Source organism: Phocoena sinus, chromosome 2 (assembly GCF_008692025.1).
Source record: "Phocoena sinus isolate mPhoSin1 chromosome 2, mPhoSin1.pri, whole genome shotgun sequence".
In the NCBI taxonomy this organism is placed as follows: Eukaryota; Metazoa; Chordata; class Mammalia; order Artiodactyla; family Phocoenidae; genus Phocoena; species Phocoena sinus.
This window is the reverse complement of record NC_045764.1, coordinates 103,650,919-103,761,803: the sequence shown is the minus strand read 5'-3', so window position 1 is coordinate 103,761,803 and position 110,885 is coordinate 103,650,919. Positions and strand designations below refer to the sequence as shown.

The 110,885-nt window shown below is 51.7% G+C and overlaps 16 protein-coding genes across 50 annotated transcripts; 8 read left to right on the top strand and 8 right to left on the bottom strand.

Moving 5' to 3' along the window:
• The first annotated feature begins 8,233 nt into the window (after positions 1 to 8,233).
• Positions 8,234 to 14,541, top strand: TINF2 (TERF1 interacting nuclear factor 2). Of its 8 annotated transcripts, none has more exons than XM_032621998.1 (9): positions 8,238 to 8,521; positions 8,900 to 9,004; positions 9,121 to 9,222; positions 9,757 to 9,864; positions 9,969 to 10,065; positions 10,233 to 10,695; positions 10,781 to 10,848; positions 10,956 to 11,047; positions 11,183 to 14,531. In XM_032621998.1, the coding sequence occupies exons 2-9, from the start codon at positions 8,912 to 8,914 to the stop codon at positions 11,315 to 11,317; spliced, it is 1,158 nt and encodes a 385-aa protein (XP_032477889.1). In that variant the 5' UTR covers positions 8,238 to 8,521; positions 8,900 to 8,911; the 3' UTR covers positions 11,318 to 14,531. The 8 variants fall into 8 exon arrangements, with proteins under 8 accessions (XP_032477883.1, XP_032477882.1, XP_032477889.1 ...); XM_032621999.1 differs by having other exon boundaries at positions 8,238 to 8,535; XM_032621995.1 differs by having other exon boundaries at positions 8,238 to 8,757; positions 11,183 to 14,522.
• Positions 9,353 to 18,576, bottom strand: GMPR2 (guanosine monophosphate reductase 2). 9 transcript variants are annotated; one of them, XM_032622005.1, is made up of 11 exons: positions 18,135 to 18,569; positions 17,632 to 17,752; positions 17,371 to 17,490; positions 15,187 to 15,270; positions 14,863 to 15,036; positions 13,957 to 14,038; positions 13,759 to 13,865; positions 13,530 to 13,572; positions 12,687 to 12,846; positions 12,352 to 12,511; positions 9,353 to 10,535 (listed from the first exon to the last, which is right to left on the bottom strand). In XM_032622005.1, exons 2-11 carry the CDS (start codon positions 17,716 to 17,718, stop codon positions 10,530 to 10,532), a joined length of 1,023 nt encoding a protein of 340 aa, XP_032477896.1. In that variant the 5' UTR covers positions 17,719 to 17,752; positions 18,135 to 18,569; the 3' UTR covers positions 9,353 to 10,529. The 9 variants fall into 9 exon arrangements, 7 of the variants coding, with proteins under 7 accessions (XP_032477896.1, XP_032477894.1, XP_032477892.1 ...); XM_032622003.1 differs by having other exon boundaries at positions 9,353 to 10,087; XM_032622001.1 differs by lacking the exon at positions 9,353 to 10,535 and adding an exon at positions 17,933 to 18,043 and having other exon boundaries at positions 11,883 to 12,511; positions 18,135 to 18,568.
• Positions 18,577 to 18,624: 48 nt separating this feature from the next.
• Positions 18,625 to 28,505, top strand: NEDD8 (NEDD8 ubiquitin like modifier). The gene is made up of 4 exons (XM_032621660.1): positions 18,625 to 18,762; positions 27,250 to 27,297; positions 27,466 to 27,548; positions 28,136 to 28,505. Exons 1-4 carry the CDS (start codon positions 18,745 to 18,747, stop codon positions 28,230 to 28,232), a joined length of 246 nt encoding a protein of 81 aa, XP_032477551.1. The 5' UTR covers positions 18,625 to 18,744; the 3' UTR covers positions 28,233 to 28,505.
• A 762-nt stretch (positions 28,506 to 29,267) lies between these two features.
• On the top strand, positions 29,268 to 34,873 carry LOC116748516 (magnesium-dependent phosphatase 1). 2 transcript variants are annotated; one of them, XM_032621659.1, is made up of 11 exons: positions 29,268 to 29,411; positions 29,528 to 29,588; positions 29,662 to 29,772; positions 30,099 to 30,206; positions 30,304 to 30,389; positions 30,571 to 32,453; positions 32,728 to 32,877; positions 32,969 to 33,146; positions 33,715 to 33,829; positions 33,995 to 34,130; positions 34,559 to 34,873. In XM_032621659.1, the coding sequence occupies exons 1-6, from the start codon at positions 29,375 to 29,377 to the stop codon at positions 30,660 to 30,662; spliced, it is 495 nt and encodes a 164-aa protein (XP_032477550.1). In that variant the 5' UTR covers positions 29,268 to 29,374; the 3' UTR covers positions 30,663 to 32,453; positions 32,728 to 32,877; positions 32,969 to 33,146; positions 33,715 to 33,829; positions 33,995 to 34,130; positions 34,559 to 34,873. The 2 variants fall into 2 exon arrangements, with proteins under 2 accessions (XP_032477550.1, XP_032477549.1); XM_032621658.1 differs by having other exon boundaries at positions 30,571 to 32,877.
• On the top strand, positions 31,177 to 34,908 carry CHMP4A (charged multivesicular body protein 4A). Its single transcript, XM_032621657.1, has 6 exons — positions 31,177 to 31,337; positions 32,728 to 32,877; positions 32,969 to 33,146; positions 33,715 to 33,829; positions 33,995 to 34,130; positions 34,559 to 34,908. The coding sequence occupies exons 1-6, from the start codon at positions 31,307 to 31,309 to the stop codon at positions 34,615 to 34,617; spliced, it is 669 nt and encodes a 222-aa protein (XP_032477548.1). The 5' UTR covers positions 31,177 to 31,306; the 3' UTR covers positions 34,618 to 34,908.
• A 128-nt stretch (positions 34,909 to 35,036) lies between these two features.
• TSSK4 (testis specific serine kinase 4) lies at positions 35,037 to 42,607 on the bottom strand. The gene is made up of 5 exons (XM_032621662.1): positions 42,467 to 42,607; positions 37,857 to 42,370; positions 37,296 to 37,510; positions 36,519 to 36,918; positions 35,037 to 36,071 (listed from the first exon to the last, which is right to left on the bottom strand). Exons 2-5 carry the CDS (start codon positions 38,076 to 38,078, stop codon positions 35,892 to 35,894), a joined length of 1,017 nt encoding a protein of 338 aa, XP_032477553.1. The 5' UTR covers positions 38,079 to 42,370; positions 42,467 to 42,607; the 3' UTR covers positions 35,037 to 35,891.
• On the top strand, positions 42,495 to 49,482 carry TM9SF1 (transmembrane 9 superfamily member 1). 6 transcript variants are annotated; one of them, XM_032621648.1, is made up of 6 exons: positions 42,495 to 43,037; positions 43,857 to 44,221; positions 45,587 to 46,208; positions 46,509 to 46,694; positions 47,969 to 48,242; positions 48,819 to 49,482. In XM_032621648.1, the coding sequence occupies exons 2-6, from the start codon at positions 43,874 to 43,876 to the stop codon at positions 49,210 to 49,212; spliced, it is 1,824 nt and encodes a 607-aa protein (XP_032477539.1). In that variant the 5' UTR covers positions 42,495 to 43,037; positions 43,857 to 43,873; the 3' UTR covers positions 49,213 to 49,482. The 6 variants fall into 6 exon arrangements, with proteins under 6 accessions (XP_032477539.1, XP_032477536.1, XP_032477537.1 ...); XM_032621645.1 differs by having other exon boundaries at positions 42,495 to 43,398; XM_032621646.1 differs by having other exon boundaries at positions 42,495 to 43,555.
• Positions 49,483 to 49,766: 284 nt separating this feature from the next.
• IPO4 (importin 4) lies at positions 49,767 to 58,259 on the top strand. 3 transcript variants are annotated; one of them, XM_032621642.1, is made up of 30 exons: positions 49,767 to 49,907; positions 49,988 to 50,074; positions 50,203 to 50,282; positions 50,359 to 50,400; positions 50,834 to 50,963; positions 51,052 to 51,231; positions 51,482 to 51,547; positions 51,652 to 51,753; positions 51,840 to 51,923; positions 52,180 to 52,344; positions 52,442 to 52,495; positions 52,654 to 52,763; positions 53,045 to 53,153; positions 53,315 to 53,444; positions 53,634 to 53,747; positions 53,851 to 53,964; positions 54,197 to 54,317; positions 54,448 to 54,559; positions 54,668 to 54,783; positions 54,893 to 54,970; positions 55,047 to 55,104; positions 55,203 to 55,308; positions 55,410 to 55,603; positions 55,755 to 55,796; positions 56,162 to 56,287; positions 56,394 to 56,602; positions 56,710 to 56,842; positions 56,923 to 57,027; positions 57,725 to 57,794; positions 57,921 to 58,259. In XM_032621642.1, the coding sequence occupies exons 1-30, from the start codon at positions 49,839 to 49,841 to the stop codon at positions 58,049 to 58,051; spliced, it is 3,237 nt and encodes a 1,078-aa protein (XP_032477533.1). In that variant the 5' UTR covers positions 49,767 to 49,838; the 3' UTR covers positions 58,052 to 58,259. The 3 variants fall into 3 exon arrangements, with proteins under 3 accessions (XP_032477533.1, XP_032477532.1, XP_032477531.1); XM_032621641.1 differs by having other exon boundaries at positions 49,773 to 49,907; positions 57,725 to 57,784; XM_032621640.1 differs by having other exon boundaries at positions 49,773 to 49,907; positions 57,725 to 58,259.
• A 2-nt stretch (positions 58,260 to 58,261) lies between these two features.
• REC8 (REC8 meiotic recombination protein) lies at positions 58,262 to 65,213 on the bottom strand. Of its 4 annotated transcripts, none has more exons than XM_032621651.1 (20): positions 64,523 to 65,213; positions 64,183 to 64,299; positions 64,014 to 64,082; positions 63,754 to 63,896; positions 63,594 to 63,669; positions 63,381 to 63,501; positions 61,977 to 62,052; positions 61,515 to 61,594; positions 61,182 to 61,275; positions 60,985 to 61,057; positions 60,815 to 60,906; positions 60,598 to 60,647; positions 60,166 to 60,306; positions 59,792 to 59,858; positions 59,522 to 59,688; positions 59,293 to 59,341; positions 58,989 to 59,055; positions 58,771 to 58,896; positions 58,593 to 58,699; positions 58,262 to 58,481 (listed from the first exon to the last, which is right to left on the bottom strand). In XM_032621651.1, the coding sequence occupies exons 2-20, from the start codon at positions 64,236 to 64,238 to the stop codon at positions 58,390 to 58,392; spliced, it is 1,746 nt and encodes a 581-aa protein (XP_032477542.1). In that variant the 5' UTR covers positions 64,239 to 64,299; positions 64,523 to 65,213; the 3' UTR covers positions 58,262 to 58,389. The 4 variants fall into 4 exon arrangements, with proteins under 4 accessions (XP_032477542.1, XP_032477545.1, XP_032477546.1 ...); XM_032621652.1 differs by having other exon boundaries at positions 58,263 to 58,481; positions 64,183 to 64,325; XM_032621654.1 differs by lacking the exons at positions 64,014 to 64,082; positions 64,183 to 64,299; positions 64,523 to 65,213 and having other exon boundaries at positions 63,758 to 63,896.
• Positions 65,214 to 67,363: 2,150 nt separating this feature from the next.
• On the bottom strand, positions 67,364 to 74,605 carry IRF9 (interferon regulatory factor 9). The gene is given in 12 exon segments (XM_032621656.1): positions 67,364 to 67,940; positions 68,262 to 68,355; positions 70,040 to 70,113; positions 70,115 to 70,207; positions 70,355 to 70,470; positions 71,325 to 71,666; positions 72,284 to 72,355; positions 72,459 to 72,534; positions 72,623 to 72,753; positions 72,993 to 73,176; positions 73,499 to 73,679; positions 74,469 to 74,605. Coding segments are annotated over 11 exon segments (1,437 nt in total). The 5' UTR covers position 73,679; positions 74,469 to 74,605; the 3' UTR covers positions 67,364 to 67,865.
• Positions 69,777 to 86,119, bottom strand: RNF31 (ring finger protein 31). Its single transcript, XM_032621644.1, has 28 exons — positions 85,013 to 86,119; positions 84,780 to 84,926; positions 84,510 to 84,665; positions 84,254 to 84,313; positions 84,075 to 84,150; positions 83,680 to 83,857; positions 82,818 to 83,205; positions 82,353 to 82,643; positions 81,843 to 82,091; positions 81,560 to 81,745; positions 81,242 to 81,448; positions 79,368 to 79,541; positions 79,186 to 79,284; positions 79,003 to 79,092; positions 77,499 to 77,613; positions 77,276 to 77,394; positions 76,891 to 77,004; positions 76,686 to 76,743; positions 75,873 to 75,969; positions 75,401 to 75,569; positions 74,469 to 75,290; positions 72,993 to 73,679; positions 72,623 to 72,753; positions 72,459 to 72,534; positions 72,284 to 72,355; positions 71,325 to 71,666; positions 70,355 to 70,470; positions 69,777 to 70,207 (listed from the first exon to the last, which is right to left on the bottom strand). Exons 1-21 carry the CDS (start codon positions 85,202 to 85,204, stop codon positions 75,237 to 75,239), a joined length of 3,219 nt encoding a protein of 1,072 aa, XP_032477535.1. The 5' UTR covers positions 85,205 to 86,119; the 3' UTR covers positions 69,777 to 70,207; positions 70,355 to 70,470; positions 71,325 to 71,666; positions 72,284 to 72,355; positions 72,459 to 72,534; positions 72,623 to 72,753; positions 72,993 to 73,679; positions 74,469 to 75,236.
• An 81-nt stretch (positions 86,120 to 86,200) lies between these two features.
• PSME2 (proteasome activator subunit 2) lies at positions 86,201 to 89,513 on the top strand. Its single transcript, XM_032617767.1, is given in 14 exon segments — positions 86,201 to 86,321; positions 86,631 to 86,663; positions 87,101 to 87,167; positions 87,411 to 87,455; positions 87,458 to 87,492; positions 87,593 to 87,623; positions 87,711 to 87,757; positions 87,759 to 87,779; positions 87,781 to 87,810; positions 88,399 to 88,467; positions 88,622 to 88,686; positions 88,849 to 88,906; positions 89,209 to 89,295; positions 89,386 to 89,513. Coding segments are annotated over 14 exon segments (717 nt in total). The 5' UTR covers positions 86,201 to 86,273; the 3' UTR covers positions 89,467 to 89,513.
• Positions 89,514 to 90,571: 1,058 nt separating this feature from the next.
• On the top strand, positions 90,572 to 92,937 carry EMC9 (ER membrane protein complex subunit 9). The gene is made up of 5 exons (XM_032624476.1): positions 90,572 to 90,990; positions 91,132 to 91,208; positions 92,286 to 92,355; positions 92,446 to 92,540; positions 92,703 to 92,937. Exons 1-5 carry the CDS (start codon positions 90,793 to 90,795, stop codon positions 92,881 to 92,883), a joined length of 621 nt encoding a protein of 206 aa, XP_032480367.1. The 5' UTR covers positions 90,572 to 90,792; the 3' UTR covers positions 92,884 to 92,937.
• Positions 92,938 to 95,717, bottom strand: PSME1 (proteasome activator subunit 1). Its single transcript, XM_032624475.1, has 11 exons — positions 95,511 to 95,717; positions 94,885 to 94,917; positions 94,673 to 94,735; positions 94,445 to 94,555; positions 94,315 to 94,360; positions 94,100 to 94,197; positions 93,792 to 93,860; positions 93,638 to 93,705; positions 93,494 to 93,548; positions 93,332 to 93,418; positions 92,938 to 93,158 (listed from the first exon to the last, which is right to left on the bottom strand). Exons 1-11 carry the CDS (start codon positions 95,547 to 95,549, stop codon positions 93,078 to 93,080), a joined length of 750 nt encoding a protein of 249 aa, XP_032480366.1. The 5' UTR covers positions 95,550 to 95,717; the 3' UTR covers positions 92,938 to 93,077.
• A 2,128-nt stretch (positions 95,718 to 97,845) lies between these two features.
• FITM1 (fat storage inducing transmembrane protein 1) lies at positions 97,846 to 99,653 on the bottom strand. The gene is made up of 2 exons (XM_032624473.1): positions 98,867 to 99,653; positions 97,846 to 98,485 (listed from the first exon to the last, which is right to left on the bottom strand). Exons 1-2 carry the CDS (start codon positions 99,130 to 99,132, stop codon positions 97,873 to 97,875), a joined length of 879 nt encoding a protein of 292 aa, XP_032480364.1. The 5' UTR covers positions 99,133 to 99,653; the 3' UTR covers positions 97,846 to 97,872.
• A 2,289-nt stretch (positions 99,654 to 101,942) lies between these two features.
• Positions 101,943 to 110,080, bottom strand: DCAF11 (DDB1 and CUL4 associated factor 11). Of its 9 annotated transcripts, none has more exons than XM_032623789.1 (15): positions 109,765 to 109,846; positions 108,961 to 109,167; positions 107,881 to 108,008; positions 107,521 to 107,648; positions 107,182 to 107,246; positions 106,769 to 106,869; positions 106,392 to 106,538; positions 106,125 to 106,179; positions 105,701 to 105,769; positions 105,282 to 105,339; positions 105,010 to 105,195; positions 104,399 to 104,552; positions 103,839 to 103,991; positions 102,892 to 102,998; positions 101,945 to 102,794 (listed from the first exon to the last, which is right to left on the bottom strand). In XM_032623789.1, the coding sequence occupies exons 2-15, from the start codon at positions 108,981 to 108,983 to the stop codon at positions 102,660 to 102,662; spliced, it is 1,509 nt and encodes a 502-aa protein (XP_032479680.1). In that variant the 5' UTR covers positions 108,984 to 109,167; positions 109,765 to 109,846; the 3' UTR covers positions 101,945 to 102,659. The 9 variants fall into 9 exon arrangements, 8 of the variants coding, with proteins under 8 accessions (XP_032479683.1, XP_032479682.1, XP_032479680.1 ...); XM_032623786.1 differs by having other exon boundaries at positions 102,456 to 102,794; positions 108,938 to 109,172; positions 109,765 to 110,080; XM_032623787.1 differs by having other exon boundaries at positions 102,456 to 102,794; positions 108,938 to 109,144; positions 109,765 to 110,000.
• Between the last annotated feature and the right edge of the window lie 805 nt (positions 110,081 to 110,885).

The window sequence follows — 110,885 nt, the reverse complement described above, 5'->3', positions numbered from 1 at the left end:
AAACCGGATGAGGCTGGTACTGAACCCAAACAGCAGCTGTTTGCTGCTTGGAAAGCCAATATACAAGAGACAAATGTTGTTGGGAAGGTATGGCTGCTTTATTCAGGAGGCCAGCAACCTGGGAAGATGGTGGACTAATGTCGCAAAACCAATCTCCAAATTTCTGGTTAGGGGACAAAGGTTTTAAAGGGGAGTTTCAGGGGTGTACAGGAGGGGGGGCCTATGTGCAGAAGAGCACAGTCAGCTCCAATAATAATAATAAATAATAAACTGGTTGTGTGGTGTTCTGGTCGGCAACATCTTGATCTACTCTAGGGTCGGTCTGCTCCCATATCTTTAAGCCCAGTCCCTGGAACTCTTAAGCAAGCAAGATTAATTGTCCCCTAGTCAGCTAGTCATTCTCCAAATAGCTGTAAGACACGCCAGGGTCAGTAGGAAGGGAGGATGCATGTAAATTTTTAAATCTCTACTGCTCAAAATGGAGCAGCTTATGTTATGGCTACACTTCCAGTGCTTTCCCATCACCCTTGGATCAATGCAAAGTCTTACCCTCATCTATCTGGCCCTGCAGCCCTCTCCAACCTCAACTCCACCACATGCCCCTGGCCCTGCTGCCTCAGCCCCGCAGTCCTTCTGCTTCTCAAACTCACCAACCTTCTACCTAAGACTTGGCATCTGCCCTTCCTTCTGGAGGAACACCCTTCCTCCAGGTGGCATGGCTGCCCCCGCCTTTCAGGTCTCAGCTCAGATGTCACCTCCCCATAGATCTCTTCCCTGTCCATCAATCCGACTAGTTTGCCGCCTCCAGTCTCTTAAGTATATCACCCTATTTTATTTCGTATCCTACCTAGCACTTATTGTTTAACATCAGCGTGTTTATTTATTTATTAAATTCTGTCTCTTTTCTCTAAAATGTAAGCTCCTTAAGAGCTTTATCTGTCTTGTTCACACCAGTGACCCAGAACCTAGAACAGGGTCCAGCACAGAGCTGCACAAGAAATGTTTGCTACTTACAAAGTTAAAAGCAACAATTTGCAACATATAACTTATAATTGTTCCTTGAATTTATGGAGCAAGCCCCAGTAGTTGTACTAAGTTTTTGTTTTGTTTTGTTTTAATTTTTAAAATTTATTTTTGGCTGCATTGGGTCTCCGTGGAGGTGTGCAGGCTTCTCAATGCGATGGCTTCTCTTGTTGCGGAGCACGGACTCTAGGCACGTGGGCTCGGTAGTTGCGGCACGCAGGCCCTAGAGCGGTAGTTGTGGTGCGGGGGCTCAGTAGTTGTGGCTCGTGGGCTTAGTTGCTCCGCAGCATGTGGGACCTTCCCAGACCAGGGATCAAACCCGTGTCCCCTGCATTGGCATGTGGATTCTTAACCACTGCACCAGCAGGGAAGTCCTGGTACTATGTTTTTTTAATAAAAATGAACAAATGACATGATTTCTTTGATTAACCTCTCATTCCTAGAAACTTAAGTCTCCCCAGAATTTTACTGTTCTTTTCTCTCTCTCTCTCTCTTTTTTAAATTGAAGTATAGTTGATTTGCAATGTTGTGTTAATTTCTGCTGTACAGCAAAGTAATTCATTATACATATATATACATTCTTTTTCAAATTCTTTTTTTTTTTTTTTGCGGTACGTGGGCCTCTCACTGTTGTGGCCTCTCCTGCTGTGGAGCACAGGCTCCGGACGCGCAGGCTCAGCGGCCACGGCTCACGGGCCCAGCTGCTCCGCAGCATGCAGGATCCTCCCGGACCGGGGCGCGAACCCGTGTCCCCTGCATCGGCAGGCGGACTCTCAACCACTGCGCCACCAGGGAAGCCCTTTATATTCTTTTATATTCTTTTCCATTATTGTTTATCACAGGATATAGAATATAGTTCCCTGTGCTATACAGTAGGACCTTGTTGTTTATCCATTCTATATATACTAGTTCACATCTGCTAACCCCAAACTCCCAGTCCATCCCTCCTTGACCCCCCCAAAGTTTTGCTATTCTAAATAGAGCTGTGATAAATATCCTTGTATAAGCACATAAATCTTTGGGCTTATTTTAAATTATTTCCTTAAAATAACCCCCCAGAGTGAGAATTATTGTGTAAAGGGGATTGAGCACATTTAAGGTGGTTGATACATTTTATTAAGTTAGTTTCCAGAAGGGTTGAGCAGTAATGCAACAGTATCTCTTTTTATTGAGCTCCCAGGAAAATGTGAGAGCTTAAGATTTCTAACAACTTTGTAACTTGCTTCACATTTGTTCATTTTACCTTGGTCCCCTGTATATATTAGAGCTCACAAATGCTTGAAAGCCTCAAAAAGAAAAACAAAACAAAACAACAACAACAAAATGGGAAAGGAATGCTATTCTCCAAACAGCTAGAGGGAAAGAAACAAATATACGTTGAGCTCCTACTATGAGTTAAGCTCAAACTGGGTGCTTTATGGAGATCATCTCCTTTAATTCTCTGGGGGTGAGCATCAGAATCCCTGTTGTTCCAGCTTAATTTGTTCTTAGACCTCTGGTTCCCCTCCCCTAGAATGTAAGGGCAAGGACCTTATCTCTCTTATGCTTACTCATTGTGACTTACAGTAGATGCTCATTAAATATCTGTTGAATGGAAAATGAACTAAATTGGAGGGTGATGGGGAGTCTGGGGGCTTAGGGGTGCAGTGGAGGATTGTGTTTTGGAGCATTTGTGGGAAGAATGCATGATGGATAACTAGACCAGGTCTGGGAAAGAGAGAGATAAATGGGCACTCGGGGAGCTGAGTAGTGACCAGCAGGGCAGAGCTCTTACTTGGACTGTACCTCAGAAAACTGTACTAGGGAAACCTATTTAATGCCATTTTCATTTATTTATATGATTATTTCCTTTACATTACAGAGTGCTTTTTTTTTTTTTAACAAAGAGAAGTGTTCTTAGTCTTGGTTTTAAGAAATCCACTAGAGTTGCCGACTTAGTTGATGCCTTCTGGACAGTGATAAGGCAGTCATTATCTCTGAGTCTTGGTCACCAGTTTTGGTTCTCCTGGGACACCTGGTATACAAAGTTGATCACTAGGGAGGAGGTGGATTCTTTGCATCAGTAGCCCAGGTTTTCCTGAGTGTAAAGACCCAGTATTATCAGTTCCTTCTGCCCCAAGATTTAAAGTTGGGAACATTAGTGTGGACTATGGTAGCTTCAACTGAAGCCCAATAGCCGGGAAAGAAACCATCCCAGCCTTGGAGAACTAGGCTGGATACCAGGGTGCATGAATCCCATGTAGGTGGGTTTGACTTGGCAAAGTCTGGGGCTAATGCTGGAAGCTTCTGCAGCCCCTTAGGCCAGGGAGAAAAGTCTGGACCTGCATGTAGAGTCCTGAGAGCTCAAGTACGAATCCCTGTTGTTGGTTTTCTAAGATGACATTGAGTGGGTGGAAGAAGCATGGCAGACCCTGTAGGCAGCAGAGCTCTCCCCAAACGGGCATGGAAGCTGGAAGTTCTGCCCTTTTGGTCACAATTCTTAGGAAATTCTGGGAAAGGTAAAAACATCAAAAGGAAGATTTTATCTTCCTGACAATAAACCAGGTGGAGTTAATTACAAATTTAAAAGAAAAATTTTATAAGATATGACTTATAAATGTTTCTCAGATTTATGGATCAGGCTACAGTGATTGTAATTCATCTTAAATAAAGTTGATTTTTAAAATAATGGCTAGATTCAGCTGTTATAAGGTCCACCCTGGAGAGGGATTTTTGTCTACAGCTGGAGCAGAATTTTACAGGAGACTCTGACTGGCAGGGTCCAGCCATAGTAGCAGATAATGAACCCATTCCTCCACCCATTTAACAAATATTCAATGACATGTGCCAAGCAATGGGCAAAGTGCTAGAACACAGGGCAAACCTAGTTCCTGCCTTACAGAGCTTACAGTCTGAGAAAGGAACAGATTAATTGAATAACTGCACAAGACAAAGGAGAGTACCTACAGAGCTCTGAAGTTTATGGTGAAGGTGTGTGACCTGGCCTGGTGGCGGTGGTTAGGAAAGCTTTACCTAGAGAGGTGACCCTGGAGGATAGGTAGGTAGAGATGGAAGGGAAATCACTCCAGGCAAAAGGAATAGCCTGTGCAAAGATCCTGTGGTGGAAGGGCATCTAGAAGAGTAAACAAGACTAAAAGAAGGACAGTATGGGGAATTCCCTGGAGATCCAGTGGTTAGGGCTCTGTGCTTCCACTGCAGGAGGCACAGGTTCGATCCCTAGTTGGGGAACTAAGATCTGGCATGCCGCGTAGTGCGGCCAAAACAAAACAAGAAGAAGGAGAGGGAGAGGGAGAAGAAGGAGGGGGAGGGGGAGGCTAGAGGAGGAGGGAGAGGAGGAGGAGGGGGAGGATGGTGTGGCTAAAGCAAGGAGAGCAAGGGACAGATTGGAGAAGGGGAAGCTGAGAGATGCAGGGCAGAGCCTTGTGGGGCCCCATAGGCCACTTTAAGCCTTTGGAAGGTTTAAGGAATTGGAGGTGACATGATCACATTGTGTGTTTTGAACAGATTATTCTGCCTGTGGTGTCAGGTAATGGACTGGAGCGGGGCTGGAGTGGATGCAGAGACACAGATTGGAAGACAGTTGTAATATTTTATGCTAGAGATGGTGATTTGGGCCAGAGTAGTGGTGCTGGAGAGAGAGGTGGAAAACTTGGAGAAATATCTAGGAGGGAAAATTCACGGGGCTTGGGGAAGGATGGGATGTGGCTGGGTGGAGGGTGGAAAGGAGCAGTAAAGCTAAACACCAGGTTTCTGGCTCATGGAACAGGACAGATAGGTGGTCCCATCCACTGATACAGGGACTAGTGTCCCTCACCAGAGAAAGGAAACTGTGAGGAATGGTGAGGCTCAGAGACACCCTTTGTATAGCTCTCTTCTACGTGGAAATTTTCCTTTGGGTGACCTTTGGGGGATCTGGGCTTTGGTTTGAATGAAACTGTTCTCTTACCCCAGGATTCAAGCATAATCTCCAGACCACTTGCATTAAAATCAACTGAGGTGTTTATTAAGAATTCAGATTTCTGGGCCCCAGAATAAACCTCATGAATCAGAATCCCTGGAGCAGAGGCCAAGTCTGTATTTTAATAAACTCACTAAGGGGTTTGACTCCTATGCACGCTAATTATTTAGGACAATGACCTTCCATTTTTCTTCTTTCTGTACTTTTTCCATGCTCTCCTTGCCTCCACCCTTCTTGGGCCAGGAGTAGCCACGAGTTCCCAATGTTCTAAGTGCCGACCTCTAGTCTTCTTGATCCTTTGAGTTTGAGAAGGTTTGCAAGACAAGGGGCTCCTGGGGCAGGACACAGAGGACTAACAAAGGAGCTGTTCATGTTAGCCATGAACACATGAACCAGAAACTGCATAAGGCACTAGTGACATAACATGTATGAGAAAGAAGCAAGTCCTTCCCGCAAGGGGCTCCCAACAGTGAGGGTGACAGACACGAAAACATTCAAAATACAGTAAATGGGGCTTCCCTGGTGGCGCAGTGGTTGAGAGTCCGCCTGCCGATGCAGGGGACACGGGTTCGTGCCCCGGTCTGGGAAGATCCCACATGCCGCGGAGCGGCTGGGCCCATGAGCCATGGCCGCTGAGCCTGCGCGTCCGGAGCCTGTCCTCCGCAACGGGAGAGGCCACAACAGTGAGAGGCCCGCGTAACGCATTAAAAAAAAAAAAAAAAAAAAAAAAAAAAAAATACAGTAAATGTGTATGCAGTATTTAGTAGGAGCCAGGTACTGTTCTAAGTGCTTTATATTTACTAATTCATTTAATCCTTACAACAACATTGCAAAATAGATTCTGCATGACAATGGTGGTGATAAAAAGATGTAGGGTGGGGCGGAACTTCCCTGGCAGTCCAGTGGTTAAGAATCCGCACTCCCACTGCAGGGGGCACAGGTTCAATCCCTGGTCAGGAAATGAAGATCCCACATGCCACGCAGTGTGGAAAAAAAAAAAAAAAGACGTACAGGATGATGGTGAGGAGCCTGGGAAGAGAACATGAGGGGTTTCATGGAGGTAGCTATCAGATGAGCCACAAAAGATGAAAAAAAGTAAGTCCAAGAGGCAAGAAGGACAGAGGAATCATCCAGTATATGCAAAGCACAAAATATGAGACAACACAGCATATTTGGAAAATCCAAATCCAATTGAAGAGGAGGCATGATAAGTGCAAAGTGGCAAGGAATGTTGATGAAGAGGTAAACTTAGCCAGTTCATTAAAAATCCTTTTGCCATATTTTGGAATTTGGACTTTCTTTTGAAAGTAAGAGAGAGCTTTCAGTTAGGGATGATATGATCAGTTTTGCATTTCAGCAGGTTTATGATGAAAGCAACATGGAAAAGAAATTAGGAGTTGGGCTGGAGGTGAGAAGACTAGAGTCTTCTCAATGTGAGAGACAGGGAACCTGAAATAAGATACAGTCAGTGAGAATGAAAAAAAGGGGGGGTAGGTTTAAAAGTTCTGTAGGAAGTAGAATTGATTAGACTTGGTGAGGGTTTAGATTTGAAGAGAGAGGGCAGAGTTTAGGGTGATGGTCTTGTTTTCTGACTCATGGGTAAAGAAAGGTGCCATGCACAGAAATACAGAGGCCAGGAGAAAGAGCAGAATTTAAAATGGAAGACAACTTCCAGTTTTCAGTCTGGCATGTAAGGAGCTTAAAAGTTCTCACTCTTGTCCTTATAAGAAGGATGAACAGAGAATCAAAGACCAAGAGAAAACCTTGAACAAAACTTGAGGGGTAGAAGCGGGGACATCTTACTTATAGAGGAGCAAGGATAAGAATTACTCCGGGGCAGTGGGGGAACTTCCCTAGTGGCGCAGTAGATAAGACTCCGGGCTCTCAGTGCAGGGGCCCCAGTTTTGATCCCTGGTCAGGGAACTAGATCCCACATGCATGCTGCAACTAGGAGTTCGCATGCCACAACTAAGGAGCCTGCCTGCCACAACTAAGACCTGGAGCAACCAAATAAATATATAAATAAATAAATATTAAAAAAAGAATTACATCAGACTTCTCTTCAGAAACCATGCAAGATGAGAGTGCAGTGAAATGTTTAAAGTGTTGAGGGAACAAAAGCCCACCAACCTAGGCTTTTGTATCCAGCAAAATTATCTCTCAAAAGTGAAAGAGTAATACTTTATCAAACAAAAATTGAGGGAGTTTGTAGCCAGGAGACCTAACTTGCAAGATATGCTAAAAGAAATTCTTCAGAAAGAAGGAAAGTGACATAGGTCAGAAATTCAGATCTACATAAAGGCAGAACTTTAAGGAAAGAATAAATTAAGGTAAAAGTAAAAAGGAAGATAACTAGAATTTCGTAGATGTCCGATTTGGGTACTTTGGAACTTCCAGCTAGATGTCCCAAGGGCAGTCGAATGTGTGGCTCACCTGAGAAGACTGATCTTGAGTGGAGACAGGGAGGGATATAGGAGCCATTATCTCTAAGAAAGGAGATGGCCCAAGGAAAGGGTAGTTTCACTAAATCCCTGTAGTCAGAGCAGGTAATTAATTCAGTCAACAAAAAATATACACTGTGTGCCAAGGTTCTGTCCCTGGCAATGGAAATAAGGAGAGACACCAGGAAGGGTGACCAGGAGAAAGACAAGTAAAACGGTCAACTGTATTAGGGGGCTGACTGGAGTAAGCGCACAACAGAAATTCGAAAATGGAAATCTATTTTATTTATTTTAGAACTACACGATTTAAAAAAAAAGATATCAAACACAGAAAAGCACAAAAATTTCCTGCAGTCTCACCATCTAGAAAAAAACCAGATTAACAATCTGATGTACCTTTTCAAACTTTGAATTTTATTTTTTAAAGGCGGGCGCCCTCTCCCATTCTGTAAAAAAAAGAGTTGAACTCTTACTGCAAGCGGCGCGCCGCCCGGGGAAGGCTTTGCAGGCGATGGTCTGGGCGCTGGGATTTAAGGAATCGTATTTGAGAGGGTGAAGACGATGGAGAGGGAAAGTGGCATAAGCCTCGCTTTACAGACTAGAAAGTCAAGACCTCAAAGAACGACGGGCCTTCTCTGCAGGCTCCGCGAAGAAATGCAAGGGCCGGAGGCGGGAAAGGGCCGGAGGCGGGGCCCAGGTCCCCGGTCCCAGCTGCTCAGCAGCCGTCGGAAGTGCCAGGCAGCCGGATCTGCCGGGGCGCGGCCTTATGACGCGCGTGACGTCTCCCCTGTCTGGCGGCCCATTGGTTCTACTACCACCCTTCTCCCGGGTAGGGAAACTGGTCGCGGAGCCGGAAGCGAAGTAGCCTTTGAGTTCGAGACAGCGGCGGCGTTTAAGGCAGAACGACCTGTTGCCAGTGGAGCTGGCCAGCTTCTCCATTCAGGCTCCAGCCCGAGTTGGAGAAAACCCCGGGATTCCGGTGGCCCATGGGAGGGCGCAGTCTCGGATCGCGAACTATCCGGCGCAGAACGAAATAGCCGAGCCTGTGAGGGCCACCGGAAACCGCGCCCCTAGGAGGAGGCGGGAAGCCTTGCCAGAGGTAGGAACACAAAGGTACGGCTCCTGGGGTGGGGCCCGCCGGCCATGGCCGCGCCCCCTGGGGCCGGTCCCGCCGCTCTTCGCTTCGTAGCCGCTGCCTGCTGGCAAGTCGTGCGCGGACGCTACGTGGAGCATTTTCCGCGAGTATTGGAGTTTCTGCGATCCCTGCGCGCTGCTGCCCCCGGCTTGGTTCGGTACCGGCACCATGAACGCCTGTGTATGGGCCTAAAGGCCAAGGTATTGGAGTCAGTAGGACCCGGTAGAGGGGAAAGGGACGGGATGCGAGGACCTGTCCTGGGCCGACTGCTTGGGGGTGGAACCGGTTGGAAAAGGGCAGCTTGCCCGGACGTGGGGATTCTGAGCTCAGCACCCTTCACAGCTGGTGGTGGATATGATCCTTCAGGGCCGGCCTTGGGCCCAGGTTCTGAATGCCCTGCATCGCCACTTCCCAGAGTCTGGACCTACAGTGCGGGACCCCAAAGCCGTGAGTCGTCCCTGGAGCAAGCCCTACCTCCACGTAACACGCGGTGCAACAAAGTTGCTCCTCCTCCCGGTCACTGGATTCTCGTGCCCCTAACTTGTCTTCCTTACCCTCAACAGACAAAGCAGGATCTGAGGAAGATCTCAGAGGCTCAGGAAACCTTTTGCCAGCAGGTGAAGCAGCTGGCAGAAGCCTCTGTTGATTTGGCTTCGAAGCTACAGGTGGGACTGGCTGCTTTGGAAGCTATGGCGTAGCTGTTCTCTCTAGTCCTCTTCTGACCTGCTTAGTTTTTTTTTTTTTAACTTTTTAAAACATCTTTATTGATATAAAATTTATATATCACACAATTTACCCATTCAAAATGTACAACTGAATGTTTTTTTTAATTGAAGCATAGTTGATTTAGAATGTTGTATTGATTTCTGCTGTACAGCAAAGTGATTCGGTTATACATATGCATACATTCTTTTTTATATTCTTTTCCATTATGGTTCATCACAAGATATTGAATATAGTTCCCTGTACTATACAGTAGGACCTTGTTGTTTACCCAATTTTAAATTAGTAATGCTTAGTATAAATAACATTACTGATTTTAATCGAGAAGATTCATTCAGGCTTTTTTCTTCAATGTATACATACTTTCATCAACAATGTACAACATAATTTTTTTTTTTTTTAATTTTTTTAAACACTTTCATTGGAATATAATTGCTTTACAATGGTGTGTTGACCTGCTTCTTTTCCTCCTGCAGGAACTGGAACAAGAGTACGGGGAGCTTTTTCTGGCTGCCATGGAAAAGCTGTTTTTTGAATACCTGTGTCAGTTGGAAAAAGCACTGCCTACACTGCAGGCACAGCAGGTTTTGCTAGGGCAAAACACATAAGGGCAGAATGCTGGGGTGGGGGGTAGGGGGTGGAGTTGTATCAAGGCCTGTGGTCTTCATGCCTCTCTCCCTGCCCACAGCTTCAGGATGTGCTGACTTGGATGCAGCCTGGAGTTTCTATCACTTCTTCTTTTGTCTTGAGCCAATATGGTGTGGACATGGGGTGGCCACTTCCAGGTACCAGGACCATCTAGGAGAACTAAGAATTTGGGGGTTGAGTGTGTAGCTTGCAACCTTTTGAGGCAGCCTATTGGAAGGGTTACATGGGCCTGAGGCGTAAGAAACCAGACTGAGTCCATGTGTTACTATATTGCCTTTTTAAAGAGATTTGTTTTCTTTTTCAGAGTGCTTTGCTACTGATTCAGTGAACACGACAGAGCCCATGGAGCAGAGTCCTCCTCAGCAACCAACACCAGCACTCCACGACCCTCTGCCAAAAGCCCGGCCTGGCCCACACCTTCCTCAGGATCCAGCCTCAAGGAAGCACCCGGAACATTTGACTGGCCACCATTTCAATCTGGCCCCTCTAGGCCGGCGAAGAATCCAGTCCCGGTGGGCATCCACTAGCAGAGGCCATAAGGAGCGCCCCACAGTCATGCTGTTCCCCTTTAGGAATCTGGGTTCACCAACGCAGGTCATATCTAAGCCTGGGAACAGGGAAGAACATGGGACACACACAGCAGATCCAGCAGGTGCTGTGGGCACCAGAGCAGCCTCGACTGTCAAGTCTAGGAGTCCGTCCAAGACCCTGGGAGGAAGGGCTCTGAAGGAGAACCCAAATGACTTGTCTGCCTCAGAGCAAAAGGAGTAAGTACAACAGTTGCTTCTCCCTACTAGCAGCACATGCCCTGCCTGCTCTCCTTTCACCCTGTCTTGCTTGCTCCCACCCTAGGAACTGCTTGGATTGCCCCATGGAACCCCTGAGATTGTCATTATCGCCTCCTAGGGCCAGGAAGTCAGGTAGGTATCCTGAGTCAGGACCAGATCAGACAGCCTCCTCTCTTGGGGACTCTTGAGGTCCTGTGTTCACTGAGAAGAGTACTTGGACTCTGGTTTCCTCCCTGCAGTGCGTCCTCCATCTCTGTGCAGCTCTGACATTACTATAGGGGACCTGGTTTTGGACTCCGACGAGGAAGAAAATGGCCAGAGGGAAGGAAGGGTGAGTAGGAAGGAATGGAAAGCTGGGGAAGGGGATGGGCGGGCAGAACAAGATAGAAAGCCATATGATGCAGGATATGGAGGGCTCAGGGCATGTTTCAGTGATGATAGGATCTCCCTGCTCCCTTCTCTGCAGGACTCTCTGGAAAACTATCAGAAGACAAAGTTTGACACCCTGATCCCCACCTTCTGTGAATACCTCCCCCCTTCTGGCCCCAGTGGTGTGTCTGTCCCTCTTCCTAACCATACAGACAGTTCTAGACTGCTGTGATTAGACTGGAATGCCCACGGCACTCTGCCTGTCTCCTTCCTCCTCAGCTCTCACGCAGTTTAGGGGTAATAAAGTGGAAGTCCAGGCTTGGGTTGCCTGACTATATTGCTAAAGTTACTTTGTAATACTTAATAATTAAATTTTGGATTCGTTAAAACACTGTCTTCGTTTGAGGGAGGGGAATTTAAGCCTTCTATAAGGTCAGTGTAGGTCATTCCTTAGAAACAGAACCGGCCTCTCCAGGGCTGGAAGGGGATCCCTTTGCCATTTTACTTCCCTTGGAGAGTGTTGTTCAGACATGCCCAAAAGGGTTACCAGGGCTGAGAGCCTAGAAGAGAAATTTCCTTTTGCTATTCTGAAAATACTGTGTGTGGTCTGATGCCAGAATATACTTGTAAATTCTCACGCTGCCAGGTTACTTGGGGGTGGTGGCACTAGAATGGAGATGCTTCATGGAAAGGGCACTCACTGTCCTTGACTCCACTGGGTCAGTGCCAACTCCTCCACTTGCCCTGCAGCAGCACCCAGATGCCATCCTTGTGCAGAAATCCCCAGAATCTCAAAGTCATTGGGATCTCTCTTTATTGAGGTATTTAAAATACATAAACACTTCTGAGCTTTGTAGATATTCAAAGATCTATTTAATGAATCTGATTAACAAAACATGATTCTAAAAGCCTACCTCTTCCAGACCAAGGCCATATAAAACACTTATGTATGAATCAGCATCTTTTCCTTTTAATAATCTCCAGGATTCTGGGTCCCCAGATTCCCATTTGATTATCTTAACTTTATTTTCTCAGCCTGCCTTCCTTGCTTCCTCCCCAGTAGGTGCCCTGGGCATTTTGCATGTGCAGATAAAGTACAGAATACTGCAGGAGCCCTTAGCAGAGAGAGGATAGGATATGACCAAGTAATAGCCCTAGTAGCTGGGATGGGAGAGGGGCCCACTGGGGAGCCCTGTGGTGGGTGCTGGCGCCCAGGGAGGGCAGAACTGCTCAGGTCTAGCTCTTGTCACTGAAGATCGGATTCACCTGCTGGGTGACACGGATGAAGGTAGTTCTCCGGCTCAGCTCCTTCAGCTTAGCTGCTCCCACGTAGGTACAGGTGGAGCGGATGCCTCCAAGAATGTCTCGGATAGTATGTTCCACATCCCCTTTAAAGGGCATCTCCACTGTCTTTCCCTCGGAGGCCCTTAGAAGAGGAAAAGCTTTCTTAGCTTTTCTGTCTGGATTTCTTAAGCCCAATGACTCTTCCCCAATCTTTAGCATTTAGTCCCTGTTCATCATTTTTCTTCCAAGTTCTGCCACCACTTTACTTGGGAAGTCACGCTTTCCAAGAACCCTCAGCTTCTGGCCTCCACACCTACCTGTACTCAGCCACGCCCCCGGCATACTTCTTCATGGCCATTTCAGAACTCATGCCGTAGAAGAGCTTGTACTTCTTGCCATCCCTCTCGATGAGCTCACCACCTGACTCGCTGTGCCCAGCCAGCATGCCGCCCAGCATCACGAAGTCAGCCCCTGCCCCTGCCAGCACCAACAAGAGTGGAAAGAGATGAGTCTGGCCCAGGTTCCAACATGGTCACCCTCAGAAGCAACTCACACAAAATTCTCAGGACTGCCAATGATTCTGGCATCTTCCTGGTTTTGTTTCCCTAGCTGGCCCACAACCCAGTGCACAGGCCTACTCTGCCCTGGCTTCTGTTCCTCAGTGGACTTTCCAAGAATTTAAAATAGAGCCTCTGGAGACGCTCTGCCTGGCTTCTGCTCTCTCCTTTTTGCTGCTTTCGCCATCTTCTGGTCACCTCTTTTTACTCTGCCCAGCCGAACAAGACTCACTTCAAGTGTCCCAAGAGCAAAGCTCTCCAACTTCAGTGTGAACAAGGATCACCTAGGAAGCTGGGAAAATGCAGATCTGTAGCCCCACTCCCCAGAGCCAGATGCCATGGGTCCAGGGTGGGGCTCGGCATCTGCAGTGTCCCGCAGTCCAGGGGATGATGCAGATGGCCCTGGCCCACAATAGGAGAGTCCACATCAGAGTCTCAGGATTTCCCCTGCTGGTTTGCCCCAGATGACACCACAGGCTTCTGGGTCACTAGTCATATTATAAAAGAATCTGAACAGCTTTCTTAGACTTCCCTAGCCTGATCCTAGACCCTCAGAGGTGACTCATCCTCTTCTACAGGATCCTCCTTCTGTGCCCTCCTTACCGAAAGCCTTGGCCACATCCCCGGGACAGTTGCAGCCTCCATCCTGCAAAGTAAGGAGCACTATGATGGGAGAGTATGGATGCCCCAAGCCCTCTAGGAGGTCCCAGTGGCCCACCTCAAAGCTGACAGGAACCCAGGAGTCCTGATCCACCTCTACCAGAGCCTCCAGACCTGGCAGAGAACCCAGATGTCTGGCAGCCTCCTACCCCTACCCTGCTCTTGGCCTTACGGAAATGATGTGGCCTTTGAGGCCATGGGCAGCATCTGCGCACTCCATCACTGCGCTCAGCTGTGGATACCCAACTCCGGTCTTCTTCCGGGTGGTACACACAGAGCCTGAGAAGAATGTGACAAGAATGAGAGGGAAGTTCTCCACAGGTGTCTGCCACTGAAGCGGTGGCCAGTGGCCCCCAGTGAACCAGCTTACCTGGTCCAATTCCCACTTTGATGATGTCAGCCCCAGAGAGAATCAGCTCTTCCACCATCTCTCCTGTTACCACATTCCCTGCCTGGGACAGAAGCATCAAAACAGAGCATTCTTAGGGTCAGAAAGAGCCGATCGTGTGCTTCCAGCATTATTACAAAGAAGAGTACCTCGGTTCCCTCTACTTGGGCCTTCTGAGGGCTTTTAGACCAGTCACTTCAAAGGACCCTGCTTTCCAAGCTGAGGTAAGGGGGTGAGTGGCCACTGTCACCGTTGTACTAGGGTAAAGCAGGGGTCCAACTGGAACAAGCTCACATCTGATTTACAGTAGATTTATCTCCCCCTCCCCTCCAAAAGACCCAAACACATCCTTTGCTTAAGCTGTTATGTCATGAAACCTCTCTGGCTTCAGGGAAAGGGAGAGGACATGGTAATGTCGGCTAAATACCCATCTACACAATTGTATTTGCTTTTGATGGACAGAACAGAGACCACTCAATGCTGCGAAGAAAGTGAGGCGTTGTCATAACTCCCCTGAGCTTGTAAAAATAAAATAAAATAAAACAACATGTCATGCATCCCCTTCAATATGACTGTAGTATCTCTCCATACCTTTGGGCAGGTGGGTATGTACCAGAGGTATGTACGATGCAGAAATGTTCCGTTGTGGTTTAGTGAGTGATGTCGGACACTGGATTTACAAAGACTAGGTATCAAGGCTCGGAGAAGACGGCACTGGCCAGTACACAAACATTTAAAGCATGGAACCATGGATCATCACCCAGTGACATGATTAAGCGGACTAGGAAATGCAGCAGAGGAGAAAGGAACTGGTGAAACAAAATGGTGTGGTGGGAAAGAGTGGAGGAAGGAGAGGAATGGACCCACTACAGGGTAGTAGAGACATACCATGATGGTGTGTTCAGGGAAGTGCTTCCTCACATCCTTTACAAATTCAACAAAGTGTTCAGAGTAGCCATTGGCCACGTCCACGCATATATATTTCACCTGGGGAATAGCGTCCAGGATCTGTCCCAGCTGCTCAAAGTCAGCAGAGCCTGTGCCTGAGCTGGCAGCCAGATGCTGTGCGAGAAACAGGGCCATTAGCATGTAAGAAATGACCTGGTTCGTTAGCCAACAGGGGTGGGGAGGTAAGGGCTGGTCCCCAGGAAGCCAAACAAAGATTCCCGGAAGACTGGGCTAAGGAGTGGATCAGGGGAGGACCACTCTTACCTCAAGACAGTCAGGATTCTGGCTAGCAAACTCTTTCCACTGCTCGAGGCTGTAGTGCTTATGGATAGCAGTGAAGAGGGAGAACTGGGAGAAGAAAGAGCCATCAAAAGGAGGGAACTTCATTAAGAGTCTCTTTTTCTAAAAATAGACCTTTATATTATCCTATCTGAGGGACAAAAGGACTGAAGTCTGGAAAGAGCAACTTGAAGAAGTCAGTGGTTGAGCTCGAACCTCAGTTCCACCATTATTCTCTCTACAAATGCAGTCGGGCTTTTCCCCATAAGCTAGTACTTGCCCAACACTCCCACCAAAGTACTAAAGTCACCTGGATTGGATTTCACCTGCCAGCACGTACAGCGCTTCTGAGTTAAAAGGTGACAAGGACAAGCTGTTGGTGCAGTGGGACAAGCAGTAGACAAGAAAGAACCATGAAGAGGCTGGATGGAGCCAGTGTCTGCCTGCACTGACTCAGCCCCTCCTATGATAACCTAGTACGGAGCTAACCTACTTGTGGTATCTTCTGGTCCATTTACCAGCAGTAATTCAGTAAGCCTAAATGCTCACAAAATTACAAGAGGTAAGGCCTTAAGGTTAACAGTCAATAAGGTGCTACCCTTTCTCCATCTCTGCTAAAGTAAAGGACAAATTTTCTTGAGACATGGACCAACCTGAAAAGTCTATCTCATTCAGTCTATTTCAGTCAACCAAGTTCAAGGATATAATGACTCATCAGACTTGTATTTCCTAGCACAACAAATTGCAAATAACATCCCAATACTTTGTGAAAGGCATTCAAAGGCCACTTGTGAATGCTGGTGTTTGTGATTTAAAAGTGCAGACATGCAAATAGACAAGACAGCACAAATCTTGCAACAGACAAGAGACCCAAGGAAGTCAAGCATCAGCCAGCAGTAAGGAAGTGCAAATGCTCAGAGATCATCATCAACACTACCTAGCTAACGCTGGTACAGAACTGCTTTCTCAGCAACACTCTGCCATCAACATGCTAATAGACAAAAATCACTCTAGGAGGTCAGCAGACCTTGGAGATATACTGGCATAGGGTGGCATGATGAGCATATCCAATTACATACCAAGCTAGAGATCTAGAAAAAGATCCTTGCTTGCATCCAACCTTTTAATTATTACTGAGACTTGGCTGTATCTCTAAAATCTGATTTCTTCAGCACTCAGCAGTAATGAAAAGCCAGTCTCAACATAAAGCATCAAGACAGTCCCGGCAAGGTCCATACATTATAGGACATTTGTTAACACTGAAGTCAGATTCACCATTCCTTAACTCTATTGGACAGGCCAGGTGGACAACGGGCAACAGTGGGATTCCTAAGCAGTTGGTAAATGGCAATAGTAATACAGTACTAAAGCTGCATAACTATGAACCTCAGAGAAATGACAGCAGACATTCCACAAAGACTTACAGCAATCAAAAATAGAGAAAGGGAGATGAAGTCCTTAAGGCTGACAGAGCCACAAGCAGCAGCAGAATCCATCAACCAGGGCTACCTGGATTAACCAGAAGAGTGCATATGTCCTCAGGATGCCCAAACTATCTACCTTCTCAGCTACAAATATAGAGGCAGGTAATGTTACTGAAAGGAGCAGCAGCTTCCATTTTGAAAATGAGCAATAACCTGTATATAAGAAAAACACATTCCATTTTGGGCACATCCCAGAAACACCCAGGAACCTAGGACTTAAAGAAGAGGAAGATTAAAAAAAAAAAAACAAGCATGAAAGAAAATAAACTTCTTCTCTCTAGGATCTTCTAGTTAGGAATTTTTGAATGCTCAAACTATATCTAGTTTCTGGACTAAAACAGTGAATGCTGAGTATCCTAACAATAGTGTAAAGAGGGATGACGGTGATTTGGAGAGGGTGATCTGGGTGGTGGGAAAAGCTGGCAGGACGTATAAACTGCTGGACAGGAGAAAAGGGAAAGTTCTGTTAAAATGGGGGCAAAATTTAGCTTTGAATCTCATTAACTCAGATGGCCCTTTAAAGTTATCAGATAAAGGGGCCTTAATACTACTGCAAAAACAGAAATTGAGCATCCTGACTGTTAACTGCCAGAGTTGACCTGGGATGGGGGTGGGGATGCAGATACCTCTGCAGTCAGCCCACAAAACTGGATACCATGAGGAAGGGGTATGAGGGAAGTCCTACCTTACAGAGAACCTTGGCTATCTCAAAGGTGCCTACAGTATCCATATTGGCTGCAATGATGGGGATCCCAGTGTACATCTGCTTTGAGTTCCGAAATGAAAAGGATCTTGTGAGATCCACCTGCAGATATGAACAGGAAACTAAGCATTTCATTTATCCAAAAAACAAGTATTGCAGGAGGGCAAAAGCCAGGAATCTTTCCCAGTCCTGGCCCTCCAGGAGCTTGGGATCAAGAAAGAGCAACTAGAGAAGCAGGCTCACCTCACTTCGAGACTTAAGGGTACTGCGTTTGGGCCTCAACAGGACATCCTTGAAGTCCAGTTTGACGTCGTTGTCGATGTGAGGCATGGCAGGCACCTAAGGGTAGCAGCGAATCTGAGGGCTGGAAGGTAGGAAAAGTCAGGAGGCGGTAGCTGAGCCAATTTTCCGTTAGAACTTAATGTTCTGTTAGGGCTGGCGGCAGGGCTCATCTCTCTCCTCGCTTAAATTGTGGAAGGTCAGGGCATTGATCGAGGCATAGTCCCTGAAGACCGTCACCTCAGACTCGGGTGGTTTCACTTACTCTCGGTGTCTTCAACCTAGGTACTATTTGTTGGGGAGAAGAACTGGGATGGAGTCGTGAGTGACCCTAAATGGTGCGTTCCTTACCCCACTACTCTTCTTTCTCCCGCCCCTGCAAAGAGCAGTTTGGGATAAGAGGCAGATTTGGGAGTGAGAAGGAGTGGTGGGATCCCAAAACCAGCTTCCGGAATAGGGGTACTCACTTCCTGTTGCCGGGGCCAGGTGGCAGTTGACCGAAGCTCCTCTTGATTAGCCACTAACCTCGCGCAGCCCCGCTGAGCCTTGTGGGCAGCGCTAACAGGTTCCGCTAATTGCCGGAGAGAACGAGTAACCGAGGAATTCCAGCTTCGGTGCTGGAGGCCTTTTGGGTAACAGAGTTCACACACTGAGGATGCCGCTGGATCTGAGGGGCAGGGAACTATAACTCCCAGGGTGGGACGCGCGGAGCTGCCCCCTGGCATGATGGGAGGAGTCGTTCGTTCCGCCCTCGCTTTACACTAGCCCCGGCTTGCTGGGGACTCTCAGAATTGCAGAGGCGTCATCTCTGCTGTAACTAGGCGGGCCGCCTCCTTTTTTTTTTTTTTTTTTTAACGACGCCACAGAAACGAAACGCGGACGCATTCCTGAGCCTTTCCGGAACCCCGTGGAAAGAAGTGGGAGGAGCGAGGTGCGGGGTGGGGGGGGTGGGGTGGGGCCAGGCAGTGACCCGGAAGCAGAAGTGACTCCCACAGGCTGAGTGCTGGGGAGCTGTATCGGCGATCGCAGCGGTAGAAGTAGCAGTTTATCTGTGTGCAGCCCCAAACTGGGAAGAAGATGCTAATTAAAGTGAAGGTGGGAGCACCTCCAGCCTTGCCAAGACGCAGTGGTACTGGGCTGGCCGCTGTGCGTTAAGGGAGAAGCCGGGAAGGAAAACCACGCCTTTCCCGAGCCTGGAGGGGGCTGACAGCCTCGGGGCTCCGCGCGAGGGTTGATGGGATGTGGGGGGGGTCCCCAAAAGGGCTTCGAGAGCAGGGGCTGGCCCAGCCAGACGACCCCGGGGTCTGTGCTGTCCCTGCTTTCATTCCGGGACCGTTCCTTGATCCAGAAGGAGGCCGCCTTTGTCCGGGGTCTCGCTGTGTTCGAACCCCCGCGGTCATAGAGAAGGCCTAGCAGCATCTTGGCCCCCCTCTCTCTCGGATTCTTGGAATAAGCTCTGTTCTCCATCGTTCATGCCCCAGTTACCTGCTTCTCCCAGCCCCTAACGTAGGCACGTAGGCTACTCCGAGTACAGCACAAAAACGTAGCCTAGGGAACCGGGGCCTCCCAGGAACTAGACTGTGAGCTTTTGCTAGTTGTCGCCAAGGTGTAGTATCTCAGCCGGCCTTCAGGAAACAAAGCTGGGAGCGTGTTCAGTTAGCACCTGCATTTCTGAGCCAGCATCGTGGACCAGACTCACTTCCTTGACTGAGGCAGGTTAGTTATCAGTGCCCTAGTTCTTGGTACTAGCAGTGTTTCTTTCCTTCATCTCCATCCCGCCTCCCGTGGTTCTTCACCAGTTTCCAACCCTCATTAGTCCTATCTGCTATTTCCTCCTTTGTGCCTTAAGAGGGAGGGACAAAAACTAACAATTGATGCAGTGCAACGTTAGTTTAGCATTTAAAAAAAAAAAACTGCCAAGGAAGTCTGTCGTTATTTCATCAGCTCTTTAGTGTATTTATCATGCATAATAGCCATTAACCTCTTCAGTCCTTCTGAACCACCATCTTAGCTAAGGATTGAGGCCAAGCAGCATGTTGAAGGTCATTGTTTCTCAAATTTTGAGTAATGAGCTATAAAACAGTCACTAGTGGTAAAATCAGTTTAATAAGTCCGTGGGTCACAAGCAACAAGAAAAAAATAGAGATATCAGGGTATACTTCTGGGTAAGAGGATTGTTTGTGAAATTTTGGGTTTTATTTTGTATGTATATTACATGCATGGATATGATATTAGTTAATATGTATTTCTTAGTGTGGGTCACTGTCCAAAAAGTCTTGAGAAACATTAGCAAGTGAATGCTTATGTCATTTCAATACATATGGATTCTCAGGTTCTCTTAGTCCTCCCTTAGTCCAAAGAAGAGGTTATTACTATACTTTTGTTCAGTGTTTTGTAAACCTTTTTTTAAATCTCAACCTACACAAAAAAATTTTACCTCATGGTCCCATACAACACAAAATAACTGTGTGTGATATGCTCTGGTATTTTGAATTCTATTCCAAGTTGATTTCATAACCCACTGATGGGTTGAGACCTGCAGTTTAAGAAAATACTGTATTCTAGATGGGCTTCTCAACTTAAAAATGTGTAAGAATCACCTGGGGATCTTGTTAAAATGCTGATTCTAATTCAGTGGTCTGGGACGGAGCCCGAGATTCTGCATTTCTAACATTCTGCATTTCTGCTCGTCTGGGGAGTATACAAGGTTCTACTTTCTTTGAATCCATTTGTATTTAGTACTTCTCTAAACCTGTCAGGCTCCTTTCCCAAAACACTTTCCTTTCCACCTTCAAATAGGTTTCTCTGTCCATCTTTCTCTTTCTTTTTTGTATGTTAAATACATTTTTGTATGTTAAATAAATAAAGCAATTAGCTGTGAACTACTATACAAATGATAGGTTTTTTAGCAGGGTTCCTTTGTGAATTATTCATTCTTCCACTGTCGTTCTCCATGTAGGTAACTTATTCCGTATCTCTTTTTGCAATCTTTTACAACTAAATCCCTTGTCGACGGAAGGAAAAACACACAACATAAGAGCTGTGAGTTCAGTTTATTTGGGGACTTACTGAGGACCTTAGACCAGGAGACAGCCTCTTAGATAGCACTGAGGAACTGCTCCAAAGGTAAGTGGGGGAGGTCAGCATGTATGTGATTTTGGCAAAGGGTAATCAAGCACGCATCTCGGTAGAAGGTTGCTGCTAGTTAAGAGGAACAGATATCTTAGTTAATGGTTTTAGTGCTTTTCTAAGTATGGGAAGATGCAAGAATTTGGGTTCATAAAATTTTCTCCTGAAAATATCTAACTATCTAAAGGCCTGTTCTATTAATTTTCCCAGAGCACATTCCTGATGTGCCTCATTCCTGTCTCCACCTTGAACTCCTTTCAGGCTGGGTTGAAAGTCAGCGACTGCAGTGGCTAATGACTTAATTCTTGTAGAACCAGGAGGCAAGTGACATCCTTTAGTTGGCACACGCGTGATTTAAAACTTCTCTTGATACCTCATCTCTGTGTTTCTAAAATTAAATACAGCATCTTCTGTCTTAAGCCATCTTCCCAATACTCATCTCATATATTGATCCCATCAATCTACCAGTTACCTGGAACCCAGTTCTTTAAAATCATTGTTCTCTTATAGAACCTAATTTTTCTTTTGATACATCTTTCTGTTGATTTTCTTTCTATTCCCACATTACCCTTGTTCTCATCTGGGGTCTCATTAACTTATATCTTTATTTCTCTGTGATACCTCCAGAGAAATACCTCTTGTTGGGATACCTCCAACAAGATTTCCTACTGCCATTCCCCTCTAAAGTTTAGAGTCTAGGGACTTCCCTGGTGGTCCAATGGTTAAGACTTCACCTTCCAGTGTAGGGGGTGTGGGTTCGATCCCAAAACATAAAACAGAAACAATATTGTAACAAATTCAATAAAGCCTTTAAAAAATGGTCCACATCAAAAAATTCTTTAAAAAAATAAAGTATATGTATTTTTTAAAAAATAATAATAAAGTTTAGAGTCTATACCAGAATACGGTGTACAAAATCATAGTGTACAGGTCTTCTTTAACCTTCTTTTTCATCATATTATTCCCTAACCTCAGATCCTGCATTGATTCCTCTTAGCAAATTACTTTGGGCACCTGTCTTTACTATCTAAGCCCCAGTTTTCTCATTCATGCTTTTTTAAACATAAAATAAAACACAAAGCTCTTAAGGGTTAAGTTCAAGGAGTTTTTAACAACAGTATACCCCCATGTAGCCACAGATCTAGAACATTTTCACCCCTGCCCTCTGAAAGTTCCATAGGTTAGTTTTGCTTGTTTTAGAATTTCATATAATGGAATTATAGAATATATCATTTTTGTGTCTGGCTTCTTTCACTCAGCATTATGTCTGTTGTTGTGTCTGTAGCTCCTTCTTATTACTTGGTAATACTACATTAAATGACTATATCACAATTTGTTTATCCATTCTCCTGTTGATGGACGTTTGGGTTATTTCCAGTTTCTGGCTATTATGAAGGAGGCTTCTAATAGCCAGAAATGATGATACGAACATTGTCTTTTTGTGGACTTACGTTTTCATTTCCTTTGGATAAATACCTAGGAATGGAATTACTAGGTCATGTATAACTTTAAAAGATGCTGCCAAACAGATCTCCAAAGTATGGCACCATTTTACATCCCTACTTACAATGAGTGAGCATTCCAGCTACTCTGCACCCATCTTTATTATAGCTATTTTAGTGGGTGTGAAATGTTATCTCAGGTTTAAATTAATCACTGTTGATTTTCCCTCACCACAGCACTTTGTCACTGCCCCTTGTATTTTGGACGATAACATTCAGTATGGCATTTCTTGTGTATTGGTTTGTTCTATTAATTGTATGTCTCAGTGTCTCTTGGTTGTAAATCTTCACTTGAAAGAAATTGTTGGCAAGGGCTGGGTCACTTAATTTCTTTTATATCCCCTACAGTGCTTATAGCAGAATGTCAGGCTGAGGTTCATCATAGACTAGTTGAATAGCGTTGAATGTATTCCCAGGTCACAATGACCAGATTTGAGGGAAGAAATCCAGTATGACATGGTCTTTTAAAATATCTTTTAAAATTGAAATCAAGAATATCTTTTAAAATTGTTCAGTTTTAAATGATTTTAATTATGACAATTTCAGACATATACAACAGCAGAGAGAAGGAATAATGCACCCTATACGAAGCTTCAAAAACGATCATCTCATGGCCAATCTTATTTTATTTATACTCACCAACTTTCCTTACCTTACGTTTTAAGGAGCAAGTCCCAGATAGCATAGCGTATACTATTGGTATATATTTCAGTATTTATCTGTAAAAAAGAACTTTTTTTACTAACATAACCATAATTATTACACCTAAAAAATCAACAGTGATTTCACACTATCATTGTCTCATTTGTTTTTTACAATTTGTTGGAATCTGGATCCAACTAAGATTCATACATTGTAGTTGGTTGATAAGTATTTTAGGCCTCTTTAAACCTGTAATTCCCCATTTCCCCCATTTTTTTTCTTGTTGAATAATCTAGGTGGTTGTTCCCGTAGAGTTTCCTATAGTTTGAATTTTGCTGATTACATTCCCATGCTGTCTTTTAATATATTCCTCTTTCCTCTATATTTCCTGTCAATAGGTAATAAGATCGAGAGGCTTGATTAGTCCTTTTTGTCTGTTCATGTGTGAGAATCATTCATAGGTGGTATTGTGACATACTTCTGTCAGGTTGTTTTGCTTTCTGCGATGTTAGTCATTGCCTAGATCCATTATTTCATTGGAGGTTACAAAATGGGGATATTCTGATTTTATTGTTGCTTCCTACATTAGCTGGGATCCTTGAGCAGTGTCCAGTACAGTGGCCATTTGCCCACGTGCACTATTGACCACTGGAAATGTGGCTAGTGAGACTGAGGAACTCAATTATTTTATTTGTATTTGATTTTAATTAATTTAATATAAGAACTGAAACTTTATTCAGTAGTTGGAAAACTTTTAACTTGTTTGGAACAAGTTGGGAACGTAAACATACTTTTTCAACTGTAAATTGTGAAACTTAAATACAGATCAAGTATTTCAGATGATAACTTATCATCTGAATTGAGGTGTGCTGTCAGTATGAAATGCGCACAGAATTTTGAAGATTTGGTTAGAAGAAAAGAATGTAAAATATATTAATAATTTGAATATATTGGGTTTCAGAATATTAAAATTAATTTCACCTTTTAAAAATGTGGCTGCTAGAATATTTAATATTGTATATGTGGCTTTCACTAAGTTTTCTATCTCTAGTGGACAGTGCTGCTTTACAGAATGGTTTCCTTATACTCTCATCAAGGACATTGTTTAAAATTTTTTTTCTCATCCCAGTGTATTCATGGTATTAAAAAATGGAAAATACAAAAAAGCGCAAAGAAAATAATTTAAATCACCCATAATCTCAAAACTCAAGATAAAAGCACTGATGTCTACATCCTTCCAAACTTTTTTGAAAGCATATAAATACATGTATGTGTGTGTTTATTTATTTAGTTACAAAATAAGAATTATACTGTTAGTCTAAATATTGTTTGAGAACTGTGTGATTTTCCCCGTGTTTGTACCATAATTTATTTAACCCTCAATTGTGTGATATTTAGATTGCGTTTCTAGTTTTTCAGTTTCAAAAAGTTGCAATTCATTGTCATAGGTATATTTTTGGACAGAGGATTATTTTCCCAGAAGTGTTATTGCTGGGACACCATATGCCAGATTGCTCTCTGGAAACATTCATAGGCTTCTATAGTCGATCTCAGAAACAAAGGACCAGTGCTAGAGATTTAGATTTTATAAACCAATAATTTTTTTCAAATGTCATAAAGCCCAAACATCTGACTCTTGGGAGAGCAGTTCTAGGCTTTCCGTTAGAGTCTTTTGTACTCTTTAAAAATTGTTATTATTAAATCAGAATGAATATTTATTAATATTCATGTGATAAAGGAATATATTTTTATTAGATATTTTATTAGATAGTACAGATAAAGGGAGAGTTAGCTTTGGTCTCCTCAATCCTACTCCCCTTCTCAAGGATCATCATAATTTTAGGAGATAGGTATACTTTTAATCCTTTCTTCTATGCATGTATGTATGTATATATTTACATATAGAAAATGATACATAATCATACATTCTCTAGATCTTTCCATGTTAGTGTATAAACTGTTGCATAATAAATATATCATTCTAGGGCTTCCCTGGTGGCGCAGTGGTTGAGAGTCCGCCTGCCGATGCAGGGGACACAGGTTCTTGCCCCGGTCTGGGAAGATCCCACATGCCGTGGAGCGGCTGGGCCCGTGAGCCATGGCTGCTGAGCCTGCGCGTCCGGAGCCTGTGCTCCGCAGCAGGAGAGGCCACAACAGTGAGAGGCCTGCATACAGGGAAAAAGAAAAAAAAAAAAAAAAAAAAAAAAAAAAAAATATATATATATATATATATATATAATTTTATGGCTGTACCATAGTTTAATAGTTTTCCTATTAATAGGCATTAGGCTGTTTCTTGTGTTTTGCTTTTATGAAAGGTGTTGCAGTAAACCTCATATGTTCCTCTTTGAATACGTACTCAAATTTCAAGTTTTTCCTTAAGGTTAGTTATCTAGAAATAGAATTGTCTGGTTAAAGAGTCTTTGCATTTAAAGTATTATGATCAATAAATTGAGATAATTTGTGGACAACATGGTATTGCATGCTTTTCATTTTGTCGGGAAGGAGCCTAAAGAAATACCATATATTGTCACTGTCGTTTCATAAAAGGACATTTTAACACCTGAAAATATTTAGTTTCATGAAAATCTCATTGTTGTCATTATTTTTCTCATTTTAGCATAGACTATTGAAAATTTTCAAACAGACCAGCTTGAGTTGGGGTGGAAACTTGAAAATTACTTTTGTAATTTATTCTTTTGCATCCAAACAGGTCAATCCAAAGGAGTTACTCTTGCATTTTTTTGAAATATCCTTAGTAGTGAACCATTCTCATGGTTGAGAAGTTAGATCCTAAGCACTTTCTTCATGCTGGTCTTTGTGAATATCATAAGTAGGAACCATATGTTATTTTGTGAGTCCACCACAGGAGTGTACATTGGGTCTCAATACTAGATCAGCCAGACTTGGGCAGTACTGAGTACAGAGCTGAAAGCTCAGGTTCTGGGGCCAGAGAGTTTGTGTTTGGATTCATACTCTCCTTTTTAACCTGTCCAAACCCCATTTTCCTCAACTATAAATGGTGATAGTAATAGTACATATCTCACAAGTACTTGCAAGGATTAAATGTATTGACGCATGTAAGATACTCAGCATAGTTTCTAACTCTTGGAAAGTGTTCAGTAAATGTTGGCTGTGATCATAACATGATCATTGGTGTATTTAGCTGTTCCACCAATATTTATTGACTGCTTCTATGTCAAACACTGTGCTTTGTGCTTAAATTAGGAAGACTGAACAGTCTCTGTCCTTTAGGGAGCTGGAGTATAAATTGGAGAGTTTGACACTTAAACAACTAGCTGTAATGGCTCTTAAAGTGTACTGGGGACAAGTCATCAATCTTAAAGTGTCCCTTGAAGGTTTGCAAAAGAGCGGAAGAGGGCATGGCAACAAGAAAAACAGTAGAAGCAAGGAAAATGCCCCTAAATTATGGATTACTGTAGACTGGTGCAGATGGAGTTTGAAGAGCAAGGATGGATGGGAGATTAGATTGGATGAAGCACGTTTATAAGTGTACAATGAGTATAATTATTGTTTGAATATCAGCAGCTCTTTGTCTATAGAAGAAGTCAAGAAGACCAGAGCTGCAATTTAGGATTTAGGTGGAAGTCTGGAGAAGATATGGGAGAATAGAATGTTGAATTCTAGTATTACTTAAAAAGTTGGTCAGGGACTTCCCTGGTGGTGCAGTGGTTGAGACTCTGTGCTCCCAATGCAGGGGACCTGGGTTCAATCCCTGGTCAGGGAACTAGATCCCACATGCATGCTGCAACTAAGGGTTTGCATGCCACAACTGAGGAGCCCTCAAGCCACAACTAAAGAGCCCTCCTGCCACAACTAAGACCCAGTGCAACCAAATAAATAAATAAATATTAAAAAAAAAAAGTTGGTCAGAGGTGATCTCCAGTGTCCCTGAGAGAATTCTTTGAGTTATCTGAATGTTAATTTCTAGCATTGGTACATGAGATAAGGTCCTTCTCAAAGGAGTACTTTCCTTAGGACAATTCTCATTGCTGTCTTATCGAAAGGAGCTATGGTATTCTCTTAGATTCTAGCAGAATGGGAGGTGAGATGACCTGTGAGATTAAAAGAGTCAAATGGTTTACAGAATCTTCCCCTATCAAAGTTGTTCACAGCCTAAAAATGTCTGAAATCGGGTGTGGTCAAAACTTCTGATACTTCAAATCAGCTTTGAGAATGTGCGTTTCTCAGAAGGTAGTAGATCCCCCAAGACTAGGCCAGGATGTTTTACCTAGGAGACAAATTGTATATTGGGCTATAGGATTCATGAAACCGTTGCCTGTTTCAGACGCTGACCGGAAAGGAGATTGAGATTGACATTGAACCCACAGACAAGGTAATGTACGCCCAGTACCTCTCCATGCCTATCTCCCTACATGTACACTTGCTTGGGTATGCTGATGAACTGAGTCCTTCCGCTCTCATACTCTCTGCATAGCTCTTGTTCTTTCCCGTTCCACGGTCCTTCCCCCTGAGCAACCCCTGACTACTTGTACCCCTAAAGGTGGAGCGAATCAAGGAGCGTGTGGAGGAGAAAGAGGGAATCCCCCCACAGCAGCAGCGGCTCATCTACAGTGGTAAACAGATGTAAGTTTGGAATGGGAATGAGGGCGTGGCCATCTTATGTGAAGATGAAGATGCAAGTACTGGAGGTGGAGCAGGCCTGCCTTTTTTTTGTTGTCTCAGACCCTTTGGCAATTTGATGAAGGCTATGAACCCCTTCTCAGAATTAGATTTTTGCAGACATAAAATAAAATGCATGGAATTACAAAAGAAACTAATAGGATCGAAATATACTGATCACACTACTAAAAAAGCAAGTTTGTAATATATGTACTTCATTAAGATGTAATGATGGATATAATGACTAATTTTAAAAGATTTTCAAGATACCTACAAACAGTTGTGAAATGATAGGAAAATATCTAACTTTTGTTGTTAACAAGTTACCCATATTGCTAATGATACCCCTGTGGGTTTTTTGCCTGTGTTCAAAACTGAAAGAAATATCAAATTTCAGTTAGGGGTTAGTAAAAATATAAAGATGTAATTTTTTTCTCATCTGCATTCATAGATCCCCAGGCAGATCCATGAAACCCAGGTTAAGAACCTTGCTCTAGATGGTATTTATTTCTAATACCTTTTTTCTTTTTTTTTTTTGCCTCTTCCTGCAGGAACGATGAGAAGACAGCAGCTGATTACAAGATACTAGGTGGTTCAGTCCTCCACCTGGTATTGGCTCTGAGAGGAGGAGGTGGTCTTAGGCAGTGATGGACCCCCCCCTCCATTTCACCTCCTTGCCCTGTTGCTCATTATGAGGAATCATGTATCCTCTCACACTGTGGGACACCAGAGCCACTGCCCCCTCTCCTGGATGCCCAGTCTTGTGTGTCTGTTGGTGGGAGACTGTGAGGACCCCAGGATGCAGTGTTCCTGGCCCAAAGGGCCCTTGCTGGCTATTGGGTTTTAGTTTGCAGTCCTGTGTGCTTCCCTCTGTTAATGGCTATGTCCCTGGTTGTCAATAAAATATTTCCTGGCCTCCTGGAATCTTTCTTCTATTGCACAAACGTGACTGAAATCAAAATGGGCCAATGCACACTCAGTTATACCAGGCTGAAGGAGTAGGACAGTGTAAGAGAATGTGCCCTTAGAGGGGTTCTCAGATTCTTAAGAGTCTACACTCAGTGGTGTGCCGGAGCCAGCTCTTATCCCGCTCCAGAGCTAATTGTTGGCATCTTTCCTAACCCCATATTAAGTGACTTCGTGTTGGTAGCTTGAAATTGGCAATGGTAGGAATATTTACAGAAATTGACAAACAATACAAATCAGTCCTTCTCCCCAAACTGGTTGTTACATATCTGTCAGCATACTACTGACGTGGGTGGTAGAAACCAGGAGAGTGAATTCTCCCCCATTGTGACTCTACTGGACATTTGGGGCCTGTTTCAAGAAAGGCATCAAGAGCTTAGCCGACACTGCATTCTTTTATGGCTGGAATATTGCTGAGGGCTCTAGGCTGTATACGGTGGAGTGGCTGATGTGGAGAAAGGATGAGTGTGGAGTGACAAGCTATGATGGATCACTTTAGGGCTCAGTTGGTGAGATAAAATGAGAGACGGGTGCCAGACGAAAGGGTTTCCCTTCCTTGTCTCCTCTAGCTCAGTAGAAGCTGGCGAGGCCGGGTGGGGTGGAGAAGCAAGGGAAGAATATCCCTTGGAGAGACTTGGCATTGGCGCTTTGCTGCGGTCCTCCCCACCACCACCACCAGAAGGCGCTCTTGCGAGGTTTTGGGGCCGATCGTCCCAGCTCAGGTTGGCGACGCTCTAGTCGCCGCTTCTCTAAGGCCCGCGGGGCGGCCTGGGAGCCGCGGCAGAAAGGCCCGCCTCCGTGCGCGCAGCCCGCTGGCGCGGGTCATGGCGCGGCTCCCGAAGCTCGTAGTCTTCGATCTAGGTGAGGGGCTGGATTGGGAAGAGTTTCGTAGGGCACAGTTTTTTCCAAACCTCAGTTGATGCTCTCGAGGCCCTGCGCCTGCCCAGGCTGAGACCTCCCCCTCCTTCCTCTCACAGATTACACGCTGTGGCCGTTCTGGGTGGACACGCACGTAGACCCCCCGTTCCACAAAAGCAGGTGAGGCGGGGCTGGGGGGGCCTGGGGCCAGGCGGGGCCCCGCGGGAGCTGAGCACATTCTCGCCCTCCCCAGTGATGGAACTGTACGAGATAGGCGGGGCCAGGCCGTCCGACTGTACCCAGAGGTGCCTGAGGTCCTGGAAAGATTGCAGGGCTTGGGGGTGCCCGTCGCGGCCGCTTCACGGTAAGAAAAGCGACTGAGTCGGTCTAGTGCTGAGAGGTGCATGCATGAGGAGACTTCCCGTGTAACCCCTTGGCTGCAAAAATTTAGGCGGTGCAAACTTGCAGGTATTTGTATATTTTTCGAATTGTACCTTCTCCTGTGCATTTTGTTTAATAAACATTGGCTCAGTGCCACCTGTGTCAGGAGGGATATGGAATTGAATCAGGGCGGAGGATGCCTACCCATCCAGGAAGAACAGCAAGTTGATTTCCCCCTGGTTACACATAATTTCACTTGCAGCCTTGGCCCTCCACTCTCCTGATCCCATCTACTACACCTTTTTGCAGGACAGGTGAGGTTGAAGGGGCCAACCAGCTACTGGAGCTCTTTGACCTTGTCGGATACTTTGTTCATCGGGAGATCTATCCAGGCAGCAAGGTCACGCACTTTAAGAGGTACGCTGAGATAAGGGGAGAAGCAGGGAGACAGAAGACCAGAGAGGCTGGAGGAGCTAAGAAGCCAGAGTGGTTACCCTCGCCGTGTCTTGCACAGGTTGCATCAGAAGACTGGAGTTCCTTTCTCCCAGATGATCTTCTTTGATGATGAAAAGCGGAATATTGTAGATGTCAGCAAACTGGGTACTGACTGAATGGCAAGGATAGCCATTTGGGGAGTGAGGAGAAAGGGTTCCTAAGAGGGAAGGGGTTAGGTAGATATGTACAGGATGGATAGTTTGCATGCAGATGACACCCCAAAAAGGTGAGAGTCATAATAGGGAGCCCTGAAGGCCTGATGAAATTGTGGCTTCTTTCTTTCTAGGTGTTACCAGCATTCATGTCCAGAATGGAATGAGCCTTCAGACCCTAACTCAAGGATTAGAGACATTTGCAAAGGCACAAGCTGGACTCTGAGGTCCAGTCCTGTGGATGAGCCTCATTTGAGGCATAGAACTGAAAGGAAATCAGGAGGGCATTTTCAGGTGCATTTGTAAATTATTAAAGTGTATTTGTGTGTGGCAGAAGAGATATTACCCAGTGTGTGTTGTTTCTAATTTTCTAGAGTGTGACCCGGGGTGGGCCATCCGGAGGTGCCAAGACCAGTAAGTGAGGCATTAGACTGCATCAGGTTCTGCCTTATAAACTTGTGGCAAACCCAAGACTGTGATTCCCTTATGCTCTCCCCATCCCCACACCTCTCCTGAGCTCTGTCAAGGACATGAAGAACTCTTCCACTGGCCCCAAGTAGTGGAGTGCATTACCCTGCACATTTCCTTCCAGGAAGCAAAGACTTTGTTTTGGGTTGGGGAGGGTGAGGCGACCTTTTTATATAGTGGGAAACGAAGCGGCCGCTTTAAGAGGAGCGCGTGGGTTTGGGGCTGGTGTGTCGGGTCGCACGTGATAGTGGTCTCGCTGGCGCTTGTTGATGATGTCGCCGTGGTGCCCTAAGGAGGGATTGGCCGAGGCTGGTCTCGGAGTGATGAGCCCAGCACCTCCCGGGAGCAAAGCGGAAGCGTACGGGACGCCGTAGGGCGGAGGCGGGAGAGGCTAGGGTCGCGATGAGTGGGCTCGGCCGGCTCTTCGGGAGGGGTGAGCCCGGCCGAGACTGGTTCTTGGGAGGTGCTGGCCGCAGGGGGCGGGGGGAGAGCCGGGAGACGCTGTCCTGAAAACCCTGGTGGTCCAGCAAGGCCTTCTCCCGGGCCAGGAGGCGCCGCCTTGTCAGGGCGCCTGGCTCCAGCTGCCTTCCTTCCTTCCCTTGGAGGGAAGAGCTCGAGGCCCGGGAAGGGGTGCGAGTGGTGAGCGTGGCAGCTGCGCTGGCTCCCGCTATTAAGGCCTGGGGGACAAGTTGCTGCCTGTCGGCATTCAGTCCTTTCCAAAACACTGGTGCTTCCTTTATGCTGGGCCAGAGGCAATCTGAGGTGACCCAGGAAAGGTACCCCTCGTGAGCTCCTCTGTGGTGCGGGAAGACAAGCAAAGTCTGGCATTTACAGCGTAGTGTGGCGACTCCGTGATGGAGATTAACCTAAAAGCCAGGGGTGCGCGGAAGAAGCAGGCACGGCGGGTGGTGATCCAGAAGGCTAGAAGTATGCCAGGTGGGGGGTTGAGGTTCTCCAGGAAGAGGTAACTGTGCAAAACAGAGGCAGGAAAAAGTATGGTATATTTAGGGAAAAGGAGTTCTGGCTGCCCCGTGAGTGTGTGTGTGTGTGTGTGTGTGTGCGCGCGCACGCGCTGAAGGAAGAGCAAAGTGTGGATGGAGAGGTAAACGGGGTCCAGATCATGAAGGACCCTGTGTGTCTTAAAGTTTTTTGGATTTTATCCTGTAGGCAGTGGAGAGTGTGGAAGGATATTAAGCAGGCTAGGGCCTTCAGATTTTTTTTTTTTTAATAAGTCTGTTAGAAGCGCAGAAGATGAAGGGAGAAATTGAGATCAGATTTTTTTTTTTTCTCTAGCCGCCCTACTTCATTCAGTTTGATCCTGTGGAATCAGGACCTTGAGTATCTCCTAGGATAGCAAGTGGAACAGTAATTATAAAAAGTGATTGAACTCTGGTGGGGAACACGGTAATGAAGAGGTTATGCATGTATGAGTGCAGGTGGTATATGGGAAGTCTTTGTACCTTCCACTCACTCAGTTTGCTGTGAACCCAAAACTGCTCTAAAAAAATAAATTCTATTAAAAAAAAAACAACTGGAGATGACTTGAAAGGTAACTAGGAATAGCAAAAGAATATTGGCTTTGGAAATCATACTGTCACATTTCAATTCCTTTGCAGTCTCTTACTATAGTAATTGTGATTTTAGACCAAAATGTTAACTTCTTTATGCCTGTTTTCACATTCGTAGAGATAGTACATTCGTCGTAGAAAGTTGTTTGGGGATTAACAATAACACGGTCAAGTGCCTAGCACATACTATGCACTCAATAATCGGTGACTAATATTTTTCCTTTACACAATGTGGGCTGCTCCATTGGACTCCAGAGAAGAAGGAGAGGGGGCCAACCCCTGAAGAGGCAATACAGAAACTGAAGGAGACGGAGAAGATATTGATCAAGAAACAGGAATTTCTGGAGCAGAAGATTGAACAGGAGCTACAAACTGCCAAGAAGCATGGGACGAAGAATAAGAGAGGTAATGGGGGAGGGACAGGCACCACCAGGGAGGGCCCGGAGCGGGGAGCAAGGGCTTCTGGCTCTGATGTTCAGGGTGTGGGCTGGATCAGCCGCCCTACAGGCTTTGCGGAGGAAGAAAAGGTTGGAACAGCAGCTGGCACAAACGGACGGGACATTATCCACCCTGGAGTTTCAGCGTGAGGCCATTGAGAATGCCACCACCAATGCAGAAGTTCTTCGTACCATGGAGCTTGCTGCCCAAGGCATGAAGAAGGCCTACCAGGACATGTGGGTACGGGGGAATGGGAGGAGGGGGCCCAGGCACTGGGGAGAGTAGCTTGATATTATACTGTGAATCTTAAAACCTCTCCAGATATGAATTTACAGTAGAGTTGCCTGTGATGGCTAGACCCCTATCAGCCTCCTTGCTTATTGCAAGGTGATCTCTTTGCTGGCTGGGGCATTCTAAGGGAGGAAAGATGATTTTCCTCTTTTTTTTTTGTGGTCTTTTGGCTGTACTGCAAGGCTTGTGGGATCTTAGTTCCTGGACCAGGGATTGAACCCCGGGCCCTCCACAGTGAAAACACCCAGTCCTAACCACTGGACTGCCAGGGAATTCCCAATTTTCCTCATTTTTAAAGATCCTTCAGAGAAGAGAGTGCAACCATTCCTCCCCAGTGTGTCTTCTTGCCATTTCTTAGCCCAGATTTGCCTCTTTACACTTTTCCAGGGATCTCTTTTACCTAGTAGCCATGGATTTGTCAGTCTGAAGCCACAGGCAGGAGGGTCTTCATTCATGTGAGATGAAAAAGTCAGGGTTGTCACCTGATTTCTGGGCTATGTATCTTGTTCTCAGGGACATTGACAAGGTGGATGAACTGATGGCTGACATCACAGAACAACAGGAGCTGGCCCAGCAGATCTCAGATGCCATTTCTCGACCCGTGGGATTTGGAGATGATGTGGATGAGGTGATTGGGAGTGAGGGGTCAAGGAATATTGGAGAAGGCGTGGGACCAGCCAGAAGGAATGCCCAAGAGAACTGCGGGACAGGTTTGGGGGAAAGTCCAAAAGTGGTATGTTTTTGGAAGTAGAATTTTCCTTTGTCTTGAGCGATCTTGTCATCCCATATCCAGGATGAACTGTTGGAGGAGCTAGAGGAGCTGGAGCAGGAGGAATTGGCCCGAGAATTGTTACATGTGGACGACAAGGAGGAGGAACCCCCAGTCACACTGCCCAGTGTACCGTCTACACATCTTCCTGCAGGGCCAGGTACCCAGGACTGTTCTGTCATCTCAGGGACTTGAGAGGGTGGGATAGATATGGGGAAAAATTATTCCTCATCCATCCTGCCTGAAAGGATCCAGGCAGAGAGGGTTGCTGCTACAGTTGCACAGGTTGTTGACTGCATAAGGGCACCTGGCTGAAGGGGAATGAGGACTGAAATCAGGCCTGTGCTTCACTCAGCAAACTGTGTCCCCTGGTTTAGGGCTGCAAATGCCCGGAGAAAGAGGCAGCTTCTTCTGATTTGCCCAAAGGTGCTGTGGGAATTAGCAGCAGCCCAGCAAGCAAGACCATACCCTTAGGTTCTTTGCTGGGAGAGAGCGTTCCGCAGGCTCTGAGTGTTATAGGAGGGGATGGTTGGAAGTTGCTGAGGCCTTAACACTTCTTTCTTTCTCTGGGTATCCTTATCCCCAAAGCTCCCAAAACGGATGAAGATGAAGAAGCACTAAAGCAGTTGGCTGAGTGGGTGTCCTGATGAGTCTGGGCTTGTCTACCTGACGCTGCCTTCATTGTTCTCTTTTCCTTAAGTGCCAAGTGCTAAGCTAAAGGAACATGGCCTTGTTGGGAGGTCCTGCTGAGAGTGGTAGTGTGACCCTGCCTGAGAAAAGGGTCTGTCGCCCTCCCATCCCAGGCTCAACCCTGAAGAAGGATCTTGGTGCAGGAGGAACCCCTGGGCTCCCTTTAATAGCAGTTACAGTGCCCTCGTTCGCAATAAAATTGGGCGGATGGAACCCTAGTGCTTATACTGCCTTGTCTACAACTGAAACTCGTCTCCTGGTCCTTGGAGCTTTGTTTCAAGAAATGAGTAGTAATGAGAGTAATGAAGGGGAGTTGGAGCATAGGAGAAATGGGAGCTTCCATTATCTCAACTTACTATGCTCCAGGCAGATACTGTTCCATCTCTCAGGCTGGTGTGTCCTAGAGCTGCCTGGTGCTGAGGGTGAGGAAACTGCCATCTGTTATTTTTCCTAGAACCGTGTGGAGCTGTCCCTGAGCCTTCCCTCATTGCTTTCACCCAGTTGTGTCTCTGCCGAGAGAGCCCCGTGACTCACCAGCTGTCCCCTTACAAAGCCCACTTTCAAGGGTAGGAAAGGAGACGTACGGGGATAAGGGGTCAATAGGTTTCCTTTCTCCGGAACGCATAGTTCATAGGCTTGGTTTGAACTGTCACTTCAACGTGTAGGAGCAATGATGAGGGACCATGATTCACCAGGATTGTTTCAGTAGTGGGTAAGGTGGCATTTGGAGGAGGAAGGAACCAAGATATTACATACCTCCTGATACCCATGTCTAAAAGAACAAACAGTGCCGTCCCCTTGGACTATAGACGGGCAGAGCTGTGACCAAACCGAGCAATCAGGGTAGAGCAACCTCTACCCCACTATTTGAACATTTAGAGTGCATAGAGATAGACAAAACTGAGCATGTACTCAGCCAGAATAATGAAGCTTCCCCAAAGCAGGTGTTCCTCTGAGCACGCCCAACCCGCTCCCCTATGAGCCACATACGCGCTACACTGTAAATTATAATGTTGACTTAACCAGTGTCACGATGACTGGTTACAAGCTCTGGGCAGAAACACACCTCTCACCCTCAGCAGTGTTCGCTGCTAAGGTTCCCCTGAGGGAAGACTGTGACTCTAGCTGATGGAACTAAAACAGAATTAGATTTATTTTTGGTGGGAAAGATTTTTAGCCCAAGACCCTCCTGCTTTGCTCCTCTTTCAACCCCCTCCTCCTTCCGCCGTTTTCAGGTACTGATTTCCAAGGATTGGTGACGATTGGTGCTGGGGGGCTGGCACATGGCCTCAAGCAGCCTGATCTCATGGGTGGGTTGCTCAGGCTGGAACTTGAGCACCCAGGGATCCTTGATGATGTCCAGGATGGTGGCACGCTTGGTGGCTTGGCATAGTGTCTGGAGGACCAGGTTCTAGGGCAGGGGAGAGAGAGGTCTTGGCTGAGCTGGCCCGCATTGTGCCACACAATGAGCAGCCGGACCTAAGAAAGTAGCAGGATAGCCCATCACACCACTCTGGTGAAAGGGAGTGTGGCCCTGACTTTACCCTTAAAAGCCTCCTGTCTGCTCAGAAAGCCAACACCTTGAGGGGAAGGAAAGGAAGGGTTCCTTGGGGGAAATCCTTGCAGAATCCCCTTCTGGTCTAAAGAGATAGAGACTAAAACCTGCTTATCACTCACATCCCAGGTGCAAGCCCAGAGGTTGGCCCTTTAAGCCCTCCCCACTATTCTAGGGCAGGGCAAGGGTGTGGAATGGCCCTGGTATCGGAGGGAGGCTTCCCTGGGGTTGGGAGGTCTAGGTTGAGTATTCCCTCTCTGCAGGTCACCCCTGAGGCCTCAGCCCTCCTGGGGGAGCCAGCACCTTGCACTCCTGGGAGATGGCATAGTTAGGTGGAAAAGTGACCTCCTCCTGAGTCTGTCTCAGCAGTTTCTTGAGATTTGTGTCATCGAAGGGCAGACGGGCAACCACTAGCGTGTAGAGGATGACGCCCATGCTCCAGATGTCAGACAGGAAAGGGTTGTAGGGCAGGCCTAGCAAGACCTCCGGACAGGCATAAGCAAAGCTGCCACAGTAGGTCTGGCTGAGGTGGCTAAAGCAGTTGCCTTGGCGGTAGGAAGGGCTACTCCGCACAGACTGGCTAGAAGGCACCATCTTGGCGAAGCCAAAATCCGATATCTTCACGTTCTTCCGCTTGTCCAGCAACAGGTTCTCCAACTTTAAGTCCCTACCAGCAGCAGAAAGGCTGGGGGTCAGGAGAGGGCTTAGTGTTAGACTGGGAGCTGAAGGGCCAGGGGTCAGAGGCTAGAGATAAGGAAAGGCAAAGAGGGAGAGAGATGCCATTATGAGGACACAGGGCAGAGAGGAAGGAAAGTCATGGAGTTGTGAGCAGAGCCCAGAGGGAAGAGAGGATGGTACCTGAGGATGACTAGGAGCTCACCATCACTTTTCATAAAGTGCTCTGCTCACAGTGGGTACTTAACAAATGTTCTTGACCGGATGATTAAAATAAAGTGGATGAATAGGCCTAGATACTGAGGAGGGAGGTCAAGGGAAGAAAAAAGAGGGTAGAACATGGAAGACGTGCATAAAACCCCTTTGGGAGCCCAAAGGCCTCAGTCTGGGTGGCAGCGCCCTCACCGGTGCACGATGCCCTTGCTGTGCAGGTAGGCGATGCCCAGGGTCATCTGGGAGAACCACTTGCCAGCAAGGGGCTCAGAGCAGGCCCCATAGTGCTGGATCCACTCAAGGACGTCACCACCCTGCACCAGCTCCAGAATAACGTACACTCGGGATGTGGTCTCGATGGCCTGATAGAAGTTGATGAGATACTTGTGCCGCAGGACCTTCATTACCTGGCCCCAGGAGAGGGACCCATCAAACCCAGGCAGGGAGCACCCTGGTGCGCTCCCAGCCTTCTCCTACTCTCCCACTGCTACTTTCCTAGAACTTTGCAACAGAATCAAACCCCAGAGGGCTGGTGGCCTATGGACAAACCCTATGCTTTGTACTTTTTACTTTTTGAGGGTCTGGAGGTGAGGTGGAAAGAAGCTGAATTTACATCAAGTAATTTTCCTAGCTGCCTAGTGAGTCATTCAGTTGTGGTATAGGGGTTTCTGGCTCCACCCCCTCCTAACCATACCCCTTCTGAGAAGCCTTAAGCAGCTTGGTACCAGCTCCCTCTTCTAGCCCCTTTCCAACCTGTATCTCACGGGGCAAGAACTTGTTAAGATAGTCCTCAGAGGCCTTCTTCTTTGAGATGATCTTGACAGCCACCATGACTTTCTGCTTTGTGTAGTAAGCCTCATACACCGTCCCGTAGGAGCCATTGCCAATGACTTTGCCCACTTCGTAACCATATTCCTCCATGACAGAGTGGTAGGCCGAGGTGGATGGTGCTCCCAAGGTGTCTCCCTTCCCCATGGTGTTGGGCTTGCTGAGAGCAGGGAGCTTTGCTACTTAAAAGCCTCCTGTCTGCTCAGAAAGCCAACACCTTGAGCCGCTGAAGGCTCGGGTACCAAAGTGAAGTTAGTCTCCCAAAGCTTGCCTATGTAGTCATACAAGTCTGGGATGCTGGGCTCAGCTCTCCACTAGGAGCTTGGAGAGGGAAGAAGGGAAAAGCAGTTCTTTTTGTCTCCACTGGCTGTTGTTACTTCTTTCTCCTCTTGGTTACGGAACTCCCCAAGGTCCCGTGTTCCGCACACATCATAATCCACCTTCTATCCACCACTGGCCACAAGGCTTGAGAAGGAAATGCAGTTTGGAACATACTCATTGCTGGAGGTACCTTTATAATTTGGTGAGACTCGCTCCATGGATCTGGTCCTTTCAACCAATCATGTTTATTGAGCACCTGCTATGTGCCAGGCAGTGTACGGAGTCCTGGGAGAAAATAACCAATAAGGCGAAGAGAGCCTCTGCTAGCGTTTATAATCCAGCATGAGAAACACCTGAGTGTCAGAATATCACAGAGAATCGCAAGGTATTGTAGAAGTGTGTTCTAAGGAACCTAACTTTAAAATGTATTCTTTTTTGGGGGTGGTGGTGGTGGCTTAAAATAACAACCTTTTTTTTTTTTTTTTTGAACAAATTGAGCTGGACTCAGTTGGGTAATTCAGCTGGTGGCATCATCTCAGCTGGGCTGGTTTGTTTCTGCGTATGATCTCATTATTCAGTAGAGTAGCCCAGGTTCCCTCACACAGTTTGCACTGAATTTCAAGAGAAAAAAAGACAAGCGGCATGATCAGTTGAGGCCTAGGCTCCAGAATCACAAAACTTCACTTCCATACCTTCATGTGCATGAAGACGGTTACAAAGATCACTTAGATTTATGAGGTGGGGATGGAGACTCCTCCCCATCCTTGAAATGCATTCTTTTTAAAAAATATTTATTTTGGCTGCACTGGGTCTTAGTTGCGGCACGTGGGATCTTTAGTTGCGGCATGCGTGTGGGCTCTAAGTTCCCCGACTAGGGATTGAACCCTGGTCCCCTGCATTGGGAGCGCGGAGTTCTACCCACCAGACCACCCCCCTTGAAATGCATTCTTATCTTGCCTTCCATGACCCTGAACTCTACAGTTTTCCTTCTACCCTCTACCTTCCCTCTACCTTTCCTTCTACCCTCTACCTACCCTCCTCCTTCCCTCTACCCATTCCTCAGGTTCCGCTGGAGCCTCCCCCACCATCCACCCCTTAATCACACCCCAAGAGCTCTATTATAGACCTTATTTCCTCAGACCTTTCCGTCCTCCCTAAGAATCTCATCGAGACCCCTCATTTCTTAACTCCAGCAAGCCTTCTGCTCCCCTCCCCTCAGTGTGTTCACCCTGAAGTCCAGGGAGTAAATCTGATTTTATTCCCATAACAATTCAGTGCCTCCCCATTCTCCTTAAGATCGAGTCCAGATTCTTTTATGTGGCTTCAAATTTGACCCTGCTTACCTCTCCGATTTTTTCTTGTAACATACATGCAATGCTCCGGCCAAACAATTGCTTTTCCTTCATTGTTCCCTCTGTTCTGGCAAACTCCTACTCTCCCTTCAGGACTTAGCTGATGATCTGTTTTAAGGAAGCCTTTACTGACTGTTCAGGCCCAAATTAGATGTTCCTCCCTCCTGGGTGCTCCCACAGCTCCAATACTTTCTCTAACAGGGTGTCTGTTTTTCTTGCTTGCATCTCCCACTAGGCTGTAAGGGAGGTCAGCTGATGAGAGAAGGGATATGAAGTCAAAGACTTGAGAAGAAAGGCTTGTGGAGAATGGGAGAGAGCTGATTTGGAAAATGAGCATTATTGGGCAGCACTGAGGGCCCAAATGAGATTGGAAAACACAACTTATGGACACACAATCTTAACATATCATAGTGTTAAGATTATTTTAGCATTCTGGATATAGGTGCTTGAATATCAACAGACACACTGACCCAAGATTAAGGTTTCACTTAGCAGCTTGCCGTGAAGAACGGGAGCGAGGCATCAAGGACACAGGCAAGAATGTGGCTAAAATGATGGAATGCAGAATCTAAGCTGCTTGGATTAGGAAGACAAGCTAGAAAAAGGCCAAGGACAGGGGGAGGGGGTTGCAGGTCTTAGTGAAATGGAACAAGTTTTGGTGGGAAAGACAGAGGACAAGAGGTTGTGTCAGAGGGGTTATCTGGATTTAAGATGGGGGAGGGGGTGGCACACAGAGGAAATAACAAAGGAAGAATCAGAGTTATCTTCCATCTTCCAAAACAAAACAGAAACTCCAACATTAGCCATAGGCTACTGGTAAATTCCCTATTTATTGACAGGCTGATCCTGCTGGCAGGGTGGTTCCAAAGTCCTGTTGGAAGCCAGATCTACATCCTCAGTCTATCAAGATGAACAACTGTCCAGGGCACACAGTGGTAAGGAGGCCCACCCAGCCCCACCTATCTTCTGCTTCCCTGGATAGGCAGCTTGGTGGCACTGTTCTCATCACGTACAGCAGATAAACCAGTTCATTCAAGGAATGTATATTAAGCTGCCTACTGTATACAAAAGCACTGCTAGGCTCTGAGGATAACAAGATGGATAAATTATAATCCTCCTGTGAGGAGTTAGCAATTAGCAAGGGAGACAGAGACATAAGAAGTTAAAATAACAGTACGGTGAGATAAAGTTCTATAAACAAAGCCTGTAAGGAAGTGTTAAGGGAAGGCTTTATAGAGAAGGTGGCATTTGCACTGTTCAAAGAAGCGTCCAGGCAGGTTAAGTAGGGAATGGTAGATTGAACAGCCTAGGCAGAAGGACCCATATGTGAAGCTTGCAAGCTTGAGAAAATATGACACTCAAGATTTCAATTTAAATACAGGATAGGGTTCCAGAGGGGAATGTACCTGGAGAAGTAATTTAAATGCAGGTCTGAGAGGCCTAATACGCCAAGCTTTTTTTGACTCTATCCTATGTACTCATGGTTAAATTTTGCTGTGCATCAAAGTCAGAGCTTGTTAAAAAAAATACTGATGCCCAGTCACCTCCTTCCCCAAGATCCGGATTTGGTGGAACCCAGGTATCTATGTTATTTTTTATAAATTTATTTATTTTTATTTTTGGCTGCACTGGGTCTTTGTTGCTGTGTGCTGGCTTTCTGTAGTTGCGGCGAGCGGGAGCTACTCTTTCTTGCGGTGTGTGGGCTTCTCACTGCGGTGGCTTCTCTTGTTGCAGAGCATAGGCTCTAGGCACGTGGGCTCAGTAGTTGTGGCGCACTGACTTAGTTGCTCCATGGCATGTGGGATCTTCCTGGACCAGGGCTCGAACTCATGTCCCCTGCATTGTCAGGCAGATTCTTAACCACTGTGGCACCAGGGAAGTGCCGGTATCTGTTTTTAATCAGTTTCCAGCTGAATCTGATGCACACCAAGATTTGAGAACCACTGTTGCAAACTAGTGAATTTAATGAAAAGAAACAGACTCACAGATATAGGGAACAAACTAGTGGTTACCAGTGAGAAGGGCGAGGGGGCAATACAGGGGTGGAGGAGTGGGAGTACAAACTATTGTAAGGTGGGCTCAAGGATGTATTGCACAACACGGGGACTATAGCCAATATTTTGTAATAACTGTAAATGGAAAGTTACCTTTAAAATTTTTTTTAAGAAAAGAACCACTGTTGCAGGAAATAGGACATCTTTAAGACTAAAGAAAGAAAAAATCCTTGCAGCAGCAATATGGAAAATGGATCCAAGGGGAGAGATGACCAAGAGACTAGCAAGGTGGCTGTCATGATAATTTAGGTGGGGGGATGGGGCCTGAACCAAGGCAGCATGGAGGGCAATTTGGAAGATAATTCGAGAGAAAAGCAGAGGAGGCTTGGTGGCACTGATCTTATGGGGGCGGCTGTTAATTGTGAAGGAGACCCAGGTTTAGAGACCAGGGGATTATCACTTTAAAAAGCCACTCTAAATTACTTTTCTAATTACAAAATTAATTGATTGTCTAAAAAACTCAACTCCCTACTTCCTGGAACCTCACTTCCTCCTGCGGGGAGGAGGGCTGGGTCAGAGAGGGCAGAAGTGAGTAAATGAAGGGCTTTTCAAGCCAGAAACCGCTTGAGATTTTCCACTTTCTTTACGCGAGGAAAGGAAACCTTAAGTTGTTCCCAGGTGGCCAAAACGAAGTCATGGCCCCTGAGTCTGATCTCCAGAGGAATTTCCCTAATGGCAGATCCCTTGACAGGATAAACTTTTCCAGAATAATCTGCAATACAAAATTAAGAGATGCTCAAACACATATACAGAGATAAATAAAGAATAAAAACATAGAGACCGAAGCAAGCATGTCAAGGTTCTTTACCTGCAATTAACAACAAGCGTCAGGCGGCCCAGTTCACGGGGTAAAAGAGCGAATACCCGATGTCTTTGCGTGCCTCTGCACCAAACCTGGCCCAGGCTTGCCTATCGTCGGACACGGGACGGTCGCTATACGGTCAGGGAGGCCTCCAGTACAGCCTCGGTAAGATATTTTTATTTACGGCATTTGGTTTTTGGCGAGAGGCCATTCAGGACGGATGGCAGAGCAGCGGTGAGGTGAGATCCGATTCTAGGACGCTCATATGGTATGTGTCCTCTGCTGTCCTACGACAGCGACGTCCAAAGCCTCACCCCCGCCCGGGTTGAGGACCTTGAACCGCCTCTCGGGGCTCGGCCTCAGCAGTCGGTGGCGAGTCCCATTGGTTCAGCCGGCAAGCGCTTCGGCGTCCGCTAGGTGTGGGCGCAGCCGCCGCCCGGGCTCCGCGTCCCGGGCAGTCACTGGGCGCGAGCAGCGGGCACTGCTCTTGGATGCCCAACCCAAACCTTCCCGGGGATAGGCGGCCGGACCCGCGGCAACGCTTATCCAAAAAGGGCGTTTGTGTCCTCGTAGCCAGGTCTCAGCCGCAACCCCCACTGGAGAAATCTGGGAGCTTTGGAGCGGCCTCGGCCTGGGGGGAGTGGCCCCCTCCAAGCTCCAGGAAAGGAGCTTTCCGCCGGGCTGAGGTCCCCTCGGGTGAAGGCGGAAGAGGGAAGACTGACGTGTCCTGAGCTGCCCTCAGGTCGCCGGGAGGGCCCCCCACCCCGCTCCTTGCCGGGCGACGGGCTAGCCCGAGACTCGCGGGGTCTCCAGAGCTGGGCCGGGCCTCCAGCCGTAGAAAGGTTCCCCAAGGGAGCACTGAAGTGAGCCGGGCCCGATGTTTTGCGGTGCTGCCGCAGCCGCTGCGATCAGGCACCGCGGCGGCCAGCCCCGTGGAGGTCGGTTGTCAAGTCCTCTCCAGGCCCCCCGCTAGCGCGCCGCTCTGGGGGAGACCCCGGCAGGAGCGCGAGAGCGGCTGCAGGGCAGCAGAGGCCGCTGGCGTCGCCTCGGCCAGCCCTTCCCGCGCGGAGAGCACCCCGGGGCTGCGGCGGGAAGGTGCCGGACGTGCGGGGCCGCGTGGCGTTGCCATGGAAACGGGCTGGGGCGCGCGGGGAGGTCCCGGGCAGGCGGGCTGCCGGAGGGGGGACCCCAGATTGGGAGGACTACATAGCAGAGGCGGACGCCAGTGTTCGAGCTAGAGGGACATGGTGTGGTGTGGCGGTGGGGAGGTGGCCTCCTGAGGGAGGGTCGGAAAGGCCAAGGGGAGGAATTGGAGCCATTGGCTTCAGTTCAAAGAACCTGACCTGGGGAGTCATTCGATCCCTGGTTCCCATAACTGCAGGACTACCCCAAACAGGTTCCGCTGCCTTAAGGATGACAGTCCTAGGCCACCCTGGAAGTTGGAGCTGCCGGTGGTTGCCACTCCTGCTGCTGCTGTTGCTGGGCACAGGTCGAGATCCAGGGGTGGAAGGTGTGACACACTACAAGGCCGGCGACCCCGTCATTATGTATGTCAACAAAGTGGGACCTTACCATAACCCTCAGGAGACTTACCACTACTATCAGCTTCCAGTCTGCTGTCCTGAGAAGATACGCCACAAAAGCCTTAGCCTGGGTGAAGTGCTGGATGGGGACCGGATGGCTGAGTCTTTGTACGAGATCCGCTTTCGGGAGAATGTGGAGAAGAGAATTCTGTGCCACATGCAGCTCACTTCCGCACAGGTCAGCCTCTCCACACTGACTAGAACTTAGCCCTCCCTCCCAGGACCTAATAACAGTGCCTTAGGTTTATGGTTTTCAAAGCACCTTTATGGAAATGATCTGATTTGATTCTAACTACAACCTCATGTGGCAGGCAGGGAGGGTAGTATTTATCATTTGCATTTGGTTGATGAAAAAACATACTTGCTCAGAAGTAACTTCTTCAAGACTACATGGATAGTGGATTGCACGGTTGACATTAGAGCCCAGGGCTCCTGACTCGAAGCTTCTCTGTAGGTAATAAGGTCCCAACTATCACACCTATGTAGTCATTTTTTGCCATCCCTACTTCTTGGCTTTTTTAACTGGCTCCTTTACATGCTGCCTAATTTTCCCTATCATGCTTTTTTCTTCAGCAATTCCTATCTTAGGGCACTTTTCCTTAGTCTACTGCAGACCTTCCTACACCTCCCTCTCCTCCTAGGCCTTCATCCTGTCGAGTCATACTTGCTCATTTCAGAGAATCCCAACATAATACTAGGGTCTAACCAGTGGTTCTCAACAGGGGGCTTTTGTCTCTCAAGAGACATCTGGCAATGTCTGGAGATTTTTTTTTTAATTAATTAATTTATTTATGTTTGGCTGTGTTGGGTCTTTGTTGCAGTGCACGGGCCTCTCATTGCGGTGGCTTCTCTTGTTGTGGAGCATGGGCTCTAGGCGCGCGGGCATCAGTAGTTGTGGCTCGTGGGCTTAGTTGCTCTGCGGCATGTGGGATCTTCCCAGACCAGGGCTCGAACCCGTGTCCCCTGCATTGGCAGGCGGATTCTTAACCACTGCGCCACCAGGGATGTCCTCTGAAGATATTTTTGATTGTCACTACTGGGGAACGCTACTGACATCTAGTGAGAAGAAGCCAGGGACAGAGCATCTTACAATTCATAGGGCAGCCCCCTACAACAAAGCATTTTCCAGCTCAAAATGTCATTAGTGGGGCTGCCCTGGTGGCGCATGGTTGAGAATCCGCCTGCCAATGCAGGGGATATGGGTTTGAGCCCTGGTCCAGGAAGATCCCACAAGCCGCAGAGCAACTAAGCCCCTGTGCCACAACTACTGAGCCCACGGGCCACAACTACTGAAGCCCGTGCGCCTAGAGCCCATGCTCCACAAGAGAAGCCACCGCAATGAGAAGCCCACGCACCACAATGAAGAGTAGCCCCTGCTCTCCACAACTAGAGAAAGGCTGCACACAGCAACAAAGACCCAGTGCAGCCAAAATAAATAAAATAATTAATTAAAAAAAAACATATCATTAGTGCTGAAGTTGAAACCCTGCTCTAATACAATGCCTGGGGAGGCCTTGTCTGACTCCTAACTTGCTCTTTTTAGGTGGAACAGCTGCGCCAGGCCATTGAGGAGCTATACTACTTTGAATTTGTGGTGGACGACTTGCCAATCCGTGGCTTTGTGGGCTACATGGAGGAGAGTGGCTTCCTGCCTCACAGCCACAAGATAGGACTCTGGACCCATTTGGACTTCCACCTAGAATTCCATGGAGATCGAATTATATTTGCCAATGTCTCAGTGCGGGACGTCAAGCCCCACAGTTTAGATGGGTTACGACCGGATGAGTTCCTAGGCCTCACCCACACCTACAGTGTGCGCTGGTCTGAGACTTCAGTTGAGCGTCGGAGTGACAGGCGCCGTGGTGACGATGGTGGTTTCTTTCCCCGAACACTGGAAATCCATTGGTTGTCCATCATTAATTCCATGGTGCTTGTGTTTTTACTGGTGGGTTTTGTGGCTGTCATTCTCATGCGTGTGCTTCGAAATGACCTGGCTCGGTACAACTTGGATGAAGAGACAACCTCTGGAGGTTCTGGTGATGACTTTGACCAAGGTGACAATGGCTGGAAAATTATCCATACAGATGTCTTCCGCTTCCCTCCATACCGTGGTCTGCTCTGTGCTGTGCTTGGTGTGGGTGCCCAGTTCCTGGCCCTTGGCACTGGTAAGGTGATAAAAATTAATTAGGGATTTCTCTCAAGGGGTAGAACTAAGTAGGTAGGTTGTTCAGAAAAAGATCTACAGATCTTCTCTTCTGTCCAAGGTGAGGGGCAGACCTAAGGGGTGGAATGGCTCTAGCAAGGATGTGTATATTCTGTTGTGGGTTTTCTGGACAACAGAACTGGAGGATATTGTTTTGATGGAAGCCCTGGGTCTGGGAGAAAGGGGGCTGGCTGATTTCTATGAAATTGCCGGAAGCGGGATAGGTGAGACCTAACACAGGCTTTCCACTACCATGCTGCAGGCATTATTGTCATGGCGCTGCTGGGCATGTTCAATGTGCACCGTCACGGGGCTATTAACTCAGCAGCCATCTTGTTGTATGCCCTGACTTGCTGCATCTCTGGCTATGTGTCCAGCCACTTCTACCGGCAGATTGGAGGCGAGCGTTGGGTGTGGAACATCATTCTCACCACCAGTCTCTTCTCTGGTGAGGACTGCCCTTTCCGTGGTGGGCCAGTTTAGGAACTTAGAACACATCATGGAACCTGAGATAGAGTCAGAGTAGGGCTTTCAAGGGACTGAAAATAGGTAAAAGAAACACTAAGGAAACCATTCAAAAGACAAAAAGAGCATTTCTTTTTTTTTTTTTGCATAGTTAAATATTAAGCCCTTGAAATGTTTTAGGCAACGTGATAAGCACTTGACATGCCTTCATCTCATTTAATTCTCACACTGACTTCATGAAGTAGGTAATACTGTCCCCATTTTACAGATGAGGAAATTGAACTTCAGGCTGGTTAGGTAACTTGCCTGAGATTGTACTCCTAAAAAGCAGAGAATCAGGTTTCAGACCTAGGCAGTCAAACTCTAGAGCCTGTATTCTCAACCATTACACTGAAATAACACTCTTGAATTTATCTTTTGAGACTCCCTTTTTTCCCCCCAAGTGTTTTTTTTTTGGCCACACTGCACGGCATGTGGGATCCCACTTCCCTGATCAGGGATCGAACCTGCGCCCCCTGCATTGGAGGCGTGGTGTCTTAACCACTGGACCACCAGGGAAGTCCATCCCCAAGCTTTTTTTTTTTTTGCGGTACGCGAGCCTCTCACTGCTGTGGCCTCTCCCGTTGCGGAGCACAGGCTCCGGACGCGTAGGCCCAGTGGCCATGGCTCACGGGCCCAGCTGCTCCGCGGCATGTGGGATCCTCCCGGACCGGGGCACGAACCTGTGTCCCCTGCATTGGCGGGCGGACTCTCAACCACTGCGCCACCAGGGAAGCCCCCCAAGCTTTTTTAATTTTGAAAGTGGGCCTCCCCACTCTAGCCTTTCAAGCCAGCTTGTCCTTTTAAAGGCAGTAGTAGTTTGCATTCTGAACCTCTTGTGTTTCCAACTGTTAAGTATCTGATTTCTGTTCTACCACATTTACATTTGAACCAGGCCTTTCTGAAAACAGAGCCTTAATTCAAAGGAATGTCTCATACTAGGAATCACCAGTGCCAAAGCAGGACAGGCCCTTGGAGGCAGGTGGATTTGTGTCACTCTTAGATCATTATGTAACGGCTTGCCTAGATCCTTAATGATAATGGGTAGGGGAGGGAGTGTTGGTAAGCCAAGGAACAAAGAACAACAAGACATGAAAGGGTGGAGTCAGTCTGGGAGCGGAATGTTTCACTCCTCACCCCTTTAGGTCCAGTCTGATTGGGTGCTCCCAGGGATGTAGCTCCTAGTGCTAACTCTCCCTCTGGGGCCCATCCCTGCAGTGCCTTTCTTCCTGACGTGGAGTGTGGTGAACTCCGTGCATTGGGCCAATGGTTCAACACAGGCTCTGCCAGCCACCACCATCCTGCTGCTTCTGACGGTTTGGCTGCTGGTGGGCTTTCCCCTCACTGTCATTGGAGGTATCTTCGGGAAGAACAACGCTAGCCCCTTTGATGCACCATGTCGCACCAAGAACATAGCTCGGGAAATCCCACCCCAGCCCTGGTACAAGTCTTCTCTCGTCCACATGACTGTTGGAGGCTTCCTGCCTTTCAGGTATCCTCCCTTTATTCCATGGCCATCACTCTCAGGATCCTGACCTTAACTTTCCCCTTCCGTACTCACCCTGTACCGTAACCCATTGTCGGTGATAATCCCTGGTTCAGCTGTACCATTAAGAGATCACTAAATGGTTCCTCCTTTCTCCAACCAGGACTGAGCTTGAATCAATTCAAATATGAGGGTGTCTCACTTGTGAAGCTCTCCAGAGACATTGCTCCTTTCACTGTCTTCCTAGTTTCTGACTTTGGCGATACCACATGGGGCTTAAAACCCATTTGATTACTCATCCAATTTGTCGAGTAACTTTTAGTGCCAGACAAATACAGTGGAAAATAGACCAGACAAGATCCCTTCTCTCAACCTACCAAAGAAGATGTTCTTGAAATGAGAGCAGCTAATCATAGGTGAAAGAATCCCCATCAAGCCAGGAACTCCAGTGCAGGGAGTAGAGAGGGCCCACTTTGCACAGTGACCCAGTAACGTGGAGGGGTGGTGGCTGGAGTTTGGCCTGGCCACTGTGCTGGCAGTGCACAGCCCTTTAATGCTGTGTATCGTCTCTTCTCTTCACAGTGCCATCTCTGTGGAGCTGTACTACATCTTTGCCACAGTCTGGGGTCGGGAGCAGTACACTTTGTACGGCATCCTCTTCTTCGTCTTCGCCATCCTGCTGAGTGTGGGGGCTTGCATCTCCATCGCACTCACCTACTTCCAGTTGTCTGGGGAGGATTACCGCTGGTGGTGGCGATCTGTGCTGAGTGTTGGCTCCACTGGCCTCTTCATCTTCTTCTACTCAGTTTTCTACTATGCCCGGCGCTCCAACATGTCAGGGGTGGTACAGACAGTAGAGTTCTTTGGCTACTCCTTACTCACTGGATATGTCTTCTTCCTCATGCTGGGCACCATCTCCTTTTTTTCTTCCCTAAAGTTCATCCGTTATATCTATGTTAACCTCAAGATGGACTGAGTTTTGGGTGGCAAAACTATCACTCTTCTTTCCCTTTCTTCATGCCCTACTGATCTCTTACCAACATCTCTTCTGATTGAGTGACTGAGTTGTGTGATGGTTTTGTTGCCTTCCCCTTTGCCCTTTGGGCCTCCCTTCTCCAGAGAGGGCCCGGAAATTATAAACCTCTATTATATAAGGAGTATATATTTGAACTTTTTAAGTTGCCTTTTTTTGGTCCTGATTTTTCTTTTTACAATACCAAAATAAAATTTATTAAGAAAAAGGGTCCTGTAGTTGGAGGGTTTCGTCTGGATATAGGAACTCGTGCCCTGCCGTTAAGGGCACTGTCCTCTAGGAAGGCGGGTCGGCCGCGAAATGCACGGAACTCGGAACTCGAATTCTTCACGGAGCTGAGGAACTGTCGGCTAGCGGAACCTTCATTACCAGGGCCCTGTTCCCGCGGCTCAGCCGGCGCTCCGCCCAACGGAAGCGGCGGAGCCCGAGCGCTGCGCTAAGCGAGTTGAATCACCCTGGTGACGGGAGGGGCGGGGAGCAACGCCCTTTCCGCCGGAAGCGGGTTTCGGGGCTTCCACGTGCTGTTCCTCCCCTACCTCCGGCCCAGCAGCGGCGGCTGCCCTGCTGCCATGGAGCTCGCCGGCCTGGAACAGATCCTCCGGGAGCTGCTGCTGCCGGACACCGAGCGCATCCGCCGGGTATGGGGCCGGTGGGACCGGGCCAGGGCCAGCGGGGGCGTTGCGGGAACGGCCCAACTCTGACCCCAGGCTCTCCCCAGGCCACCGAGCAACTCCGGACCGCTCTTAGGGACCCCGCCTCCCTGCCCGCGCTCTGCGAACTGCTGGCCTCGGCGGGCGACCCTCAGGTAAGGTTCCTGCCGCTTCCTGCGGAGTTTCCTATAGTACGCCACATGTCAAGCCCCAGCTCCTGCCCTCGGCGACACGGTCAGCACCTTCCTGCCCGGACCCTCACGTGCCTGCTTCCTCGTCCCAGATCCGCCAGTTAGCGGCCGTACTGACCCGCAGACGACTGAGCACCGGCTGGCGACGGCTGGCGGCCGAGCAACGGGAGAGGTGGGTTGGGCCAGGGGTGGGGCGGGCCGGGCTGAGGCGGTTCTTGGGTGCCAAATACTTGCCACCTGTGTTCTAGCATCAAGTCTCTGATCCTGACGGTCCTTCAGAGAGAGACAGAGTAAGTGCCTATCTGCCTCCTCTCAGGGCCCTAACTGACTCTAGGCTGAGAGCTTCTTAGGGTTTCTGCCTTCTTTTTCAGCTCCAGGCTGGCTTTTGGGGGGCAGGGACTTAGGTTTTAGACCAAGGGTGGAGGAACGACTCTCAAGCTGTATTAAAGACGAAAGTTCTTGAGTGTGGGCTGTGATGGTCTGCCAAAGCCCAGTCGGAAAAACAGAACTGAAATTTAGCATGAGTGAGGTCACCCTCACCAGACTGCGCGCCTACTGGGCTGCTAGTGTCCCTCTGAGACATTTTCTGTGTCCCAACTTGGCAGAGGCCCTGTGCGCACACCTGGAGGTTTCTCTCATGGCCACTCTGTGGAGGCAGAGCCATCGTGTACAGGGAAGGGTACTGGAGGGTGATTGGGGGTGGGGAATCTCTCCTGTTTGCAGGCATTCTGTGAGTCTTAGCCTGGCCCAGCTCTCAGCTACCGTTTTTCGAAAAGAAGGCCTGGAGGCCTGGCCTCAGCTCATGCAGCTTCTTCAGCACAGTATCTGCAGCCTCCACGTCCCCGAGAGAGAGGTACTATCACGTGGTTGGTGGGAGGAAGGGACCCAGAGGCTGGATAGACCATGTAAGCTTTTCCTTCTCAACCCCTCTTCCTGGGCAGATGGGGCTTTTGCTGCTAAGTGTGGTGGTGACCTCCCGGCCTGAGGCCTTCCGACCCCACCACCGGGAGCTTCTTCAGCTTCTGAATGAGACCCTTGGTGATGTGGGCTCTCCTGGGCTCCTCTTCTATTCCCTGCGCACTCTGACCACCATGGCCCCTTACCTTGGCACTGATGATGTGGTGAGATGTGGGCCTTCACCTTCCCTGGCTCCCTACCCTCGGGCTTTCGTGTCCTCATCCTTGTGGGATGCAGAGCTACTTAAGATTCTTTCTCTGCTTTTGGTTCTGCCTAACAGTTGAAAGGGGATCCTGTGGGTGACTGTACCTAGGCTCCTCCTATGTGCAGGCTTTGAGGAAGCTGCTAGTTTCTGGGGCTGGAGATAAGGCTGCATCGTGCTTTCTGTGATTTAGCTCATCTTGTGTCCTCCAGCCTCTCGTGCGAATGTTGGTGCCCAAGCTCATCGTGGCTGTGCAGACCCTGATCCTTGTAGACGAGGTGAGGACGTTCGGGTAGGGGCTCTGTTGGAAGGAGGGTGCAGGAGCATTCAGCCTGGTCCACTGAAGAGAGCATAGTAACCCCGTGACTTCTCTGTCTGGCAGGCAAAGGCCTGTGAGGCCTTGGAGGCCCTGGATGAATTGCTGGAGTCAGAGTTGCCCATCATCACCTCCCACCTCTCAGAGGTCCTCACATTCTGCCTGGAGGTGAGCCTGGGGTCGGCACTGTCCCTGTTGCTTGTTCTGCTGGGAGTTTCCTTGCTCGTTTCTGATTCGAGTTGGTCTCTGGGCAGGTGGCTAGAAATGTGGCCCTAGGTGATGCAATACGTGTGCGTATTCTCTGCTGTCTCACTTTCTTGGTCAAAGTCAAGAGCAAGGTGAGTGCCTTCTGACACACATCATCCCATCTCCATTTTCTTCTCCATCTCACTCTTGGAGCTTTTTGTCTATCTGGGGTTATGTAAAGTACCATAGCTAAGATGTTCCAGGCTGGGTCTGGACTCAGCCCAGCTCTTGGCTGGGAGATTGGGAATCTCCTCCTGGACCCCCTGTGGCCTGGAAGGCTGGAATTTCTAATGTGGGTCCATCTTGGGAACAGATTCTCAGGGACACTGTTCCATTCTCCCTTTTAAGGCGTTACTGAAGAATCGCCTCCTACCACCCTTGCTGCACACCCTTTTCCCCATCATGGCTGCCGAGCCCACCCTGGGTCAGCTGGATCCTGAGGATCAGGATTCAGAGGAGGAAGAGCTGGATGTTGGACTGGTGGGGGAAACGCCCACGCACTTTGCCATTCAGGTGGGATGTGGGACGGGCCGGGGGCAGGGGTGTTAGGTCGTTGGGGGAGGTTGGGGGGCAGAGATGGAGTCCAGCAAAGTCTACCTGTCCTTTCCAGGTCGTGGACATGCTGGCACTCTATTTGCCCCCTGAGAAGCTCTGTCCCCTGCTGGTAAGTGTGGTTTTGTCCTTCCAGTGCTCCCACCCCTGGGTTTGCCTAGTCTCCCGAGCCTGAGGATGTTTGGGCCCTGGTAGGTGTGGAAGGCCTGTTGCCGCAGGAACAGGCAGGCTCGTGCTGGGGTTTCAGGAGAGTGCCATCTGCTCTCCTAGATGCCCATGCTGGAAGAGGCTTTGCGGAGCCAGAGCCCATACCAGCGCAAGGCTGGGCTCCTCGTGCTGGCAGTGCTCTCTGATGGAGCCGGGGACCACATCAGGCAGAGGTATTTGTTCCCCTGTCTCGGAGTGAGGGTGGGCCATGGGGAGGAGGACCCACGGCAGTCGTGGTCTCCGCTTGTCCTTTGAGCCTAGTCATCAATAGTGTCTGCTCCCACACTCAAGTGTTCTGGTTTGGAAGATACCCCAGCTGTCAGGGTCAGCGGGTGGTGCTCACCATCTGGTGACAAAAAGCCTTGGTTTTCCCCGGGGAAACAGCAGAATGGCTCAGCCCAGGGATCTCAGTTCCTGCCCCTCAGACTCCACCCTCTTGTCCCGCCCCATCCAGACTGCTGTCCCCACTGCTACAGATCGTGTGCAGGAGCCTGGAGGATCCGTCACAGGTTGTGCGCAATGCTGCGCTCTTTGCCCTGGGCCAGTTCTCGGAGAACCTACAGGTCAGCAAGGCCGATGGGGGCAGCCACTGTTTCAGAGTCCCTACCTGTCCCAGAGACCAGCTTCCTCTCAGCCCCATCCCTCAGGCATCCCTGCTGCCATCAGTACTTAGGTGCGTGCCTTGCAGTTGAGCTGACTCAGGCCGTCTTTCTCCTTCCCCCAGCCCCACATTCGCAGCTATTCCGGGGAGGTGATGCCACTGCTCCTCGCCTACCTGAAGTCCGTGCCTCCTGGGTGCACACGTCACCTAGCCAAGGCCTGCTATGCCCTGGAGAACTTCGTGGAGAACCTAGGTGGCAATGCCCTTTGCGGGTGTGAGGGAGGGGATGGGGCTGTCGCTCTGGCTGAAGGGGGCAGGAGGCGCAGCTCCCCGAACCACTGCCCGCGGTGGGGAGAGGGATGTGGCAGGGCCACGGGGAGGGTCGGCCTGGAGGCAGGTAGGAGACCTGGGTTGGTTGGTAGAGGGGTGCCCTTTCCCACAGGGCCTGAAGTGCAGCACTACCTCACGGAGCTCATGGAGTATATGCTGCAGCCTCTGAGGAACCCCAGCAGCTCCCGGGCCAAGGAGCTGGCTGTGAGCGCCCTGGGGGCCATCGGTGAGTCGGAGGCAGGAGGTGGGAGCATGGGTTCACTCCGGGTGCCTGCGGCAGGTGGTCCCTGCTCACTCTCCAGCTCTGATTCTGCCCTTCCGTGCCACAGCCACGGCTGCCCAGGCGTCCATGCTGCCCTACTTCCCCACCATCATGGAGCACCTGCGGGAATTCCTGTTGACAGGCCATGAGGACCTTCAGCCTGTGCGGATCCAGAGCCTGGGTGAGCGAGGCACTCCTAGGCCGGCTTCCCAGTGCTGGGGAAGGGCCGATGCTCACCTGTCATTCACGAGATCGCCCCGGGGCAGCTGTGCTCGCACCGTACCCAGGAGTAGAAGGGATATCTGGATCCCCCCATCCCCCCGCCCAGCTATCTCTGGTCCCTCAGGCCTTGGCCCTGCACACCTCTGGCCTAGTGCCTCATCCTGGTGCTAACCGAGCCCTTGCCTCTGCAGAGACACTTGGGGTACTGGTGCGAGCAGTAGGGGAGCCCATGAGGCCCCTGGCTGAGGAATGCTGCCAGCTGGGGCTGGGCTTGTGTGACCAGGTAGACGACCCTGACTTGCGGCGCTGCACGTGAGTGAGCCCTCACCCTGCTCCCACCCAGACCCCAGGCCTCTGGTTCTGGACCGTGGGTTCCCCGGGCTCCCCCGTCCTGTCTGGCTACAGCAGGTAGGACTATACAGCTTTCGCCTGTCTCCGCCAGGTACAGCCTGTTTGCAGCCTTATCGGGGCTGATGGGTGAGAGCCTTGCTCCCCACCTGCCACGAATCACCACACTCATGCTGTTGTCATTGCGTTCCACCCAGGGCATTGTGGTGAGCGGACAGGGTGGGCTGGGCCAGGTGGGGACGGCCAGGCCTGGGATGGGATCTCTCTCCTGGGCCCAGCTGAGCCAAAGTCCCTGCTGTGCCTCCCCATTCCAGCCTCAGTGCACTGGAAGCAGCACCTTCCTTCTGTTTGACGACGAGCGCGGTGGGGAGGAAGAGGAGGAGCTTGTGGAGGAGGACTTGGAAGAGGAGGAGGACTCAGAGGTCTCAGGGTGCGGAGGCTGCCGTTCTGGTCTGGGGGATCCTGGCTTGGACAAGGGCCCAGGGCCAGCTCTGCTTCTACTGGTGTCCGATTGCTGCTGCCTCCCCACCTTACTCTAGGTACAGCGTGGAAAATGCCTTCTTCGATGAGAAGGAAGACGCCTGTGCCGCGCTGGGGGAGATCTCTGTGAATGCCAGGTGAGCATCGGCCTCTCCTCGGCACAGGGGACCTCTCCTGGGAGCCCCTTCCCCATGGCGGTGTGTCTGTCCACAGTGTGGCCTTCCTTCCCTACATGGAGACTGTCTTTGAAGAAGTGTTCACACTGCTGGAGGTGAGTGGGGCGGGGGGCGGGGCAGGTGGGGTCTGGGGGCTAGGAGCTGTGACGGCCCTGCATGCAGCGCACACGTCCTGCCCCTCCTCGTGCCGCAGTGCCCTCACCTGAGCGTGCGGAAGGCAGCCCATGAGGCCCTGGGTCAATTTTGCTGTGCGCTGCACAACGCCTGTCAAAGCTGCCCCTCGGAACCCAACACTGCTGGTGAGAAGGCGAGGCCAGCGCCCGGCTGGGGCCTCTGGAAGCAGGGGGTGGGTGGGGAGGGCGCAGGGGCTGACCAAGGCTTCAGCCAATCATGTCCCCAGCTCTGCAGGCCGCCCTGGCCCGGGTGGTGCCATCCTATGTGCGGGCAGTGAACGAGGAGCGGGAGCGCCAGGTGGTGATGGCCGTGCTGGCGGCCCTGACGGTGGTGTTGCGTGGCTCTGGGAGCTTGGCTTTGCAGCCCCCTGGGCGGCTTGCTGAGATCTGCCACGCACTCAAGGGTGTGCTGCAGAGGAAGGTGAGGGGCCGGCCGGCTGCAGGGTGAGGAGGTGGCCCAGCCTTGGGTGGGGCTAGCCGGAGGCTACCAGTCCAGCTTCCCCCTCCTTCCACCCACGGAAGGGAGAAGGGGCAGGAGAGCCCAGACTGAGCTGAGCGCCCTCTTCCTGCAGACAGCTTGTCAGGACGCCGACCAGGAGGAGGATGAGGACCAGGTAAGAGCTACGGGTGCAAACTGGGACCAGGCAGCCCAGTTGGTCTCCACGGGGTGGGGTGGACAGTGTGCTTGGCTTGGCCTGGGGGTACGGGGCTTGCTGAAAGATTGGTAGTGGCTCGGAACAACCAACCCAACTCCCGCTAAGGCAGTGGGTGTTCAAGGAAGGCTTCCTGGGGGTGGGGATTCGGGGAAGGCTTGGATTGATAGTGGGAGTAGGAGGACCAGGAGGGAAAGCTGGGCTGCAAACAAACCCAGCCTGGAAGGGGCCAGACCCGTCAACCAAGGGCAGCCCTCAGGGAGACCACCTGCAGCCGTGGAGGAGTGCGGTGGGAGGCGCCCCCAGTTTCTGACCTGGCCCTGCAGGCTGAATACGACGCCATGTTGCTGGAGCATGCTGGTGAGGCCATCCCTGCCCTGGCCGCTGCGGCCGGGGGAGATGCCTTTGCCCCCTTCTTTGCCGGCTTCCTGCCATTACTGCTCTGCAAGACGGTGAGTGCTCTGTCCTCTGGCTTCGAGCCCCGTTCCGCCTGTGCCCCGTGCTCAGTTCCCCACTTGGTCCCAGTCCCAGGCTGACTCGCACTCCTCACCCCACCAGAAACAGGGCTGCACAGTGGCAGAGAAGTCCTTTGCGGTGGGGACGCTGGCGGAGTCCATTCAGGGCCTGGGTGCCGCCTCGGCCCAGTTTGTGTCCCGGCTGCTCCCCGTGCTGTTGAGCACTGCCCGGGAGGCGGACCCCGAGGTGCGGAGCAATGCCGTCTTTGGGCTGGGCGTGCTGGCGGAGCACGGGGGTCGCCCTGCCCAGGAGTATCCTCGGCTTGCAGGAGGGGGCCCAGATGGGGTTGGGAGGGTGTCCCCTGGGGTTCGGGATGGGAGCAGTCTCCCCGTGTGCCTGTTCCTTGACTGTGGACCAGACACTTCCCCAAGCTGCTGGGGCTCCTGCTGCCCCTCCTGGCGAGGGAGCGCCATGATCGTGTCCATGACAACGTCTGTGGGGCACTCGCCCGCCTGCTGATGGCCAGTCCCACGAGGAAACCAGAGCCCCAGGTGAGGGGTGGGGGCGTCAGGCAGGGCCAGGGAGCTGAGGAGGGTGCAGGGCAGGAGGCCAGAGTCTTCTGTGTGTCCAGGTGCTGGCTGCCCTGCTGCACGCCCTGCCACTGAAGGAGGATTTGGAGGAGTGGGTCACCTTAGGGCACCTCTTCAGCTTCCTGTACCAGAGCAGCCCTGACCAGGTAACCGCGATGGTGGGGCCCTTAGAGGGGGCTTGATGCTCCAGTCTCATTGACAGGCAGGGTTGGCATCAGTTTAAGCTGCTCTTCTCGGCTTTCCTGTTGCTGTCCAAGGATTGGCAGCCAAGGCCTTTAAGCGGGGAGGAGGGGCTTCCTCTCACCGTTAAGCATTTTTCCTCAGGGAGGTTTCATTTCCACCCTCTGGTCTGAGCCAGAAGTCGCAGCTTTCCTAGGCTGATTTCCTAGAGCAGGCTCTTTGAGACTGTGCTCCGTGGAGCCTGGGCCCTTTGGGCCACCCCACCATCCTTTCCAGTCAGAGCAGCTCTGCTTTCTGAATGAGATTTGTCTGCAGCAAGTGGCTAGCTTTGGGAGCGCTTGTCCCAGTGCTCTTGTGTCCATCACCTTTGTCTTGCATCTTCGCAGACTACTGTGGGTGGAGCTCGTGAGTGTCTGGGCTGCTTTTGGTCTTTAGGCCGTGATTTCAAATACCTCTGGTCACAGTCTCATGCTCTCCGAAAATCAAACAAACAGAACACATCACTACCGCCCTGTTTCAGGGTTCTTCCCATGCTTCACGGTTGTTAGAGCAATGCTGCTTAACAGCCCAGGTGGGAGACTGCCTCTCCGGGGCTCCTACCACCCACCCCAGTGCTGGGGCCCAGGGGCGCTTCTGCCCGAGTCAGCCCTTCTTTCCCCACAGGTTGTAGGTGTGGCTCCAGAGCTCCTGCGCGTTTGCAGCCTCATCCTGGCCGAGAACAAGGTCCCACCAGGTGACGGTGGCGGTTGTGGGCAGGGCTGGGGGGAGGTGGGGAGCAGCAGGGCTCAGGGGGCCTGGGGCAGCTCAGGGGGCCTGGGGCAGCCCTCCCCAGACTCCTCCCCCTTCACTCTCCACCCAGACACCAAGGCGTCGCTGCTGCTGCTGCTCACGTTCTTGGCCAGACAGCACGCTGACAGCTTCCGTTCAGCACTGGGCTCCCTGCCTGGCGACAAGGCCCAGGAGCTCCAGGCCATCCTGGGCCTCACCTAGACTGCGGGCTGCGGCTGGGCCGGAGAGAGCAGAGCCTGCCCACGCCTGAGACCAGCTCTCTGCCCAGTTGCAGCTCACGCCTTACCAAAGATTCTGGGCCTGGGCCTCACACCGACTTGGAGTCTCCGCCCTACTTGCTGCCTTACCGGGGTGTCCGCTAGGGCTGGGCCTGTCGTGCTGGGACAATACAGACGGAGTCCTGACACCATCTTGTGATAAAGGCAGTTTATTTTCTTGAACAGTAGTGCTGGGAGCAGGAAGGATAGAGATCCGTGTTCAGAAGTGAGGCAGGACACTGTTTACCATAGCTGGTTCCCTGGCAGCTTTGTAAATTGGCTCTAACCGCAGTGGAATCGGGGCCCTGGCTGGATCAGGAGGCGCCCATATGGCTCCTCTTGTTTCACACAAAGGATCTGCTGTGCAGCAAGCACTGGTCAAGAGGGGAGGAGAGGGCTGGTCAGAGGAGAGGGTCCCTACAGCAGCCGCTGGCCTGTGTGTCCACTCCCCACCCCCCACACAGGCACACACATTCCTCACTCACCCAGGAGCAGGTAGAAGACCCGGGCGGCCACCTTACGGGGACTGAGAGGTGGCACCAGGCTGCTGAAGTCAGGCTCCCTCTTGGCCTGCAGCTCCCGTGCCACTGCCCTGTGGGGGTCAAGGACTGTGAGCTGAGGCTGCGGCCCAGGCCACCCACGGAGGCGTGCCCTTCCTGGTACCTGTGCACAGCCTCCAGCGAGAGCGGCTCAGGCTCTGGGGGCAGCTCCACAGGCATCTCCACAGGCACCTCAGGGAGCTCAGGCACCACGGGCAACGCAGGGGCTTCTGGCTCCTCAGCCCAGGCCCTAGGAGAACACGGGAGTTGGGTGGAGCAGGGAAGGTGGCAGCTGTGACAGTGACGAGGGGCACAGCCATCCTAGCTGGGGCTGCCGCTTACCACCGTTCTTCCGGGGGGACGAGGCTGATGCGGGTCTTCTCCTCCTCGGCCGCTTCTAGGGAGATCTCTGTCGGGGGAGGGGAAGGTCCTGAGTGGGTGTGTTTGCATCTGAGCAGCTGGGATTTGGGGGCCACTTGGTCCACCTGGGTGCCAGAGCTGGCACTGACTTGTTAAAAGTACCCAGGGGGTGGGGGGAGGGGACTGAAGTGACTCAGTCTGTGCTTCCTTCTGTTAAGTGGAGCACCAGTTTCCTGGGACAGTGGTCAGGGTGGTGGTCTCCACCGTCCCTTTTCCAGATGCTTACCTGAAGGCAGCATGAGGGGCCCACTGGGCTCCAGGGCCTCCCTCAGGACCTGGGGATGAGAGGAGGAGAACTAAGACCCCAAGCCATCACAGCAGCACCGGGGGCAGGGGTGAAGCAGCTCTAGCCCTGAACCAGCCTGGCTGGGACCTGGTGCCCGTGGCTCACATGGGCAGAAAAAAGCAGGCTGTTGGAGCTCAGGCAAAGCAGGAAGGAGTGAGGGTGCCGTTACCTCGATATCGCTTGGAGTTTCAGCCTTTCTCCTTTCCTCCTCAGCTGCCGCCTCCCTCTCAGCTTCCTCTTCCTCAGGCTCCAGGGGCGGCCTTCTCCTGAGTGCTAGCGGGAGTGGCTGGGCACAGTGGGTCCAGAAAGCCAGCAGTTCTTGGGGTAGCCGGCCAGCTGACGACGGGGCAGCAGGGAGAGGGTTTGAGGCGTGAGGAACACCAGGAGTGAGGGACAGGGGTTCAGAGGATCCCACACACCAGCTCCCACCATTCCTCACAGTGAGTCGGGGTTCGGAACAGCTCTGCAGGGCTCGTGATCATCCTCTCAGGAGGCTGCACCATTGGCTGTGTGGTGGGAAAGGCCAGAAGGCTGGTTAGGAAGGAGCCACTGCTCCTTACCCACCTGCAGTGCCTTGTTCCAGGGCCTCTGGCCTTCTAGCTCTTTCAGGCTCATTCTCTGCTCGTTGCTAAAAGGACTTTCAACTGATGCCCTTGGATGTGCTAGACGGGGTAGTGAAGTGGTATGTGGGCAAACCCCCAACATGTGCACTTCGGGGACTGTTCTCGTGCCCCCCCCCCCCCCCCGGGGAGTTTAGGAGACCCAGCGTGCACCTGCTTCCCTCCATCCCTCCAGAGCCTGGGCTGTACTCACACACTCCCGGCAGTGGGCTCTGGTTTGCATTTGTTCCAGGAATTCCTTCCGGGGTATCTGGGTCTCCCGGTCCCAGAATAATAAGCGGCGGCGGCGGCGGGCAGGTGGTCTGGGAGGTGGGGAGACTGGGGGCCTCCTCCGCTGAGGGGGGAGGGGAGGTGGGAGCAAGGCTACCCGTTACTCCTTTCCCTGTGGTCCTCGTGGACTGCAGACATGCCCCAACCTGCCGTCCCTCGCGGTGCCCTGGGAGAGGGTGCAGCTCCCACCCTGTATGGGGTGCCCATCCCGATAAAATGGGGTGGCACCTTTTACTAATTTGCTCAAAGGCCTGTGGAAGCTAGCAGTGGCCTTTGGCTTGGGGAAACTGAAAATGGGTGAGCAGTTCTGGCAGAGGAGGGCGAAAAGGAGGCGGCTTGGAGGAGCATTACTCACCTCTGGGCTGAGTGGGGCTGGCAGACGCAGCTCCAGCGGGGGGGTTACCTCTGCAAAAACACTCGAGGTCCCAGCTCTGCCCCACACCCTTTGTCCTCAAAGCCACCCAGGCGAGATGCTAGAGAGTCCTCCCTTCAGCAAGTTAGAATACGGGGCCACTGTCTGCAGCAGCTGTACAGGGACCCCCGGGAAGGACCCTGGCATGGCAGGTACTCACCAGGAAGTAGGGCCTCGGGCTCCCAGCCTGGTGGCTTCAGCTCCTCGGGGGCCAGGACCCGACCCGGAAGTGGCTCTACAGCCTCCTCCACCCTGAGGGGAAATGGGCAAGAGAATGAAGATACCCTCCCAGCAATGACCCCTACCTGGCCCAGGGGTTCCTGCCCTTACTCTGCAAGAGCTAGAGGTGAGGGCGGGGGGATTGTGATCTCCCTCTCTGGGGCCCGGAGCTCCTCTTCGTACTCTGTGAAGAGAAGGTCAGGGCTCAGAACACAGAAGAGATGGGAACACTGCCCAGCCCAGACTGCCCGTGCCGGAGGCCTGACCATCCAGCACCGGGCGGGCCCTACGCGGCCACGTGGACCTGCCTAGCCGACGTTCCTCTAACAAGATGGCTTCCTCCTCCTCTGCGATCAGCAGGTCCAAGTCTCGGCGGCTGATCTCTGGGAGGTCCCGTTCACCCTGTCAGGAGAGGGAGAACCAAGGTGAGGGGACTCAATTCCATTTCTGTCTGAGAGACATGCCACAGGGCTGGGCCAGACCGAGGAAGCCCGTGGGGGCTCCAGCACTGGGGGCAGTGGTGGGGAAACGGAGGTGGAGAAGGCAGGACTCTGGGGGCAGAAGGAAGCAGATGCAGGGGGGACTGGGCCAGCAGAAGCAGGACTCGGGCCTCAGGCTCCGTGTGCAGGGGGTCAGCTCACCTCAATCTTTAGCATACGTATGGGCTCCACCTCCAGGAGCGTGATGGCCTCGGGAGACGGTGCAGTGACCAGAATCCTTTCTGGAGGGGAGGGAAGTCACACCAGCCCGGTGTTCCTTTCCAAGTCCCCCCACCCATGTGATAAGGCAAAAGCATGGACTCTGGAGTCAAGTCCACCTGGGTTCTAGTCAGGCCCCGGCCAGTCACTGGCAAGCTGACCCAGGACACATCGCTTAACCGCTATGGGCTTCACTTTCCTCATCTGTAAACTGGGGATAATAATTCTGACCTCATAGGACTCTTGTGTAACGAGACTATGACATAGGACTCTTGTGTAACGACACTATACACATACAGTGCCCCTCACAGGGCCTCGCTCCTGAAAGAAGCTCAAAGACAGTGATTTCTTCAGCTCTTAGACGTTCCTCTACCTCTCACCAAAGAGAAGGCTCTCTCTGCTCACCTGGCTCTATAGGAACTTCAGGAGGGATCTCTTCAAGAACTCTCTCTGGGATCACAGCCTCTAGGAGGTGTTGAATCTTTGGGGAGGGATTGGGGACAAAAGATAGGGTTCAGCTTCAGCGCCCTGCTTCCCCACTTTCACAACCTTATTCAGACAATGGACTGGACAGTGGTAGCCCTTTAAGCCTAATTCTGTGGCACTGACAGCAGCATGCAGTGAACCCACTCACCATCCGGTTTCCTTTCCTCCCGTTCCCGCCCCCACCCAATCACCTAGACTGTGTTCATTTGTCTGTGAAAGAAGTACTGCAGCCTTATGTCAAGTGTTGGGGACAGCGGGAACAGAAAAGATTCTTGATCTTAAGGACTATATGGTCTAGTGGGGAGACGAGTTTGTATACGACCCCAGCAAGAGCCAGCCGAAGGATGCTGTACACCTGAAACTAGCACAACACTGTAAATCAACTACACTTCAATAAAAGTTGTTTGTTTTGAAAAAAAAATTTAATTTAAAAAGAAAGAGTCAACACAAAGGATAAACAAGGCCCTAGTGATGTGCTGAGTTCTAGAACATTTGGTTCTGGCCGGGAGTCGTATAAAGACTTGATAGAAAAGTGTAGAAATTGAGCGATGTCTGTAAGAGAACGGGGGGTGACCATTATGGCCTAGGGAAACAGCAAAAGTAAAGAAGTAAATGTGGCATCTTTGGGGCATAGGTGCCAGGCTGGTGTCTGGGAGCCAAAGATGCCCAGGGGATGTGCTGAGAGATGTCTAGGGATGGCTACCTCTGGACCAGGGTATGGAGAGCCTTAAATGCTAGTATTCTGTTGGCAGTGGGGAGCCACTGGAGGTGTCTTTTTTTTTTTTTTTTTTTTTTTTTTTTGCGGTACGCGGGCCTCTCACTGTTGTGGCCTCTCTCGTTGCGGAGCACAGGCTCCAGATGGGCAGGCTCAGCAGCCATGGCTCACGGGCCCAGCCGCTCCGCGGCACATGGGATCTTCCCGGACCGGGGCACGAACCCGTGTCCCCTGCATCGGCAGGCAGACTCTCAACCACTGCGCCACCAGAGAAGCCCTAGAGGTGTCTTTGAAGGAAGGAAGTAACACTGTCTAAGCTGTAGGGGTGTTAGGAATGGATGGACAAGGACATGGGAAACCCAGTGCCGAGGGACACTGAGGGCGTGGACTGTGGGCTTGGCTCTTGGAATGGTGTGGAGACAAGAGCTGCCTCTAGGTTGGTCCTGAATAGGTAAGTGCAGCAGACTTGCCTGGATGGGTCCACCATGGCAATTGCACTGCAATGACTTCTGTGGGGCAGAGCTGTAGCAGGCTCCCCATCCCACCCCCACCCAAGTGTCAGACTGGCAACTCATCAGTCTGAGGTGTCCAGGAGGAATGAGACCTACCTGAGGGATTTTGAAGGGACTGGGCAGTATGGGTTCCACAGACATCATCCCAAAAAAGGGGTCTGGAGCATCTTCCAGAGTCTCCATCCTGACCAGGTGATTAGGCAGCAGCAGGCTGGGTCTGAGGGAGAATGGGGGCTGTCAAGAACTGAGGCCAAGCAGGGAGGTTCCCTTCCAAAGACTGGGCGGTCCCAGTCCCAGGGACACACTCACAGGTCAGTCTCCACCATATCAATGCGGATCCGCAGCTGGGCCCGGTGCAGGCGCTCCAGGATGTGCTGGATGTCCTCTGCGGGCAGAGAGGACAAGATAGGGTGCCAGCCCATGGGAGGACCGCTCAGCTCTGCCCCACCTCAGAGCCTTCTAGCCTTACCTACAAGGTACTGACATTGTTGAGAGTAGACCCGAATGACGCCGATCTGGAGCTGGGCTGAGAGATAAAGGGAGAAGCGGGGCCGCGGCAGGCCTGGCAGCGGGGGCTGCACTCGTACCAGCACGTAATTGAGGATTTCCTCGCTGGGGGAACGATGCACCCTGATCACCGCTGCGCCAAAGACCAGCTCCACAGCCCAGCGTAATCCATCCCCTAACCCACAATGGCCCCAGGCCCCTCTTTTCTTTTCTGGGCCTTACCAGGTCTTCACCACGTTCACCTTCAGGTATTCACGCTTCACCAACCGGGTGCCGCGCGTTGCCGCCAGCCTGGAAGAAGGACGAGGAGTGAGGATGGAGGAGAAGCCCTCAGGCTGGGATCCCTGGGCGCCCCTCCCGGTGCGCCCACCCTGGCTCAGCCCTCCCTTACCAGATGGTGGCGAAGCAGCCCGTGTGGCGCTGAAGCACGCTGGGATAGTAGAACATGGTCCCTCCGGAGTTGCACCCTCGTCTACACCACTCTTCCGTTCGGATCTCAGTCCGAATTCTTCAGGGCCCAGGATTTCCCAACACCCGTCGGAGAGAAGGATGTGGACAAGCGGCGCAGCAAGTGCACCCAGAATGCCAAATAAACGAACCGATAAACGATGGGTGGATAAACGATTAGGGGGATAAGTAAATGGAGACGCACACTGGATACACAGGAGCAGGGACACTCTCTCCGTCCGCCCTGAGCCGGTTCGCACGCTGCGTGGGTGCTTCGTACTTACTGGAGCCTCGCGGGTTGGGTTCCAGATTGGAGATGCACAGCTCCGCGACGGGAAGCCCGAGCTGCGACCCAGACCAGGTCCGGAGGGAGAACGGGTGTCCTCCGCAGAGAAGCCGGTCTCTCGGCCTTTGCACAGCTTCGGCCCCTGCCCGGTCCCGCGGCTGCAGGGCTAGATCCCGCCGCAGGGAGCGCGTGCTCTGGTGCTCCGCGCCCCTCCTCATTAGATGGCGGCGGCCCCCAAAGCAGCCAATGGGGAACAGGGTCAGCTTGGGGGCACTGGCTGCAGGGCGCCAAGTAGGCTGCCTGGTTGGAGACCACAGGGGGCTCCCGAGGCAGGCAGCGAACCAATGGGAAGAACCCTGCACGCGAGGGAGTGGGGAGTGGGGGGTGGGGGGTGGGGGGCGGGGGGGGGGCATTGTGAGGTGTCCCGACCAATGGGCTCTCGTCCTCGCCTGGGCAACAGGGGTTCCTCAGAGGTGCTTCTCTGCGGACCAATGAGCGGGGAGCAGACCCCAGCCTCGCCTGCAGCGAGCCTGGTAACAAGGGTGCTTCAACTACCGGGGAGGTTGCAGCATGCCAAGGGCAACCGCTACGCCCTGTTTGGGGCGCCTGACCTGCGGTTAGACCTTGCCTTTTCCCCCAAATCCCACCGAGTAGCAATTGGTTGGTCCGCCTTTGTTCCCAGCCTAGGGCCTATGGTGAGCTAGGGAGGTAGAAACACGTATGAGGTGGCCTTGGAGCCGCCCCAGGTCGTTGGGGAAGAAAGACCTCACAGGAAGCAGCGAGGGCACGGGCTGGGTCATTTCCTAAATCTGAACAGTTTAGGTTGTGGCATTCCTCACCTGGCTGTTGTGAATGTTTTCCTGGCTGAGACTTCAGTTTTGCTGGATGCAGGGCATACTGCTCGGCCTACAAAAGCTGTTTTGTCTCAAAAATTCTTTGTGTAATATAAGTTGTATGGTTGTAGTTACAAATATCCCATTCCCCATGCCTCCTGCCTTCGCACAGCCATTTCTTTGGCCTAGAATATCCTTCCCAGTCTTGACTCCAGGGCATGCTTCTGCCTCTTTATTAAGACTCAGCTCTTCACACCATACACAAAAATAAATTCAAAATGGCTTAAAGACTTAAATAAGACATGACACCATAAAACTCCTGGAAGAGAACTAGGCAAAACATTCTCAGACATAGACTGCAGCGATATTTTCTTAGATCAGTCTCCCAAGGCAAAAGAAATAAAGCCAAAAATTAACAAATGGGACCTAATCAAACTTAGAAGCTTTTGCACAGCAAAGGAAACCATAAACAAAAGGAAAAAACCTACCGAACGGGAGAAAATATTTGCAAACGACGCGACCGGCACAGGCTTAATTTCCAAAATATACAAACGGCACATACAACGCAATATCAAAAAAAAAAAAAACAAAACCCAATCAAAAAATGGGCAGAAGACCTAAATAGTCGTTTCTCCAAAGAAGACATACTGATGGCTCTCACAGGCACATGAAAAGATGCTCAACATCGCTGATTATTAGAGAAATGCAAGTCAAAACTATTTATTTTACTTTATTTAAAAATATTTATTTACTTTGGCTGCATGCAGAATCTTAGTTGCAGCATGCAGACTTCTTAGTTGAGGCATGCAGACTTCTTAGTTGTGGCATGCGGACTCTTAGTTGAGGCATGCATGTGAGTTCTAGTTCCCTGACCAGGGATCGAACCCGGGCTCCCTGCATTGGGAGCATGGAGTCCTACCCACTGGATCACCAGGGAAGTCTCCCCAAACTATTAATACAATAAGGTATCACCTCACTTCAATCAGAATGGCCATGATTAAAAAGTCTACAAACAATAAATGCTGGAGAGGGTGTAGAGAAAAGGGAACCCTCCTACACTGTTGGTGGGAATGTAAACTGGCATAGCCATAATGGAAAAAAGTATGGCGGTTCCTTAAAAAACTAAAAATAGGGACTTCCCTGCTGGCTCAGTGGTTAAGAGTCCGCCTGCCAATGCAGGGGACACAGGTTTGATCCCTGGTCCAGGAAGATCCCACATGCCTCAGAACAACTAAGCCCCGCAGAACAACTAAGTTGTGCGCCACAACTACTGAGCTTGCGCTCTAGAGCCCGTGAGCCACAACTACTGAAGCCCGTGCACCTAGAGCCCGTGCTCCACAACAAGAGAAGCCACCGCAATGAGAAGCCCGCACACCACAACGAAGAGTAGCCCCCACTCACCACAACTAGAGAAAGCCCGCGCGCAGCACGGAAGACCTAACGCAGCCAAAAATAAATTAAAAAAAAAAAAAAACTAACTAAAAATAGAGCTACCTATGATCCAGCAATCCTGCTCCTGGGCATATATCTGGAAAAGACGAAAACTCTAATTTGAAAAGACATGTGCACCCCAATGTTCATAGCAGCATTATTTGCAACAGGCAAGATGTGGAAGCAACCTAAGGGTCCATCAACAGATGAATGGATAAAGAAGATGTGGTACATATATACAATACAATACTACTCAGCCATAAAAAAGAACAAAATAATCCTTTTGGAGCAACATGGATGGACCTAGAGATTATCATACTAAGTGAAGTCAGACCGAGAAAGACAAATATTATATCACTTATATGTAGAACCTAAAAAAGAACACAAATGAACTTATTTACAAAACAGGAACAGACTCACAAACATAGGAAAAAAACTTACGGTTACCAAAGGGGAAAGGGGAGGGAGGGATAAATTAGGAATATGGGGTTAACAGATACACACCACTATATATAAAATAGATAACCAATAAGGACATACTGTATAGCACAAGGAGCTATATTCAATATCTTGTAATAACCTATGATGGAAAGAATCTGGAAAAATATATAACCGAACCACTTTGCTGTACATTTGAAAGTAACAGAATATTGTAAGTCAACTATAGTTTAATTTAAAAAAAAAAAGACTCAGCTCTTATTGCAGCCAAGCTGACCCTATTTTATTTTGTTCCTTCAATCTGGGAACTCTTGAGAGGTTCTTGTTTTTTCCATTAGTGCCTGAAACTTAGCTCAGCAAATGTTTGTCAGAGGAATGTGCAATTGCCCTAAATTTACCACCACAGAATATCAAGGCTGAACGGGATTTCAAAATCTAGTCCAAGACTTGCCTTTACAGATGAGAAAACAGAGGCCCATATGGATTGTTTGTTCCAGACCACACAGCTCCTTAGTGGCAGCCTGGTTGGGAACTCTGCTCTTTTGAATTCCAGTGTTCCCAATCCCTATTCCATGGTGCTTGGCTAAATTGGTTTCTACATGATACTTACAAATTGTTTCGATCACTGTACATATATTGTCAGTGTTCACAAGCGTTCACGCTGGGGCACAAATATGATAAAGTGGGGGCACCTGCCCTTAAGGTGCTTAGGACCTAGTTTAAGAGATAAAGGACACAGTAATTTGCTCATTCATCTGTCCGTTCATTCAACAAGTATTTATTACATGCCTACCATGTGCCAGGCACTACTCTAGACACTGGAGATATAGCAATGAACAAAGCAAGTCCCTGTTCTCATGGAATAGGGAAGGAGTGACGATAAACAAGTAGACAAATAGAAATGTGTGAAGTGGTAATCAGTGCTATGAAGAAAAATGAGGCAGCATAAGAGAATAGAGAATAGTGAGGGCTGCTATTTGGGTTGGGTGCTCAGGGAAGCCCTCTCTGAAGAGAGGGGGCAAGTCATGTGCTTACCTGAAGGAAGAGTGTTTTAGTCAAAAGAACCAGCAAGTGCAAAGGTCCTGAGGCAGAAATGTCTGGTGGGTTCAGGGGGCCTGGAGCAAAGTAACTGAGGAGAAGAATAGCAAGGGGTGCGGTTAGAAAGGAGAATGGGGCCATATCACCTTGAAGGCCATTGTAAGGATTTGGGCTCTTACCCTGAGTGAATTGAAAGCCAACGGAGGATTTCAAGCAGAGGAATGACGTGATAAGATTTATGTGTTAAGAGGATCTCTTCTGTGTTGAGAATGGGCTGAAGGTGGACAAGAGTGGAAGCAGAAAGAAGAGGTGTGAGAGATGATGGTGTTTGAACCAGTCTTGGTTGGGGAAGCAGAGTCAGATTCTGGATAGATTTTGAAGGAAGGAATGATAGGATTTGCTGATGGGTTGGATGTGGGGTGTAACAGAAAATGAAGTGAAGGTCCAGGAGGGATTTCAGCAGGGCCCGTGCACACTCAGTACCCAATTTCCTCACTGCCTATGCAGATGCCTGTTGGGGTTCCTGGCTTCTCAGGATGACAATGAGGAAGGGCCAAGGAGGCAGAAAGGCTCAAAAGCAGTGAAGTTTGTCAGGTGAGACAGCAAGAAGTTCCTCAAGAATCTAGACATCCAGATTTGATCATGTCAGTGAGCCACTCAAAGCTTATAAAAGTGACATGACAGGAAGGAGCTGGTCTGGGAGGCTACCTCTCCGCCAATTTGGTGTCATGTACGGGAAGCGGGAAGCTGGAGGCTGTGGTAGTCGGGTTAAGCGGTGAACTAGTCTGGTGGAGATGAGTGTAGGATGAGGTAGGATGACCGGTGGCCTTGTGAAGAAGAACTACCAGTTTGGGAGCAAGATAAACATGGGGCAAGGGAGAGTGGTCTTGGTGGATTTGGACCCCTGGGATCCCAGCAGACAGAGTGCTGGTGACGTGGCGGTCTAGGCCATGTTGTCTGTCGTGGTGCTCAGGTAGAGTGAGGAGACCTGTTTGGGAGCAGCCTTCGGTTGGGGTGACAGTGCCCCAGGTACCGGGAGAAGAGGCACCAGCGCATGGTCTGCCCAGGGCACAGGAGGCTCAGCCACTCTTCCCTCTGATTTCCTCCCCTGCCAGGCCCCAGGGCCTCCATCTCATCATTTCAGGTCTGTTCATTGAGACCTCCAAGCCAGAGTCCAACCCTAGGCTGAATCAGAGCCCTCTAGCCAAGGACTGTGGACACCGGATTTCCCTTATGAAGGTGGCCACAGTGGCCATAGGCTCAGTGCCCCTCTTTTTGGCTGACCCCAACCCTCTCCCTAATCCTGGTTGCCTAGAGGGTACAGAGAGCCAGGCCCAGAACCTGAAGCTTCCTAGCCCAGACAGCTTGCTAGCCCGAACCTGTGGCTGGAGGAGAGGAAAGAGGCCCAGAGATGCCAGCAGGAAGAGAACCCGAGTGCCCTGCCCTCAGGTTACATCCCCATCATCTCTCTGTGACCCTGCTGCCTTCTTCTCTCAACAAGTCCGATGCTGATTCCTTTTCAATAAAATTTTATTTTCAATCCTTAGTGAAGATCTAAGAAGAAAATATAAAGTGCTAGGTTTTAGGGTTGCGGGCAGAGGGAAAGGCCCCCTGAGTTCGCGCCATCTGTACTTGCCCAGTTCAGTTCCTCAAGAGACGAAAGAGGGTATATCTCAAAATTAAAAAAAAAAAGTCATCCTTGAGTTCCCCACCAACCAGGGTCTATGAGGAGTTCAAGGACTAAATCATCACAGACAACCAATGAGAATGATCACCATGGGAGGCAGGTCGAGAGCGTGGAGGAAGAGGCTCTCTCAAAGCAGATAGGTGGAACAGAGAGAGGAGAAGGAGGCTGGGTCCTCCAGGCTCTGCACCAGGGACAGGATGGCTGCCTGATCCTCTGGAGTCTTCTCCAGTAAATGTCGGGCAAAGGCCTGCTCCATCTGCACGAAGAGGTCGGGAGAGGGGGTTGTGAGCACGGCAGGCAGGGCCGGACACTATGCCCAGGGGCTCTTTCCCCGGGAGGCCCTCTTCCTCCTCAACACCCCACTCCCATGCGGGCAGGCTGTTCCTGCCCTATCCCGACTCACCTGCACTGTGATAAGACTCTGTGGGGTGTGGTTGGGGCCAGGGCTCTCCTCCCAGAAATTCAGTGTCACCTGGAACTCGGGTGCGGGGCCCAGGCCCTGGAAGTACCTGGCCAGGTCTGAGAGAAAAGGTCAAGAGTTGGAAGAGAAGACAGAGGGTCTCAGGCAGGGAGGGATTGGGGAGGATCCCATAATGGAGACAGAGGGGTGGCAGTGGGGCCACTCAGAGACCAAGGCCAGAGCAGGAGCCTCGGGGTGGTGAGGCCGTTGCCTGGTGCCAGGGGAAATGTTAGGAACTGAGCTGCTACTCGCCTGTGGACAAATAGGGAAAGGGGCCCCCTTTTAGAGGTAGCCAGTCGTCACACAACCTGAAACCTGGGGGAGCTGGGGGAGCTTAAGAGTCCTCTCGGCGGCAGCCCTGGCTGCTAACACAGTTGTGCCACACCTCTGTTGCCTGCTCACAGCCTCCCTGCGCTAAGGCTCCCCGTGGCCCTGGGTCCCCTATACTCCGGGCCCCCACTCCCGAAGTCCAATTGACAGTGGAATGGAGGCAGGAAGTGGGATTCCAAGTGTGGATGGGAGAGGGGCAAGCTGAGGGGCGGCTGAGCGGTGGGCGAGGGCACGTGATGCACACAGCTCTCGCGAATGTGTGAGTGGTCGCTGGGCAGGTGTGTCCGGTGGGGGGTGCCCCGTGGCGCACCTTCCCATGATTACTGTACGCTCCCGTGTGGTGGTGCTCCCGAGGCGTGACAGCCTCGTGCTGGGCTTACCTGGTCCTCATCTTCCACGGCCTTGGCTGGGGAAGGGGGCTGCCAGGGCTGAGCACTGCACGAGTGCAGGGGCCGTGCCTGGGCTGTGACGGGGGATGTGCTGGAGGGAGCGCAGGGTGGTGGCCAGGCCCATGGAGGGGGAACAGAGGTGGGGGAACAGAGGTGGGGGAAGGGGCTCAGGGGCTCGGCGGGAGCAGCCTCACCTCTGCAGAAATAGGCGGTTCTGAAGAGCTCCACGCATTCGTTGCTGGGCAGCAGGTGTGGGCCTGGACCAGGTGGAGCCTGGGGCGCGCTCCAGGAGATGGGGATGGGGCAAAGGCGCTGCACAAAGAGGCCTCGGGAGTTGCTGGCCACCAGGACCCCTCTCTTGAGCTGGCTCAGCAAGCGCTGGGTGGGCTCTCGTGGGCCGGGTTTGGGAAATATCACCTGCTCCATGCCGCACTGGGAGACCGAGGGCTCAGCCACGAGGCGGCAGTCCAGGCTCTGCACCTGGGCCTCACCCACCACATGTCCATCGTAGATGAAGGTGAGCAGCAGAGAGTAGTCTGTGGACAAAGAAAGGCCAGCTGCACCGGTGCCCCTCCCCAGGGGCTCACTGGCCAGCAAGAGGCTCTGGAGAAATGAAGAGGGGCTTCCTGCAAATCCAGCATCCTCATTTTGCTGGCGAGGAACGTGAGGCTCAGAGAGAGAAACCAGGTAAGGGCTGGTGAGGACCAAGCAGGCCACAAGGTGGGGGCGGCAGCCGCACCTTCTAAGGATAGAGAAGGCGCCCTCCCTCCTCATCCTCACCGCCAACCCTCGGCAGCCCAGAGGGCTTCCCATCATACTTTCCCATCACTCAGGAGAAGAGCTAATACACAGATTCTCACTGAGGCCTTAATGGCCAGGGCCTTACAGTTTACAAGAGGGTCCCAGAGATCAGTCCTCTACTTAACCCACAGAATCAATGTCTCAAAGTGGATTTCCAGGGAACACAGTGTGTAGGGGGTATTTTTGAGAAGTGAGCTGTTTGGAGTGGTGGCAGGTGCACTGCCTAGAAACCAGTGCCTCTGAGTAAGGTGGCCCTGGTTTGCTGCAAGCCCTGACAGATTAGATAACACATACGTAGCCATAGGAGGACAAGGGAGGACGGGGCCAGGGGTGAGTCAGAAACGCCAAGTACCTGATCCTGGAGGGGGCAGAAGCTCTGGGGACACCAGATCTCCTTGGAGAGGGGCCTCAGCTGTGTCCCTACCTGGGGGGGAGGCAGAGGCACTGGTCATTCAGAGTGGACTGGGGAGTCCAAGGGCCAGAGGCTGTGGCATGGAGGATAACACAGGAGGCAGGGCACTTGGTACCTTCCTGAGGCTCAGGGCTGTTGCTGCTGCTCCCGGAGTCTGAATAGGCTGTTCCCCCGCTGGTCTCCACCAGCTCCTACAGACACAGTTTCTATCGTTGGCCCATCTCTCCCCCAGTTACTGTTCTGCTCTTAGGCCCACCCGGTTCCCTCCCCAGCTCTCACATTTTTGAGGGGGTCCTGGAGCAAGGAGGGGCTGAGTATGCAGTTCTTCGTGGTAACCTCATCCTCCTTCCTCTCAGAGGACACAGAACTGTGGTGTCGCTTTGATGGTGATTTCTGGGTCCCTGGCTGAGCTGTGGAACGTTGAGAGGGAGAGGAAGGTCAGAGCCTTAAGTGGGCACAGAGGGAAGGGGAGAGGTAGGAGGCAGTGAAAGGATGGGCAGGACTGGCAGGGAACCTGCTCCCCAAGGACAGGGCAGAACTCTGACCCAGGGGCCTGGAGGGAGGCCACCACCCTCCCAGGAGGCGCAGGGCTCCATCCTTCCTCCCCAGGCTGCTGATTCTAGGAGTGGCGGGGCAAAGGGACACCCACCGGGGAGGGTTCCAGGTGGCAGCAGCCGGTACACCTTGTAGGGCTCAGCCCCATCCCTGTGGCCATTCTCAGGAACCTCCTGGAACTCAGAACTCTTGTTCAGAGCACAGCGCAGACGAGTCTTCCAGATAGCAGGGCCTTCCGAGTCCCCCTCCTTGTACTTTCCCTTAAATATCGCCCAGGCCTAGGACCCAGCAGAAGTAAAGAAGAGGCAGCATGCTGTGGACCGCAGATCCTTTACCAAGGCTGGCTTCACGGACGTGTGGCCCGAGCGCTCACACAGAAGGGCCTCTGCTAGGTTTATGCTCAGCTATTGCCACCTTGAGATCCTTACTAAGGTTTGCGTTTTCATCTTGCATGGGGCTCTGACAAGTACGTAACGTAGCTGGTTCTACCCTGCAACCTCCCCTTTATCTGAAACCCAGGTGGACGCAACCGCTTGAGGGTGACAGTGCCAGTGTATATTCCATCCCTCCCTCCAAGGGGCTGGTTTCCGGGCCTTTCACCTTGAAGAAGGCGGCGTCCTGATCCTCCCGGAAGTCCTGCTTGCCTGCGTGCTTCCAGGGAATCCGGAACATGGTCTTGGCCGCATCTTCCCAGCACACTCCTGGGAACTGCCCACTCTCCACCTGCTCCACCACCCAGTTCCGGAGCTTCCGGGTGCAACGTGCCCTGCCTGATGCCATCCTGGGGATAAAAGCAGCAGGAAGTGTCAGGGGAACTGATACTTTGGGAAGAGTGAGATCCTGGCCCTTGGGGTTGGATTCCGGCAAGGGCCCCTAGAGATCTCATCCATCTTTTTGCCTCTATAGATATAATCTCAAACTTCTGAGGCTGAATTGTTTCATTTCTGCCGTCACTAGCGATAACCAAAAATACTTTCTTTTTAACATCCCAAGCTGTGGCATCTAGAAGGGAACCTTAGGCATTGGTCTTAATTTTAAGGTTTTTCAGGAATCTATTGTTCCCCTGGTGTTCTGCTGCTGGTGAGAGGCCCTGTCTGGATCCCCAAGTATTTACAGACACAGTGGCTGCTTGTGAGATGCCTCTTCAACCCTCTTCACTCACCACCCCCACAACCTATCCTTCGATGCCCCCCAACCTTCCCCCCCTCCCCCCCCAGTCCCAGGGGTAGGTGGGGCAGGGAGCTGGGGGCAGGGAGCTGGGGGCAGGGGCAGAGCTGTGGGCGGGCGGAAGTGGGCAGGACCAGGAGGCAAGAAAACAATCAGGAGAGCAGCAGAGTCTTCTTCCCCAAACCCGGTAGCAGGTGCCCCTGTCCTATGCCTAGAGGGCTTGGGACACCGGCCTCCCCATCAGTCTTTCACTCATGCCAAATTCCAGCTCCCCGGCTCACAGGCCTTCTGTCTATTCCTCAGTCTAGCAGAGGGGTCCCCAGGAGCCTCTACCCACCACCTCCAATCTAGCCGGGCCTTCCCACCTAGACCCAGGCTGACACCTATTTTTGGTTAATCTTACCTGAGCTGCTCTGCAGGCTGTCCCAGGGCTCAGCCGACCTCAGCTCAGCGCCTGGCTAGGCAGCTCCTGGATCTCTCCGCCCCTTTCTACAGTCCCCACCCTAAGTTTCAGTTCTCCTCCAGGGAGGTTCTTTTCCCCGAAATCACGTGGTCTCCGAGTTGCAGGGTAACTGGTTACCACCAGGGGGAAGCAGCATCTGAGAATCTTATCGTAGGAATCCTGCGGTCAGAGTCTGGAGGAGGGACCCTACTGCCTCAGGCTCATTCCCCTTCCTCCCTCAATATACTCCTTGCTTGTATCAGACCACCCCTATGACACTGCTGCTTCCCCAGGGAGGCCGCAGTGTCCCGGAGTCTGGCCTGGGGCCTCTGGATAGCTCTGTACCACTTGTGCATCTGTGTTCCCTCACGATGCCTGCTTGGTACCTACTAGGTCACCCCCAAATATCAGCTGAATTCAATGAAAGAAGAAAGGATGCAGGGAAAGAGGAAGCCCAGGCCAGGTGGCTGGATGGGGAGGGCTGCCCTTAGCCTCCCACAGCGTCAATTCCTTCTGCCTGAGTCCAGAGAGGGTCAGGTGGCAGGCTGCAGGGGGCCTTTAGCAAAGCTCTATTCACACACACCCCTTTCCCTGGCGCCCCCAGATGGTGGGGTCAGGAAGGAAGAAGGACCACCAAGAAGCCTGGGCAAGGAAATGCCTCTTTATTGGTGCTGGAGGTGTTCCCGGGGAGTCAGATCACGGGACCTTCATTGGGACCCTTGCCCTCAGCTACTTCCTCCTGCGGGGGATACTCTGTCCCAAGGGCACCTCTTCTATCAGCTTCTGTAGAAGGAGAGAGAAGATGATGATACTGGAAGCCTGGGGCTCAGACACAGTCTGGACAGGGGACTTCTAGAGAGTGGGGTCAGAGGTGAGGCTGGGGGAGGCTTTACCTGTAACAAGCGGGCGTGGTAGGTGGCGGCATCCTCCCCAGGCAACGGCTGGGGGCGCACATGCAGGTAGCGCTCGGCAGCCGTCTCCAGCTCCTCCACCTCATACAGGCTGGCTGGGTCCAGTGAGTGGGCATTGATGAGGCTCACAAGGTACTCTTTGTAGTGCGCCCTGGGGAGATAAGAGGGTGGAATATTTGTTCTTCTGAAGTTTGACTGATATCAACTGAGTGTATCCAGCACTGTGCTGGGCACTAGCATACTCAGATGAACAAGACCAACACCCCTCGCCAGGTGCTCTTGTGGGCCCTTGCCAACCTGTGCACACCACCTTTCTGTGCCCTCGCCTAGAGAGGCCCCTCCCTCCCACTTCTTGCAGGACCTACTGCTTGCAGAGACCCACTCTTCTGCCCAGGCACACCCCCAGTGCTCCTGTGCCCCCGACGCCGTGCTCCACGCCCTGCCTGGCACTCACTGGCAGAGGCCGGCATAGCCAGCAGGAGTCTCCTTGCCGCAGGCTTCGTCCCGGAACCCGTTGGGAACTTCCTTCTGCTCCATCACTCGGCAGCCACCTAGGGGTAAGGGAAGGAAGGGTCCCTTTGTCCAGAGGGGGCCACTGACCACAAAGGCCCAGGAGAACTAGGATATGGATGGAGGCACGGGAGGCAGCCTCTAGGGAGGGGACTGAGGACAGGAGCCCCTGCTCTAACAGCTGTGCCAGAGATGCCACGGTGCAGACCACTTCCGACACAGAAGCAGGGACCTTGCTGTCCCTGCTTTTAGCCAAGCTGACTTCTGGCCCGTATAATCATATACTCCCTTGAGACAGCTCTTTTGGTTGTGATTTAGCTCTTGCGAGGTTAGCTTATTCTGTGAAGGTCTTACTCTACACAGATGGTAAGAAGTGGGGCAGATTAGAATCATATATAACATCTTTCTGTTGCCCTCATGGAACCTAAAACAGTGCAACTAGTAAGTCTTTAATTAAATAGTCATTGAGTTAACTAATGAATCACTATCCTTTGGGAATGGGAGAATAAAATTAGCATCAAGGTGCCAGGCGCTTGAATGTGGCCTTACATAAAACAGCTTGGCTGCAAGGTGGATATGGTCCCCACTTTACAGAGGAAGAAACAAGCCTGGGGAGGCTGAGTCACCAAAGAGCACAACAAGCAAGCACAGGATGGGCCTGCGTCCTGGTCCAACCCCAGACCCAAGCCTTGCCTTCATCCATCACACAGGGGGAGCCCAGCCCCTCCTCTTGCCTTCTCCCAGGCCCGACACTCACCTCCAGGCACTGCCCGGGCCCCTGCTGGGGGCTCTGTGTTGAACATGACGTTATTGTCCTGAGGAGGGCAGAAGGATGGGCGTTAGCTTCCCTTGGTGCCAGCCTGCTGGATTTCTCGGCATCCAGGCCTTTCCCTTCCTGCCACCCTGTGCCCTGCCTCCTCTCCTGGGCGACTGGCAAACCAGCCAGGCTGGCCGCCCCTGACCTGAAGCAGCTTCTGGAGCCGAGGAGCCATCCAGTCCCGCAGGTAGAAGAGGCAGTCGCGGGGGTGGTGGCCGTGCAGGGACTTCTTCACCCTGCAGTTAGGGTCTGGACATTTCTGGCGGAAACCCAGATGGGAGAGGGGAAGTTGGAGACTGTTGGGGTCCTGGCCTCTCAGGAACCCCTGCGTGAGGGGTGTAGGGGTGGGGGAGATGAGACATTGGAGGGTCTGGAGCAAGCAGAAGGGGAGAGAGGACAGAGAGGTGCTTTACCCCCCACTGTTCTCCTCTTCCCCTGGGCTGTTCCTCAACGGCCTCCACCCCTCACTCCCTCACTCCCGATGGCAGCCCCACCCAGCTAGCCCTTCCATCCCCGTTCTCTGGGCTCACATTCTTGGCGTAAAAGGCATTGTAGCAGCCACTGCAGAACTGGTGGCGGCACTGGGTGCAGTGAAAGTGCATGCAGCCTCCTCGGGCCAGTGCATATGAGAACTTGCACTTGGGGCAGTCTGCAAGGGACAGCAGGTCAGAGTTCGGGCTGCCACTGCTCCTCAGGCCCTCAGGAAGAGAGCCGCTGGCAATGAGAGATTACTGGGCAAACAGGCAACCTTACCTATGCCATTTTCCTGAAGGTACATCGCCAAGCCCTGGGCCTGGTACTCCGGGTCATTGGTGCGTTTCCAGTTCTGGAAATCTTCACAGCTCCGACCTCGGTGCTGCTCCTCCCACTGCCAGAAGGAAACGAGCTTCCCATGAAAGCTCTATCCTAGGCCCTTCTTGCTGGCCCCTCCACTCAGATCCAGCGGTCCCTGGCTTAGTGTATGGCACTGCCATCCACCATTTGCTCAAATCCCAAACCGAGGGGCCAGCCTTGGTTCTCTCACCTCTTCACACCCGAAACATTCACCAGCAAGTCTTGTTTCCACCACCCAAGCCTAGCTCAACCCTGTCCTTTTCTTCATCCCTACTCTGACCACCTTTACTCTGGGCCAGGTCAGGTCTCGTCTCGATTCCTAGTCTCTATGCCTCCACTCCTGCTCCCCTATGGTTCAGCCTCCACCTTGCAGCCAGTGTGCCTTTGAACATGTAACCAACTGCACTGGGAGTGTTCTAGCTTGGAGGTTTGGTGGTAAGGTCGCAGGGGTTCATTTTATTATGGTGTTTTATATGACAGATGCAGGGACTTTCCTGGTGGCAGAGTAGTTAAGAATCCGCCTGCCAATGCAGGGGACATGGGTTCAAGCCCTGGTCCAGGAAGATCCCACATGCCGCAGAGCAACTAAGCCCGTGTGCCACAACTACGGAGCCTGCGCTCTAGAGCCCGCGAGCCACAACTACTGAGCCCGTGTGCCACAACTACTGAAGCCCACGCGCCTAGAGCCCACGCTCCGCAACAAGAGAAGCCACCACAATGAGAAGTCCGCACGCGGCAACGAAGAGTAGCCCCTGCTCACCTCAACTAGAGAAAGCCCGCACGCAGCAACAAAGACCCAACACAGCCAACAATAAGTAAATAAATTAAAATAAGTTAAAAAAAAAAGACAGATGCAACTTTTTGGTATCAAATATTAAACTTTCTAAAGGTAAATGAGAGAGCATCACCCCTTGCTCAGTCTTAGAATGTAAGGCCGATCCCTTGCTGGATTGGCCTCACGGCCTCTCCTGACCTGGCAGCTAGCTCCTCTCCGACCACCAGCCGCTCTCACCCTTGCTCTTGAGGCTCCAGCCACACAACACTTTTTCTGACTTTGGCCTTTCCATGTGTTGTTCTTTCTCTTCCAAATACTCTTTGCATAGTTGGCTTCTTCTTAACTTTCATGCCTGAGCTTAAATCCAGCCGTTTTAGAGAAGACTTGTCTAACCTCTCGATCCTGTGTACTAGGTAGGTCCATCCTGTTATTCCTAACCTCAGATTCCTATTTGTTTTCTTCATAGAACTCACAGCGATGTATAATTCTGCTCTCTCTTCTTCCCTCACCCCTCCTCCCTCCCTCCCTGGCTAGCCTGTAACTCTTTGAGCCCAGAGCTCATGTCTGTTCTGTTCTCCAGCACACCCCACGTCTAACAGTACCTGCGGTGGCTCAGCAGGTATTTCCAAGAGGGTGGATGTGCCTCACCTGGCGCTTACAGCGCACGCAGAAGGTCTGGTGACACTGCGGACATGTTGCCTCCAGCTGCTCACGCTCGTATATGAAGCCAAAGGAGCACTGTGGGTCCAAGAGCATAAAGCTGTCTGAGGCCTGACCAGGCACCACTCCCCACCCCTCCCTCCGGTCAGCAGCTCTGGGCAGGCCTCTGACCTGGGCACACCACAAGAACTTGGGATCTCGCATGAGCACGCCCTCAGTCAGCTTCTTGTGGAACAGCGCATAGGCATCTGGCTCTAGGCTCTCTCGAAGCTGGGAACAGGATGTGGAAGTGGCGGGTGGGCAAGGCTCCTGTTCAAAGCCCAGGGCACCCTGAGTCCTAGGGACTTCAGTACCTGGATATCGAGGGTGGAAAAGTAGCTGAGCAGCTGTGCATCATCGGTGAGGTCGGGGCGGCCACAGGCAGGGCACACCATGTCTGTGATGTGTTTCTCCTTCAAGGCAATGGTGAAGTGCTGGCGGAAGCAGTCGGGACAGATAGTGCACTCACAGGAGGTCAGAGCCTGCATCTGGTGGAGGGGAGGGGAAGGGAAGGGAGGGAAGCGGGTAAGAAGCTACAGTTGCCAGCCGAAGGGGGGCAGTAGCCAGGTGTCTGCTATGAAACCGGGGCCTAATTAACAACTGGGCAGGCAACCTAAATGTCTGAAGACCTTCAGATGGAAAAAAACAGACAATGGTGAGACCTAAGGTAAACGGAAGAATGCCCTCTAAAGGCATCCACATTCAATTAAAAGCAAGCACACAATAACTGAATCACTTTGCAGTACACCTGAAACTAACACAGCATTGTAGATCAACTATACTCCAGTAGAAAATAAAAATTTTTTTAAAGTTAATTTAAAAAGGAAAATAAAGCCGGGGGTGGGGTGGGTGGTGGTGGATTCCCTGGTGGTCCAGTGGGTAGGACTCCGCACTTTCACTGACGAGGGCCCGGGTTCAATCCCTCGTTGGGGAACTAAGATCCTGAAAGCTGTGTGGCATGGCCAAAAAAAAAGCAAACACAAACAACATCCTTGAAATGACAAAACTATAGCAATGGAGAACAGACTAGTGGCTGCCATATGACAGGAGGAGAGGAAGAAGGTTACAACTATAAAGCGGTAGCACAAGGGGGTCGCATTGTGGTATCTTGATTGTGGTGGTGGTTACATGAATCTACATGTGGGATCAAATGGCATACAACTACACACATACACACTGAGGCACAAAATGAACAAAGCCTGCGGTCTAGCTGACATTGTACCAATATCTATTTCTTGGTCTTGATATTGCACTATGATTATACAAGATGTCACCATTGGGAGGGGGTGGATAAAGAGCACACAGGACTCTGTACTATTTTCATAACTGCCTGTGACTCTACAATTATTTTAAAATAAAGAGTAAAAACAAAAAACATACAGAGCCAGCCTAACTAAACTGGGCTGTATTTTGCCAAAGAATTGCCACTTCTGACCTAGAGTAAGTCAGAAGGGGCTCAGGAGATAAGAGGGGCCTATTCCTACCAAGTGGGTATTTGATGATCACATTAAATAATGGTAATTTTTTTGGTGTGACAGTGGTATTTGTGGTTATATTTTCAAAGAGTTTTATCTTTTAGAGATACATATTGAAATATTACAGATAAACTATCTGACATCTGAGATTTGTTTCAAGATAATCCTATGTAGGGGCTTCCCTGGTGGCGCAGTGGTTGAGAGTCTGCCTGCCGATGCAGGGGACACAGGTTCGTGCCCCGGTCCAGGAGGATCCCACATGCCGCGGAGCGGCTGGGCCCGTGAGCCATGGCCGCTGGGCCTGCGCGTCCGGAGCCTGTGCTCCTCAACGGGAGAGGCCACAACAGTGAGAGGCCCACGTATCGCAAAAAATAAAAATAAAAAAAGAATCCTATGTATGTGTAGATGAAGTAAAGATTGGTCATCCGTTAATAATGGCTGAAGCCTGATGATGAATACATGGTGGGGGGAGGGAGAGTGGAATCCATTATACAGTTTTCTCTACTATTGCATGTTCGAAATTTCCCATAATAGAACATTTAAAAAAAAGAGAGGGAGGTGGCCTATTCCTGCCCTCCCCTTCCCAGAAGCCTTCAGGGGCACATGGGCAACTGCAGAGCAAAAGACAAGATCAGAGACAGGGGCTGGGGTACAGTGGGGATCCAAAGGGAACAGAGCAATTCTAAGGCCAGGGGCAGTGGGGAGGGACTTACCCGGTTGCGGGGCAGGGCCCAGCTGCACACGGCACACTCCTGGGCAAGCAAGCGGCGCAGGAAGGCCCGGTCCTGGCTCTGCCTCACAGCTTCTACCACATCCCCCAACTCATAGTTCCTGGGTGTTTCCTGCAGTAGCGCCAGCGCCAGCTCTGCCCGGCCCCAGCTGGGGAGTGCGTGGACTGCCAAAAGCCGTCTGACCAGGCTCTGCAAGGCGATTCAGGTGGAGAGGGAAGAAGTGGCTGTCAGACCGCAGAGAGCCTACCCCTCAGCCTGCCCTCAGCCCTACTAAGTGGGCTCTTCACCTCCTTCCAGCACCTGCTTATCTGGCCCGTCCCAGGAAGGGGTGGGCTCAGGACCACTGTCCCAGAGGCGCTGATGGAAGGGCTCTAGGCGCTGGCGCTGTAGCTCAGTCAGGGCTCGTGCCACGTCACCTCCATGTTGGAACAAGGCATGAAGAGACCCCTCCTCAGGCTCAAAGCCCAGGGACCGGAGCTCCTGCACCTGTGAGTTGGGAGGGGTGAGGAGTGAAGAAGAATGTGAGAGGCTCTGAGATCCACAGCCCTCAATCCTGCACCCCCTCCAGCACAGCTGCTGCTACCTTCCTCCGCCGGGCCCGCACACACTCTTTCACAGCTTCATCCAGGTTGCCGTGACGATCCAGCCAGGCATTCCGGGCCTCCTGACAGGAAAAGGCACCCAGCCTCGGGTCTTGCTGTCCAGCCAGCTCAGCCACCATCTCCAGCACGTAGGGCAGCTCTGAGCGCAGCCACTGCAGGGGCACCTCGGTGCCCGAGTACTGCAGAGCTGAGAAGACCTCCTCTGGACTGGCGCCTCCAGCTTCCCCTTCCTAAGGCACAGCCCCGCCCAGACAGGGCGCCTATCAGGAAGGGCACACCCCACCCACCCTCAGCCCGAACCAAAAGGCTGACAGTGCTTGAGCTGTCATGGATCACGGATCACGTGAGCAGGACACAGCATGATACCTGCCGTGGGGGAAGAGTTCAATAAGAGGCAGCTGCTGCTAACAATGACAGGTTTTGAGAACTTCCATCAATCAACTGCAGCCTCTCTCTTCCCCCACAAGCTTATCCCAGGCCCAAATCCTCACCCGGATCTTGAGCACTAGCTGGAGACCTTCCTCCCGCATCTTGTCTTGGCGCTGCTTCTCAAGGTCCCCACAGGAACTGGCCAGGGGGGCACTGAGGCGTCGTGGAGGCCCTGGTTCAGGGAGTTGCTCTTCCAAAGAGCTGGCAAGGGGCCGAGAGGTATGCTGTACTGGGATGGGGCTGCTGGTCCGGTTGCACATGGCACACACCCAGCCAGGGCCCGAGTTGCAGAAGGTACAGTGAATGCAGTACCACACTGGAGTCTGGGCAGAGGAGAGCAAAGTATCCTCCTGCTGGGAAGGCAGAAAGAATCATCCCATTGAAGGTTGGCTGAGGCTCAAGATGGAAATATAGGAATCTGGGGGGAAGATACCGGGGAACTGAAGGAAAATAGGGGATGAAGAAGTAGAGCATGGCCTGTGGTAACAGGTGCAAATAAAGAGCTGAGAAGGCCAGGAACAAGTTACCTTAAGGGGCTGCAGGCAAACGCCGGCATCCTGAGAATCCACTACCAAGCTGGGAGGCTGAGCCAGCCGAGGTCGCTCACACATGGCACACAGCACAGCCACAGCCTCATTCTCAAAGGTGCAGCTCTGGCAGGCCCAGTGACCCCGTGCAAGCTCGGGTTCTACGCCCCCAGCGCCTTGGGGACCCTCAATCCCCAGCCCCAACCCTTTACAGCCTCGGGGCCGATCACAGGCCACACAGAGTACTGTCCAAGGTTCATTCAGCATGGCGCAGGCAGAACAGTGCCAGGGAAGACGGGCACTTGCAGGATCAGGGGAAGAAGAAGAGCTGTCTCCCAGGGCCGGCAGGGAGGTTGACTGAGGCCGTGGTGGAGCTGAGGCAGATAAGCTGTAATGGAAAAGCAGACACGGCCTGCTGAGGGGGTGCCTGGGATGCTTACCCATGGGCATCCCTCATTCCCTGCAGGACAACACATGGCTCTGGCCTTTGCACATGTCTGGAACACTGCCATACCCATAGCCTCTTCAACATTTAAATGACAGCCTAAAGTCCATATCTGGCTGGTAAATATCCCTAACATAGGGCCTGACCCCTATTAGGTGCTTAAAATACCACCAACTGATTGAGCTGATCCTTCTGACTAAGCTGCATCCTCCTGCTACCTATCTGCACACCCAAATAATCCATTTTGCTATGACTGCTACTTGCTTGACGTGTATATCTATGGTCTCCTGGAGGGCAGTAACTGGCTGCTTGCTCTCTATGAGACAGTCTTTAGCACAGAATCCAGCACATAGTAGATACTCAAATAATTTTAAGTTCTCTCAATTTCGCTCCCACTCAGGAGAAAAGGCCTCTCACCTGGGGGTCAGGTGGGTGGCCTGGGGGGCCACAGGCAGGGTCTGGCGGAGGTGATGTGCACGGTCTGGGTGTCCATGGAAGAGGCGATCACAAGTTGGGCACAAGGCCTGTTTACAAGCTAAGCAGTGCAATGTGCCTGGGGCAGAACCACAGAGGAAGCAGGGACCAGGAATGGAGGCTGGAGAACAGGAAAAAATAGAACATCTTTCTAAAAAAGACCAGGTTACATTTGAATCTGCTGTGGAGGAGACAAATCACAGACAACTTTTCAGCATATCTTTTCAACCCAAGGAAACAATTTTAATCTATATAAAAGGAAGGTAACCAAGAAGACAGGAAATTTCCATCAGTATGATCTACTAGCACTCCCACCCCCCAACATAGGACAATAATACCTGGGGCAGAGGGTGTGGTGAGGGGGCCAGGAGCAATCTCTCTCAGTAAGGGGGCAAACTCTGAGAGCTGCAGTATCTGAGGAAAAAGGACAAAGAATGAGCAAGGGCTTGGGGACAGAGGCCCACAACAGGTTCCCTTTGTTCGCCAGGCCCCAGAGCCCCATTCCTGCCTTCCTTACATCATCTTCAACCTTGTCTTTCAGCAGCTGCTCCAGTGCTTGTGGTTCTGGATGAGTATTCTGCAAACAAGGTAAGAGGAGTTCCCACCTAGAGCCCTGGAACAAGGCCCTCCCTCAAAGCCCTGGTCCCCCCAACGTTCACAGGGTGAAAAGTACAGAGAGATCCTAAGTTACTGTGGGGACTATGCCTATGGTTCAGCAGCATGGGAGTCCTCACACTGGCTTTGTTGTTAGGCTGGGACTAGAGATACCTCACCTGTAGCAGCAGGCTGAGCTCTGTCCGAAGCAGCAGTACTTCCAGTGTGACTGTAGCAACTTGTTGCTCATCCGGCTCCTTCTGGCCCTCAGGGAAGCTCAACCCATCTGGCTGCTCCTCTGTGTAGCCATACAATCGCAGAACATCCCGGCCCCCCTGCCACACATTCAAACCAGTCACCGCCCAACAGGTCCCCTTCGCAGGCCCTTTCTAGTCAACCCCCAGCCCAGGCTAAGTTCCCTTCTCCCATTAGGGGCCCAAGGGCTTCACCTGAACAGCATCCACCGTACTGCGAAAGACAGGGTTATTAAACTTGACCCCGCGCCAGTACCGGGGCCGCTGAGGGCTGAGGAGGTTGCGGCCATATTTCTCCAGGATGTTCAGGGCCGTGGACAGGGTGTTGAGGTAGTTTCGGGGCTGCGAGCAGTCAGAGAGCAGAGAGCTGTGAGCCCCGGCCCGGTCTCAGGTCCTCTGTCCTCCTCCCAACCCGGGCCGGGCCTCACCTCCCCATGAGCGTTGCAGCGGACCAGGCGTGCAGCATCCAGCTGCAGGTAGCGGGCTGCTGGCGGCAGAGAGGTGACCAGTAGCGGCCGGAGCTGCTCCAGCGAAAGCGCCTGCCCGGAATCCTTCCTCAGGGCGCTCGCCAGCTCCTCGCGGGCCGCCAGGAAGGCCCGCTCCTCCTCCTCCCCCGGCATCCTGAGACAGGAGTCAGCCCCAGCCCGCTGTCCGACGGGACCCGGCGCAGGCTGTGCGCGGTCCGAGCGCCGCCAGTGGCGCCTGGGGTCTGGCTTCGCGGCCCGACCCGGTCGGTTCGGACGCCCCGGGTCACTCTCAGCACGGTCACTCTTCGGCCCCGGGCCCAACGCCAGGGTTAGCGGGAACAGGAAGTACTAGGAAAGAGGGCGGGACTGCAACCCAGATTCAGGGGAAGGGGCGGGGTCTAAGCTTGAGGAAGGGGGGAGGCCAAGAAATCGGGGGCGTGGCCCAGGGTCCCAGCCAATGATAATGATAAATAATCCATGGCTCCTCCCCCAGAGCGCCTAGGCAGCAAACCCTGTTCTGGCGTTCTTCCCCTCCTTGGTCCAGGCTGGTCCCACCCCTCTCCGGATAGACCCTGGTGCGGGGTTATTTTACTCCCCTCAAAGCTCTCCTCTCTATCCGGGACCCCACAGGGGAAATCCCACTCAGCTGGGGACTCAACTCTGGCCGGCCTGAGCCCCACTCAAGCCCCTTCTCCAGTCAGTCTTGAAGATAGGGCGCCCTCCGGGAGGAAGCCCCCGCGCCTTCTCCCTTCCTATCCTCTGTCCCTTCTCCCTCCTACTACTTCTCCCGCCCACTCTGATCCCTCTCTGGCCCTTCCCCGCAGTCAAGCCTTCCTGGGGGAGCCCCACCACTTAACACCCCCTTTCCCACTCTCCCACCCTTCTCACCCCAACCCTGACTGTCCTTGGACGGTTCTTTCCCCCTCTCTCTAAGCCCCTCCCCTTCTCCGAGGGACAGCCCCTGTTCAATCGCCGCCGGTCCCACTTGTCCTAGCCCCTCCCCCGGACAGACCCTGGGTTTGTGACCGAGTCAGCACCGCCTTTTCTAGTCTCACAGGCCGAGAATGGCAGAGGGGCTCCTTACGGTTTGCGGCCTTCCAGGGGGAGGGGGAAAAGAAGGAAGGGGGTGGGGCTGAGGGGGGCGGGCCTGGACGTGGGGAGTGAAAGCGAAAGCCCAGGCGGCGAGCAGGGAGACCGGAGACCTAGCAGCAACTGGAGCAACATGGCCAAGCCTTGTGGGGTGCGCCTGAGCGGGGAAGCCCGCAAACAGGTAACGGGGGACCGGTAGGCAAGGAAGGCGCCGAGGAGCCCTCCTAAATGGAGGCCAAACTGGGTGCTCCGAGGGACCAAGGCCGTGCCAGAGAAATCTCCCAACCTCTCTAAGTGCTTTCACTTCTGCCCGGGGATTACCAGATTCTTGCCCTCCGGACAATCTCTGCACTGAGCATGGGCTTCCAGGGAAGTCTGGCTTGTGGTGGGGAAGGACTGAGCCAAGTTGGAGGGCATCCTATTCGGGGTGGGATCTTACTCTGGACAGCGGAGACCCTTAACCAACATCCGGGTACCGCTCTCTGTGCAGGTGGATGTCTTCAGGCAAAATCTTTTCCAGGAGGTAAGTCTTCTGGATTCAAGGGATTTGACCCAGAATCTTAGGCCAATACTTGAGGGTTGCAACTTCTCAGACTGATCCCCAAACCCACCCTCCATCCGCGCCTTACTTAACTTATTAAGCCTCCATCTAAGATAAGCTCTTAATTATTGATCTCTGCTTTTACCTGTACCCCTCTTAATACCTTCTGCACTTCCACCACTTCCTGTCCCCTCTTTTGATGTGGAGGGAAAAGCCATGGCCCCAAAGCAGGAATACCACAGTTCTAACCTTGGTTCTGCTGCATCCCAGCTTGGGGAATTCCCTTCAATTTTCAGGGCTTCAGTTCCCTCATTTATAAGTACTGGAGTCAATGATTTCCAAGGGCCCTTCCAGTCCCACTTCTCAGACATCTCACTGAACGTCTTCTGTGATTCCGACCCTTGCAATATAACCCACAGGCTGAGGAATTCCTCTACAGATTCTTACCTCAGAAAATCATATACCTGAATCAGCTCTTGCAAGTGAGTAGTATGGACCCCTCCTGCCCCATCCCATGGCCTCTCTCCTCTCCATCCACCCTCTCTAGCTAACAACTGGGCTCCGAATGCAGAGAACAGTCGCGAATGGTGGACTGGGAACATTAGGATAGTGTGAGGCCTGAGCCTAGGTTGGGAGGCAGAGGTTGGGTGGGATGTGTGGAGGAAAGGCTCTGACTCAGGACGAGGGGAAGAGGCTGGGCAGCCCCTGACAGTGAGCTCTGTGCAGGAGGACTCCCTCACGTGACTGACATGACTTCTCTCCGGGCCTCGCTGGACATCCCATCCCAGACCCTCCACCCAAGGATGATGAGGTAAGGCACTCATGGTGTAGGGCTTGGGCTATAAACCCAGTGTAAGTGGCTCTCCAACCTCATGACTTTTCTAAAGCTACTTTCCCCCTTTTTTCCTTAGATGGAAACGGATAAGCAAGAGAAGAAAGAAGGTAAGAGAGGAAGGTGGTGGCTAGGAAAAGGGAAATGGCACACTGACTACTGGATGAGAAAGGGTCTAAGTCCCCTCTTTCTCGCAGTCCCTAAGTGCGGCTTTCTCCCTGGGAATGAGAAGGTCCTGGCCTTGCTTGGCCCTGGTTAAGCCAGAATGTCTGGACTCTCAAAGAAAAATGCATTCTGGTAAGCCTGGGAACTGGGGGACAGAGAAAACGAGCAAGGCCAGGCCCTGGTCTCCTTCAGAGATTCAATTCCTTCATTTAGGAAACTATTCCCCAAATAGGAAGCTTCCTTCTGTGCCTTGGGTTTAGATACCTTTTGTTCTCTATCACAATGATATCCCCAAATTAGACTGCGCTACATTCCACCTCTATAACCTGAGAACCTACTGCTGTACCAGGTACAGAGTACAGATGCTATGATACAGTGAGTTGGTTTAAGAACTTGGGCCCTAGAGGGAGACTGCCTTGGTTCAAATCCTGACTCTATCACTTACCTAACTGGGTTACTTTAAGTAACTTAGACATCCTGTGACTCAGTTTTTTCATCTGTTAAGTGGGTACAATAAGAATATATACTTTGAAACAAGCAAAAAAAAAGAAGAATATGTACCTTGAAAGGTTGTGGTGAAGATTAAATGAGGTATATAATACATAGCACAGTGCCTGCCATATAATAAGTACTCAGTTAAATGTACCTATTATTAGGAAGTAGCAGTAATCAGAATAGAGGGTTTGTTGAATGATTCCTACATGATATCTCTTAATGTAGTGATCAACATGGATCCAGCACCTCATCCCCAAAATTGAGGATGGAAATGACTTTGGGGTGGCAATCCAGGTGAGAAAGGGTGTGTGAGGATGCTGACAGCAGGGAGAGACTTGGGGAGTAAGGGATAGGAGCTAGACAAGAACTCGGAGGAGGAGGGAGACGGTGAGTGAAGGAGGGAGGAGATGAAGTGTTGTCTTTGCTTTCCACTCTTTTGTCTCCACAGGAAAAGGTGCTGGAGAGGGTAAATGCAGTCAAGACCAAAGTGGAAGCCTTCCAGACAACCATTTCCAGTAAGGACAGCTGGAAGGCCAGCACCGGGGTCTGCAGGGACATTTCTTTGGGACTCCCAAAGCTGGGCATGCCTATCGGATGAAGCGGTGCTTTGGGAAGGGTCTGAGGGAGTACCTCTCTCTGAACATCCATTCCTGTGGTTACTCCTCTTGCTTCTGGCAGGTACTTCTCAGAACGTGGGGATGCTGTGGCCAAGGCCTCTAAGGAGACCCACGTAGTAAGTGGACAGCCCACCAGCCTTTTAGCTGAGGTTGCTGGGGATGGGGGGTGATGAGAAAGTGGGGGATAGAGGTCCTCTTTGTCTCATTTGTGACCTTCCCAATGTGGAGAATATTAAGCCCAGGAAAACTGATTTAGGCTTCAAAAACCTTGACCCCTTTCTCTGTTTGATCCTCTGGGATCCCATTTCTTGGCTGAGAAGGGGCTCATTCCTCAAGTTACCTATTGCCTGTATGAGGAAACCAGACTAATGTCCCAACCTTCCATGGGGCTGACTCAGCTTTGCCTTCCACATCCCAGATGGATTACCGGGCCCTGGTGCACGAGCGAGACGAGGCAGCCTATGGAGAGCTCAGGGCCATGGTGCTGGACCTCAGGGCCTTCTATGTGAGTGTGGAGTAAGCCCCTAAGGGAGGTGGATGAGGGGTGCAGGGGAAACGCCAAGAACCTGACTGTTGCCCTCTGGCCTTCTTCCAGGCTGAGCTTTACCATATTATAAGCAGCAACCTGGAGAAAATTGTCAACCCAAAGGGTGAAGAGAAGCCATCTATGTACTGAGCCCAGGGTTAGAAGGGAAATAAATGACCTATACTTTGTGTGGATAACCTCTGGTGTGTGTCATTCATTCAAAGACATTTACTGAGTGTCACCTATATCCAGACACTAAACGTGAATGAATGTGGTGATGAGAAAGGGAGGGGTGCCAGGAAGACGAAGATGAATTAAAGGTCCATCCTGTTCTTAGGAAGTCATCCTAAAGAACAGGATGGGAACTGTTACATGCCATGACAGCCATGAAAATAACCTGTATTGGGGAATTTCACAAGATTATTTCCATCTGGAGGTGTCATGAGTGCTTCCTGGAAAAGATGGCATCTGGGCAGAGCCCTTGTAGGAATAATCAGGCTTTGGACAGACTGGGGGAAAGCTCTGAGGCTGAGGTCAGGGAATGAAGAAAGGCACAACCCTTTCTTCAGCTCAGAGCACACCTGGAGGGAGAATGAGATTTCACTGGGAAAATTATGGGTAAATGGCTGGACTCCTCAAGGGCTGGGAGGGTCAAAAACGCTTCCAAGGCATTAAGGCGAAGGAAATTATACTACAGGACATTATAGGAAGGATGGTTCAATAAAATTCTTTTTGACCTTTACCCTCCTTCAGCCAATGCCGTCTTTATTTCTGCAGTCATTACATTGAGGAAAGCAAGGGCCAGATAACCTGCAGTTGCAAAAGTGACACGGCTTATTAGTAAGTGACAAAGCCGCTCTAGAGTACCAATCCACTCATTCCATAGTTGGAGCCAAGCTGTCCGCTACGTACCGACATTCGAAGCTCCGCGTTTCGGGGAGACACCAGATGAGGGGCGCGGGCACCACCCAGGTGGCTCAGCGGGGCCTGTAGGGGCGGGAGGCAGAGGTAACAGACGCAGCCATCTTGCAATCAAGAGCCGAAGTGGGGTAGCCTAGCCAATCAGCGTGCGGGTAGCTCTCTACAGTCAAAGGCGGGACAATGTTGGATGCTGATTTGGCAAAACGAGACTCTCTAAGCCTATCAAAGAGCACCATGTGGGCGGGACTCCAGAAGCCGGTCCGACTTGGAACCCTGGTTATGTGTCCCGGAGGCAGGCGCAGCTCTGCTGCCGCCGCTTGGGGGCGGGGGAGGCGGAGCTCTGTGCTGCAACATGCAATCCCGGCCGCCTGCATTCCGGGCCGGGTGGGGGCCGGGGGCCGGGCGCCGGGCTGAGGTCTGCCGGAGCCGGCGGGCTGCCTTCGAGTCAAGTCAGCGTCACCGTCGAACCTAAGTGAGGGGGCACGGGGAAGGGCCCAGGAGGGCTTGGGGGCGCTGGAGGGGGCTTCGCGGACGCGAGCTGGGGCCCCGCTCGCCATGGGGGAGGTGGAGATCTCGGCCCGGGCCTACGTGAAGATGTGCCTGCACGCCGCCCGTTACCCGCACGCCGCTGTCAACGGGCTATTGCTGGCGCCAGCGCCGCGGTCGAGAGAATGCCTGTGCCTCACCGACTGTGTGCCCCTGTTCCACAGCCACCTGGCCCTGTCTGTCATGCTGGAGGTCGCCCTCAACCAGGTGCCGCCGCTGGACGCCCACCGACCACCGCGAAACCCCCCAACACCCCTAGCCCAAGGCCAACCCTGGCCTCTTGGCAGTAGTGCGCACCCATAGGGCGGGCGGCACGATTTAGTTACTGATGGCGCTTTCCCATGGCAGGTGGATGTGTGGGGCGCGCAGGCCGGGCTGGTAGTGGCAGGGTACTACCATGCCAATGCAGCTTTGGACGACCAGAGGTGAGTGGGGAAGCCAGAGGCAGAGGGCTAAGGATTATGGGGTGGGGGATGTCAAGAGAGCCCCTCTTGGTCATTCCTTCCATCTTTCCTTCATCCAAGGCTTAGCCACTGTAGAGCTAAGGTACTAGTAGGCTGGGTAGGCGGTGAGAAAATATAAAGAAATGTTATTTTCCTGGAGGAGCTGCGGTGGGGTGGGAAGGACAATAACAGGCTGACACCTGCTGTAACTGAGATGCCCCCCAAGTGCTGAAAACACAAAGGAAGCCCAACCAGCAGCTTCTAAAAAAAGGAAGTTTCTTTTTATATATACAGTTCACCGTTTAACAACACCGGTTTCAACTACCTGGGGCCACAAATAGGCGAACTTTTTTCACTGAATAGGTACTCCGGTACTACAGAATCCGAGGTTGGTTGAATCCCGATGCAGAATCCAGAATAGGGAGGGCGCACTGTGAAGTTACCTGCAGATTTTCAACTGCGGGAGGCTCTGTGGCCCCTAGACCCCTCATTGTTCAAGGGTCAACTGTATACAGAAAAAGTTATCTACTTATACAGTAGTCACGTATTTGGAGCAAATTATACTGTCTTGTAATTTGCTTTTCTCTCCTTAATAAATATCTGACATCTTTCCATCCCTACACTAATATCTACCTTACCCTATCAGCTATACAGTATGAACATGGATGTACCATACTTTATTTAGTGCCTTACATTAAACATTGAGGTTTCCAATTTTTTTTTTATTACAGACACTGTCCTATTATTACAGTAAATTCTTCGTTGGTGGGGTTTCTGGGTTAACATACAATATAAATCTGGACGGTTATGCCAAAGTACTCTCCAAAAAGACCATCTTAGATTTCCACTCTCACCAGCAGTGTCTGAGCACCTGTTTCCCACAGCGCTCAAGCATAAGTCTTGCACGAAGCAGTCAGGCAGGCCTGATGCCCCCAGGCCAACTACAGGGAAAGGCCGTCACTGCCTCCACCACGTCTATGGGCCCTGGGAGGCCCAGCTCAGATGGACGGGGTCTGCCCACAGGAGGCTCTTCACAACTCTGATCTTCCTTCCACACAGCCCTGGGCCCTTGGCCTTGAAAATCGCTGGGCAGATTGCAGAATTCTTCCCTGATGCAGTACTTATTATGGTGAGGCTTGGGTTTCAGAGTGGGGAGTTGCAAAGAAAGTAGGAAGGGGGAATCCTCGAAACCCTCACCTGCCCTTCCTTGTCCACACAGTTGGATAATCAGAAATTGGTGCCACAGCCTCACGTGCCCCCCGTTATTGTCCTGGAGAGCCGTGGTGTCTCCTGGGTCCCCAAGGACAAGAACTTGTGAGTGCCCCACTCCCTCCACCTCTTCTTGGAAGCCCACAGCTCCTGAGCCTCCTCTGTTTTTGGTTCTGCCCTAAGCGTCCTTCTCTAGAAACTAACTTCTGCCAAGTGTCTGGCCCCTCTGCCTGCTGAGTTTGACCTCCATGGGGGTTGTTATTTCAGAGTGATGTGGAGGGACTGGGAACAGTCACGGCAGATGGTGGGAGCACTACTAGCAGGCCGGGCCCACCAGCACCTTGTGGACTTTGACTGCCACCTTGACGACATCCGGGAGGATTGGACCAACCAGCAGCTCAACGCCCAAATCACCCAGTGGGTTGGTCCCACAAATGGAAATACCTGAGCCAGGGCCAGAGGGGAGGCTCAGGATCCAATAAAGAGACTTGGGCTGTTGGGCGATGGTATGACTAGATTTATTGTGCCTGGGAGGCAAGGTGAGGGAGAAACCTCAACAGACAGAAGGTGGGGAAAGTCTGGAGTCTCCTGTGAAAGTCAGGAAGGTCTCTGCTGGACCAGTCACAGAATGAGAGGAGGCTCTCAATAGATCATTCCCTTTGTTTCTCCCCTGGGCTTCTTGAGCTTCTCGAAGTTCTTCAGGATGATGTCATATAACACAGCCTATGGGGCCAGGGAAGGGCGGGGGTCAGCCGCAGGTCCCCAGTGGCTCTGTGCCCCATTTCTTGCCTTGTGGAGAGGTTGAGCTTTGATACCCTTCACCCCCAGCCCGCAGGGTCAGGGAGTGGGTGGCCTGGGAAAGCTGCCTCTGCCCACCCCTGCCCTCGCCCCCTCACATAAGCGTTGCGGATCTCCATGACCATCAGCCGGATATCCCAGTACTCTGCCTCATCCAGTTCGTGCACCAGCTGCCGATAATCACCCTGTGGGAGACTCGGGTCAGGCCTGACTTCAAAGGTGTCCCTCCTCCCGTGCACCCTGACCTGGGCCTCACCTACCACGTGGGGCTGCTTAGCCGCTTTGGTCACAGCATCACCTCGCTCAGAGAAATACCTGTGGGAAGTAGAAGGGTGTGGAGTAGGGGGAGGAGGGAGCACAAGCCTCAGTCCCAGCCAAAGGCAGAGCAGTGGGCAATCACTCACTTGGAGATTTGAGTGTGGAAGCCTTCCAGCTTGGTGTGAAGGGTGGTCATCAGCTCAAACACCTTCTCCTGGGGAAAGAAAGCGAGGAGGAAAGTGTAAAAGGAGCATGGACGGGAGAAATAAGGAGGGCAGAGGAGTGGGGCAGTGTCCTCACCTGGACAGCCACTCCAAAATTGTTCCCATCCTCAATCCGAGGTATCTGCAGTTGCAACCAGGTGGTGACCTGGGAGGAGGGAACAGCATTGAAACCCCATCAGCCCCCAACCCAATTCCCAGGTTCCTGTCCTCCTTTGTTTCCCTGTTCACGGTGGGTGGAAGTATGCCACGTCTGTCCTGAACCCCAAAGCCTGGAATTCTGGCTTCACTTGCCGTGCCCTCTCCTGCTAAGACCTGGCAGGTGCCATGCCCAACTGGCAGGGATGAAGGAGGACAAAGGGTGGGGGTGGAAGTGGGAGGGCTCACCAGGTTGAGCTTCTCAATGACATCCTTGATCTCAGGCTTCAGGCGCTGCAGGAGGACCACGATCTTCTCATTGCAGTTCACTGGGCCACAAGGAGGACCTAGGAGGTGGGCACTGGGTCAGTCACAGGACTGGGACTGTGCCGGGCAAGGAAGAGGCATCCTTAGGGAGTAGCTCCTGGGAGGTGAGACACAAGTCCATTTCACCATAGTGATACCTTTGTCTTCATCTTCCCCTTTCTTCTTTTCATCCTTGTCTTCCTTCTGTAGGAAGAAGGGGTCTCTTAGGCAGGCCTAAGGCTGATTTTCCCCGTATTGGGTCCCTCCTCCCAGCTCCTGCCAACTTGCCTCCTGTTGTTTCTTCCGCTCCTCCTTCTCTTTCTCCTTGACTGGATCAGGCACTGGGATGTCCAGCGGGGCCTTCAAATTGCTCAGGTTGGCTTCATTGAGAGCTGGCTCCTGGTGCAGGGGGGTAGAAGGGCTGGAGGCAGGGGCGGGCTCTCACCTCCTCACTCTCATGGCCCAGCAGGCTCTCCCTTTGGCCCCTACTCTCTACTCCCTGCCCAGCCCCAGTACCTTTAAAAATGCATCCAACTCAGAAATCTTCTTGGGGAAATAGCTCCCGAGCAGGTTCTCTGTCTGTGTGTATGGTAAGGGTAGGGGAGGATGGCGGTCAGAATCAAATGCCCCTCCTAGGCAGTGAAGCAGGGCTGCCACTGCCCAGCAAGGAAGGGCTGAGCAGTGGGATTGGGTAGGGAGGGGTGGGGTGATGACGGGTCAGGTTTTACCTTAGTACATAGGTCTTCACGGAACACATCCACCTGTGGGACACAGGCAGCCCTTCAGACAACTGGCTTTATGGCCAGTCTATTCAAGGACTCAAGGACCCTTAGGGTTGTGTAGGGTCTGACTTGGGGAAGGGTGGAGTGGACCCAGGTGGGGCGGGATTTGGGAAATGAGAACATTCCTGGAGCTGAAGGGCGAAGGGTTCAAGCGGAAACGTCCCTAGTGTCTCCTGGGCTGTGGGAGGAGGGATGTAAGAGAGCCGCTGCGACTGGGGAAGGGACGGAGTGCCCTGTGGAGTGGGCTCCGGGGCCTCCTGTGGTGGCAGGGCAGGGTCCGCTCCCAGTCTGTGTGTGGGCCTGGGCCCGGGGCCAGCGTACTTCCCCTCCACGCCAGCGCTCCGCTTCACCTCACCCCGCTGAACCTCGGCCGCCTCGCCTCTCTCTCTCCCGGCAGGCAGACCTGGCCGGGCTCCCCGGGCTCAGGTGCTCCGGGCACGGAGGCTCACGAGGGTTCGGATGACTGACCCCGACTCGAGTCGGGGGGCTGGGTGGGAGCGGGACACGGACGCCCTCAGCCTCTCGGGGCCACGCCTCCCTGATGGGCCCTTCCTCGAACCCGCAGCGCTCACCTTGGCTTGGGCTTCGGGCAGGACCCTGAGCGTGGCCATGGCCGGGGCGGCGGCCTAGGGCCGCACGCGGAGCGAGGAGTGGGCACGGGGAAGGGAAAGCGAAAGCAGCACTCGCTCCCCGCACTGCCCTCCTGGGTAGTGGAAGTGGAGGCACTGGAGGAGGCGGGGACAGACCAGAGAAAGGCTAGGAGCTGAGGGGCTCAGGGAGGCGGCCCAGCCGCGGCTCCCCCTAGAGCCCGAGAGGCGCGTTTCCAGCGCCCCGCCTCCCCGCTTCCCCGCCTCCCCACCGCTGCCAGTCTTTCGACTCCCCGCCTACCAACTCCGCCCACCCCACCTCCTCCCTCCCCGCCCTGCCTTCTACGTCCCCGCCTCCCCGGCCCCAAAGCCAGTGCCCACCTCTGAACTCCCCGCCTCCCCGCCTCCCCTCCTCCCCACCGCTGCCAGTCTTTCGGCTCCCCGCCTACCGACTCCGCCCAACCCACCTCCTCCCTCCCCGCCCTGCCTTCTACGCCCCCGCCTCCCCGGCCCCAAGGCCAGTGCCCACCTCTGAACTCCCCGCCTCCCATCTCCCTGCCTCCTGACAGCCCTCTGGCTCTCTTCTTTCCCTGCTCGTCCTGGGACAGTGATTAGCCTTATCTGGCTCTCTTCTTTCTTTTCTCGGTGCTGGAGCAAGACCTGGCCTCCCTTCCTTTGCCCTGCCAGCGTGGACCCCTGGCTCCGCGGGCATCATCTGGCTCAGTGACATTCAGACTCTGGCATCGCCCCATCACAGGGTCATAAGAGAGGGTCAGCTCTCTTATGACCCCTGTGGGCTCCATTCCTCTGTAACCCACTCTCCGCACAGCAGCAGGATTCCACCTTGCTCTTGCTTAAAACGTTCTCAGCTTCCTGTTGACCTTAGGATGAAATCCAAAGGACTTTCCTGGCCCAAAAGGCCTGTCTGGCACCTGTTCCCCTTCAACTTCACTTTCCACTGCTTTCTCCCTCTTTCATTTCAGTTATAAATACCTGGACTTTCCAGCTGTTTCTCAGACCTGTTTGCAACAAGTTCATTCCTGTCTCAGGGCCTTTGTCCTTGCTAATCCCTTTGCCTGACATTCCCCTTCCCCTGCCTCAGGATGTCATTCCATTCTCAGCTTAAGTGTCACTTCTTCAGAGAGAACTCTATCTTCCTTATAAAGGAACTCCCTCCAAGTCTATTAGAAAGCAGCCTGTTTTAGTACCTTCATAGCACTATCTTTCTGATATTAGCCAGTTTATTTTTGGGGGATAGTGTGGTTCAGACCAGGGGCTGGCAAACCTTTTCCATAAAAGGCCAGATAGTAAATATTTTAGACTTTGTAGTGCCAGTAGGAACTACTCAACTCTGCCATTGTAGCAGGTAAACAGTTAAATGGATTAGCGTGGCTAGTTCCCATAAAACTTTATTTATGGACACTGGCATTTGAATGTCATGTAATGTTCACCTGTCAAGAAATATTCTTATTTGATTTTTTTTCAACCATTAAAATTGTAAAACCATTTCTTAGCTCTCAGGCCATTCAAACACTGGCCACAGGAGGGCTGTTGTTTGCTGATCCCCGACTTAGAACACAGACAACAGACCCATAATGCCTGGGTTAATCATTCTGGCGCCGATATTTACTAGTTGTGAAAAAGTTACTTAAACTCTGTGCCTCCATTTTCACAAGTGTACAATTGGAACGCTACCAGCTCTAGCTCATAGTGTTGTGAGGGCTAAATACGCGCGAATTTATAGACACTTAGAATGGTGCCCGACACACAGTAAGCACAAGTGTTTGCTATTATTATTTATGAGTTTATCATCAGGGAGTAACCCATGGGCCCCCAAACAGCAGAAACCTTGTCTTTCTTATTCACATGGCAAGGAACTATGCTTGGCTTAATGAACATCTTTTAAGTAAATGAGCACGTATAGACCCCCTATAGGAAGACAGGGTAGGAAGCGACTGTGAGTAGGGTGCCCAGATAGGCAGGCTCCTGAGGATGGCAGAGGGGGATTCAGTGCTGGAGGCAGGGAAAACAAATCAACCAGGCTGGAGATGGAGCATCTGCTCAGTGGGAATGCCACCCATACCTAAGGGCACAGCTACCCGACCTGGCAGTGCCAGTCCTTGACATCAGAGCCCCAAAGAGCTTGATGTCTGCAGGGACTAGGAGACTGAAAGAACAGGAGGGATAGCAATCAAGCACAGGGGCATTCAAGGTCAGCGACAGCAAGGTCTTGCTGAGGAAACCTGGCGACCATCACACTCTCTTCTTACCCTTCCCACCCTTTGCAGGTCCCGCCAGCCCAATGATGAGCGGAGCCAGAGCCAGGCCTAAAGTGCCTTTATTTCTTTCAGTTATGCTTGTGGCTGGAGTGGGGGTGAGGGAAGAGCCCATGGCCTGGGATCCCCGGAGACCAGGGCTGATGATACCAGCTGCCGTAGGTGAGGTACCAGGCAAAGGTCCCCACCGCGGCGCCCACGACCTTGTGAGTATATTGGTGGAAATAGATGACGGTGCAGAGCAGCAAGAAGTTCCAGAGGCCCAGCAGCAGCACGTTGAGCAGGAAGACAAGGCGCAGGGGTGCGCCGGCGGGCAGCCCGTGGGCCAGGTACTTGGCGAACACTGCTGCTTCCTCGGCCATGAGCAGGCAGCAGAAGGTGAGCAGGAAGGTGTGGGAGGAGACGGTGTAGCCCCGCCACTGGTGGCCGGCCGCCAGGCAGCTGCGGCGGTCCGGCAGCTCGCGGAGCAGCAGGCCCTGGGGCAGAGGCTCGAAGCAGGAGCCCGTCAGGTCCTCGATGAGCAGGAAGGCCCGGCCGGCACCCCGCCACACAGCTGCCCCAACCACCAAGCGGCTCAGGTGCCGGGCAGTCACTGCCACGCGCCGTGTAGCCAGGAACACCACCAGCAACACGAAGCCCCCCAGGAAGGTGCACGTCCAGCCCCATGCTGAATTCACAAACTTTCTGTGGCAGAGAAGAGGGAGGGCTGCTGAGACCCCCTCAGCCCCATCTCCCCACCCTGCTCTACGTTCCCATCACGGCCCTGCCTCCAGTCGCATCTGTCGTTCCCGGTTCTCTGTTTCCTGGGCCCTCTCCCCCTTCTCCCCCCATGCACTTGAACTTGGCCATCTCCTTAGCGGCCCATTCAGCCTTCTAGGGCCCATGTTTCCTCTTCGGCGCTGCTCCTGTACCCCCATGACTCTGTTCCCCTCCCCCTCTGACCTTCTCCTCAACCTCCTAGCCTATTTTTAGTGTCCTGGACTGGCAAGAGCACAGAAACCTGGAGGAGGGAGCTGGGATCCCAGAGCCCAGGGAGCCAGCACCCACGGCCTCGAGTGGACTCACATGTTGAAGAAGTTGCCGTGGCTGGCAAAGATGGTCCGAGGGTTGACATGGAACTGCAGAAGGGGCCCGAAGATGACCACTGCTGCCAACCAGGCATGGTAGAGGCGCCGTAAGCAGGGGCTGCCCAGGAGGCGGGCAGCCTGTTCGCTTCCAAAGTATAGCAAAGCAGAGGCCACCCAGAGCAGCACCCTGACCAAGCAGCCCAGCAGTGCCCAGATCTGGGCCCCGGCCCCCCGCCCTGCCCCCACCGCCGGCCCCCGCTCCATGTTCCCTCCCCTCCCCACTAACAGCTTGCTCTGCTGGGCAGCTGAGGAGGGGCTGATGGGGCTCCCCCTGGACAAGGACAGACAGTGACAGGTGTGGCAGACACAGGGCAGAGCCCTGTTGGCAGCTGGCAGGCGGGGGAGAGGGGCGGGGGGCAGTAAGGGGCTGGGGCGGAGGGCTGCCACGTCAGCAGTGTTCTCGCCTTGGGTGTGTGTCCTGACAGCAGCCTGTGTCCTTCCCTGTTAGTCCTGTGCCTCCTTGACCCTCTAGGCTGGAACCATGTCCTAGTTCGTGTTTCAGGGCCACGACCGAAACATGGGATGTTTTTGGCCACAGCCTGTTTGGGTCTGCCTGTCTCTGTTTGGTCAGCCAAAGTTTCACCCCCACCCTGCCCAGGTCGGACTCTCAGAGCCCCGAAGATCAGGTTCACTCCCAGGTGATAGTGGGTGGTGGAGACCCTAGAAGGAAGATCCCCAGCCTGGAGTCCATCAAATCCTAAGGTTGTGTCCCCCAACCAATTACTCTGGGACTTGGCCTCCCAGCCTTACCACTGAGGCTGGACCCATATGGCGGTCAGCAACCTACCCAAGGGAAGTCCCTGATATTCAGTAACTGTTTTGAGATCCCTTTTTGTCTTCCTTCCTCATTCCTCAAAACTGGTGGTGGGATCTCAGAGCACAGTGGAGGCCTGTGAAGTAGTGAAAGGAACGAGCAAGAAAGGGCACCTGGGTTCTGGCCCAACTCTGTGACTTTGAGAAAATCAACTAACCATCCTTGGTCCTCAGTGCCATCATCTGCAAACTGACCGAGATGGATTAACCAATCAGGATCCTTGCAGATCCTACAGCCCACACCTTGACATAGTCTGTGCTCAGGGATCCTATACCTGAAGACTTACAGAAGCACTCACACGTTTTTAAGTTGACACAAAATTTTACATTGTAATTTTAAATAGTTGCAAAGGACATAATTTCCAGTGTATCGTATATGTTGACATTTCAAAAATAAAGCTATCTTTATCACTCTTTTAAATATATCCAATGGAATCTAAACACTACAGTGATTATATACCTCATGGTTTTTCATTTAAAAACATGTGACAAGATCTTAAGAGTCAGAAATAACACTTCCATTCTTTCCCCACAGAAATTATCCTAATGTTTTTATGCCTGAAAGTCTTTCATTGATCACACTTCTCTGCCAAAAGGAGTAGATAATTTGAAACAATTTTTACACATTTCCTGTGATCACAAGGTTAAACTTTTTTTTCTGTATTGAATTTCCTATTTTTTACTAGTACAAATTTCAAAATTGTTAGTAGTACAAAATGTATTATTTGTACAACAAACATTCCACACAGTTTGATAATTAATAATAAACTAAAATTGTATTGGAAATGCATTTTTTTTCAAATGGAACTTATAAAGGTTTCTTTTTTTTAAATTTATTTATTTATTTTTGGCTGCATTGGGTCTTTGTTGCTGCACGCGGGCTCTTCTCTAGTAGTGGTGAGCGGGGGCTACTCTTCGTTGCGGTGCATGGGCTTCTCATTGCGGTGGCTTCTCTTGTTGCGAAGCATGGGCTCCAGGTGCACGGGCTTCAGTAGTTGTGGCATGCGGGCTCAGCAGTTGTGGCTCGCGGGCTCTAGAGCGCAGGCTCAGTACTTGCAGCACATGGGCTTAGTTGCTCCACGGCATGTGGGATCTTCCTGGACCAGGGCTCAAAGCCGTGTCCCCTGCGTTGGCAGGTGGATTCTTAACCACTGTGCCACCAGGGAAGCCCAGAAATGCATTTCTTAATGAGAAGAATAGATGGCCCTTGGGGCCTTGACTAAATGAGGCTTTGAGGACACTAATAATTTTAATTGGCCTCTACCTTTGGCATCCTGGAGGTAAAACAGTTCTGGGTGAGACAGGTTGGCATCTCTGGGTGAAGAGGCAGAGGGGCAACGAAAAGGGCTGGTGGGAAAGGAGATCTGCATGACAGTTTCATGCAAGCGGATCAATGGAGGAAAGAGAGCATGTGGAGGCCAAGCATCTGGACAATTTCTTTTATTTTAAAAAATTTATTTATTTATGTATTTATTTAGGCCACACCGCGAGGCATGTGGGATCTTAGTTCCCCTACCAGGGATCGAACCCGTGCCTCCTGCAGTGGAAGCTCAGAGTCCTAACCACTGGACCGCCAGGGAAGTCCCTTTATTCTTTTAAAACTACCTGCCTTGCTGCTGAATAGGTACATCTTTTAACCCCTTGCTGTGTCTTTAAGACCCCCTGGAGGTGTGCATCCAGGTTCCTTAGAGATAATGGGGAAGATCAATCAGAGCTGCTCCCCTACTGACCATACCATGGGTCTGCCCTGGGGCATGGTGCCTGACCTCTGCACACCTCCATTTCCTCACCTGTAAAAAAGGGTGGCTGTGAGGTGGATAAGGTTCTAAGTGTGAAGTGCCCAGATGGGACCTGGCACCAGTGCCCACCAGGTGCTCTCTGGCTCTGGGCTACTTCCTTCCATAGACTGGACCAGCTCCAGGGCAGAGCTGATGTGGGTGTTCCAGGTTCTCATCTAAAATGTGTTTATTTCCTGTTATCTCTATTTCTGCTTGCTGGGAAGTTTCTGAGGTTGGTGAGGGACTCCCTGTTGCAAAGCTCAGTTAACTAATGATTTTGGTATTTCCGTTCATCTTGGGGCATCAAAGCAGTGTTTTCTCCCACAGAGGAGCATATCTGAAGGCTCTGTTGAAACTGTTTTCTTGAAGTGAGAGGATAAAAGATCTCAGACAGGAAAAAGAGAGAGACAGACGGACACTAAGCTAGGTTCCCACAGAGAGTTTATTGAGGGAGCCAAAGCCAGTGAGAGGACGAAGGAGTCCTACTTCAACATCCCTCCTCGAAGCTGCTGGCCTCCTGCGCGAAGGAACACTTGGGGAGGGGAGGGCCCGCCCTGTGTGGGGTCACACGGAGCCTCTCACACCACAGCCTGCCTACCCCAAAGACCCAGACACGCGAGAGAGAAGACGTAATTCCCAGCCAGGGAGGGTGCTGAGGACACACCTTCCGCATTCCCCCCTCCCCTGAGGGGCTAGAGCTCTAGCCATTAGGACCTCTGGAAGAAAGGCAAGGACGCCTGGCCCCGATTGACCAGTTTAGTCCTCAACGCGCGAAGGCCTGGGCAATGGGCCTGGTTCAGTTCAGACCTGGCCCCAGGCATCTACTCTAGGAGCTAAGACTTAACATCCAAACAAGATTAAAAACACTCAGGACGTTACTCCTACTGACCAGATAATGGCAGTCCTGCCAGACCCTGACCAGAGACGGAGACCCAAGTTGATGGGTGTGAGCATGTGAGAAGACCACTCTGCCCCAAGGGGAGGATCTCCCTCCTGGGGCTTAGCTAGAGGGCCGAAGCCTGGGCTTCTGTTTCTCCCCACCCAATGCCACTGATTCCCCAAAGATCCCCCAGAAGGGAGAAAGGGAGGAGGCGGAGAGATGTCAAAAGGCTCACCCATGAATGGGGCTGGAAGTCAGATCTACTGGGGTGAGGAAAAGGCTGTAGAGGGGTGGGACATTGGGGCAGGGGTGCTCGGGTGTTCCTCAGACTCTGGCATGTCATCCTGGAAGTACTCAGCCTGGCGGTACTGCCACAGACGCAGGTTCCCGTCCCACTGCGGGGCAGAAGGTGGCAAGTAGTCAGGAGGCACTGCTCCCTCCTGGGCCCAAGTCCCAGACACACACTGGCCCCCCTAACCACAGCATCCTCACCGAACTGCTGACAATCTTCTCCTCGAAGGGGTGCCAGCTGACGTCACGCACACAGGCCTTGTGGTTGGTCAGCTTCTTCACGATGTGGCCGCTGAGGAGGTCGTACACTGTCCAGGAAAGGCCAGAGTGGAGAGGGGCCGCCAGAAGACCTTCGAGCCACCCCTCATCTATCTCTCTCTGAGCAGCACCACTTACCTGCCTCTCAGACAGCTTCCCACTTTCCCAGGGGAGCAAAGCCCATGCCCGAGGATGGTGTTAGTTTCTTTTCCCTACCTCAGGTTGAGGGTATGGTCTAGCAGAGCTTGGGTATCTCTGGCCCTTAGCTAAATGTCACAGGGTCTACAGTTAAGAAAATGAAATGTGGCTTTAAAGTAGCCATTTTCTTAAAAGCCCACAAGATATGGAAGACACCACAAAAGTGAGCAATGGGCTGTCTCCACAGACTTGTGAACGTGCTGTTCCTTTTCTGGACGTGGGTGCACCTTTCTCTCTCCCTGGATAGGCCTCCATGTCAGGGCCTCCCTAGGTTTGGCACTGTCTTAGGCACCTGTGACTGTGTATTTCTTTTCGTGCATTCCTCCTACTTCAGTGGCTGTACATCTTTTACTACTTGCTGCTGTCTTCTTGTGTCATTCTGTTTGTCTCTGTTCCCTCCTACCTTTCATCTGCAATCTCTTCCCTTGACTGGCTGAAAAACAGAACTCAGTATATTTTTGGCAATCTAGTATATTTACTGACTAGAATTCTGTGTTCCTTTTCTTAATTTAAAATGCTGATGAATAGAATGTTTTCTCTTTCTCCGTTTAAGCCTCCCTGCTCCAGGCTAAATGAAATTTCACTTGTAATTGTCACTGGGCTTCTTAAGGTAGTCACTGGTGGTTACAGGTAGAATGCCAGGGGAACACGGCTGCCCTTCCCGAGGCCCCCTGTTCAGACACAGTCCTTACCGACCACTTTGCCAGTGGAGCAGCCACTGTAGATGAATTGCTGGCCAGTGCTATGGGTGGGGGAGAATCGGCAGCGGATGAGGGTATGCAGCACCCCATGGCCCCGGTAGGTCATCAAGGAGCTGTCCCCTGGGAGCTTCAGCTTCCGCCAGGCTGGGGAGGGATGCAGGGTGAGCCCTGGGTTAGGGAGTCTGGATTCCCCTGTATCACTGGTCCTCAGCAAAGACTGATGCTCAAAGGCAATCGCCTTTGCAATTCCCAACTGGTGGCTCTTTCCCCATCTAACAGTCAGCTGATACACACCAATACGGCTCTGCTGATGGTCAAGACGCTGAAATACTTTTGCATTCGTAGGTTTGGAGGGATCCCCAGCCCCTACACTGAGAACCCCTGGCTCTCCCATGGTTCAGCAAACGAAGAGTTAATGCCTGGCAAGGGGGAGGGCTCCAGGCTTTGGCCCATCCACGGCGCCCATGCCAGGCCTTGCCAGGGGTTAAATGTTTTAACTATCACCCCCGACCCTTCACTCTCCAGATCTCGGGTTCTACATCCGCTCTCACCTTTTTTGGGCACCTGCTGCCAGCGGTAGTCCCAGTTTTGCTGTGTGGCAGCCTGGCGAGAGGCTTCCATGCCTTCCCGGCTAGAAAAGCGTCGGATATCCCAGAGCTTGATGGTCTGGTCTTTGGAGTTGGAGATGAGATACCGGGCATCTCCCTGTGAATCCCAAGATGGATAATGAAGCATCGGAGCTTGCAGATGTCAGTGTCTGTCAGTCCAGCTCCCCCTCCCCAGCTCAGGAGTATGAACCCTGGTCCTTCAACTTTGGTTGCCTCTTTCTTCATCCAGGTGGGCCTCACCATTGGTTTCCTACCACAGACCCCACACCCTGGCTAGGTTTCCCCTTCTTTGCCTAGGGCGCTGGCTGGGCTCCTGTTCTATACTGGGTCAGATCGTCTTCTACTCTTCTTGTACAGAAAGCCCTGCTCCTTGAGGAATGGTGGGTACCGATGGACCTCACGTCTCGTGGCTTAAGCCTCTTCCCTAAACTCCAGCTCTCGCAAACCTTGGCTAATGAGGAGCTTGGCGAGTTCCCACACCCGTCCACTCTGACACCCTCTTGGACAACCACAACCTCAGTCGCCTGGCTGTGCAGTCCTGACTCTACGCCCACCTTGCTGTCAATGAAGGTGATGCCATCTTGATGTCCAGCCAGCGCACCCACGGGCTTGGGGTCATCCTCCCGCATGGTGCGTCGATCCCACACTTTGCAGATGGCATCGTCACCCCCGGAGAACAGGATTTGGGAGCTGATGTCAGCAAAGGCCACCGCATTCACATCATCCTCATGGGACTCAATCTAGGGGAGAAGGGGGCCAGGTCTTTCTAGGTCTTCCAATCGGCCAAGGACCAGGAGGCAGAGGCTTCAAGTCTCGGGAGCAATACCTGAAGGGTACGTCGGTTCTGTTCTCGATCAAAGACGTACAGGCAGCCATCATTGGCCCTGAAAGGGAAGGGAAAAAGAGGGTTCTGGAGCCAGGACCGAGAGGACCCATGCTACGTGTGCTCTGGAGAGACTGTTGTCTCGAAGTCCTGCTGAGGGGAGAGCCCTTCTCTCTTCTTATACAGGAGGTGGGAGAAGAGTTAGCTGTGTTTGCAAGGAGGTTTGAGACCTCCCATCTCATGCTGCAGAAATGGTGAGTGAGAAGTGAAGCAACTCATAAACCTTGGCCCCGGAGAAGGCCTGGTTGTTCTCCACAGCTGCCTGGGTACAGGTGTCCAGTGCAGTCTCTGTAACGGCAGAGCTGGTCTCTGGGAGAACTCCTATCTCATTAAGTGACAGAGGCATCCCCACAAACACTCACCCTCCTAGCACTTCTCGCCCATCTGAGGAGACAGCGATGGAGAAGACAGCAAAGCGACGCTCATCTGGCCTGAAAAGAGCAAAAGAGGAGCTGCGTTAAGTGGACTTCCCTTTAGCCCTGGTTAATCTATACAGAATCTGATGAGGGCCGTGGGGCACACTGCTGAGAGAAAAAGAAGTCGTGCCAGCACGTGCCAGAACGTGGAGCACCTCAGTGAGAAGCCGGGAAGAATCCTGCAGCCATCTATTTTACTCTGGTCCTCTGGCTGACAGGCTGGGTGGTCCCCTCCCAGGAATCCACAAAGAGAAACTTGCAACCAGTGTACTTTTCCCTCTAAGCAGGAGTTCCAGTTCAAGAGGTTTGCTCCTGGAGAGCCTTCCTTGAGAAGTTTCTGATGAGTCTAACCAGGAAAGGAAGCCAGTACCTTAGATCCAGGGCAGTATGTGTGTCTCCCTCCCCGTAGATGTTGCAGATATGAACTAAGAGAAGCAAGAGAAACAAGAATCTTTCAGGGCTGAGGTCAGGAGGGTGGAAGTGAAGCTAGGGAGGAGATGGAACAAAAGGGAAGGATGTTGGACCCTGGGAGTGATCTGCCCAGGAGAAGGCGTGGAGTCATGGCATGGAGGAGATGGGCATTTGGAGACCTCAGGTCCCAGGCTGAAGAGATGATGGTGGTCTGGGGCACACTCACTGTAGTCAGACCAGCTGGAGTAAAGGAAATGGTTCCCGTCAGGGGTGAAGGCCACATCCAAGACGCTCCAGCCTACATCCCGGGCCTTGATGCTCTTGAATTTATGAAAGCGGCCATACCGGCAGTCATACAGTCGGATTGTCTGGTCTGTGTGAGTGGGGATCAGGCAGAATTAGGGAACACCCTCCTAGAATCCTCCCTAGATCAGACCTTTCTCACTCACCACTCATCTGTGGAATCTTCCCTTGATCATGGGATGTGTTCTAGCTAAGCATCCCTAAGCCAGGGTCTGAGCTCCCTGGGTCTGGGGCTTTCTAGCCTCAGTCAGGGAGAACGTCTGTTGTTCTAGGGCAGTTGGTAGGACTAGGGTCTGGTACCTTGGCAAGCAGACATGAAGATTTGACCATCTTTGCTGTAGATGCCACAGAAAGCCTTCTGAGAGTAGGTATCAGTGAAGCCCAGATCATTGGGCAAGAAGCTGGGAAGCAGAGGGAAAGTGAGGGTAAGGGGAGCTCAGGATGGGGAATGTCCCAGTTTGCAGAATCCTAACAGAGCTGGATGTGAGTACAAGGGCATTCTTCCCTTTGGCTTTGGGTATAAGCCCCTTTCTTTGAATCATTCTATCATCCTCTCAATTGCTATACTTTTCCACTTTGTTCACTCTCAAAGCCTCAACCCCACTTAACCTAAACTTAATATCCCTGAGGATCCTTTAACACTGATCCCTTCACAGTTTAGGAAATCAGACCTATCTGGCCCTTGGAACCTCTCCACCAAGCCCCATACTCACTGAGACATCATTCGAGACCGTTCTCCAAGGGAGAAGCTTCCCTGGTGGCAGAGGCCCCGTTCTCTCTAAAGGAAGGGATTGGGGAATATTGCTAGCAGAAACAGAGGGCCACTTCAGCCACACCAACCCCCGTCCTCCAAAAATATTGCTCTTGCTACAGAAACGAACCCCACACACAGTAGTATGTCCCACCAAACTCCAGCTCAGGCTGGCTAAGAGCTCTCCAGCTCCAGCACTTGAGGCATCCTTGGGAAGTTTGCTTCCCTCTTCTCTGGGATTGTAGCTTCTGGCTGCATTGATAGGCCTGCTGCCAGGCTGGCTGGAAGTAGAGAGGCCTACCTGGTGCAGCATTTGAGGAAAGCTGTGCTCCCGGGCTGCCCGCCTAAGCCCCAGCCGCCCTGTGGCCAATTCCACTTGTGTCTTGATCTCATTGCATTCCAGCTCCCGTGTGTCAGGGGTTGCATCCACTGTGAGTACCAAACAGAAGTTTCATCCTAGGTCTTTTCCAGCCTCAGAGGACAGTTAGCAGAGCTGTGCTCAGTCTACTCAATGTGACTGAATATACAGGGGCTGCAAAGACTCCCTCATTCCCTGAATTATCTCATCTTTTTCTTTCAATTTTTGCCGAAGTTAGTTTTTAAAAAAGGCTTTCTAATGGAAGTCCTCTGATATTATGTCTCAGTCTGCCTTTCGTCTTACCGGGTGGGTTGTATCGGTCTCCAAGACGACCATCCCAGGCACTGTCATGCTCTTCCTCCGAGTCCGAGAGGGCCTGGATGAGCTGTAAATTTGCTGCACCTCCTCCCTGCACCAACCTCACTTGGCCTCTGTGGAGAGACCCCCCCCATGATAAAGGGGAGGATCCCTTCCCCAAATCAACCAAATTCAGAGTCAATAGCTACGTAGTTCTTATGTAGTTCTTAGACCACCTTGTCCTCAAACCCTCATACTGTCCCCATTTTGAGGTTTGAGGCTGACTAGACCTTGGCTGTTATTTTGTCTCCTATAAGACACACTGGGAAACTAATTCTCACTCTTGCAGCAGGAGTAGAAAACCCCAACATTGCATGGATGTTGACAGATCTACTAAATTGACTTCTCAGAGAGCTAAAAATTCTGGGAGCATTTCCTTCTGAGCCTCTGCCCAAGAAGTCCAGCATAGAACGTGGTTTTCTGAAGGGATTCCCAAGCTCGTCTTCTCCCCAGGGAGCCATAGCTAAGAACCAAAGCCAGCTGCACCCCTTTCCAGTCAATTCCTGGTGGTCACTTCCCTCAAAGCATTCTTTCCTCAAGAACAGGATTAGAGTTAGGTTAATTTAAACTTGTTTTTCAAGTAAATCCACGTGGCCTCATATCATGTGTCAATAACTTCACTTAAGTTCAACACCCACTTCCCTAACTCTTTTCTTCACCCCTCACATCACTCCCTTCCCACCAGGGAACCCCCCACCCCCCCTTTTTTTTTACTTACTTGGAAAATAGGTTACATTTGTGTAGTCATAGGTAGAGAGACTACCTTGAACAGTCCCCTCAAACACAAGAGCCAGCCATCCTGTTGACCCTCCCTAGGCAAGAACCACTCTTACTGGGTATGAAGCTGAGTGCGGAGAGTGTCCAGCAGGGAAAGCTGTTCTGCTCAAACAGAACAGCTGTCCTGGGCTAATCTCATTCCCTATTCTCTGTAACTCCCCTGACTGGAGCTGGGATCAAGGGGCTGTGGTGGCACCTGGTGGGGAAACACCAGGGGGTAAGTTACCTGCGTAGGAGATAGGCCAGTACCTGGGCCAGATCCACATCTTCATCCTCCTCTTCCTCTTCCTCACTCCTACGCAGGCCAGTCCCTCTTCGGGGCAAGCCCTCGGAAGGGTCTCCGGACCCACTTCCTGCGCTGCTGCTGTTCCGTGATCCCATCTTCTGGTCACAGCATCCTTAAGTCCTGTCCAGGGACTCCTCCTGTCACCTCCTTGGATTTGGTGAAAGCAAAGCCTGCTCTAGAAACACCAGAGTCTCCTGAGATACGATAGTAGCTGTCTCTAGGAGGGCGACCCTACCTAGAGACTGAGATCCCTTCTCCTTAGCCTGTAACAACTCCCAAGGCTTCGGGAACACAAACCTTTCCCGATCCTGTGAAGCAAAAAAAGCAGAGTGAAGCCTAGGGCACGACCCTAGCTCACCAGTAAGAATCCTTTGAAGAGGAATTCCTCAGTTTCTACCTCAAACTCACCTATCAAAGTCCCTGGGGTGGGGGTGGATTCCCAGGTAACCTCTCTGGCCGGCGAATCAAAACCCCTCGCGGAAGAAAGCGTCTCATTAGCTTACCCCATCTAACCAATCAGAAGCCTTAGGAGTCAGAGCCCCCCCCCCCGACGCCCCCCTTATCGGCCAATCAGAGAACTCCCTTGCGAAAGCCGGCGGCAGCAACAACCAATGAGGTTAAAATTCGGCCTACACCCCCCCTCCTTCCTTGCCTCACGCCCACGTGGTGTACCGGGGGTGTGTACACTAAGCGGGGGTAGGCAGGGAAAAAGCCGAGAAGCACCTCCCACAAAGCCGGCGGTTACCGCCCCGCGCGAGACCACCCACCAGCTAGGAGCGGTCGTAGGGCCCGGAGCGGCGCGAGGCCTTGTTTACAACGACTGCCGCCGCGGAGTCGGCCAACCACTTCTCCGTCACGCGCCTCCTTCGACACTCATCTCCCGGCTCCGCGTCTGGCTGACTGCAGACGTCACGCGACGCTCCTGGTGGCCCCGCCCCCTTGGCCCGCTCACTGGACAGCTGAGCGCGGTGATTGACAGATGGGCGGGAGAAAGTGCTCAAGGGGTTTGAGGGGAGGAGAAAGCGCGCGACCCAGTAGGGGCAGTAGCTCCTTGTTGTGGGAGGAGTAAGTAGGGAATCGGCTGCTTCCTGAATCAGAGACAACGGAACTAGACTTAATGGACGAGGGGCGGGGCTTACAAAAGAAGTTGGTGTGCTTCCGAGAGGTGCCTTAGCAAGGGGTACAATTTGCTGTCGGCCCCTTAGGTTAATTGGGCTTCGCACTTTTCAGGCGATCTCTAAGGGCCTACTCTTTCCTCCCCTGGTCCCTGTCCGGCTGTAGCTTTTCTCTTTTCGCCGGCTGCAGCTACAGCCGTCCTTGCCCTAAGGGGTGCCCCGGGCTTTTGGGACGTGCTCAAGTCACAGGCCTTCGCACCCGCCCTTCCGGGCTTAGCTTCCGGAAGCCTTGTTCTTGTGGGGACCGCCCTTTCTAGACCGCCCGTTAGCCGTTTTGGCAGCTTTCTAGATGACCCCTGGCTTCCCTCCGCGCTCTTTGCAGACGCTCCCTTAGCACCCCCAAGTGTCTCCGCCCGCTTTTCGTCTGTTCCACTCAGACTCCTCCTGGGCCTTCAGGGATTTGCGAACTTTTCTTAGACCATCTGTCCTTGGGGTGCTTCTCCGCCGCGGGCCGCTTGTCCGGGATGTGCACGCGCGGCGCCTCCTACCCCCTCCTCCGGGTTTATGAGTCACCCGGCTGAGTCCAAGGCCAGGACTTGTGTACCTCGGGATCCTCGCCCGTGCTGGGTGGGTTGGCGGGGGTGGGTCGAGCGACCGTGCCGGGAGCATAGGCCCAGGGTCCAAGCTGCACCTCAGCGCCCCCAGCCCGCACTCTCTTAGAAGTGCTGGTTAGGAGAGCGGGGGCCCTTGGATTCCCTGGCATCTCCTTCTGG

Coding starts and splice junctions, on each gene's coding strand:
- EMC9 (XM_032624476.1), top strand. CDS start 90,793: ATGGGGGAGGTGGAGATCTCGGCCCGGGCCTACGTGAAGATGTGCCTG. Junction 92,356..92,445: donor CTGATGCAGTACTTATTATG/GTGAGGCTTGGG, acceptor TTGTCCACACAG/TTGGATAATCAGAAATTGGT. Junction 92,541..92,702: donor GTCCCCAAGGACAAGAACTT/GTGAGTGCCCCA, acceptor TTGTTATTTCAG/AGTGATGTGGAGGGACTGGG.
- DCAF11 (XM_032623786.1), bottom strand. CDS start 109,092: ATGGGATCACGGAACAGCAGCAGCGCAGGAAGTGGGTCCGGAGACCCT. Junction 106,870..107,181: donor CGGTCTCGAATGATGTCTCA/GTGAGTATGGGG, acceptor TCTGCTTCCCAG/CTTCTTGCCCAATGATCTGG. Junction 105,340..105,700: donor GGGCGAGAAGTGCTAGGAGG/GTGAGTGTTTGT, acceptor CTTCCCTTTCAG/GGCCAATGATGGCTGCCTGT.
- IPO4 (XM_032621640.1), top strand. CDS start 49,839: ATGGAGCTCGCCGGCCTGGAACAGATCCTCCGGGAGCTGCTGCTGCCG. Junction 56,843..56,922: donor CGAGGAAACCAGAGCCCCAG/GTGAGGGGTGGG, acceptor CTGTGTGTCCAG/GTGCTGGCTGCCCTGCTGCA. Junction 57,028..57,724: donor ACCAGAGCAGCCCTGACCAG/GTAACCGCGATG, acceptor CTTTCCCCACAG/GTTGTAGGTGTGGCTCCAGA.
- NEDD8 (XM_032621660.1), top strand. Junction 27,298..27,465: donor ACATTGAACCCACAGACAAG/GTAATGTACGCC, acceptor GTACCCCTAAAG/GTGGAGCGAATCAAGGAGCG. Junction 27,549..28,135: donor ATCTACAGTGGTAAACAGAT/GTAAGTTTGGAA, acceptor CTCTTCCTGCAG/GAACGATGAGAAGACAGCAG.
- GMPR2 (XM_032622001.1), bottom strand. CDS start 17,718: ATGCCTCACATCGACAACGACGTCAAACTGGACTTCAAGGATGTCCTG. Junction 17,491..17,631: donor CCCTTAAGTCTCGAAGTGAG/GTGAGCCTGCTT, acceptor TCATATCTGCAG/GTGGATCTCACAAGATCCTT. Junction 13,573..13,758: donor TCAAAGGCCACATCATTTCC/GTAAGGCCAAGA, acceptor CTTACTTTGCAG/GATGGAGGCTGCAACTGTCC.
- LOC116748516 (XM_032621659.1), top strand. CDS start 29,375: ATGGCGCGGCTCCCGAAGCTCGTAGTCTTCGATCTAG. Junction 30,207..30,303: donor AAGGTCACGCACTTTAAGAG/GTACGCTGAGAT, acceptor TGTCTTGCACAG/GTTGCATCAGAAGACTGGAG. Junction 30,390..30,570: donor TGTAGATGTCAGCAAACTGG/GTACTGACTGAA, acceptor CTTTCTTTCTAG/GTGTTACCAGCATTCATGTC.
- FITM1 (XM_032624473.1), bottom strand. CDS start 99,132: ATGGAGCGGGGGCCGGCGGTGGGGGCAGGGCGGGGGGCCGGGGCCCAG. Junction 98,486..98,866: donor CACGGCAACTTCTTCAACAT/GTGAGTCCACTC, acceptor TCTCTGCCACAG/AAAGTTTGTGAATTCAGCAT.
- RNF31 (XM_032621644.1), bottom strand. CDS start 85,204: ATGCCGGGGGAGGAGGAGGAGCGGGCCTTCCTGGCGGCCCGCGAGGAG. Junction 81,746..81,842: donor TGCGGGCCCGGCGGAGGAAG/GTAGCAGCAGCT, acceptor CCCAACTCACAG/GTGCAGGAGCTCCGGTCCCT. Junction 77,614..79,002: donor GCGTGCGCTGTAAGCGCCAG/GTGAGGCACATC, acceptor TCCTTCTGGCAG/TGGGAGGAGCAGCACCGAGG.
- REC8 (XM_032621651.1), bottom strand. CDS start 64,238: ATGTTCTACTATCCCAGCGTGCTTCAGCGCCACACGGGCTGCTTCGCC. Junction 61,276..61,514: donor TACGTATGCTAAAGATTGAG/GTGAGCTGACCC, acceptor CTCTCCTGACAG/GGTGAACGGGACCTCCCAGA. Junction 58,700..58,770: donor TCGCTGGAGGCTGTGCACAG/GTACCAGGAAGG, acceptor TGACCCCCACAG/GGCAGTGGCACGGGAGCTGC.
- TSSK4 (XM_032621662.1), bottom strand. CDS start 38,078: ATGGGGAAGGGAGACACCTTGGGAGCACCATCCACCTCGGCCTACCAC. Junction 37,511..37,856: donor TCTTGCCCCGTGAGATACAG/GTTGGAAAGGGG, acceptor TCCTGGGGCCAG/GTAATGAAGGTCCTGCGGCA. Junction 36,072..36,518: donor CCATCTCCCAGGAGTGCAAG/GTGCTGGCTCCC, acceptor CCCCTGCCCTAG/AACCTGGTCCTCCAGACACT.
- TINF2 (XM_032621991.1), top strand. CDS start 8,566: ATGGCCGCGCCCCCTGGGGCCGGTCCCGCCGCTCTTCGCTTCGTAGCC. Junction 9,865..9,968: donor CTACACTGCAGGCACAGCAG/GTTTTGCTAGGG, acceptor CCCTGCCCACAG/CTTCAGGATGTGCTGACTTG. Junction 10,696..10,780: donor TCTGCCTCAGAGCAAAAGGA/GTAAGTACAACA, acceptor CTCCCACCCTAG/GAACTGCTTGGATTGCCCCA.
- PSME1 (XM_032624475.1), bottom strand. CDS start 95,549: ATGGCCACGCTCAGGGTCCTGCCCGAAGCCCAAGCCAAG. Junction 94,556..94,672: donor AGTTGGATGCATTTTTAAAG/GTACTGGGGCTG, acceptor CCCCTGCACCAG/GAGCCAGCTCTCAATGAAGC. Junction 93,706..93,791: donor ATTTTGGAGTGGCTGTCCAG/GTGAGGACACTG, acceptor TTCTTTCCCCAG/GAGAAGGTGTTTGAGCTGAT.
- TM9SF1 (XM_032621645.1), top strand. CDS start 43,338: ATGTTTTGCGGTGCTGCCGCAGCCGCTGCGATCAGGCACCGCGGCGGC. Junction 43,399..43,856: donor CGGCGGCCAGCCCCGTGGAG/GTCGGTTGTCAA, acceptor TACCCCAAACAG/GTTCCGCTGCCTTAAGGATG. Junction 48,243..48,818: donor GGAGGCTTCCTGCCTTTCAG/GTATCCTCCCTT, acceptor TTCTCTTCACAG/TGCCATCTCTGTGGAGCTGT.
- CHMP4A (XM_032621657.1), top strand. CDS start 31,307: ATGAGTGGGCTCGGCCGGCTCTTCGGGAGGG. Junction 33,830..33,994: donor TTGGAGATGATGTGGATGAG/GTGATTGGGAGT, acceptor TCCCATATCCAG/GATGAACTGTTGGAGGAGCT. Junction 34,131..34,558: donor ACATCTTCCTGCAGGGCCAG/GTACCCAGGACT, acceptor TTATCCCCAAAG/CTCCCAAAACGGATGAAGAT.